Source organism: Schistocerca cancellata, chromosome 5 (assembly GCF_023864275.1).
Source record: "Schistocerca cancellata isolate TAMUIC-IGC-003103 chromosome 5, iqSchCanc2.1, whole genome shotgun sequence".
NCBI classification, from domain to species: domain Eukaryota; kingdom Metazoa; phylum Arthropoda; class Insecta; order Orthoptera; family Acrididae; genus Schistocerca; species Schistocerca cancellata.
In genome coordinates, this window is record NC_064630.1 from 267,718,845 (window position 1) to 267,863,023 (window position 144,179).

General features: G+C 42.6%; 2 protein-coding genes across 2 annotated transcripts; both read right to left on the reverse strand.

Moving 5' to 3' along the window:
- Positions 1 to 25,194: 25,194 nt before the first annotated feature.
- Positions 25,195 to 83,224, reverse strand: LOC126187361 (uncharacterized). Its single transcript, XM_049928397.1, has 5 exons — positions 83,057 to 83,224; positions 80,579 to 81,230; positions 75,743 to 75,908; positions 46,829 to 46,972; positions 25,195 to 25,605 (listed from the first exon to the last, which is right to left on the reverse strand). The coding sequence occupies exons 2-5, from the start codon at positions 81,199 to 81,201 to the stop codon at positions 25,510 to 25,512; spliced, it is 1,029 nt and encodes a 342-aa protein (XP_049784354.1). The 5' UTR covers positions 81,202 to 81,230; positions 83,057 to 83,224; the 3' UTR covers positions 25,195 to 25,509.
- Positions 83,225 to 86,874: 3,650 nt separating this feature from the next.
- LOC126188484 (putative protein TPRXL) lies at positions 86,875 to 91,711 on the reverse strand (the record flags this gene model as incomplete). Its single annotated transcript, XM_049930088.1, has 2 exons — positions 86,875 to 87,864; positions 91,655 to 91,711. Coding segments are annotated over 2 exons (1,047 nt in total), but the record flags the coding sequence as incomplete, so codon positions are not given.
- Positions 91,712 to 144,179: the final 52,468 nt, after the last annotated feature.

The following is a 144,179-nucleotide window of genomic DNA, read 5'->3' on the forward strand; positions in this document are numbered from 1 at the left end:
TGCTCCCTCTCACTGAAGGCTCTCTCATCGCCGCCGACAACGCTGCCATCCACACCACCGCCATCCTTCGCCGCCGCCACTATCCTCGCTGCCGCTGCCGTTTCTCGCCCTTGCCTCTGTCGCCGTCACCACCGTCACCGTCCTCACCCCCCATTTGCACACCACCACCATGTCCCACCCCACCACCTCCATCATTTTCATCTCCCCCTTGGCTGCTCCAACCATCATCACATGGAGCTCATCTGCTGCCCCTATCCCTGTCCTCCCTTCCCTCCATGTCCACCCCACTCCTGCACTGTTCTCGGCTGTCACTTCCCCCGACTCTCCCTCACCCTTAGCTGTCGCCCCATCGCCATCTTCAGACTTCCCACTCTCACAGCACCTCCTAAGACAGGCTCCCAGCTGGCACAGATTTCCGCCCACCACACCACAGTCTCTGTGACACCCGTCCCCCCAACCCCTGCATCACCTGCCCCTCAGAGAGGACCTGCCCCCACCACCTCCTCCTGCAACCCATCCCCCATCCCACCCTGCCCTGTCCAAGAAACCTGCTAAACGCCCAAACTTTGACTCCGCCCCCACCATCTCCACAAAGAAAACATCTGATCTCCGTGACCCATTGGTGGAAAATGAATGAGTGTCCAGTGTTTTTTACTTTCACATACAGACACATATTTCTAGATCATGCTGTATACTGTACTGACTCACACTACTTTGTTGTCTGTTTCTGAACTTCACTTCACCGAATTTGACATCTGCCAGCATATGGAATGTTATGATGAAGTGAAAGGCACAAACCTTGCAGTCACGCTTTCAAGACCAAGACTTAAAAAAGAGGGTGCTGTTCCATCAGTGTTACCAGGCTGCCCAAGCTATTTGTCTACTCCCTCCACCAGCTCTAGAGAAAGCGCAAAGGAAAGGCAAACTACACTCATGTTCATAAATTAAGAAAAACTGCAGAATGTGGTGCCACACAACATGGCACTACACAAAACTGGCGCTAATAGCATAGGCACGTAGGGAACACACACGACACAGATCTGTAAGTCCACAGTATTCGTGATAAAATGAGAAAACTGTCCCAAAACACATATGCTACAAAACGCCACTGTTTCCTGTGCATATACCCCAACATCAATATGGGATATGATCACCATGCACATGTGCACAGGCCGCACAACGGTTTGGCATGCTCTGGATCAGGTGTTCGAGCAGCCTCCCATTCTTGCACCAGTGCCTGTCAGAGCTTCTGAAATGTCATAGTGGTTTGAAGACGTGCAGCGATACGTCGACCGAGAGCATCCCAGACGTGCTCAATGGGGTTTAGGTCTGGAGAACAGGCAGGCCACTCCATTCACCTGGTATCTTCTGTTTCAAGGTACTCCTGCATGATGGCAGCTCGGTGGGGCCGTGCGTTATCATCCATCAGGAGGAAGGTGGGACTTAATGCACCCCTGAAAAGTTGGACATACTGGTGCAAAATGACGTCCTGATACACCTGACCTGTTGCAGTTCCTCTGTCAAAGACATGCAGGGGTGTACGTGCACCAATCATAATCCCACCCCACACCATCAAACCACGACCTCCATACAGGTCCCTTTCCAGGACATTATGGGGTTGGTATCTGGTTCCTGGTTCACGCCAGATGAAAACCCAGTGAGAATCACTGTTCAGACTATACCTGGACTCGTCTGTGAACATAACCTGGAACCACTGTTCCAATGACCATGTACTGTGTTCTTGACAACAGGCTTTACGGGCCCTCCTGTGACCAGGGATCAGTGGAATGCACCTTGCAGGTCTCTGGGCGAGTAAACCGTGTTTGTTCAGTCGTCTGTTGACTATGTGTCAGGAGACAACTGTTCCAGTGGCTGCAGTAAGGTCCCGAGCAAGGCTACCTGCAGTACTCTGTGGCCGTCTGCAGGCACTGATGGTGAGATACCGGTCTTCTTGTAGTGTTGTCACTGTGGATGTCCAGTACTGTGGCTCCTGGACACGTTTCCTGTCTACTGGAATCGTTGCCATAATCTTGAGATCACACTTTATGGCACACGGAGGGCCCGTGCTACGACCTGCTGTGTTTGACCAGCCTCCAGTCGCACTAGTATTCTACCCCTCGTAACATCATCAATGTGTGTTCTTTGAGCCATTATCAACACACAGTCACCATTACCATGTCTGCACACTTACTCGCTCCACCATACTCTGAAATGCACCAACACACCTCTGCGTATGTGGATTGCTGCCAGCACCACCGTGCGATGACCACAGGTCAAATGCACCGCATGGTCATACCCCAAGGTGTTTTAAACCCACAAACCGCCCACCAGAGCGTTATTTCACCATGTATCAGCATTATCCTTAGTTTATGATCATGAGTGTAGATTAGACAATGAACGTCTCCTAAAAGTAATTACAGATAGTGTAATAACCAAAGCAGAGTATGTTTCGAGGAAGTTATTTTCTACTTTTGAAGTATTTCTGCAGTGCTTGCAAAGAGAAACCATTTCCAGAGAGTGGACTATTATTACAAGAAGTGACTGTGTCCTATTTCTATTGCTTACTGTATTAACTGCTCCAACTGTGTCTGTATCCGTTGTAGTGACGAATTGCAGTTGTCTGCCTATCGAAGTAACACTGAAATAAGAAAGATAGGCAACAGCAAATTTTCAGACAAACTTTTGAATATCAATGATTTGTTTACGGTATGAGACAAAGTGAAAGAATTAGTCGGTGCAAAAGAAAATGCAATAAAAATCCAATGCCTTCACATACAGGACATTTTAAATTATATACTCCTGGAAATGGAAAAAAGAACACATTGACACCGGTGTGTCAGACCCACCATACTTGCTCCGGACACTGCGAGAGGGCTGCACAAGCAATAATCACACGCACGGCACAGCGGACACACCAGGAACCGCGGTGTTGGCCGTCGAATGGCGCTAGCTGCGCAGCATTTGTGCACCGCCGCCGTCAGTGTCAGCCAGTTTGCCGTGGCATACGGAGCTCCATCGCAGTCTTTAACACTGGTAGCATGCCGCGACAGCGTGGACGTGAACTGTATATGCAGTTGACGGACTTTGAGCGAGGGCGTATAGTGGGCATGCGGGAGGCCGGGTGGACGTACCGCTGAATTGCTCAACACATGGGGCGTGAGGTCTCCACAGTACATCGATGTTGTCGCCAGTGGTCGGCGGAAGGTGCACGTGCCCGTCGACCTGGGACCGGACCACAGCGACACACGGATGCACGCCAAGACCGTAGGATCCTACGCAGTGCCGTAGGGGACCGCACCGCCACTTCCCAGCAAATTAGGGACACTGTTGCTCCTGGGGTATCGGCGAGGACCATTCGCAACCGTCTCCATGAAGCTGGGCTACGGTCCCGCACACCATTAGGCCGTCTTCCGCTCACGCCCCAACATCGTGCAGCCCACCTCCAGTGGTGTCGCGACAGGCGTGAATGGAGGGACGAATGGAGACGTGTCATCTTCAGCGATGAGAGTCGCTTCTGCCTTGGTGCCAATGATGGTCGTATGCGTGTTTGGCGCCGTGCAGGTGAGCGCCACAATCAGGACTGCATACGACCGAGGCACACAGGGCCAACACCCGGCATCATGGTGTGGGGAGCGATCTCCTACACTGGCCGTACACCACTGGTGATCGTCGAGGGGACACTGAATAGTGCACGGTACATCCAAACTGTCATCGAACCCATCGTTCTACCATTCCTAGACCGGCAAGGGAACTTGCTGTTCCAACAGGACAATGCACGTCCGCATGTATCCCGTGCCACCCAACGTGCTCTAGAAGGTGTAAGTCAACTACCCTGGCCAGCAAGATCTCCGGATCTGTCCCCCATTGAGCATGTTTGGGACTGGATGAAGCGTCGTCTCACGCGGTCTGCACGTCCAGCACGAACGCTGGTCCAACTGAGGCGCCAGGTGGAAATGGCATGGCAAGCCGTTCCACAGGACTACATCCAGCATCTCTACGATCGTCTCCATGGGAGAATAGCAGCCTGCATTGCTGCGAAAGGTGGATATACACTGTACTAGTGCCGACATTGTGCATGCTCTGTTGCCTGTGTCTATGTGCCTGTGGTTCTGTCAGTGTGATCATGTGATGTACCTGACCCCAGGAATGTGTCAATAAAGTTTCCCCTTCCTGGGACAATGAATTCACGGTGTTCTTATTTCAATTTCCAGGAGTGTATGTGTGCTTCTGCAGATGAAGAAAAACGGAAACATTTCAGTTCTTACGTGAGCAAGTTAAGTTGCTATGTAGGAGTGAGGAAAACTATAGGTTTAATCCTCACTTTTCTGTATTTTGTTGTATTCTGCATTCTATCTCACCTCATGCCTACAAATTTTTCAAGTCTTCTGGCAATCTAAATCTTCCTCATCCAAGAACTTTGCAGGAAATATGTTCCACATACAGTAATGGTCCTCGTATTGAACAGAATGAAGATGGTATGCTCCTGTATATTAAGTAAAGATTTAAATCTTTTCAGGGAAGTGATTGTACCATTTCTGTAATAACAAATGAAATTCATATTCAACCTTATTTTGATTATAAGAGAGGAAACATTGTGGGGGCAGCATTTGATACTGACAAGGCTGCTACTACAGCACGTCTTTATGATACAATCATTGCTGCCTTCTTTTAAAGAAGTAGTGCATGTCCTTCCAGTGAGAAACCTCGTAGCTGAACAGTTATTTGTGGATGTGAAGAAAATATTACGAGGCCTCCATAACATTGGTTTCACAGTTATTTGTGTAGCAAGTGACAACAATGCTATAAATAGGAAATCTGTGGTACCTTTTAGCTCACCTCCAAAACTCAGTGTAGTTTACAGTATACTCAGCTAATCCAACTCAGCCACTATTTTTCATAACTGATTCTGTCCATATCCTTAGGTGTGTACGTAATGACTGGATTAACACTTTGGCTGCGGCATCGGTGCAGGCGCGCAGCTCTCCAGTGCCGCTCCGCAACGTGCGAGTGCGGGCCGGTAACGCTCGAGTGCGGACCGGTAAGACTTCGAAACAGCAGGTACCGCTCGGAGCCGAAGCTCCTAAGCATACCTAACCTACAGGCTGACTTCAAGACCTTGTAAGATCTTTGGGATCATGTTCTATACTGACTTAATGATGACACCTTAGATGCGTTACTTCAAATAAGCTTCGACTGTATTGTAGTCATGTTTTAAAGTCTGTTTGCTGTCTGACACCTATAGGGGTCACAGGCGTCATTCAAATGTTCGTGATTTGTTGATAATGTATCAAAAAATACAATACAAAGAAGCAACAAATCCACTGCATTCAGGAAAAATTTGGATTCCAAAACGCAAAATTCTTAAGAAGGACAAAAAGGAAAAAGGAAACTGGATTTATTTGAAATTACATTTACTTCAAATGCGCGTTTTTAAGATTGACTCTGATAGAGGTCGTTAATTTAGTAGAATGTTTGCTCCTGGTATGAGAGAATTAGCCGTCTACATTTATCATAGACGCCCAGGAGACGCCCGGATGTGTAGAAATCAGTAAGCGAAACACACCCTACGCGGAGGCTTCTCTCGTGTCCCCCATCACTTCAATTGCGGTGATATTAAAACAAATTTAGCACAACAAATTCTTTCGCTGAAAACTGAAGTGAATGCTTTACAATGCAGTAAGAAATAGGTCGACCTAATGCAAAAGAAAACCTCATTTTCTGAGTACTCTTGAAAAAAAGTTATAACCTTTCGCGTCATAAAAAGAAACTATGCAGTGTCAAAAGAAATAAAAGAAGCTGTCTTTGATAATCGGAATTTCCCCGATATTATCGTGTTTTTGCTACTTACGGGAAATTATACAGCAGTTCAAGCAGTATCCAGGTTTATCTGGGCAGGTTGTACACTCGTATGGTGTATCAGTGCGCTTGTCTTATTCCGCGCACTTACAGCGCCTCCTCATATCTTGCTTCTTCCCTGCAGTAGCTTCCCGCTTTTGCACGAAGTGTCTTTGTTTGTGATGTTTCTTGCTCACATTTCGTGGAACGTCCATTGGTGGAAGGAAGCCCTTTATAATCATCATTCTGAATCGTACAACGTCATTTTATTTCCTGAGTATTTATTGTACAGATATAAAGAATTGAAAACTAGCATGTCAATGACAGGAAAGAATAGCTGTTCCGGTCAGCGGATAGTCTTTCGTTCACATAAATAATACGATAACATCTGATCTTGTTTACCAGTCCCAGACATACACGCATTGTACCTAATAATAGGCAAAGGTTTCGTGACTATTTGCTGGCGCGCATTCGTCTCTTGCTACATTACATTTAGATGTTGTGTGGAAATGTAGGAAATCTCTCGTCGATCCTTCCATTTTCCAATCATAACTTCGTTAGAATACCGCGCAAGTGTCTCTCCTATCCCAAGTTTTGCCGCTACAATGTCTTCGGGGGTATATTTCCTATTTAATTTCAGAGTACCTGTGGAAAGTGTTTTTAGGTTCAACAGAGTTGTATCTAAATGAAAACTGTTATAATAATTGTCCAAGTAAATGTAATGACCAATATGCAGCTTTTCTGCCATCAAATACAAAACGACCTTTTCAGCGTTAACTTTTCCCCCCATATCTCCACTACTTCCCGTGTACACAGCGCACTTATTTATGAAACCGTCTGGATTGTTGAGCATGTACATCATAATGCCATATTTATTTCGTTTGCTTTTTATGTATTGTCTAAATGACAATCTTCCCCGCCAAAGAATCATTGATTCATCTATTGATAAATCTCTTCCCGGGTAGTACACTTGAGGCATTCTCGTGTTAAAATAATCCCATATAGGTCGTATCTTATATAAACGATCGTCTGGTTTCCTGGAAGTGGGTTTTTTGCAAAATTCAGAGAGCGTAATACGATGAAATATCGGTCTCTGTTTATACTCATCGCTATTCCTCTATTCTCAAACAGCGGTTCTTTCTTCCAGTAGTCTTATAATCGCGGATATTTAACGTTACCCATATGTAACGAAACACCCAGGAAAACTAGTAATTCGCCTATACTTACAGGTTTCCATCTACAGACCCTCAATTCCTCTTTTGTATTTTCGCTCAGCAATATGTTGACTGCGTTATCGTTCGTTTCGTCAACTACAAGTTGCAACAATTCGTCTGTTACCAATAATCTGAAGAAATCCAGAGGAGAATTGCCAGCAGGATGAATTTGCAAACGTCTACCTTCGTAAATGGATCATACTGCATATTATGTGGTTTTTTGTGATAGGACTCACCTGGATTATCTCCGTGTGAGAGGTCGGGTTCTTTTTCGTCGTCGCTATCCACACAATCGTCGTGATCCGTATCGTCAGATTCGGAACTGTCACGGAACAGATTCGAAAGCTGTGCTTCCACGCTATCATCACTCTGCAATTCTTCTGCATCCTCTAAATAGCAATCTCCGTGGTATGCCTCGTCCTCACTACACAGAAAATCACTGTCGCCTAACACTAAGTAACTGTTTCTCTGTCAATTTAACACGTTTCCTGCTCCTTTTCACATTGGAAGGTCCAGGTGTCTGTTCATTAGCCGCCATTAAGAACAGTATACGTTCGATAACTGACCACACAAAACAAAGTTTACACGCTTTGATGCTAGCTTATACGCTGCAACTAGACTGAGTAACCCAACAGTGAGTGAGGACGCTTATCAGCGTCAGTCGCACTGGCTCATGGCTTCTTGTGACGCTTATAAGCGTCAGCCGCAGCGAAAGTGTTAATCAACAGGATTCTCAAGTTTTGCTCAAATATCCACAATTCGATGGAAGCAGTGATGACGTGTCAGGTGTTAATGGCATCGTTTGAAGCATTGAGTCAGTTTCATAAGATTGAATGTAATGGTCTACTTAAGCACTCTTACGGCTTTACTTTGAAGTCTCATTATCCATTTTCACTTGAGAAGCAGAGTGTGAGCCACGTTTTGCAGGTATTCAATGAATTTACAGCTGAAGCCGTTTCAACTACGGGGGAACAGAAAAACTTATTACGATACCAACCAACTGCAGAATTTATTAAAATTATACTAATACGGTGCAAAATTTGTAAATGTTAAGACGGTTCACAAGGGTGTTCGATTAAATGATCCTTTCCAGTGTCCTCTTTAAGTAATAATGATGAAAAATTAGTTTTTCTGGTAAAGTTTCTTGAGTGGCTCGATAGGTGGGAGGACTTAGGCCTGAAAAATAATACCCTTTCAAAGGAAACCCATATAGCTCTGACACACACAACTTAAGGTTTGATTGAGATGGCAGGGTACTGTACTAAATAGCTCGGTTTCACTACTTTTTTTGCGTGGGAAAAATCAAACTGAGTCTCTGGAAGCAAGGTTTAACAGTTACCTTTCAATCACTCAGTATCCTATATCTATGAGACAGATTTTTGAGGTGGAAGCCAAGATGAGGATGCAGAACTCGTAACGACTCATGTTGAATTCAAGTACTTTTTTGGTAAACTGCCTGCTGCTGAAGAGTTACCTCTGATTGTAATGATGACACAAAAGAGACTATACAAATAGACTGAGTTTATGGTTGACATTATGTATTTGGCAGAAGATTTCAGGCAGGCAGAAACATACCTTAGAAAATTAACATATTTAGCAGGAAATTGTGTTTGTGGTGCACTGAAGAAACAGCAGTGTGAGCTGTGCAGCAAATACCTTCTCCTAGACAAAGAAATGTGCCTGCATAGTGACCAACATCTTAGTTTTAATTAAAAATTTGGACAGGGGTGGTCTGTTTTTCCCTGAGCCAGATGATGTGAATGTTGTTATTTACAATTACATTACTGTACAGAAGTTAATATCCGTCCCTAACGAAAAGAAATTTTTGTCACCCAACAGTCGAAGAATGCTTATTCACAATGTAACCATAAATGCTGTTCTGGAGAAAAGTTTCTTCTTAATAGACTTTGTTTGCCATAACTGTAATTCAACAGACAAAATACTGAAGTTGTTAGTCAAAGCATCCACCAATGCATTATTAAACAATTACATTAAGAAAAAGAATGACACCTTTATGGCTTCGTTTAAGAAATGGAAGCTTAGCATATTTTAATTTACATGCAGTTTACATGCTAAGACATTTATCAAATGTCACAGGAAATTTCTGCTACGTGTCACACATTCATTTAAACTGTGTTCGGTCCAGTGAAAGCAGAGGAAGCTTATATGATCCATATTGGTGTACTACCTTCAAATGAATGCACACTAATAGTCATTTGGTCCATATAGCCTGTTGTTTTAGGATACTTTGCTTCCAACAGTTTCAAATGTCAGAAAGTCGTAACTGTTTCCATGCAGGCTATTCAACTGAAGTAAATGCTTTCTCCAGCACTATTGGCTAGTTTCAACCTCATCATTATCAAATGTTATCAGATTGTGCACACATTCATCTGTGCACTTGATATTGGCCTAAGGTTGAAACTGGGCCAGTTTTTCCTAGTAAAGTCTTTATGTCTGCCAGCTATTCTGTGCACAAATATTTATATCTTCTTTCAGTTTGTTGAATCTGTGTTGCTCAACATGAAGAAATCTGTTAAAGTAATTCTGTATTAAACCTCATGTAGTTCACTGGAAATATGCAAGTAAGTAGAGGTTACTATTTTGATATGCATACATATAAAACTTACAGCAGCGTATTACAATATTACACAGGGAATGCCAAAAGATGGATTGCTCCCATTTTTCTGAATCAGAATGACACCAGGATGTTTCCTAATGTAGTTACTTGTCACGACAGCTGTCCATCTAAATTTTGATACAGGCTGTCAGTATTGTATATGTGCAACAATTAGTTATTGCTTTGCCTATGTTATTTTACTGAGACACAGTTAAATTCTAGCAGTTTCTTATTCCACTCACATTTTATTTATTTATTTATTTCTTGTTCCAGTGATCCATGTGGTGACAATACTGCAGGATACGTGTTAGAAATCTATGGTAGCACATAAAAACAAACAAAATGATTTCATAATACAGTAACCAGTAACTTAGGTTCTACTACAGAAAATCAGTTTTGAGAGATAAATACATATTATAAAAAATTAGTGTTACAGAAAATAAATATTGTAAAGTATGTGTTTACAATAAAGAATAGTCAAGATTGCAAATGTAAAGTTGGGCTTATATTTTCAGTTAACAATACAAGAAATGCTAAACAGTGTAGTTCAGGTACTCTCCTATTGTATAAAATCATCCTTGTAATAGGAACTGCCTTAAGGTTGGTGTTTTTAACAAGACCTCATCTTCTACCAAACTCTTAACTCTTGAAGGAAGGGTATTAAAAATCTTACATCCAGTGAAATGTACTCCTTTCTGTACCATACTTAGATTTGCCTGTTCATAATGGATATCGTGTTTTCTTCTCATCTTACTACTTTGATACTATTCAGATTAAAAATGGATTTTTTCCCTTCTCTTTGGAGAATATATATTATGCAGTGGATGTAAGGATTCCAAGTTTCTTAAAAAGATTCCTGCATGTGGCTCTAGGATGGACTCCGCACATGCTCCTTATGGCTCTTTCTTGAGCACACACTACTTTTTCAGCCAGTGACTGATTTCCCCAAAATATAATTCCATATGCCATAATGGCGTGGAAATAACCATAGTAGGCTGACTTCATGGTTTCGATACCTCTATAAGGAGAAACAGTGCATAATGCATACGTTGTTGAACTCAGTATTTCGCATAGGTCCAGGACATGGTTTGACCAGTTCATTTTGCTGTCAATATACAAGCCTAGGGCTTTTGAGGTATCCACCCTGGTTATCACCTGCTCACTTTTTTTTTTACTGCTGTGAATGTTGTGAGAACTGAAAATAGTTTTTTAGGGTAATTTAAAGAAAGGCCATTAATGTTATACTAGTTCACTGTTTCACTTTAAACTGTATTTGCTGTTTCTTCGAGTTTATCTACTGAATTATCAATAAGTAGTGTAGTGTCGTCAGCAAACATGGTGAATCTACAATATTCTGTACAGAGAGGCAGATCATTTATAAAGATAATAAAAAATAGGGGACGCAGAACTGAGCCTTGGTGCACTCCACATGTGGTGGTAACCCTGTCAGAAGATAATGGGACCCCATTTTGACTATTCACTACAAATTTTTTCCTGTTTGACAGGTACGAGTCAAGCCATTTGCCTGATGAAACACTTATACCGAGATGTACGTCTTTTTGTAAAAGAATCTGGTGACTGACGCGAACACTTTTGTTGGCTCACAAAAAGTCACACCCACCTCCAGTTTTTTTTTTTTTTTTTATAGATTCCAAGATTTTGCCAGCAAATACAAATATTGCATCTTCTGCTGACAAACCTTTCTGAAAGTCAAACTGACTTTCACTGGGAATATTTTGATCCCTGAGATACTTAATGCAGTAGCCACCAGAAAAATCACGGGAGGCACACATCGGCATGGCACAGCGCGTCACGGACAGTAGTTGCTGCAAGTAAAGTCCCGTCCACCAGAGTGCACGTGAGAATTCGGCCGCACCCTCTGCCGGCAGAACAACAAACAACTCAGGCAGCACGGGCCGTGCCTAGTCAGTTTTACATAGGGCATGCCTAGCAGACAGTTTCTGGTCTACACTATGTGAAGTGCGACGGACAACGTGAATCATGTTAATACACGTCCTGTGTGTCGTGCTATATACATCACGATCGGTCAGAGTGCCCTCAGCATTGGGCCGTTTGCCGCAAATGTAATAATAAAGGACACATTGCTAAAGTTTGCCGCTCAGCCTCAAAAAAATCGAAGGAAGCAGGTACAGAGGACATGAACATTGACATTCAGGAAGATTAATCGGTCCAGGCTCCCGACGCATCGGCACACAAACTCTTTATCGAGGTGTCGGTTCGGTCGTGCGAGTAGGGTCCTTCTTTCGCATGTTGCGTCGTCGTTCCGGTTGCGCTGCTTATTCACGGCATGGAGGATTTAGTGCGGGTTTTGATTGAGCAGCAGACGGAGCTCATGGCAACCATGAAACAAGCGCTTCTGGCGTTACTCTCCACTCAGTCTCCTCCAGCGCCATTCCCTCCTCCCTTTCCCCCGTATGACGAGACGGTGGAGGGTTGGGATGCATATGAACATAGCCTTCGGCAGCATTTCCAGGCATTTCATGTTGCCGATGCGGAGGTATGTCGTGCTCTTTTCTTGTCTTGGATATCTCCCTCGCTGTATCAAGTTTTGAGGCAGCTAGCGCTGTTGCAGGAACCCTCGTTCTTGTCTTTTGATGCATTGTGTTCATTGCTGTCTTCATATTATCACTGCCGCACGCATGTTGTGGCGGGTAGGGTGGAGTTCTATCAATGCAAGAAACAACCCCATCAGTCTTACCGGGCGTGGGCTGCTACCCTGCACGGTCTTAGTCGCAAGTGTCATTTTGCCACGGAGCAGTCGCGAGAGTCGTATGCCCAGGTTATGGTGCGAGACGTCATTGTTCATTTGGCCCCTGATAGGGAGGTCCGGCAAGTCCTGTCCATTGCTCAATCGTATGAAGTCTCTCACGCCGCAGGTCAACAGTTGGAAGCGTGGTGCGACATCATGGCGGTTCAGGGTAGCGCGGCCACAACCACTGCGTCCGGGGTGGATGACGTGCGAGCGGTACAATCCGGCCGTTAAGGCCACTCCCGCACGGCGCATAAACAGAGTTCCGGCCACCGGCCCCTGTTACCGTCCTGTGTGTCGTGCTATATACATCACGATCGGTCAGAGTGCCCTCAGCATTGGGCCGTTTGCCGCAAATGTAATAATAAAGGACACATTGCTAAAGTTTGCCGCTCAGCCTCAAAAAAATCGAAGGAAGCAGGTACAGAGGACATGAACATTGACATTCAGGAAGATTAATCGGGCCAGGCTCCCGACGCATCGGCACACAAACTCTTTATCGAGGTGTCGGTTCGGTCGTGCCGATTACAAATGCAAGAAGATACGGGTGCGGCAGTTTCCTTGTTGAATGCACAAACTTACCCCGACCTTGGCTCACCCCCGTTGGCGCCAGTTTACTGGCGTCTCCACGGTTATCGTAAACAGTTCATTCCCCTACTGGGTCAATTCACTACCAACATTCCTTACAAATCAGTCACTCAGCCTCTTACTTTTATCGTTGTCAGTGATGCGAGCTCCGCTAACCTTTTTGGATTGGATGCCTTTCAAGCTTTCGGTTTTTCTATCGCAGACACCATAGAGTTGGTCTCCGAAGACGTTCCCTATCAATCATTGGAAGCTTTGACTTCTGACTTTAAGGTTATCTTTGAGGAGTGCCTGGGGCGTGTGTCACACATTGAAGCTCACTTAACGTTGAAGGTGTTGGCTCGCCCGCGTTTTCTACTCGCAAGGCAGATCCCCTTGACTCTCCGCCCTCAGGTAAAAGAAGAGCTACACCGGCTGACAGCCCTATGGGTCACCCTTCCCATTTCTTCTAGTGAGTGGGCTTCGCCCCTTGTTATTGTCAGGAAATCCTCAGGAAAATTATGTCTTTGTGGCGATTTCAAGGCCACCATTAACTCCCAATTGGTGGTGGACACCTATCCCTTGCCTCGTTCTGATGAATTGTTCTCCGATGCGGCGGGAGGCCAATATTTTTCGAAAATCGATCTTTCGAAGGCTTATCATCAAATACCACTTGATGAGGACTTCAAAAGGCTGGCTGTTGTCAACACTCCATTTGGCCTTTACCAATACCAGCGGTTGGCCTTTGGAATATCCAGTGCCCCAGCGATATTTCAGCGTTATCTTGAGCACGTCACATCGACAATCCCTCATTGTATTAATTACCTGGACGACATAACTGTCACAGGCCGCAGCACCAAGGAACACTTGCAAAACCTTCGAACCCTCTTTCTCAAATTCAGGTCCATGGGCCTGCTTAAGTCGAACTTCTTCCAACCGTCCATTGAGTATGTGGGCTACACCATCTCTCGGCACGGCGTCCAGCCGCTAGTAAGTTTGGTCCAAGGTATCGTCGACCTTCTGCGGCCCACTTCGGTGAAGGAGTTACAAGCTTTTCTAGGTAAGATTGCCTATTACCACCGTTTCATTCCCCGGGCTTCCACCATAGCCCGCCCCCTGTACTGCCATCTGCGCAAGAGTGTTCCTTTCGATTGGTCGCCTGCATGCGAGCGAGCGTTCACCTCGTTGGAGGGCCTCCTCACGTCAGCGCCTTGTTTGGCTACTTTTGGCCCCAATAAGCCGTTGGTCCTGGCTACAGATGCTTCGCAGTATGGGGTGGTGGCGGTCCTGCCCCACCGCAACGCGGATGGCTCCGAGCAGCCACTGGCGTTTGCGTCTAAAACTCTTAGTCCTGCGCAGGCCCATTACTCCCAGGTGGAAAAAGAGGCTTCGCTCATTGTCTACACTGTTACCAAGTTTCACCCTTTCTTGTATGGCACATAGTTTCAGTTAATCACTGACCATAAGCCATTAATATCGTTATTTGGCCCCACCTCTCAGATTCCGGATAGGGCGGCCCACAGACTGCAGCGCTGAGCCTTGTTCCTCTCTAAGTACCATTATGACATTCATTTTCACCCTACCGGACAGCATGCCAATGCCGACGCTCTTTACTGTCTTCCGGTGAGACCAGATCCTAAGTTCGATCGGGAGGAGATTATGTGTTTTCATTTGGATGTGGCGTCCCATCAAGAGGTTGATGGCTTCCCGATCACTATTTCTAGAGACGCCAGGGAAACGCCAGCTGACCCGGTTCTCCGGCAAGTAGTTCGCCTCGTTCAGCAGGGGTGGTCGTCCCGACCTCCAGGCCGGGCCTCGGACCCTCTTCGTAATTATTTTGTTCTACAAGACCGCCTCTCAGTCTTGGAAGGAGTTCTCCTTCTGGCTACCGATGATACAGCTCCTCGCGTGGTTGTTCCTGCAAGTTTGCGAAGGGAGGTCCTCACGTTATTACTTGAGGGGCACTGGGGTGTTTCCCATACTAAAACCTTGGCTCGCAGACATGTGTACTGGCCCGGTATTGACAGAGAAATTGAGCAGTTGGTGGCCGCCTTGTCCCAGTGTGCGAGCCAACAGGCGTCTCCCAGGTCAGCGTTCTGTTCATGGCCGCCTGCAACCGAGGCATGGGAATGTGTTCACATAGATTTTGCGGGCCCGTTTCTCAATGGCTTTTGGCTCATTGTCATTGATGCTTATTCCGGATTCCCATATGTGGTTCGCTGCTCCTCAACCACCTCAGAAGTTGCAATCCAGGCACTAGCAAAAATCTTTTCTGTGGAAGGTCTGCCAGTCACCCTGGTATCGGACAATGGACCTCAGTTTATTTTGCAGACCTTCCAGGATTTTTGTAGGTGCTTCAGTATTCGGCACGTTTGCTCTCCCCCCTTTCATCCACAATCGAATAGGGAAACTGAGCGCATGGTGCACACATTTAAGATGTAGATGAAAAAGCATGTGCATGAATTTCCGGCGGAGGAGGCATTGACATTTTTCCTGACAGCATACCGGACCACACCGATGGGAGAACGCAGCCCCGCAGAGCTCCTCCACGGGCGCCAACCTAGGACTCTGCTGCACCACCTCCGTCCTGGTCCTCGCCACTCTTCGCAAAACGGGGTACCCAACTTTCCACTGGGTATGTCGTTCTGAGCACATGGGTTTGGTCACAATCCATGTTGGATGCCAGCGGTGGTCCTGCGCTGCAATGGCCGCCGGCTCTATACCTTGCAGGTTGCGGACCAGGAGGTACGTCGTCACCGCAAACAGCTACATCCACATTTGGGCACCAACCCTCCAACCCCTCAGGAGCTGGCTTCTCCATTGCTGTTCTCAGGGGACGCTACCGCCCCTCCCACCTGTGACTCCACCACACTGCGATACTTCTCAGCCTTGGCGGCCTCCAGTAGCTCCAGCACCGGCATCACCATCGTTAGAGATGCCCCGGCGAGAGCTTGCCCCCCTCGCAGGCCCGGTTTCTCAGGAGGCTGGTTCACCTGTGGTCGTGCCTTCCCCATCATCCCCACCAGTGGGTCTTGCCCCTTCCGAGGTGGAATGGCATCCAGAGTTCGACAGCTTGTCACCCGTTCTGTCCAGGGCTCTGGTGTGGGACGACGGGGGCCTCTTCGTGTGGGTCACTTCCAAATGTATTCGAAGGTTCCGGCTCAAGGGTTGGCAGATCCCCCCCGACTCCAGCATTCCAATGGACATGGAGGTAATCGCTACTGCACGACACTCCACCTTCCGACGCAGTGGATCACAGTGGCAAAGGACTTTACTTACATGACTGCAGCAGTATTTCAATAATTTGTTAGAAATATTGCCAATTCCAGTACAGTTTTTACTTTTTCAGGGATTTAATAGCTGAATTTCTTGAATGGTCACTGTTGTTACCTTCATGTGCTGCGCTGAGCTAGGTACTCTCACTTTCAAAAGATTGATGGCTTGGTTCATGGAACCTTGTAAACAAATTTTTTCTGTTACTGTTAAATGTTTAATGTGTCTGCAAACTATTTTTTGATTGCTACCAAAATGTCTCCCCCTTTTCATTTGGATATTTTCACTACAAACTGCATTTTTCCTTGTTTCCTTTTCTATAAAATTCCAAATAGTTTTTACTTTAGTGCTCAAGTAATCGATTTCTGCCTTCAAGCAAATGTTCTTTGCTGCTTGTATGGTCTTATTCAGAACTTTATTGTGGAGTTTATAGTGCTTACTCCTACTGGGATCATTTGACATCTTCACTGCTGCATATATGTCTCTTGTTTTACAGGAAATTGACGTCTGTAGTAATCCAGGGCTTGTTTCCAGATTTTAACAGGTTTTCCCTCATCGAGGTTTTTGGAATGCTTTCTTCGAAAATACTTGTAACTTCATTGATAAATATATTAAATTTTGAATTAACATCACTTGCAGCATACACAGGAGACCAGTCCACTAGCTGTAATTGCTAGGATTAAAGCTGTCAATGGTGTATTCGTTTATAAATACTAAAGTTTTTCCAAATGAAATTTTGTTTCCTTTGTAGATTTATTTGGTTTAGAGTGAGGAATTGCCCTTCATGATCAGAGAGACCATTTATAATACTTTCCACAGTTAAATTATTGTAAACATACTTATCTACAAAACACATTATCTATGCTATATGTGCTGTTACTCTAGTTGGAGTGTCCACCACTGGTACTAAGTTGTAACAGTACATCACATATTAAAAGTCAGTACATCAGGTATTAAAAGACTGTTTTGTTTCTATTTTCTATTAAAAAGTCCACATTGAAATCACCCATAACAATGGTTGATTTAGTTTTCCTACATAGGTGGTACAGAAGTGATTCTGTTTGTCTCAGAGAAACATTCAGATTTCCAACAGATGCCCTGTAAACAGCCAGTACAGCAACTGTTGCATTGTTTGTTAACTCGATGCCACACACCTCAAAATGTGTTAATCACAGTATTTGCTTAAATCAAGAGATTTATACACTAAATTGTTTTTTTTTTATATAAATATTGCAACTCTACCTTTTCTCATAGTAGATCTACAGTAATGTGCAGTTAAACTAAAGTTCTCAATTTGTAGCATGTGGATTCCACCCATAACGTGATGTTCTGAGAAAAACAGTACATCAGGCTCACTTTCACACTCGTTTTTATTTTTATTAGCAACTGGTCTATTTTATTCTTGAGACTACATATATTTTGGTGGAATAATGACTAAGTTTGATTTTTTCTCACCCCTGCATTTGCACGATTCATACACTGCCCAAAAGATGGGAGGAAGTAGTGGCCAGCAATGGAAAATACTTTGAATGCTACATGTGTAACCAATTTGTTTCATTAAAGCCTCAAATGTTGGGGAAGAAACGGCAGAAGCAAAGTTGTACACCTTGTAATATGTGTTCAATTAGAGCCAAATAAATACTTTAAGAATCCTAGTAGTAGTTCTTCCATATGTTTGTAATTAGTACACAATTTATATTTGTCTATAAGTCAACAATAGAATCTAAGTCACGAAACAGTAACTGATTTCACCCTATAACAAGGGTATTAACCAGAAATAGTCAAAATAAATTACAAAATTAATTACATACACAAAACTAAGAATGAAATTAGACCTGGTGCTATATTCCTTAAGACTGAGGATCAACCTTTATTTTATGGAAATACAGATTATACTCATGCATGTTAATGGTAATTAGGAAAAAATGAAAATAAATTGAATTTAAGGAGGCAGATGGCAAAAGAAGAAAGGAAGTAAAGAGATCCCAGCTTGCTTCATCACTAAGTGTTAAGTCCAGAAGGGCAGGTAAAATGTGATGTGGACGTACAACAAGTTTCTGGTGACACGTGAATCTTTTTGTGATTGGATTACCGAAGTGTTTGGTTCTTCAGTGAAAAAATATTTGCTTAAAATGAATCTGCCACTCCATGTCTTAATTATTATGAACAGTGCTCCTGTCCATTCTCCAGACCTATAAAACCACCACCTTCAAGAATTTCAGTTCAAGATCCAATTTATGCCTCCCAACACCACTCTGCCACTCCAGCCTATGGACCAGCAGATTATTTCTAACTTTAAAAAGTTCTACACTAAAGCACTCTTTGAGCATTGCTTTCTTTGAGTCAGTCGAAGCTACCAATGTCATTCTCCTAGCGTTTTGGAAATACCACTTCAACATCATTGCCTGCATGAAGATGATCGAAAAGGCATGGGAGAGGGTTACTAAGACAACTCTCACTTCTGCTTGCGTACGTTGTTGAACATGACTGAGGCATTTGTGTCAGTACTTGTGGAGAGGGTAGTCAACAAGATTGTGTCTTGGCCAGGAGAAAGGGACTTGAAGTGGATAACAGTGATATTGATGAGTTTATGGAAGATCTCAGCCATGAAACTACCACCGAAAAGCTTATTGAGTTACAGTATGTTTTACTGAAGTTGTGGAGAGTAGTTTCTTGGAGGAAGAGGCAGTGATGGTAACAGCGTAGTAGCAATCCTCTGCTGCAGTAACAAATGCTGGAAGCATGGGAATCAGTCGCATTCTGCATTGAAAATAATCACCCCAAATGAAGCAGTGGCTATGCATGCTACAATTTGACAATGCAGTGTCGCATTTTCGCAAAGTGTTGAAGCATCGGCAGAAACAAATGACTACAGATAGCTTCTTAACAAAACAGAATTAGTTATGTATCATTTATAATAAAGTACATAAAACTGTATAATTTTCTTTGAATAAATGGCATGAAGAGGATACAACTTTTAGTACTCTTTCTGCATCACCATATTTTAAATTAATTTACATGGGATAAATTGTTTCAATTAACCAGTGTTTTGCACTCTGAGTAAGATTCTGAAATTAATTATGTCGCTATCTGAGGTTCCACTGAATTTATGTCACAGCAAACTAAAAGTGGGAAAATAAACCAAAGAACTACAACTACGGTACGAGCACTGCTTTTGGCCAATAGCTGGTCAAAATAACTTACTTTCACTCAATTCCTGGTCTTCATATAAAAATCTTAATATTCAGAGCAAACTATTCCTTCTGGTAAGTGTGTAACATTGAAATTCAAATGGGTTCAAATGGCTTTGAGCAGTATGGGACTTAACTTCTGAGGTTATCAGTCCCGTAGAACTTGGAACTACTTAAACCTAACTAACCTAAGGACAGCATACACATCCATGCCCGAGGCAGGATTCGAACCTGCGACCGTAGCGGTCACGCGGTTCCAGACTGTAGCGCCTAGAACCACTGGCCACCCCGGCCGGTTAACATTGAAATTCATACCACCTGGAACCACTGGACAAATTCAGCCTCTGCAAGTTTGTTTTGTTTTTTTTTTTCTGTGCCTATAGATATATTGTTGCACTATTTGCAGCTACACCTTGAAGGACAGCCAGTTCCACAGTAAGCTCCACAACAGACGTTAGGTTGCATGCCATCACATTCCAGCAGTTCTTGTCACGATGTTACTCCAATATGATTCTATATGCTTTCTTTGAGAGTGGATACTTAGCTGAACATCCTGCACAGTTTGTAACTCCCAAGGTCTTCACCTTTGATCTTGACAGTGCAGACCTTTGTGATCACTGGAGGACCATTTTTCATTCAGTGTTCATGGTGCAAGTTAATGGTTTGTTCTGAACATTTCTTGAATGTCAACAGTAGCAATTTTGTGAAATAACTTCTCTGTTTTTCTGAAGGTCTCTCCAGTTTCCTTATGGTCTGCATCTATCTTTCTCCTAGTCATGCATGTTATTACAGCATTGCAATTTTTCTCTGACCATTCCTGCTTAACATTTTGCACTCTCCGTCAATCCCCATTCGAGATCTGTATTCGATTTTGCCTATTTCATTTGCTTTATTTTAGTTTTTTCCAATTCAGAATCTTCAGTACTATCAACGGATATTTTTAGGAATACATAAGAAAGTAGGCTGGAATCAGAAACCTGTATTTCACTGAAGAAAAAATGGGCAACATGATATACAGATGTACTGAAGGCAACTCTGCATGATGGCCAAAAACTTTCTTTGGGTTTGATACTGTGATATACACTTGCAGAGTACAGATTTCGATGAAAACAATTTTATCTTCCAAAATGACAGTGGTACTAATAACTGCTAAGAAAACAATGTGATTCTTGCATAGCACTTTAAATAGCTGAAACTATCCTCATCCCCTGATTTATATATGTTGAAAATTTGTGAAACATCCTAGAATCTTATACTAAAAGCAGTGATGTTGCAAACAAAAGCACTATGATCAAGCCACTTCTGTAAGCATAGCAGAAAAATAGAGGCAATGGAGAAATCAAAATTGACAGTATCAAGTAATATAGGCTTCTAAAAATATTCTTATGCAAATGAAAATTTTATGCTCATACTTCAGATGCAGTGTATGCTGTGTGTTTTTCTGTTTTCTGTCCCAGCCTTTTAAAGATAAATCACAGTTTTGAATTTTTACTCTTCCCTATAAATTGATACTTTAGAGTTATCACTACTTTTTTTAGCATTAAAACAGTTAAATAAGCCATAAGCAGCCAGGGGGCACCAAGGCACTGGCCTGCATTTGCAGTAAGAGGGCTGTTTATGCATTTCAAGGCCAGACAAGCCATGCACTGCAGTCCTACCAACGCAGCAGGAGACAGGCCTCTCGCAAGATGGACCAAGCAGTTTCTACACCACCAAGTCACAGATTACTTATTTGTACATGGGTGGAAGCAGCACATCAATAATAACAGAGCTTCAAATCAGTATAAATTATCACCAATTTTAGCAGAGGTATTCACAGTACAGCAACACCTACCACAGCAAAGGACTCAGACTGGTGCCAGAACACTATAGGTCAGCAAGCAGGCACAGGCACCGCAAGACTGTGTGTGTAGGGGGGGGGGGGGGGGGGGGGGGGAGAGGACCTGGTGCCTTGCAGCATCAGTCACAGGGACAAGTTCCATTCCTGAAGGCTGCCATCTCCTAACAGAGTTCCGGAACCTGCTGCAACGAGTTAGCTATATACGAAGGTCGTCCACAAAGTAAGTTCCATTTCTATTCTACCTGTGGCAGCACTACGATCGAAGTTCCAAGCATGCGCTGCACTTACTCTGACTCAAGGAGAAGACGTGTACGCCATTTTCAGATCTCTGCTGGTGATGTGTACTTTGTAGTGCTTCTTTTTAATATCAACTTTAATTGAAAATGCCACTGCGTGTGAAATCAGATTTGTGATTCGTTTTCTAAATGCTAAGAAAGTTAAACCAAAGGAAATTCATCGGCAAATCTGCGAGGTTTACGGACAAAATGCTACGAATGATTCAATGGTTAGAAGATGGGTCAGACTGTTCAATGAAGAACATGATCAAGTGCATGATTAAGAACGAAATGGACACCCATCTATGGGTAATTTCACTGGGATGTGTTTGATCATCCCCCATATAGCCTGGACCTCACTCCTAGTGACTCATCTCTTCTTACTCCTAAAATCTGTCTTTGGTGGTCAACACTTCAACAATGATGATGAGCTGAAAGAACATTTTACCATATGGTTGAATACACAGATGGCAACCTTCTATGAAGAAGGCATACAAAAAACTTGTGCCACACTATGACAAGTGCCTCGAAAATTTCAGAAGCTATGTAGAAAAGTAGTTTAACAGTTTTAGATTTTTGTACAATAAATATTTTTCTGTATCTGTACAAGTTTGTTTTATATAACTAAACAGAACTTACTTTGTGGACATACGTTGTATGTTAAACAACATGTGGAGAGTACCACGGTGGCACGGCTAGTGAGAGGTGGAAGATGTCAGCCATCTTGCACTGTATTTTATGAGGAACAGTTAGTTGGTAGTGGAAGTTTTCACATGTTGGTTGTAAGTTAAGGTTTCAGGGAAGTTATTGAGTAAACGTGAACAATGAATCAGAGGGCTAATGCTGCAGGACAAATTTATAGTGTTTGAACCTTGTGGTTCAAGCCCATAGCACTGAGGAAGGAAACTAAATATAGTACATTGTTGTACAAGTATGGCGAGTTTTGTTCATGTCCAGGGAGCCATGTCTCCTGGAGGAGGGAGATATCTAACATCACAACTACTTTTTTGTAATTACTGTGGAAAATGCCAGCTCAGCCACAGCAGTTAAGGCATTGAGAAGCTAGCAGGCACCAAGGCATCAGTATGGCAGTTGCAGCAACAGGAGTGTTTATGCATTCTGAGGTGAGCCAACCTGAGTACCACACTTGTCCATGCAGCAGAAAGATGGGGCTCTTGCAGCATGAGCCACAGATTTGTTACTCTGTATATAGCTGGAACCAGTAAACTAGTACAACTAATGAGGTAATAACCAGCAATAATAACCATCACTTCTAGCAAATGTATTTTCTGTCCCGCAGCATGTACTACGAAGAGAGGACTACAATGGATGCCAGAATGCTATGAGTCAGCGAGTAACTGCCATGAGGTTGGGAATTCACCACCACTGTGCCATCTTTTAGTACCAAGTCATCCTCCCTGTATTTGGTGCCTTTTAACTGGAGGGCCACCTTCAGGTCTACTCCAGCAGCAGCCATACTTCTGCCCAGGGAAGCACCAGGTTGTGACCCGCGTGGTTCAGCTACCGCCCTCCTATGCTGGTGGGAGTGACCAGGCCCTCACACCTTCACTCATGGCACAAGTACTACTCCCAGGGGCTTTCATCCGCTAAAGGAGTTCTGGCAGGCTTCCGTAGCACTAGTGCCACACCACACCCAACTTGAATATGTGCTGCTAAGTGGCCCTCCTGGGTGTCAGCATTCCCAGACACAATGTCATGGCAGACTTCTTGACAGAGTTGGTCACAGCCGTGCACCCCAAGTCAACTGTGCCATGTGCTACAGGGGATGTGGCACAGCACTACAAGTGTTGTAGTAGTAGTAATCTCAATAAAACTAACTCTCTGATATTATTCTGAGATACCAATGTCTTCCACCCTCAACGATTCACTGCTGCAAACCACCCTTGCACCGAAGTGGCTCGTTACCCCAGGCCACTTCCATTGTATCGCAATATAATTTATCCTCATACTACCTTCAACATCAAATTACATTTGTGGCAGAATACTAAGTTTCACACACAGCCAACAGACTGTAGAATCAGAATTTGTGTACCTAAAATAGCTGACCATTTAAAGTTTCTATCCACCCAAACAAGTTCAGGTTTTTATCATTTCATTAAATCATAATAGGAAATAACATGTTTGTTCCTTAGAAAGGACCATATCTGATCTCATCCACTGTCCAATCTGAGCTTTTACTCTAATGACATCGATAGGAAGTTAAACCTCAATGTTTTCTTCTTCTTCTTCTTCTTCTTCTTCTTCTTCTTCTTCTTCTTAGAAATGTACCTGAAATACCAATATTATTTTGGCATCCTTTGGCACATATATACTGGATTATGGAAGGCTATTGGAAAGCATTTTTCTTCCAGTTTCATGATCGAGTAGCAATGCTTTTGCTACTGTTACCTCAAATCTTTCATTTAAAGACTGGTCCACTAATTTTATTTGTAGTACTTGCAGGTTTTGCTTCTGAAGCAAACCCTGTTCCTATGCCTATATTTTTTAGGCCACTGACTTAAAATGTGGGAAGCCTGATCCACCAATGCAACATCCATTTGTTAAGTACATTTGGATAAACATTTACATTAAATCTCAGAATTTTTCTTGGTGTAATTAATTGATGGTATATTAACAGTACTCAGAATTCTCACACTTAATATTTCACTGGACCTGGTTACAATCATCAGGTTGAAACAGCACAAGCTAGAAACTTTTCATCTGCACTTTTTGCACTACTAGTATCTATTTTTCACCTAAATTTAGTTACCCATGTCCTGTATGCCTAGTATGTTGTGTCCAAAAATTATTCAGATCATAATACCATGCAAATTTAGTATTCATAGGAAAATTTTCAAGGTGTCTATTACAGGAGAGAATTTAGTTTTACTGTAAACATTGTTAATTGAAAGTAGTGAGTAACTGAACATTTTATAATGACGTTAAATGATAGATTTTGAGTGAGCTGATGAGTATTTTTGGCTGTACTGACACTTTACTATTAGAAAGCCGAGACTCCAGACTTTACAATAATGGGTTTTAATTTTTGGGACACTACATTAGAAGATAATTGGTATTTATGTCTGGATATGACCAAAATTGTCAGCTTTTATCCTCTATACTTTTGTTGCCTGAATTTTTCTGGTCAAATGAACTACTTTGGTTCTTGAAAATAATAACTGTTTACTCCATCTACAAGTAGTGGCTGTCAACTGAGCAGCAGTGCCACACAAAACGTTTGTGATGACTTTAATAATGAATTGTGGGCAACTGCGTTTTTATAAAATGTGATTTATGAGATGAGGAGATTCATAAGAAGTATTGCCACTGAAACTGACTGGGTGGTGTAGCCTGGTTATGGCATGTGAATAGACGTGCTAGACTTAATCATCCAACAAGTGAATTATTTATAATTAAACATTCAAAATAACATTTAGCGTATACTGCTCACAGAAATTCTTCTTTAACAAAATATATTGTAGAAGCTTTTGGAAATCCTCAAGAAATACAAGGACAATTACATGTAACCCATACCTATTATGCAACAGTAGAACTGCTGTCTGAAAAGAAAACAGACCCATTTCCTGAATAAATGCACCTGATCCACAAATAAGTCTATGAATGTCGAAAGTCTCAATAATATTTATTTTTAAATAAATTTTTAAAAAGTGTTACTACAAATGGAGAAAATTAATGAAAACATGTAACAAATAAATAGCCTTAAAACACAAGAAAGAATAATACCTACATACATAATATGTATATTCCTTACGAACAGAATTTAGATCTATATTCACATACTAACTTATTTCGGAACACATGTGATAAAGTGTTTGTATAATTAACAATTCCTTTAACAGATTTACTTCTTTGAGAATATTAACAAAAATATCAACATACAAATAAGTTGCATAATTCCATTTTTCACAATTAAATCCTTTTCATTAAGAACATGAGAGTTACTATACCAACAACGCATGTTGTTAAAGTAATGATGTACGATGATCTTTTCGAAGAAACCGCAACCTGCAAAAAAATTAAAATAAATGAAGATGATTGTAAATTTGAGGGAAGAAAACCATCACTGCCAGCACTTTTACACAGATCTGCTCATGGGTCACAAGAAACCCAGTTCTCATTTGCCATTTCTAAATAATACTACACTCTAAATGCTGAGCCCAATGACAAAATTAGGATCTATAATTTATGTGAGAAATTCAATTAAACTCTGTGCTATCTAGAATGAAGCTTAAATGGATAAACACACACTTCCACCACCACAAAGCCAGTGAATGAGCCAACAGCTCATTAAACAAAGCTCTAAAAATACAACAGTTCAAAAAACTTATCAACTGATCAATAAATTAACGCAGTGATGTCAGGTCAACAGGGGCTGTGGCACAGTTTTTGGTGTACTTACAAAAATGTAACATACGAAATGGTTTAGCATTTCCATACACACAGACAAAACATCCAAGCAACTGCCTTCTGTCAGGTGCAGTGCAGCAACTGCCTTCTGTCAGGTGCAGTGCACCAACTGCCTTCTGTCAGGTGCAGTGCACCAACTGCCTTCTGTCAGGTGCAGTGCACCAACTGCCTTCTGTCAGGTGCAGTGCACCAACTGCCTTCTGTCAGGTGCAGTGCACCAACTGCCTTCTGTCAGGTGCAGTGCACCAACTGCCTTCTGTCAGGTGCAGTGCACCAACTGCCTTCTGTCAGGTGCAGTGCAGCAACTGCCTTCTGTCAGGTGCAGTGCAGCAACTGCCTTCTGTCAGGTGCAGTGCAGCAACTGCCTTCTGTCAGGTGCAGTGCAGCAACTGCCTTCTGTCAGGTGCAGTGCAGCAACTGCCTTCTGTCAGGTGCAGTGCAGCAACTGCCTTCTGTCAGGTGCAGTGCAGCAACTGCCTTCTGTCAGGTGCAGTGCAGCAACTGCCTTCTGTCAGGTGCAGTGCAGCAACTGCCTTCTGTCAGGTGCAGTGCAGCAACTGCCTTCTGTCAGGTGCAGTGCAGCAACTGCCTTCTGTCAGGTGCAGTGCAGCAACTGCCTTCTGTCAGGTGCAGTGCAGCAACTGCCTTCTGTCAGGTGCAGTGCAGCAACTGCCTTCTGTCAGGTGCAGTGCAGCAACTGCCTTCTGTCAGGTGCAGTGCAGCAACTGCCTTCTGTCAGGTGCAGTGCAGCAACTGCCTTCTGTCAGGTGCAGTGCAGCAACTGCCTTCTGTCAGGTGCAGTGCAGCAACTGCCTTCTGTCAGGTGCAGTGCAGCAACTGCCTTCTGTCAGGTGCAGTGCAGCAACTGCCTTCTGTCAGGTGCAGTGCAGCAACTGCCTTCTGTCAGGTGCAGTGCAGCAACTGCCTTCTGTCAGGTGCAGTGCAGCAACTGCCTTCTGTCAGGTGCAGTGCAGCAACTGCCTTCTGTCAGGTGCAGTGCAGCAACTGCCTTCTGTCAGGTGCAGTGCAGCAACTGCCTTCTGTCAGGTGCAGTGCAGCAACTGCCTTCTGTCAGGTGCAGTGCAGCAACTGCCTTCTGTCAGGTGCAGTGCAGCAACTGCCTTCTGTCAGGTGCAGTGCAGCAACTGCCTTCTGTCAGGTGCAGTGCAGCAACTGCCTTCTGTCAGGTGCAGTGCAGCAACTGCCTTCTGTCAGGTGCAGTGCAGCAACTGCCTTCTGTCAGGTGCAGTGCAGCAACTGCCTTCTGTCAGGTGCAGTGCAGCAACTGCCTTCTGTCAGGTGCAGTGCAGCAACTGCCTTCTGTCAGGTGCAGTGCAGCAACTGCCTTCTGTCAGGTGCAGTGCAGCAACTGCCTTCTGTCAGGTGCAGTGCAGCAACTGCCTTCTGTCAGGTGCAGTGCAGCAACTGCCTTCTGTCAGGTGCAGTGCAGCAACTGCCTTCTGTCAGGTGCAGTGCAGCAACTGCCTTCTGTCAGGTGCAGTGCAGCAACTGCCTTCTGTCAGGTGCAGTGCAGCAACTGCCTTCTGTCAGGTGCAGTGCAGCAACTGCCTTCTGTCAGGTGCAGTGCAGCAACTGCCTTCTGTCAGGTGCAGTGCAGCAACTGCCTTCTGTCAGGTGCAGTGCAGCAACTGCCTTCTGTCAGGTGCAGTGCAGCAACTGCCTTCTGTCAGGTGCAGTGCAGCAACTGCCTTCTGTCAGGTGCAGTGCAGCAACTGCCTTCTGTCAGGTGCAGTGCAGCAACTGCCTTCTGTCAGGTGCAGTGCAGCAACTGCCTTCTGTCAGGTGCAGTGCAGCAACTGCCTTCTGTCAGGTGCAGTGCAGCAACTGCCTTCTGTCAGGTGCAGTGCAGCAACTGCCTTCTGTCAGGTGCAGTGCAGCAACTATGTGGCATGGATTCATTAAGTTGCTGCAATTCCCCTGCAGAAATACTGATGCACGATTTGTGCACAAACTGAACTTTCGATTATGTTCCCTATATGTTTGATGAGATTGGTGTCAGACAATCTGAGTGGCCAAATTATTCCCTACAATTGTCCACAATGTTTTTCAATGTAACTGAACAATTGTGGCCCAAGACATGGTGCACTGTTATCCATAAAAATTTCATTGTTTGGAAATGTGAAGCCCATGACTGGCTGCAAAGAGTCTCCAAGTAACCGAACATAATCATTTCCAGTCAAAAATCTGCTTCACTTGGAGCAGAGGACCCTGTCCACTCCAGGTAAACGCAGCCCACGACACCACCACCACCACCACCTTGCCTTGAGAACTTGGATCCATGGCTTCAGGGGGGGGGGGGGGGGGGGGCTGTGCCCAACACTTCCTCTACCATCTGCTCTTACCAACTGAAATCTGGACTCATCTGACCAGGCCACAGTCATCTACAATCCAACCAATATAGTCAATGACGCAGAACAGGCGCTGCAGGTGACACTGTATGTTACCAAAGGCAGTGGCAGTGGTTAGCTGCTGCCACAGCATATTATGCCAAATTTTGCCACACGGTCCTGATGGATACGTTCAATGTACATCCTACATTGGTTTCTTTTATTTCATGCAGTATTGCTGGTCTGTTAGAACTGAACTCTACACATGAGCCACTGCTCTTGGTCGTTAAGTGAAGTCCAAAGGCCACTGTTGTCCCTGGTGAAAGGTACTGCCTGAAATTTGATTTTCTTAGCACAGTCTTGACAATGTGGATCCCTGAACACTGAATTCCATAATGATTTCTGAAATGGAAATGCCATGCATCTAACTCCAACTAGCACTTCACATTCAAAGTCTTAATTCCTATCGTGTGGCCATAATCACGTCTGAATCCTTTCCACATGTATCACTTTAGCTCAAATGACAGCTCCACAACTGCACTGACCTTTTATACCTTGTATACACAATACTACCACTATCTTTGTATGTGCACATCACTATCCCATGCATTTATTATTATTTATTATTATTTAAAATATAATTGGCATAACAGTTAATACACTTACCACTGTGAGAAATACCTACATGGATAAATGTTATCAAGTTATCCATTAAACCACGACTGTACCTAGGAATGCACCTCTGCCTGAAGAAGACAGGAGAGATCATGACTGCATGGAGAATTTGTAAGGACTCCCACCAAAACTTCTGCAGCATAGCTGAAAACCTAGGCAACATGTGGGGCCACCCATTGTTTCGAGTACATAGAAATTTTACTGGGAAGCCCTTGCACATCTTTCATACGGTAATATCTCTCGCCATGTGACTTCCATATTTTTGGAGCCCTGAAGAAAAATATCTGTGGCTGTCGATTTGCTCTGGATGAAGTGCACACTTTGTCACTATCTTCATGCAAAATTGTTTATAGTTGGTTACAGAACCACCTTGTCTCACAATGATATCAGTGTATTAACATTTATGGGTTTCCTTTTGAAATAAATGGTTTCATTTTCTTCTTCTCATTTGACTGCCCCTTATAGCTATCTTAACTAAGAATCTCAGTTACTTCCATAACCCTTCACACAGTCCGTAAGTACCCTTCACTAAGCCGCAACTGAAACATCTGTTTTGTTTGTCAGGTCTGATGCTAATGCTGAGAGGTATGCAGTTTTACAGGCAATGTCTGATTTATCAGTGGAATTGTGGAAAGGAGTAGCAGAACTCCACGTATATTTTAGATCAAAGTTATTCCACCTTTTCTCTCAGTTACTCTTGTCACAAAGAGTGAATTCACTCCAATGCTTCACAAGCCTTGTTTTCCCTCTACCATTTACCACAACAACACAAGTTACACAGTGTCAGCAGAAGAATGCAAAATTTTTTATTGTATTGGACATTTGAGTCATTGTGTGTTAGTGAAATTTTGGTGCAGTTTGAAAGATGAATATCCTCTATTGCTGCAAAAAGTCTATTTGGTGCTTTCACCATTTTCAAGTACATAACATATACGTACAACAGATTTCCCAGCATGTATGTCAACAGCCCTGAAGAATTTGTCATGAGAATTCAACATTCATCTTTAAACCTAGTATTGAGTACATCTGCGAAAGTAAGAACCAATGCCACTCTTACCATTAAACTTTCAATCCCCGTTTGTTTGTGCTATTTTATATGCAAATTTTAACAACTTACAAGTTAATTTTGAAATTACTTTTTGAAACTCATATGTATAAATTATTTGTGTTGCAAATAATCTATTTACAGAAAGTTGCATTTGTAACACTACCGAAACAAACTAGAGGTTCCAAAATGAAATGAGCATTAAAAACTGTTCCTCATATAAAAAAGAAGTGACTCTGCCCTACAGTGATCTCTAGTATAACCAAAGAATCGAGCTATAATTTTCTTGGAAGAGCTTTGCGAATGAACCACTTTTAGTGGTTTTGGCTCCTCTTCGAATACCCAAACAGTGTAGCGCTGCCTGGTTTGTAGCTCGTACAAATATGCCTAATAGTTAAGTCTCATTTCTTAATATGGTAGATATACAATTTGCATTTTCTCAGACAAATTTTTTTTAGCATTTTCTTGCATCAATTAACATGATCATGCTTTTGAGTTTCAGTGAAATTGGGCAGAATCCACTGGAAAAATACTATATTCATAGCTAAATGTTCATGGAAAATCAAATGTACTGCAATCAAGAATATGGCTATCTCACCCACAAGGCAGAAACCTATCACTTCAGTCAAGTTGTGCAAAGAATCAGTATTATTTGGAACAACAGCCTACTTTGGAGCTATACAAATGTTGTCACTGACAGTTGCTCAATCATGCCTGAATTCGGCAAACCAGATGTAAACAACTTGCAGTTCTCTCACAATATCCTATTCCTAGATTTCTGAAAAAGCATTTGACACAATGCCCCACTGTGTACGTAATGAAAGTAAGCATATGGGATAGGTTCCCACATATGTGAGTGGCACACAGAGTTCTTAAGTAAGAGATCCCTTTATGTTGTCTTCCACATTGATTGTTCAATGGAGACAAAGGTGTTATCAGTAGTGGTCCAGGTAAGTGTGATAGTGCCACTATTATTTTCTATATACAGAACAAATTATGTAGCAGATACAGTGAGCAGAACTCTTCAGTTGTTTACTGATGATGCTGTTGTGTATGGCAATGTGTCATTGTAGTCACTGCAGGAGGATACATGATGACTGACAAAATTTCTTGTTTGTCACGAATGGCACCTGGCTCTAAAAGCAGAAAAAGGTAAGCTAATGCAAATGAGTATAAAAAATAATCCTGTAATCCAATAATACTCAAATATTGCATTAGTAGGGTGGTGTGTTGTTGTGGTTTTAGGGCGCAAAACTTCTATGGTCATTAGCGCCCAGCCCGTGACTTAAGACAGTAAAAAACCGAAATTTAAAACCAGCAGCAATGGGAACAAAGTCAGAAAATTGGAGAAACTAAAAATAGAAAACTGCTTAAAAATCCACTACAGAAAGGGGGTGATTGTCCCCAAAAAAGCTTCAAATGACTGACGTCATTTCACTGTCACTAATAAACTGTAGAACGCGGTCGGCGGAGCGCGTGTCATCTGCTAAAATCGACGATAGATCAGGCGATAGCTGTAGACGGGAGCGTAACGGATTAAAATAGGGGCATTCAATTAAAAGGTGTCTTACCGTCCACAGCTGAGAGCAGTGGGGACAGAGTGGGGGAGGATCGCCGCTTAAAAGATGTCGATGGCTAAAACGACAATGCCCTATCCGGAGTCTAGCTAAAATTACCTCCTCCCGACGACGCGTTCGGGAGGAAGAGGTCCAAGCGCAAGGAAGGGCTTTCACTTCCCGCAATTTATTACAGGGAAGTGCCGACCAATGGGCATGCCATAAATGCGCAACATGGCGACATAAATCGTTCCGAAGATCGGTGAAGGGAAGCGACTGAATAGCTGGCCGAGGAAGAGAGACTGCGGCCTTGGCCGCTATATCGGCCGCCTCATTCCCACAGATACCAGCGTGTCCCGGGAGCCAGAGGAACGCCACCGAGACGCCCCTCAGGTGAAGCAAGCGCAGACAGTCCTGAATCCGGTGGACCAGAGGGTGCACAGGGTAAAGAGCTTGGAGACTGAGGAGAGAGCTGAGAGAATCTGAGCAGATAACGTACTGTATCCGCTGATGGCGGCGGATGTAGTGGACAGCCTGGAGAACAGCGTAAAGCTCCGCAGTATAAACCGAACACTGGTCGGGAAGCCGAAAGCGATTTGGGGTGTCGCCAACAATATAGGCACTCCCTACACCTAACGATGTTTTCGAGCCGTCGGTGTAAATAAATGTGGCGTCCGTCATTTCTGCACATAGAGCAGCAAATGCCCGACGATAAACAAGTGTAGGGGTACTATCCTTGGGAAATTGACAAAGGTCACGGAGCAGGCAGATCCGGGGACGGAGCCAAGGCGGTGCTGTACCCCAAGTTGTCAGGAAGGTTTTAGGAAAGCGGAAGGAAAGAGAATGGAGCAGTTGACGGAAGCGGACTCCCGGGGGTAGTAGGGAGGAGGGGCGGCCTGCATACCCTACATCAAAGGAGGCGTCGAAAAAAAGGTCGTGGGCTGGATTAGCAGGCATGGAAGACAGACGGCTAGCATAACGACTCAGGAGGACTGCTCGCCGATTGGACAGCGGAGGTTCAGCAGTCTCAGCATAAAGGCTTTCCACAGGGCTAGTGTAAAAAGCTCCAGACACTAAACGTAATCCACGGTGGTGGATAGAGTCGAGACGCCGAAGAATAGACGGCCGAGCAGAGGAGTAGACTATGCTTCCATAATCCAATTTCGAGCGCACTAAGGCGCGATAGAGGCGGAGAAGGACCACTCGGTCCGCTCCCCAGGAGGTACCATTCAGGACACGGAGGGTGTTAAGCGATCGCAGACAGCGAGCCGAAAGATAGGAAACGTGGGAGGACCAGCATAGTTTTCTGTCAAACATAAGACCCAAGAATTTAGCGACGTCTGAAAACGGAAGGTTGACAGGACCTAGATGTAAGGAGGGCGGAAGAAACTCCGTACGTCGCCAAAAATTGACACAAACGGTCTTACTGGGTGAAAAACGGAAGCCAGTTTCGATGCTCCACGAGTGGAGGCGATCGAGACATCCTTGAAGACGTCGTTTAAGAAGGCTGGTCCGTTGAGAGCTGTAGTAGATCGCAAAATCGTCCACAAAGAGGGAGCCCGAGACATCAGGAGGGAGACAATCCATAATTGGATTTATGGCGATGGCAAACAGTACAACACTCAGCACGGATCCCTGGGGTACCCCGTTTTCTTGGGAGAAAGTACGGGAGAGAGTAGTGTTCACCCGCACCCGAAAAGTGCGCTCTGCCATAAATTCGCGAAGAAAAAGGGGCAGCCGGCCGCGAAAGCCCCAAGAGAACAGTGTGCGGAGGATGCCTGTCCTCCAGCAGGTATCGTATGCTCTCTCCAGATCAAAAAATATTGCTACCGTTTGGCGTTGCCGGAGAAAATTGTTCATGATATAAGTGGAGAGAGCGACAAGATGGTCAACTGCAGAACGATGCTTCCGAAATCCGCATTGGGCTGGTGTTAAAAGACTGCGGGATTCCAGCCACCAAGCTAAACGGTAATTCACCATACGCTCCAAAACCTTACAGACACTACTCGTGAGAGAAATGGGGCGATAGCTAGAGGGGAGATGTTTGTCCTTTCCAGGTTTCGGAACGGGAACGACAATAGCTTCCCGCCACCGTCTGGGAAAGGTGCTGTCGGTCCAAATCCGATTATAAAGGCGAAGGAGGTAACGCAGACTATGGGTGGATAAATGCAGCAACATTTGGACATGGATACCATCCGGTCCTGGGGCGGAGGAGCGAGAAGATGAGAGGGCATGTTGGAGTTCCCGCATGGAGAAAACAGTATTGTAGCTTTCGAGATTTTGGGAGGAGAAAGCAAGAGGTCGCACTTCCGCTGCACGTTTCTTCGGGAGAAACGCTGGCGGGTAATTTAAAGAGCTCGAAATCTCAGCAAAGTGCTGACCCAACGAGTTAGAAATTGCGACGGGGTCCACTAAGGTATCATGCGCGACAGTGAGCCCAGAAACCGGGGAGAAACTAGGCGCGCCTGAGAACCGTCGAAGCCGACTCCAAACTTCCGAGGAGGGAGTGAAGGTGTTAAATGAGCTAATAAAGAATTTCCAGCTTGCCTTCTTGCTATCGCGGATGACGCGACGGCATCGCGCACGGAGCTGCTTATAGCGGATACAGTTGGCCAAAGTAGGATGGTGACGGAAAATGCGAAGAGCACGTCGCCGCTCACGTATTGCGTCACGGCATGCCTCGTTCCACCAAGGAACTGGGGTGCGCCGGGGCAATTCGGAGGTGCGTGGTATTGAACGTTCCACAGCTGTAAGGATAACGTCGGTAATGTGTGTGACCTCATCGTCGACGCTGGGAAAGCGACGGTCATCGAATGTCGCGAGAGACGAAAAAAGTGTCCAATCGGCTTGGGCAAACTTCCAGCGTCGCGGGCGCATATATGGCAGTTGAGGCTGCAGTCTGAGGACACATGGAAAGTGGTCACTCGAGTGTGTATCATCAAGGGCGAACCATTCGAAGCGCCGAGCTAGCGGAACAGTACCGACCGCAAGGTCCAAATGAGATAAGGCTGTCGTGGAGGCAGACAAAAATGTGGGGACCCCAGTGTTGAGGCAAACTAGATCCGCTTGGTGGAAGACGTCTAGCAATACGGAGCCACGGGGACAAGGGTGTGGAGATCCCCAAAGCGGGTGGTGGGCATTGAAGTCCCCAACCAGCAAATAGGGGGGTGGAAGCTGACCAAGAAGATGAAGGAGATCAGCTCGTGCCATTGGTGTGGACGATGGAATGTATACAGTACAAAGAGAGAACGTGTATCCGGAAAGTGAAAGACGGACGGCGACAGCTTGGAAGGAAGTGTTTAAGGGGATTGGGTGATAATGGAGAGTATCACGGAGAAGAATCATGAGTCCTCCATGGGCTGGAGAGCCTTCAACAGAGGGGAGATCATATCGGACAGACTGAAAATGAGGGAGAACAAGGCGGTCATGGGGACGCAGCTTTGTTTCCTGAAGACAGAAGATGACCGGCGAGTAGGAGCGTAAGAGGACCGACAATTCATCCCTATTGGCTCGAATGCCGCGGATATTCCAGTGGATAATGGACATGGGGTGAAAAGAGAATGGAGGAATGTGACCAAAGTCGCTGTCAACTCAAAGACTGCTCGGAGCTAGCAACCGACAGCATGGAATGGCATTCAGCCGAAGGCAGAAGATCCTGATCCATAAGTTGGTCAGGAGCAGTCCCTGCCACCAGCGATCGGCCGGTTGACCGGCCACCAGCAGTGCGCCTCGGCGACACAGAAGATGGCCGAGGGCGATTTCCGCCAGGTGGTGCTGTAGAGGGGGCACGCCTTGGCGGAGAAGGAGAGGAACTGGGTTTCTTTGTAGCCTTCTTGGAAGAATGTTGTTTAGATGAAGGAGGAACCGATGGTTGTGAAGCTGCGGTACATAAAAACTCTTCACGAGTATGCTCTTTTTTCGAAGACTTGGCGTCCGACTTTTGGGCTCGAGATGCAGCAGAACCCGACGAAGGGTGAGCCATAGAGTGGGCAGGCGAAAGTGGTGAGGTTGAACGAGCGATCTTTGCGCTGGCCGATCTGACGACCGTGGTACTAAAGGTGAGGTCGCAAGTCTGCGTGGCCGCCTCCTTTGTTGGCCGAGGAGAAGCAAGGACAGTGCTGTATTTTCCTGTCTGAGGCACGGTGGGCTTGCGACTGGCGAATAATTTTCGAGCAGCAAAGGTCGACACCTTTTCCTTCACCCTTATTTCCTGGATGAGCTTCTCATCCTTAAAAACGGGGCAATCTCGAGAGGAAGCAGCGTGGTCACCCATACAGTTGATGCAGCGAGGGGATGGAGGTGGACAAGCACCCTCATGGGCATCCTTGCCACACGTAACACATTTGGCTGGATTGGAACAGGACTGGCTGGTGTGATTGAACCGCTGACATCGATAGCAACGCGTAGGGTTTGGGACGTAAGGGCGAACGGAAATTATCTCATAGCCTGCTTTGATTTTCGATGGGAGTTGAACTGTGTCAAATGTCAAGAAGACAGTGCGGGTTGGAATGATGTTCGTGTCAACCCGTTTCATTACTCTATGAACTGCCGTTACGCCCTGGTCAGACAGATAGTGCTGAATTTCTTCGTCAGACAATCCATCGAGGGAGCGTGTATAAACGACTCCACGCGAGGAATTCAAGGTACGGTGCGGTTCCACCCGGACAGGGAAGGTGTGGAGCAGAGAAGTACGCAGCAATTTTTGTGTCTGGAGGGCACTGTGTGTTTCTAACAACAGGGTGCCATTCCGTAATCTGGAACAAGACTTTACAGGACCTGCTATTGCGTCGACACCTTTCTGAATAATGAAAGGGTTGACCGTGGAGAAGTCGTGACCTTCATCAGACCGAGAAACAACAAGGAACTGTGGCAACGATGGAAGAATCGTCTGTGGCTGAGACTCAGTATGCTTACGTTTGTGACTAGACTTAGTGGAAGGTGAGGAAACCATTGCGGAAGAATCCCCCATGATTACCGGCGTCTCCGATGGCGCGCTCCTCCCTTGTGGGGGCCCTCTCTGAGGGCATTCCCGCCTTAGGTGATTGTTCACACCTCAGGTCACACCTCCCGACAAACGGACGGAGGGACCAATCGGCATTTTCGGAAGGTATCAGCTCGGGTAATCACCCCTCCCTGGGCCTGGCCGTTACCAGGGGGTACGTACGTGTCCTACCTGTCTACCCGGGGCGGGGAATTACGCGTTACCCCGTCACCGGCTACGCACGAAGGGCGTGGGTCGGCCTTCAGACACGCACAGGGAGGAAGAAAGAGAAAGGGAAAGGAAGGAAGAGAGGTCTCAAACGCCGCAGCGGAGAAAAGAGAAAGAGAAGAGGTAAGGAAAAGACAAGGACAAAGGAAGGAAGAAGACAGAGAAGGACAAAGGAAGGAAGAAGACATAAAAGCAAGGAAGGCAAGGAATGCAGTACATTTACGAGCGTCCGTCTCCGGACGTAGGCACAAACCATACTCCCAGATGGGGAGAAAGAGAAGGAAAGAGCCAGAGGTGAGGGGAGGAGGGGCGAAGATAGGGATGGGGAAGGATGCGGAATGGGAAGGTATGCAGCCCGGAAAGGAAGGAAGGCCACATTAGCTCGGGGTCCCGTGCTCGCCACGCACGTATCCACAAAAGAGTTGTGGACCCCCTGGGGGGCATTAGTAGGGTGCTAGCCGACACAGTCACATTGATTAAATATCTAGGCTTGACGCAGAGTGGTCCATTGATAGTGACTGGGCCAAATATCTCACAAAATAAGCATCAAACTAAAAAACTACAAAGAACGAAACTCTTCTAGCTTGAAGGGAGAAACCAGATGGCGCTATGGTTGGCCTGCTAGATGGCACTGCCATACGTCAAACTGATATCAACTGCATTTTTTAAAATAGGAACGCCCATTTTTGCGACGAAGCATCATTCACCAACAGCGGCAACGTAAACCGGCATAATATGCACAGTTGGGCAACGGAAAATCCACAATGGCTGCGACAAGTGGAACATCAGCGACCTTAGTGGGTTAATGTATGGTGCGGCATTATGGGAGGAAGGATAACTGGTCCCCATTTTATCGATGGCAATCTAAATGGTGCAATGTATGCCGATTTCCTACATAATGTTCTACCAATGTTACTACAAGATGTTTCACCTTATGACAGAATGGCGATGTACTTCCAACATGATGGATGTCCGGCACATAGCTCCCATGTGGTTGAAGCAGTACTGAATAGCATATTTCATGGCAGGTGGATTGGTTGTCTAAGCACCCTACCATGGCCCACACGTTCCCCATATCTGACATCCCTGAATTTCTTTCTGTGGGGAAAGTTGAAGGATATTTGCTATCGTGATCCACCGACAATGCCTGACAACATGCATCAGCACATTGTCAATGCATGTGCAAACATTATGGAAGGTGAACTACTCACTGTTGAGAGGAATGTCGTTACACATATTGACAAATGTATTGAGGTTCGCGGACAACATTTTGAGCATTTAATGCATTAATGTGGTATTTACAGGTGATCACACTGTAACAACATGTGTTCTCAGAAATGATAAGTTCACAAAGGTACATGTATCACATTGGAACAACCGAAATAAAATGTTCAAACGTACCTATGCTCTGTATTTTAATTTAAAAAACCTATCTGTTACGAACTGTTCATCTAAAATTGTGAGCCATATGTTTGTGACTATTACAGCACTATCACAAAGCGAAAAAAGTGGTCCAACTAAAACATATTTCTTTACGTACTACTCTAATATGTAATAAAAAATGGGGTTCCTATTTTAAAAAATGCAGTTTACGTCTGTTTGACGTATGGCAGTGCCGTCTAGCAGGCCAACAATAGCGCTATCTGGTTTGCCCTATCAAGCTAGACCAGGTTTGTTCTTTGTAGTTTTTTCGTTTGATGCTTATTTCGTGAGATATTTGGCCCGGTCACGATCAATGTGCCACCCTGTATACATATTTATGTAATATAGGAAAAGTGCTTCAAATACCATTACTGGCCACTTAGGTAAAGCACTACCTAGCATTGTGCACCACCTTACAACACCCGGCCAAACAGTCTCATAGATTGGCACCTGACCGTTTTACAGTTGTAAAAGCAAAACTTGAGGAAATGATACAGACATGTATAACATGCAGATCAGACAGCCTCTCAGCATCACCATTGTATCTAGTGAGAAAGGATTGCACGTAGAGGCCGTGCAGATAATATTGTGCTTCATACAAGTATATCATCCCCAATTGCTACCCACTCCCTGGTGTAAGGGATGTCACAAAACTGTTAGCCAGAGCTACAATTGTGGCGCACCTGACCGACAGTAAAAAAGCTTATACCAGATTCCACAGCAAAAGGATTCTCCCCATGACCATAGTGATAACACCTTTTGGTCTTTTTTAGTATCTATGGATGATATTTGGGCTAAAAAATGCTGTCCAGTCATGGTACATTTTGTAAATGAAGTTCTATGAATATTCAATTCCTATGATTTGAGTGAACCAGGTCCTACAACTGCTAGAATTCTTTACTGGAGAATACGACCTGTTTCGCAAATTAAATTTGCATCTTCAGGTGCTTCATGTCAAAAAATTAAAGGCTGTATTTGAACCGTATGAAGCCATTGCCTATTCCAGGTTTTTAAATCTGACTCACGAATGTGCGAGCATCTCTGATAAAATGTACCGGGGGCTAAGACCAACCCCAACCTCTTGTAGACAGCCTGGGGAGAAAGCGTTGCTGTTGCCACCATAAAGTAGTGTGACAATTTGTTTTATCTCTTGACAATATTTTTGTATTACCTCAAACAGTAGTATTACATGGCAAACATCTCAGTGTGGTGTTCAACAGGATGTGGAAATAGTGCGATAGTAAATTAAATAGAATGTGTTCTGTGCAAGAAACAAGTAACAATCCCCAGCCACACAGTTTCTGCAGCTAATACTTGTCCATTCAAAGAGAATGATAGAGGTTCTTAAAAACATCCCACACTGAAAGGATTTACAGCAGCTAAGAAGATTCCTAGGAATTGTTAACATCAACCACCAACACCTGCCAGGAGCAGCAGAGAAACACGCGCCACTGATAGCGGCACTGGCAAGTTAACACCACCATGGACCTTGCATGGATGGTAGAGATGCAACAAACCTTTGAAAAGTTGAGCAGTTCTCTTTTCTCACCTGGTCTGTAATGTGCCATTAGCATTAGTGGTAGATGTTAGCGTTCATGCTATCATCACAGCTCTCCATCAATATGTGGAGAAGTGTTGGAAACAGATTTTTTTTCTACCCAGAAATTGACAGGAGCACAAACCAATTGGGTGCATACAACCACAAGCTGCTGGCCATCTATGAAGCAGTACGGGATGTACTCCCTTATGCTAGACCATTTGTAATCTATACGGACCACAAACCAATCAGGTACACTTTCAAGAAACTCAAAGAGGGGTGGTTCTCCCCAACAATTTCACTAACTACAGTTCATTAGTCAATTTACGATGTACATAAAACACATAAGAGGAAGAGAAAACAGTTGCTGACTTTTCTTCTAGTTGCCAATTTTTCTGCAGGCTTGGCGTCACATCTTGTATGACAAATTAGTCAGCTCAGTGCAGCACAAGCCACAGAGAGACACCTAGAGGAGTAGTTACCAAGCAATTCAACTGTTCTCTAGCTCAAACAAACACTAATACATGCTTGTCTCTAATCACCATTTGTGCCTGAAATGCTATGTAAAACTATTTGACCGTATTCAAAACCTCTTCCACCCCAGCACGAAAGCCACCATTAAGCTAATTACACAAATTTGTGTGGCCCAACATTAAAAAAGATTGTCATTTGAGAATAAGTTGCATGTCAGAAGTGCAATGTGATGCTAAGGACAGATGCAGTGTACCTACAGTTACAACCAGCAAACCATGATACTCTGCTTCTTTCCAAATACTCTAACGCAATGAACGTATGGTGAAAATAATGGAACAGCAAACCACTACTAGAATCACTGGAACTGGTCAAACCATCATATTTGACACCAAATGCCCCTTTGCACAAGCAGGAAACTTGGGACTTAACATCAGCTACTTCAAACCAACCAAGCAGTTGGCATAATCACAACCTCAGGGTTACCCTCACCTCTGTAAACAAGTCCACAGAAATAACTCGACACACCAGTAGCTTCCACTATAGTAGGCTAAGGGATGCATTACAAATACCCACACGTTCCTGGAGTTGCACTCTACTGTGATGCGCGGCAGGGGCTGTGCGGAAAGCGACGTCTGGACAATGATTAAAAGTGTAAATACTGTTCTTTGGGCTAGCGACTAAACTTCGCCAACGTTATGTTCTCTCCGTTTTCCTTTTTTATGGTTGGTTTGTTTTCTGTTGCCAAGGTGTATTTTTGTAATCATTTTACTTGATTACATGCATATTACAGGATTATTGCCCCTTGTATTATGGAAAGCTCCTGTAAGATCACCAGTACAATTAACTCTATTCTCTCAGTCATATCAAGAGCCCATGCAGAGGAGAAAAACTGATCTATGTACACAATGAACACTAGATGACGTTCAGCTTGATTTTGCAATTGCATTAGGTACTATGCTGTGCCCTGTCAGCCAAAATCAGATGAAGTCCAAGGAAATTGACCTGCTGATTTTTAGTAAATTTTGATGTAATATCACAGTCAAGGCCCAGTAAGAGTAGCAATTCTGTTTTAAACCCATTAGCCAGTGAAGGACTTAACTGAGCAGAGAACCTATCTTAACAATGTTCAAGTTCACCAGAAAAATGGTAGGGATCCTAGAATCTATGAATGTTGTTAGTAGTTTCTGATGTGCGTTTAGAATTATGATGTACTCCCACCGCAAGAGTGCATACTTCAATCATTCATACATCATTAACCTGAAATTTATTAGCTCTCTAGAGAGTATATTATATTACTTTAAGATACAATAGTACTAATAATTGACAATATTATTGTTTTAACTTTTTACTTTCGCATTTCCCATACTGTCAACACAGTCAGTTATAGTGAGGAATACACTTGCAGATACCTCTACACCCAGAGAATGATATTGGTGTTTACAAAATTACTTTGTTCGGAGTTCAACAGCTTATTTTACATAGTGAGGCATCCTTGACAATGCAACTATCATTGGGGTCAGAAATGTGGATTTACTTCAGCTTACCATCTCCAGTTTAAACAATTGTGAAATAAAGTAATGTGACCTCACTTCCTCCCCCCTTGCACAGTTAAGGTTACTTCCACTACAATCAAAACCTGTATGTTGTTTGTAACGACAACAGTCACATACAACTTGGGTTGTATGTAACAGGACTGTGTACAAAGTTGATTTATTTGCTAATAGAAACAGTTATTGTTTTATTACACCCACTAATCTACTGTAATTACTGGATGTTGTAATTTTTAAGTCTTTTTCTAAGGCTAACAAATCTTTTTTACCATGCAACTACGTTCAGCATTTCTAGGTTTTCAGTTCTATAGTACTTTTCAATGAGGAAAAACAACAGATAGCGGATCTGAAGTTTGGAAGTAGCAGAAGTTTTGGAATAATCTGATGATAAAAATAACATAGCAGAACTTCATGCATCAGAATACAAACGCCATCTTGTTGATCTAAAGCTGCAGCAAGTGTAGACATGTGTTTCATATATAGGAACCAACCAGCCATTGACTTTTGCCACTTTACAGTTGCCATATTTACCTGATTATAAGACAAGATTTTATCCCAAATTTGCAATTAAAAAAAAACTGCAGGCTCATCATTTTCACATGAGACTATTGTTGCCGAGGTCAACATTTTTACATGTTTAGTTGAATATATCAGTCTAACATTTATAGCAGTTATCTTACATTTAGAGATGAAGCTTTGGTTGTTGTGGCTATTTGAAGAATTCAGAAGGGCAGGGCTCAGCAAACAATATTCGCATTCCAACAGGCTCGAGATTTCCCGATACAAAGCAGTGCTGATACAATATCAAAGTTACTCGAATTATCATGTGCCAAAACACTAGCGCAAGAGATACACGAGAAACTATAAACGAGCCACTACAACAATGTATTATAATTTGACAACTTTGTGAAACACTGGAGGAAATAGCATTGAATTCTATTATCTTACCAATTTTTGTTGCGTTTGAACAGGTTTGCAATAAACTCTCATATATGCAGATACTGTATACAAATAATAACACTGTTTTTTGAGTAAAGATAACATTCAAAAACAAATGTGTTGCCAGCATTTAATCACCTTTAGAACATAACAGTGACATTCAGTTGAAACAAGAACGAAAAAATCCAGAATGAAATTTTAACAGAGGAAGTAAATCATATTAAAGTAACTTTTATCATGAGAATAAGTTAAAGCAGCAAGACCCGTCATGGAGATAGTACCAAGAGATGTCACTAGATCGCAGAACAATGAACATGTAGATACTGGGACTGAATTTGGAATTGTGAGCTTTCACTTGGTGTTGTTACAAATGACCTGCACACTAGAAGATATTGTGATCTGTTTTTCAGTTGCTCAAGCTCAGCACTACAGAAGGATTGGAAGGGGAACAGTGACACCAGCTTGGCTGAGAGCCATGGAGATTGCAGGGAGGGGATCAGTAATCAAGCAGCAAATTTCATTGTGTTACCAACCATGGGAATCTATACCACATATCTTTGCTTTTTTATGAATTTCTACCACCTTTTAACTGCAGTTTGTCTGAATCGTTTTGTAGTCAGAATCAAACTGAAATGAAAATTGAGCAAATACTATGGTTGAGTATTCATTTCTGCAGGAGATGGTCCATGTCCAAATAGGGTCCAGTGGCATACATGGGTGTTTTCTGCTACAATCTTGTCAACACTCACCAAGATTTATGATGAGAATCGAAGGGCTTGGGCCAGCTGGTTCTACACAGCCAATGAGAGACAGGCAGGTGGACGATACGACTGGGATCAATGTAGATTGTAATATTCTCATATCAGTATATAAGTAAAATCAGATATGTATTTGAAAAGAAACGTGTGCGCTCTCAGGTCCCACCATGACAACCTCAGAAATTCCAACATATTTAGAAGGAACAGCCAAATATTTATTACAAAGACAAATATCACAGTTGTTCTAGCAGGATGGTAATGATTAAAAACAGTGACACCACTGGCAACACTGCTGTTAAGCAAAAATGGCAGAAAAGAAAACAGTCCAAAACTTAATGTAAACCATTTCTTTTGTTTATTTTAATTCTTAGTATTATCAAACGGTAGACAATTAAGCCATAAGTTTTAATTCTTCATGCTTTCCCGGCGATCTGTTGACATCTTGGATATTCGGGAATCCAGCCGGATGTTCGCGAATCCAGCCGGATGTTCGCGTCATTCTCGCACGATATTTCAACAGCGTGCCTCGCTGTCTTCTTCAGGTGCTACCTGAGACAGGTCCTACCTGAGACAGGTCCTTGGGTCTATCGAGTCCAGTATTTATGCCTGGGAGGAGCTGGGCATTCCCTAATCGATCCGCGCCGGGTCGAGTGTTCCATCTGTGGTCCGCGCCCGCCAGTCTCAGCTTCAACGGACCCCTCCAGTCGCAGATGTTCCGACTGCCGTCGACGCCCGTTCTGGCCGTCCTCAACGGATGTGGTTATCATCTGAGGTGTGTCAGACCCGGTCTGAGATGTTGGGTACTCTATCTCCTGACTGTTACTATGATTTCCACTTCTGTTTCGAGCTGGGCGCTCCCTAATCGGTCCGCACCGCGTCATGTGTTCCATCTGAGGTCCACGCCTGCCAGACGCAGCTACATTGTCCCTCTCTGGTCGCTGGTGTTCCCTCCGCCGTCCGCGCCCGACCTGGCCGTCTTCTGAAGTAGAGTTCATGATCTGGGGTGTGTCAGATCTGGTCTCCAATGTCAGACACCTTGTCTCACAGCTGTTCTCTCGGTCTCCACTTATTTCTTGTAGAATCCTGGAGTGTCTTGCGTTGAGTTTTCACAAGCTCAAGCGCTGGATTCCAGGCAGTGCTGATTTTGTATCCCGAGTCACAGTTGATTAGATTGTCTGTGACCTTAATCTCAATGGTTTCTTTAATGACACTGTCCCAAAATCTTGAGGTCTGTTTCACAATATTGCTGTCATTGTAATCCATTGAATGACCAAGTTCCAGACAATGCTCTGCTATGGCTGATTTAGTTGCCTGCCTGAGTCTGGTATGTCTCTGGTGTTCTTTACACCTGATGTTCACAGTTCTGGTGGTCTGGCCAATGTATGACATCCCACACTGGCATGGTATGTTGTAAATACCTGGCTTGCGTAGCCCCAGGTCATCTTTTACATTCCCCAGCATAGCCCCAATTTTGGTGGGTGGGCAAAATATGCTCTTTATGTCATATTTCTGGAGAATCCTGCTGATCTTGGCAGAGATAGGTCCGGCATATGGCAGGTATGCCATCTTCTTTGCCTCTTCTGGTTCTTCTTCTTGTTCTTCTTCTTGATCCTTTGGCCGGTTAGCAGGTTGAAGTGCCTTCTGGATATCTCTAGAGGAGTACCCATTCCTGCTGAACACTGTTGGTAAGTGTTCTATTTCTGTGGCCAGACTATCAGGATCTGACAGAGTTTGTGCTCTGTGGACCAGTGTTTTGAGCACTCTATTCTTCTGTGCTGGATGGTGGCAACTGCTGGCTTGTAGGTATAAGTCAGTGTGCATAGGTTTGCGGTACACACTGTGTCCAAATGTGCCATCTGCCTTTCTCTTCACCAGCACATCCAAGAACGAAAGTAGTCCATCCTTCTCCATTTCCACTGTGAACTGAATGTTCGGATGGCAAGAGTTCAGATGTAGCAGGAACTCATCTAACTTCTCTCTACCATGGGGCCAGATGACAAAGGTATCAGCCACATACCGAAAAAAGCACTTGGGCTGATATGTGGCTGAAGAGAGTGCCTCCTCTTCAAACCTTTCCATAAATAGGTTGGCCACCACTGGTGATAGAGGGCTGCCCATAGCCACCACTTCTGTTTGTTCGTAAAATTGACCCCCATATAGGAAGTACGTCGAGGTGAGTACATGCCTGAATAGATCAAGGAGAGCCCCATCGAACTTGTCTCCAATAAGCTCAAGTGACTCCTTCAGTGGTACCCGTGTGAAGAGAGGCACCACATCGAAACTAACCATGATGTCTGTGTCTGATGTGTTGCTGGCCCAGTCGCTGCAGGAATTCCTCTGAGTTCCGGATGTGACGTGCACATTTACCCACATGTGGTGTCAACATCATCTTCAGGTATTTCGCAGTAGGGTAAGTTGCTGCGCCAATATAGCTGACAATAGGTCGCAGTGGAACCCCATTCTTATGAACCTTGGGGAGTCCATGAAGTCTAGGTGGTGCTGGCGCTTTGGGACATAGCTTCTTGATGACTTGTTGAGAGCCTCAGGTAGCCGCTGAAGAAGACAGTGAGGCACGCTGTTGAAATATCGTGCGAGAACGACGCGAATATCCAAGATGTCAAGCCATAAGTTTGTTAACTATTTGGAAGATACTTTTTGTCAGTGAAACAGTTTGTAATTTTTATTAGTCACAATACGGTAAAAAAATTTTGCTCGTGGGGACTCTTAAAAAAAGGATAATTTTATATTCAGGGTCGTCTTACATTTGCGTAGATACAATAATTATAGTAAGTCTGACAATTACATTACAGTCTCTCTTCAAAACTTTAGTATTAATAGATCATTTTATAAAATATATAAGCCAAAGAGTGTAATACCTGCACAAAGTAGCAAAACTGATGGTAAATAATCTGTAAATGAGGAAAAATGCTAAAAATGAGAGTTTAAAAAAATTAAATGCTTGCCATACTAATAACAAATTCTTCAGTAAGGTTGTGAAGTTTCCATCTATTGCAGACAAAATATTGCCAAACACATACCACCCCCATCTAAAGATTCAGTCCCTATTCTTTAACATGATACCACAAACTGACCTTTACAATTAGCTGAATAAACCTTGAAAGTTAAGCAGAATTGTTCAGAACACTTCACAGCTGGAAGCCTAAAGAATATGTAGAGTAAACAATAAATATAACAAATTGACTATAATAATGGTGATGTCAATGGCAGCGGCTGTAGCAGCAGCACAAATGAATGATAAAAAATACACAAAACTGTATGGTTGCTTGCCTGCATTAAAAGTAACTTACCAGAGAATTACTCCTTCGCAAATAAAATATGGTCCACGACACTATTTCATGAAAGAGAGCAACATTGCCCTCATAGAGAGCTCTTACAGCCAAATCAGCACAAAAAAAGAACAATGTCACTATTCTTTCAATACCCATAGTTCCCTGAAAATAAGAAGTTCAATATGTCACCTGAAATCTTTTACGTGATGTTCACATCGAGAAAATTAAAATTTCAGTCAACTAGAAGTAAAAAGTAGTAACAGGTACTTCAAAATGTAAATTTACTGATATCTATTTGTGCATTTTTTAAGCAAAATAAAGCTAGGGAAACCCTCTCTTACACATCACTTATTGCCAAAAACAGTTTACAAATGTGACAGTATCATTTGCAATTAAAATACTATTAGACAATGATTATTAATATTAGGGTATTAACAGCTTTGAAAATATGAATGTAACAGCAGGAACTCACAAAATGGTGAAGAAGTGGTACCAAAAGGGAAAGGGTAGTGTCAAAGATTTGCAGATGCTTTATTTTAATAGCAATAATAACAAGAAAGTTTAGTTTATCTAAATGAGAGTTTGCTAATGAATATTAATTGCATTCTGGATAGTAAAGCAGTGCCCAAAATGCTACCAAGGAAATATTTGTCTACAATGCAATTGCATGTGACAGTACTCACATCCAGGAAAACTGACTGCACACATCAACACGGTTCAACACAAAATGTTATGGAAATTAAATGAGCTTAAGTTTTAGTTTTTTTTTTGCGCAGTTTAAATCAAAACTGATGTTGACATTCTCACACGCACATTACCTCCATATGAATTTTAACCGTTAAGTGACTGACAGACTGGTTGAGGTGGAGTATGGGACTAAATGGCGAGGTCATCAGCCGCCAGATTCAAAAATTACTTGCATAAGACAGTGGTATCTGATGAAAGTGGGCAAATCCAGTCTGAGGGATCATACCATAAAGAGAGGAAGCTAAAGAATACACAGTAGAGGGCGTGACAGGGTAGGCCAAATCTAAAAACTAGAAAAACAGAGGGCTAAAAGCAGTCTTTGCAAGGGGAGTGATCATGGGTCCTAGACACAGGAAACTAAGAGACCCCAACCACAACCACCCTGCTGCTCCAAGAGGGAAACAAAATCTCTTAACTGAAAATAAAATCCACTTTCACATAGGAAACTCAGGACCAGGTCAACCATCTGTGAATCGTCTGTCAATATTAAAGGCAAGGAATCTGGAAGGCTATACTTACAAGGGAACCTCCCCATCGCACCGCACCCCCCTCAGATTTAGTTATAAGTTGGCACAGTGGATAGACCTTGGAAAACTGAACACACATCAATCGAGAAAACAGGAAGAAGTTGTGTGGAACTATGAAAAAATAAGCAAAATATAAAAACTAAGTAGTCTATGCGCAAGATAGGCTACATGAAGGATAATGTGAGCACAGGAGCGCTGTGGTCCCGTGGTTAGTGTGAGGAGCTGTGGAACGAGAGGATCTTGGTTCAAGTCTTCCCTCGAGTGAAAATTTCAATTTTTTATTTTCAGTTCATGTGACAAACTCTTATGTTTCCATCAGTTTTTTGGGAGTGATTATCAAATCCACAAGAAAACCTAAATCGGGCAAGGTAGAAGAATCTTTTTACCCATTCGCCAAGTGTACAAGTTAGGTGGGTCGACACAGCCACACTGTGGGGGTGGCTTGTTACACAAGAGAAAACAGGGGATGAGCCTAGTATGACCATTATGCAGCGGCATAAGACAGTGGACTTCTTCCCAGAAGAGTGGAAGGAAGAGTTTATTACTGAGAGCAGTAGAGCACCAGAGGTCATTCCACTTTTGGGCGAAGAGTGTGTTTGATGTTTATCCATATATTTGCACCTGGAATCATGAAAGGTAACAGCAGGTAAGTGTCTGCCTCTCTAACCAAACAGTCAGTTCATGCCCTGGGATGCCCACATGACTCAAGACCCAGAGAAAGACAACTGAGCAGGCAGGGTAAAGAGAAGTTCATGGATAGCAGAGATCAAAGTGAGGAGAGTAGCATCAATCTATAACCTACAGGCTGCTCACCGAGTCTGTACACATTAAAACACTGGAGGGAGGCCTGAGTAACAAAATGGAGGATCCTGCTACTGGCTAGCAGCTCTACTGTGAACACACTACATGATCCCAGCAGGAAATTGCATACCATGTCAGTAGGAGACAAAATAATATCCAATTTTATCCATCATTTTAGAACCATCTGTGTAAAAAATGGTAGCACCCCAGAACTCTTCAAGGATGGAGCGTAGCAGATGCTAGAATAGTGTAGGAGCAACAGAAACCTTAGGATCCTGGGATAGGTCGGTCCTAATCAATGGAGCATACACCATCTGAGGAGAAGAGGTGTATGTGTGTGTGTGTGTGTGTGTGGGGGGGGGTGGGGGGGGGGGTGGGGGGGGGGGGGTGGTGAGACATATTCCAACCGGCAATCCCACCCTAGGATGGTATCAGCAGAGAGATACCCATCATTTGCAATAAGGACGGGGTACAGGGTATCATCACACGGCGATTGCATAAGAAACCAGGAGTGGGCTCCACCGTATTTGTAGAAAAACTCTCGATATGTAATGCCAGGGTACCCAGAGGCCCATTTGCTGGTGACGAGGAACAGTATTACACTTAACACAAAACCATGTGGGATACCGTTCTCCTGGATTCTAGAGGTGCTGAGAGAAGTGCCAACTCTTTTGGGTTAGAGCCGGTGGGGTAAAAAATCATGGATAAAAACCTGAAGAGGGCAGCAAAAGACAGTCACGAGGGGAGGGGGTAACTAAAATGTGACGGTACCAAGCCGTGTCATACGCCTTTCGTAGGTCAAAGAAGACAGAGTTGAGTACCCAACATAATTTGAAGCTAACCATCCTCTCAAGCAGTTTATAAAGTAAGTTGGTCAGGCTAATCGGTTGGTAGCTGTCTAGAGACATTGGGTTCTTCTCGGGCTTAAGTATGGGGATAACTATACTGTCTCACCATTGCAAGTGGAAGACACCCATGAGCCAAATGTGGTTGAAAACCCTGCGTTAATGTTTTGTTTTGTTACGTTACGTTACGTTATGCTTTAAGGCAAAAAAACAACTGGGTCATACATGCCCAAGTCAAAACTATAGAACACAAAGACAGAGAGGAGTTTAAAGATGACTATACATCAGTCTCAATTGATGTAATAGAAAACAGCTAAAAACAGACTTGTGGAAAAAGGGCTTTAATACTAAGGAGTGTGCCGGAAGCTGGTATCTAATGACACGGGCGCCAATGACAAAGGCACACCTGACCTCACAGTCAGTCCGAGAGTCATCAGTGTATACAAAGGTACTATCGTGAAGTACCCTGCGAAGATCATGAAACTGCAGGCGATAGACCAAGGCTGGGAGTAGGGTCCTTAGGAAGTTAATGAAGGCCAAGGTTAACATGGGTCACTTCACTTCATGAAGCCAAGGTGGTGAAGGGTTCACACCCACAGGGGGAGTTGCAGGTAGCGTGAAGTTGAATCACCATAGTAAGTGCTGAAAGCGGACTCCAGGAGGTAACAGGACAAGGCCAAGCCCCATACTGAAGATCAAAGGAATCAAAGGAGGAGGCATAGGATGGGTGGCCACACATGGCAAACGGCATGCATACCTGCTGAGGAGAAAGTCACAGCAGTAGAACAAGGGTAGTTCAGCAACTTCAGCATGCACACACTCAACCAGGCTGGTGTAAAATGCACCCATGGCCAAACGAATGGCCAGAGGTAGATAGTGTCAAGACGGTGTAAGAGGGAAGGGCACGCAGATGCATAAACAAAGCATCCATAGCTGAGTTTCAAACAGACATGGAACTGGTACAAACTGATGAGGGTGGTTCGATCGGCACCCCAGGAAGTGCAATAGAGGACACACAGGACACTGAGGAACCACGAACAGCGGGCTGCCAGTTAAGATACATGGGAGGACCAAGGGAGTTTCCTTTTGAGCATGAGCCAAGGAATTTTGTAGTTTCAACAAACGAAAGAGCAGCAGGCCCAAGATTTAAAGATTGTGGGAGAAACCACTTGTGTCACCAGAAATTCATACAGATGGTTTTGTCAGTGGAAAAGTGAAAGCCATTGCTGATGCTCCAGGGGTAAAGACACAACTGAAGAAGCAACTCACTGAGACAGGTCCGTGGAGAACTGCAGTAGATGGCAAACTTTTCAACGAAAAGGCAGCTGGAGACACCCAGTGGGAGACAAGCCATATAGGGTTACTGGCAATAGCAGAGAGGATGACACTCAGGACGGAACCCTGAGGCACACCGTGTTCCTGGATAAAGGGGTCCAACAAGGCAGAACCCACATGCACCCTGAAAACTATCTTTTAAAAATGCCTGAAGGAAACAGGGCAGGTGACCACAGAAGACCCACATGTAAAGAGTACAGAGGATACCAGTTCTCCAGCATGTGTCTTAGGCCTTCTCCAAATTGAAAAACACTGCTACAGTCTGGGATTTCAACAAAACCGTTCATAACATGGGCGGACAAAGTAACTAGATGGTCAACTGAAGAATGCCGCACACTCAATCCACAAGGGACGATTTCACAACCTCAGATCTGAATGTAGGTAGCCTGTCTGCATGGCCATGTCCTTTACGGAGCGAGGGGTAACAAGAACAGAACTATAGGTACCAGACAGGAGAATACAGGGTTTGCGACTAGCGAGTAACTTGCAAGTGACTGGGTAAGGCGCCTTTTCCTTTATACCCGGATCTCTTTAATAGCCTGCTCATAAAGATACATGGGACAATCCCGAGAGGAGGTGGCATAGCTGTCATTGCAGTTGATACAGCAGTGAGGAGGTGGACACACTCTTGTGCATCCCTACCACAGGTGACATTTGGCTGGGTGTCGACAAGACGTCTTAGGGTGGTTGAAATGACGACACTGTTAGCAGCGCATCAGGTTTGGACTGTACAGCCAGACAATGATTATTTCATAGCCTGCTTTGAGCTTGGACGGAACCACCACTCTACCAAAGGTGAGGAAAAAGAGTGCGGATGAGCACAACGTAGGAATCAACCTTTTTCAATACACGATGGATGCCAATGACACCCTGATCAGAGAGGTAAGATCAGATTTTGGCCTCAGACCATCTAGCAGCCTGATGTAAATTACACCACAGAAAGAATTCCAAGTTCTATGGGCCTCAACACAAGCAGGGTAACCATGGAGAAGCGATACAGCAAGCAATTGTGCTTATGAATCAGAAGTGGTCTCCAAAAGAAAAAGTGCCATTCCATAAACGAGAGCACGATTTCACAGGGCCAGCAATTGCTTCAACACCTTTCTGAATAATAAACAGATTTACTGTGGGGAAGGACTGACCATCTTCAGTATGTGAGACCATGAGGAACCGTGGTGCAGTGGGGTCTGTGACTCATCAGTCTCATTACATTAAGTTTAGTAGTTGTTGAGTGGGAAGATGATTGACTCACCGCGAGGAAATCCCCACGATTGCCAGCATCTCCAATGGTGTGCTCCTTCCATCTGGGTGCCCCTTTCACAAGAGGGCACACCCACCTTAGGTGATTGTTCACACCTCAGGTCACCCCCCCCCCCCCCCCCGAACACCTGACAGGGACCAATCGGCAATTTGGGAAGGTTGCAGCTCAGGCAGTCACCCTCCTTGGGCCTGGCCAGTACCAGGGGGTACGTGCAAATCCTACACACATGGGCTGGCCTTCAGGAGCACACGGGGCGGTGGGGTGGGGGGGGGTGGGGGGGGGGGGGGAGAGGATCCTCAAATGCCGAAGCAGAGGAACAAGAGAAGAGAAACAAAGAAAGGAAAAGGGAGTGAAAAACCAAAGGTGAGATTGTTCACACATCAGTGACAGAATGCAGAATATTCCTAATAATACCCCTGACATGTTCCCCAAGGGAGAGGAAAAAGAATAGCAAGAGGATAGACATTCAGCATGCAAGGGAAAAATGCTGCAAAGTCTGGGGTCCCATGGTAGCCAAGCACGAACCCACCAACAAGTGGCAAGCCCCATGGGGGCTGAGTAGATGTCTCTGGGTAATGTCCAAAGCATGGATTGTCTGGTTGCAGATGTAAATAGGGTCTGGGGCCAAGACACGTGAGAGGTAAGAGCCTCCAAGAATTCCCATTCACTTAAGTGTTCATTATAGGCTTCATCTTTGCAGGGGTTGAAACAGAGGGTGGTTTCTTCAACTCATTGTTGGTTGGTGTAGAAGAGGGAGGGGGCGAGGGGGGGAACAAACTGTGTGGTCATCGGTCCCTTGCCCCAACAAAATAATTACGTAAGGGGGTGGGGAGAGAAAAGAAGAGACTTACAGCAAAACAACATGAAAATGGAGAACCAGAAGAATAACAGATGGACAACCAACAGTACTATGGACAAAATGGGGAAAGAAAACCACACAGAGAAGCAAGAAACAGGTAGAAGGGGTAAAAACAACAGCGCAGATGACTGTGGCTGGTCAACCACGAGAATAAAAGGGAAAGCCAGCAACTCTGCAACAACACATTAAAAACATCCAAAAAGCATTAAGAATGGAGAACACAAAGGGACAGAGAACATGCGCTAAAACTTACATAGAATGATAAAACCCACCGTCACATATAAAAATTAAAACTAAATTAGCTGATGAGGTGTTGTCAGCTAAAATAAATGGCAACAAGTCCAGTAACTGAAGAGTCTGTCTCAGGGCAGCCAAAGGAGGGCAGATCAAGATACGGGCCACTGTCAGCCGGGCACCGCAGCGACACTGAAGCAGGTCATTCGAGCACAGGAGGTAGCCTAAGTCGCAAAAAGCAGAGAACCCACAGATTCCAGGCGAGAGGCCTGCATGGAGGTCTTCCACACATTCGTTGTCTCCTTAATGGCACGCAGTCTGTTGTGTGTACTGAGATTATGCAATTCCGTCTCCCAAAATCACAAAACCTTGCAGCGTAGTACTGAATACAGGTCAGTTGCAGACAAGCCAATCTCCATAAGCGGTTTCTGCGTAGTCTGTTGCTAAGTTTGTTGCCTGGGGTTCCAACGTGACCTAGGGTCCAGACAACCACCACTGAACGACTGGACCGTTTCAGAATACAGGCTGACTCCTGGATGGTTGTTACCAAAGGATGACAAAGGTAGCACTGGTTGATAGCTTGTACGCTGGTCAAGGAGTCAGTACACAGAAGAAACGACTCCCCAGGGCATGAACATATGTGCTGAAGAGCATGAGTGTAACCCCCAGCTCAGCAGTGAAAACACTGCAGCCAAGGGCAAGGAATGCTGTTCAATACGTCCTCCATGACATACATGAAGCCGAAGTGATCATCAGCCATTGAGCTGTCTGTGTAAATCAATTCGTGGCCTCGGTACATTTCAAGAATCTAGAGGAAGTGGCAGCAGAGAGCTGCGGGGTTAACTGAGATCTTAGGACCACGTGACAGGTCCAGGCAAAGCCGTGGCCTAGGTGCACACTATTGAGGTGTGTGTTAATGGACCTCAAGTATAGGTGATAAAGGCAAGGACTCCAGTTAGGAAAGAAGGGATCGGACACAAACTGCAATTGGAAGGCCACACCTGGGCCACCGATGCAGGAGATGAACCGCCATGGGTGGGAACAGGAGACTGATTCAGATATGCAGAACTACATACATGTGCAACATAACTCGCCAGCAGTTGTGCACTTCTAACCTGCAACAGAGGGACTCCAGCCTCCACAAGGACACTGGTCACCGTACTCGTCCTAGAAGCTCCTGTCACTAGGCGAACGCCACAGTGGTGCACTGGGTTGAATAAACACAATGCTGAGGGCACCTTTGAACCATAAACCAGACTGCCATAGTAAAGGCGGGATTGAACAAGGGCTCTGTAGAGCTGCAACAGCATAGAGAGATCTGCACCCCAGTTGGTGTTGCTCCGGCAGTGGAGGGCACTGAGGTGCTGCCAGCACTTCCGCTTCTGACGAAGGTGAGGTAGCCAAGTCAACCGGGCACTGAAATCCAGTGCTAAGAATCAATATGTCTCCACTACAAGGAGTGGATAGTCATTAAGGCAAAGCACTGGTTCCGGATTAACAGTACAATGCCGACAGAAGTGTGTAACACACGACTTTGCAGCCAAAAACTGGAATCCATGGGCTACAGCCAATGATTGCGCCATGTGGATGGCTTCCTATAGGCGGCGCTCAGCAACACCAGTACTGGTGGAGCAGTATGAGAAGCTGAAGTTATCTGCATACAGGGATGGTGAGACGAACGGCCCTACAGCTGCTGCTAGACCATTAATGGTCACTAGAAATAGAGAGACTCTAGAGAGAGAGGTAATACAGAGCCCTGCGGGACCCCATTCTCCTGGATATGGGGGAACTATGGGAGGCACCAACTTGGACACTGAAAGTACGAGAGACGAAATTTTGGATAAAAATCAGGAGCGGGCCTCTGAGACTCCACTCTTATAATGTGACAAGGATATTATGTCACAAGGTGGTGTCACACGCTTTTCGTAAATCAAAAGAGACAGTAACAATGTGGTGGTGTCTGGAAAATGCTGTTCGGATGGCAGACTCAAGGGACAAAGTTGATCCCCAGCCACACAGTTTCTGCAGCTAATACTTGTCCATTCAAAGAGAAGATAGAGGTTCTTAAAAACAAAATTAGCAGTGGTACAGCGACCCTGGCAGAAGTAGCCGTGACATGGAGCCAGTAGGCCACTTGACTCCAGGACCCAGCCCAACTGCCAACACACCATATGTTCCAGCAGCTTACAAAGAACATTGGTGAGGCTGGTGGGCCAATAACTATCCACATCAAGCAGGTTCTCACTAGGTTTGAGCACCGAAATGATGGTACTCTCCCACCATTGCGATGGAAAGAAGCCATCCCACTAGATCCGGTTGAAGATGACAAGATGTTGCTTGTAGTCAGATGAGAGATGGTTAAACATCTGACTGTGGATCCGATCTGGGCCAGGAGCTGTATCGGGGCAATGTGCAAGGGCACTGAGGAGCTCCCACTCTGTAAATGGGGCTTTATAGGATTCAGTGTGGAGTCTAGTGAACGAGAGGACATTCCAAGGCCAAGTTGAAGGCACCGGTGGCAACCTGATTATCCCTCAGACCCTGATGGACGCGCCGGATAAAATTAACACCTCACCACTCTAAATTGGCACGCAGCTCATCGTCAGACTGCAAAAGAAGATCCTGTGGAATACAATATCCTGTACCACATTTAATCTCTTCTGGGACATGATGGTAACAGAAATATCCCCCAACTTGTCACAAGTGAGTAAAGTCTGACTGGGCAGAGGATGCTGTCTTTATCAAGACTGACCCAGAGCACATTTTGGACACGCCCTGCAGTTCCCCAAACTTGTCCTCCAAACGCTCCACAAAAAACTAAGGCTTCGTGGACATTAAAGATTCTCCAACTCTCGTACATACGAGGTACCAGGGCGAATAAGCTTCACTGCCCTCCTTCGCCTGACATTCCTCCCATGGTGTGGCCAGGGAGGGTAATGATTTGGGGTCATATTTTTTGGCATTGAAGTTAGACTTTGACCATTTAGAGACTGCTGGCAGTGGACCATCAGCAACGGATGTTGTATTACACTTCATGGTCTGTCATCCACCATGATGCCACCCACTACGACCAGGAGCCCTATCCCACAGGCACCACCCAGCCTCAGCAAGAGCCACCTGGCAGGATGGCAATTGCCAGGGCGATGGGCATCTAGTCCATCGCATATACGGGGAGCTAACAGTGGAGACATCAGCAGAGTGATCCCTGTGTTGTCAGGGGGCTACAACCAACAGGGTACATGGTGGCACCACCACAACGGACTGGCTACCGTGTTGGTTATGAGGTGCTAAGAACTCCATGGTCATCGTTGGTGCAGAAAGTGATAGTGCATGGTGGCAAACACACCCAGGAAGATGTCCTCACCCAAGAGATGGAGAATTAGCAGGACTGCAATGCAACGATGAGAAAGTGGACTAAAGATCTCAATGCACAATGGACACAATGCACCATGTAAGGCACCCTTCCCCAATTGGCTCTCTGCGAAAATTTAGAAAGATGGAGGTCAAACCCAACACGGGACCATCACAAAGGCCGAAACGCGTGTAACTCTTTAGTTGCCTCTTATTACAGACAGGAATACCTCGGGCCTATTCTAACTCCAGACCCACAGGGGGCAACTCCTTGTTTCTGCCAGAGAAACGATGTAGGATAGGAAGAAGACACCGACTGCCGCAAAGCATGTTGCGAGGCTTTGTTGCAAAGACCAATGGATTAGTACGCAGAGCACCCTGTAGGCTAATATCCTGAACAGTTGATTGTTGCTGGTGGCCCAGAAGGCTACAGAGCTTGGACAAAACCTGCAATGAGATGGCATACGTCCCCAGGGAGTAAACATAGTGCCCCAGCATTCATTTTTACTCTGCTTACAAGGTTGCAACCCTTAGCATGGAGACAAGCGGTAAGGTTAGTCCGTGAAGGCTGTCTTTTACATTGTTGCAGCACTCTTCAGTGGTCCTGAATAGCAACTGCTATGTCCTTGGTCCACCACAGCATCAGTCAATGGTGAGGGGGACGTGTGAATAGGAGCATAGCAGTGCCAGCAGCGTTAAGAATAGTGTGACATCTCGCAAGACCACATCAATGCAATCCAAGAGAGATGTTGAGGCACACAGCAGACCTATATAATAGCCAACTGGTTCTGCGGAATACCCAATGTGAGAGCCTGTCTGCCTGGCGGTGGCAGGCAAATGATACAATCGCCGGAAAGTGGTCACTGTCACAAAGATCATCATGGGGTGACCAGTGTAGTGAAGTCATGAGAGCAGGGGAGAAGATCATGAGATTGATGGCAGAGAATGTGCCATGAGCGGCATTGAAGTGTGTAGGAGAACAGTCATTGAACGGACACAAAACATCTGTAGTAAGTTGGAAGCCCCCCTACCTGTCCAAGTGGCACTCCCCTCACCAACAGAGGGTGGTGTGCATTGCAGTCCCCAAAGGGAAGGTACAGGGCAAGAGTTTCCATTTTAGGTCAGCAGTTCAGTATAAGATGAACATCAGCAAAAGCAAAACGAGGATAATGGAATGTAGTCTAATTAAGTCTGGCGATGCTGAGGGAATTAGATTAGGAAATGAGACACTTAAAGTAGTAAAGGAGTTTTGCTATTTGGGGAGCAAAATAACTGATGATGGTCGAAGTAAAGAGGATATAAAATGTAGACTGGCAATGGCAAGGAAAGCGTTTCTGAAGAAGAAAAATTTGTTAACGTCAAGTATAGATTTAAATGTCAGGAAGTCCTTTCTGAAAGTATTTGTGTGGAGTGTAGCCATGTATGGAAGTGAAACGTGGACGATAAATAGTTTAGACAAAAAAAGAATAGAAGCTTTTGAAATGTGGTGCTACAGAAGAATGCTGAAGATTAGAGATGGGTAGATCACAACTAATGAGGAGATATTGAATACGACTGGGAAGAAGAGAAGTTTGTGGCACAACTTGACTAGAAGAAGGGATCAGTTGGTAGGACATGTTCTGAGACATTGAGGGATCACCAATTAAGTATTGGAGGGCAGCGTGGAGGGTAAAAATCGTAGAGGGAGACCAAGAGATGAATACACTAAGCAGATTCAGAAGGATGTAGGCTGCAGTAGGTACTGGGAGAAGATGAAGCTTGCACAGGATGGAGAGCTGCATCAAACTAGTCTCAGGACTGAAGACCAAAACAACAACACAGTTCAAAATAAGGATGTGGCCTACCTGGATGGAGGTAGACATAGCAAATGGTGATGGCTGGGGTCATTCACACTCTTACTGCTGTTGCTTACTGGTTGGTATAAAGAGGGATCCTGTCACTAACGGCGTCAGTGCGAATTGAAGCGCAGACCCCTCCAGATGCTATCTCTGGACGGACACAGTTCTGACAGACACCCAATAACCACGAAACATTAGGGAATCGTCATCACAGAAGTGAGTTTCTTGATGAGAAAGTCAAAATGCAGAACAAGAGAAAACAAGTTGTATTTCCACTGGAAGTCCACTGGATTATCGTGTGATGAGAGTCCAGGATGGACATGAAGCAGCCAAGAGGTGGTCGTATCATCAGGTCAGTCGTCGTCGTCGTCGTCGTCGTCGTCGTCAATAAGGATGGGGTGACATAGCGCCCCCCCCCCCCCCTCCCCAGGATGCTGGTGAAGTCTTGTCCTTTGACTTGTGCTGCTTCTGCTTCTCTTCAGAGGGAGGGAGGAGGTGTTATCAGTAAGGGAACAGGTGGCAGGAATGTCCAGATTGGGTAGAGAACGATTGGCTTTGTGGCCTTCTGAGTACGTGTCCCTTGACCAAGCCAAGGTTGTAGGCTTCCTGTCTTGAGATTTCCTCAAGAGGAGGAGGAGGAGGAGGAGGAGGAGGAGCAGTTCCTGGATGGGGAAGGACAGGAGCTGCTGGAGGGGAGAGACGGGGGGGGGGGGGGGGGGGCGGCACAGGGGAGGTGTACTGGACTGGAGTAGGGAAGAGGTAGGAGCTGAAAACCATGTAGCAGAGGCAAAAGCAAAGGATACTGGCAGTGGTTGAAGTCCATCATCTTTTTGACAAGGCTCAGTATAAGATAGATGACTCAGGGACTTACACTCTTGGATCTTTCCTTCTTTTTTGTAAGCTGGGTTATCTGGTAAGCATGGAAGATGGCAGTCATGACAATTTACTCACAGGTGGCGAAATACAGGGGCTTCCCTCAGGGAGAGGGTGACCACGGGCACCCCACAGAGGGTCTATCATACAACAGAAAAACATATGCACAAAATGCAGGCACCAAAAGCACCTCATGGGTACCAAGACATACAGCTCCACAAAGCACAACAAAGACTGTCAAAAATAAAGGTTTCAGCCTGTAAGGCTTTCGTCAAAAATAGACAACACACGCACGCACATTACTGCAGTCTCAGGCAATTGTAGTCACACCGCGAGCAGCAACACCAATGTATGATGGGAGTGGTAACAGGGTGGGGGTAAGGAAGAGGCTAGGGGAGGGAGGGCTACCAGGGTAGGGGTGGCAGACAGTGCAATGCTGCTGGGGAGTGTGCATGGACAAGGTGGAGAGAGTATAGGGCAGCTATGTGCAGTGCAAGGGAAAGGTGGGGAGGGAGGTGGGATTGGGAAGATAAGTAAGAAGACTGGTTGCAATGGTGAAAGGAGGGCTGCATAATGCTGGAATGGGAACAGGGAGGCTGCATGGGTGAGGACAATGACTCATGAAGGCCGAGGCCAGGAGGGTTATGGGGGAACATGGGATATATTGCAGGGAAAGTACCAACCTGTGAAATTCAGGAAAGCTGGTGTTGGTGGTAAGGATCCATATGGTACAGACTGTGAAACAGTAATTGACATGAAGGATGTCATGTTTGGCAGTGTGCTCAGCAACCAGGTGGTCCACTTGTTTCTCAATCACAGTTTGTTGGCGGCCATTCATGCGGACTGACAACTTCTTGTTGCCGTGTCCACATAGAATGCACCACAGTGGTTGCAGCTTAGTTTGTAGATATGTGACCAGTTTCAAGGTAGCCCTGCCTTTCATGGGATAGGTGATGTTTGTGACCGGACTGGAGTAGGTGTTGCTGGTAGGATGTATGTGACATGTCTTCCATCTACGTCTATTACAGGGGTATGAGCCATGAGGTAAGGGGTTGGGAGCAGGGTTGTGTCGAGATGGGCGAGTATATTGTGTAGGTTCGGTGGATGTGTCATGCTGAGTTACGAGGGGAATGCTGCTCTGTGGCTGGGCGGTGGTACTTTTGGGGGTGATGATGATGATTGGTTTGTGGGGCACTCAACAGCACGGTTATCAGCGCCCGTACAATTTCCCAACCGTTGCGCAGTCCAATTTCGCCACTTTCCTGGATGATGATGACAACACAAACACCCAGTCATCTCGAGGTAGGTGAAAATCCCTGACCCCGCCGGGAATCGAATCCGGGACCCCGTGCTCGGGAAGCGAGAACGCTACCGCGAGACCACAAGCGGCGGACACTTTTGGGGGTGGTTGATGACTCTGAAGGTAAGGCACTAGAGATTTGTTTTTGTACAAGGTTGGGAGTATAATTACCGTCTGTGAAGGCTTCCGTGAGACCCTCGGTATATTTCAAGGAGGACCACTCGTCACTCAGATGTGACAACAGGTGGATAGGCTGTACGGAAGGAACTTCTTGGTATGAAATGGGTTGCAGCTCTCAACAGTGGAGGTATTGGTGGTGGTTACTATATGTTTGGTATGGACAGAGGTGGTGATGTAGCCATCTTTGAGGTGGAGGTCAACAAATATAATGGCAGCTCATTGGGCTGAATAGGACCAGGTCAAGCAAACGGGGGGAGAAGTAGTTGAGGTTCTGGAGAGATGTGGATAGGGTATCCTCACCATTGATCCACAGATCCACATTGTGAATAAGTCATCACTGAATCTGAACCAGGTGAGGGTTTAGCATTCTGGGTGTATAAGAAGGCCTCTAGATGGCCCATGAATAGGTTGGCATAGGATGGTGCCATGCAAGTGCCGACAGCTATACCTCGGATTTGTTTGTGGGTAATGTCTTCGAAGGAGAAGTACGCAATGTGTACGCGTACAAGGAAAAAAAAATTCTGATTTCCCAAGTGAATTACATTTTTTCGGTGTTAAGTGACTGCATCCTTTCCCTTTGGACTGGGAAACTTGTCAATCCTTTGAATGGTTAAGGTTTTATACAGCAATGTAAAACTTAACACTTTAGAAAATGAAAAATGGCAAAAAAAAAAATAAAGTTTTGAAAGATGTTTATGTGCAGCAACGTGTACCCTGCATATTTTCGTATTATGAACATATATACTCAATTCCACCAAAAACAGCATGTTAGTTTCCGAAGCATTGAAACCAAGATTACAATGTGCTTTTGTAAGTCCACCACAGCTTATGTCATGCCATCTCGCCAGGCGATGACAGCAGATATTCAGAGCATACAACACATGACATAGTCAGCCAGTAGCAACACCACTGTTTAGTAGTGGAAATGCACAAATAGGAAAAGTTAATGATTTAAATTAATAAACATAATGTAGCTACAAGCAAAGTTATTTTTTCACATTTTTTTTGCATCTGTTACACTTAAAGATAGATCACACAAAATTGGCAGTAAAATTTATACAAGGAAATAAATGTATGTTCTTCTGGGCTCAAAATTCTTTTAAGTGGCTGGTTCTCTAAGTACTAAATTGTAAATGAAAATCAAATGCTCCGTGACTTAAGAAATGCATCGCTCATGCTCACACATAACTTAATTCATCTTGCATGAAAGGAAGTTTACCTTTAAAGTAATGTTTTTCAAACCACCTTTCACAAAATTTTCCTGCAACATGTCAGAAATAATTTTGTTTCAACCGTTGCCAGTGCACGCCAGAAAATGAGCGTTACTGCGCGTGCACAGCTACAATGACATAGGAAACACTTATGTTTGAACATATAAAGCATTAAAATTGTGCATTACGCCATAAAAGAAACAGGACATCAGAGGATACTGCAGGAGCATCGCAATTTTGTGAAGCATACTTAAATGCATAATTCAGCTTAAAGTGTACATTCATATGTTCAGATTCATAATCAAGTAGAACCCAACGTAAGCTTTTCAGTGTTGTTTTCGGGACTTAAATTTTCTTGGAGTCCAGTACTGTATTAGCTCATGTTTGGTTCTTTATCATGGTATAATGCCATACATGCCAGAATATCAAAACGTGTATTTGAAATTCAGCAAACAGTTGAAACTAGCCAATACTGTGCAATGAAACTTTTTCAAATAAATTTGACTGCCTCAACAAAAGAGATTAGTAAAAGCCAATTTTTTTTAGCAAACCAACAAAAATAACTTCCTTGTTCTGTAAGGCAATTCATGCTCGACTGCCAAAAACTGATTAATATATTTTAGCCTTCCCTACTAATTATGTGAATATTTTAATTCACATGATAGTTCCCAGCCTTAGAAATTGTTTTGTTTTCATTTGATGTTAGAGCTGTAAACTAAGAGGGCAGCAAAATCACAAACATGGATCACATGGAGACTACCCCCCCTCCCTTCCCCTCCCCACTACAACACAGATGGCTCTGCCCAAGCATGAATATGGTAGCTATAGCATGCCAGGAAAAATTTTCCTTAGTATCATCTGGCTTGCATGAGCCCACTGGCAAATGCTAGTGTGAAATTGTGACATCACACTCATCACCAACAACTGGTTGTTATGAAGTATCGCATAGTCTTTGTCCTAAAGCCTTTGACATTTTCTGTTGGCAGATGTTTGTGTGTGCACTGTGTTTTGTTGTTGTAAATGGCACATTTCCTTTGCAATTTAAGTTTTTTTTCTCTTGTTTTATTGCTGCAGTATCATTCTGCAGTAGCAGGATACAGTTATATTCTTTCTTGCAGTATCAGTTCTTACCAGTCAAAATTACAAAAATCTATATGAAAACTAAAACAATGAAAAATTATCGGAATTTAAAAAATTCCCAGGTTTTCCCAGATTTCCCAGGGTGTATACACCCTGAAGTAATTGTGGGTGAAGATATAGTTGGTCATAGTGACTAAGAAGGAGGTGGTTGGTTTGGAATCCATTGGGCATTAGGAAGGCTAGTGTTCAATAGCAGCAATGCCATGGGCATTAAGGACGTTAGTGTAAAGGGAGATGGCATCAACAGCAACAAGCAAGGCACTGTGTGGTAAAGGGACAGGAACTGTGGGGAGTCAGTGGAGGAAATGGTTGTTGCCCCTTATATAGGAAGGTAGGATCTGGGTAGTAGCTTAAAGCTGTTGGTCTAAGAATGCAGAGATTTTCTCAGTGGGGGCACAGTAATGCCACTATGGGGTATCTTGCGTGGTTGCGTTTATGGAATTTAGGAAGCATGTAGAAGGTAGAAGTGCAGGAAGTGGTAGGGGTGAGCTGAGACTGACTCTGGGGAGAGTTGAGGATTTGAGAGTGATTGGAGATCCTGCTGGATTTCTGGAATGGGGTCACTTCTTTTTTTTTTGTGGTTTTAGGGCACACAACTTCAATGGTCATTAGCGCCCTGACGACGTTAAGAATGCACCGCGAGGCACAAGTTTAAAACAACAACTAAAAGGGAAAACACGATAGAAGACAGTCTGACAGGCATAGGATTAAAAACAGCATCATCAAATGTCCTTAGTGAGGTTTGTCAAATGGATAAAACGAAGAAAACGAGCAGCTGCTCGTGGGTCATCCGCTAAAACGGCATCTAAAGTACATGGCAGGTTAAGATTGAGACGCAGTGCGTTAAAATCCGGACACAACATTAAAATGTGGCGGACCATCAGCAATTGCCCACAGGGGCAAAACGACGCCGGCGCAGCCGTCAGCAGATGGCGATGGCTGAACCGGCAGTGTCCAATTCTTAACCGGGCCAAAACTACCTCCTCCCGCCGAGAAGGGCGTGAGGAGGATGTCCAAGCCACGGGAAGAGGTTTCAAGGACCGAAGCTTGTTGGCTGTAAGGGCAGCCCAATCGGCATGCCACAGCGATAAAATGCGCCGACAAATAACCCTGCTAAAATCTGACGAAGGGACACAACAAGAAGCTGTCCGAGGCTGGAGGACCGCAGCCTTGGCCGCGGCATCTGCAGCTTCGTTCCCAGGGATACCGACATGGCCAGGGACCCACATAAAGCTAACCGGAGAACCGACGTCCGCCAGCTGCCGAAGAGAGCGTTGGATCCGGTGCACGAAAGGGTGAACCGGATACGGATCACTGAGGCTCTGGATGGCGCTCAGGGAATCAGAGCAGATGACATAAGCAGAATGTCGGTGGCGGCAGATGTAAAGAACAGCCTGGTAGAGGGCAAAGAGCTCAGCTGTGAAGGCCGAACAATGGCCATGGAGCCGGTATTTGAAACTTTGTGCCCCGACAATACAAGAACACCCGACCCCGTCACTGGTCTTAGAGCCATCTGTATAAATGAAAGTCATATTGATGAACTTCGAACGAAGTTCCACAAAACGGGAGTGGTAGACCGAACCGGAGGTAACGTCTTTTGGGAGCGAGCTGAGGTCAAGGTGAATGCAGACCTGAGCCTGGAACCAAGGTGGCGTGTGGCTCTCTGCCACTCGAAAGGTTGCAGGGATTGAAAAATTAAGGTGTTGAAGGAGGCGACGAAAGCGAACTCCAGGGGGTAGCAGGGCAGAGACATACAACCCGTATTGATGGTCGAGAGAGTCGTCAAAAAAGGAACGATAAGATGGATGGTCGGGCATTGACAGTAGCCGACAGGCATACCGACAAAGCAGTATATCGCGCCGGTAGGTGAGTGGCAATTCGCCAGTGTCAGCATGAAGACTCTCTACGGGACTAGTATAAAATGCTCCGATCGCAAGTCATAAGCCCCGATGTTGTATGGAGTTGAGGCGGCGTAAGATGGATGGCCGTGCAGAGGAGTATACGAAGCTCCCATAATCCAGCTTGGAGCGGACGATCGACCGATATAGACGAAGTAGGACGGTTCGATCCGCTCCCCACGACATACCACTGAGAACACGGAGGACATTTAAAGAACGGGTGCAACGGGCGGCCAAAGATGACACATGTGGAGACCAGCTAAGTTTCCTGTCAAATGTAAGGCCTAAAAATTTGGTTGTCTCCATGATTGGGAGAGCAACGGGACCGAGTCGTAAGGACGGTGGGAGAAACTCTTTGTATCGCCAGAAGTTAATACAGACCGTCTTCTCGGCAGAAAAACTGAAGCCATTGGCAACACTCCAGGAGTAAAGACGGTCAAGAGAACGCTGAAGACAGCGCTCCAGGACACGTGTACACTGCGCACTGCAATAGATGGTAAAATCGTCCACGAAAAGGGAGCCTGATACATCAGCTGGGAGGCAATCCATTATTGGATTGATCGCGATGGCGAAGAGAGCGACACTCAAAACTGAGCCCTGTGGCACCCCATTCTCCTGGCGAAAGGTGTCGGACAGGACAGAACCCACACGTACCCTGAACTGTCGATCCATTAAAAAGGAACGAATAAAAAGAGGGAGGCGACCGCGAAGGCCCCGTGTATGCATGGTGCGGAGAATGCCCGCCCTCCAACAGGTGTCGTAAGCCTTCTCCAAATCAAAGAACACAGCCGCGGTCGGGCGCTTCCGCAAGAAGTTATTCATAATGAAGGTTGACAAGGTAACCAGATAGTCAACAGCAGAGCGGCGCCTACAAAATCCACATTGTACATTGGTAAGTAGGCGTCGAGACTCGAGCAGCCAAACCAATCTAGAGTTAACCATTCTCTCCATCACTTTACAGACACAGCTGGTAAGCGAGATAGGTCGATAACTGGAAGGTAAGTGCTTGTCCTTCCCCGGCTTAGGAATCGGGACAACAATAGACTCGCGCCAGCATGCGGGAACATGTCCCTCAATCCAGATGCGATTGTATGTACGAAGAAGAAAACCTTTACCCGCAGGAGAAAGGTTCTTCAGCATCTGAATATGAATAGAATCAGGCCCTGGAGCGGAGGACCATGATCGGCCAAGTGCGTTTTCGAGTTCCCGCATGGTGAATGGGGCATTATAACTTTCACAATTCGAGGAGCGGAAGTTAGGTGGCCTAGCCTCCTCTGCCTGTTTGCGGGGGAGGAAGGCAGGGTGGTAATGAGCGGAGCTCGAAACCTCTGCGAAAAAGCGGCCGAAGGCATTGGAGACAGCCTCAGGGGCCACAAGGACGTCATTCGCGACCTTCAAGCCAGAAACTGGTGAGTGGACCTTAGTGCCAGATAGCCGCCGCAGGCTACCCCAGACAACAGAAGAAGGAGTAGTAAAACTGTTGAAGGTGCTTGTGAAAGCAGCCCTGCTGGCTTTCTTGCTTTCTTTGATAATACGATGACACTGAGCACGTAATCGTTTATAATTGATACAATTCGCCACTGTAGGGTGGCGTTTAAATGTGCATAAAGCACGTCGACGAGCACGTAAAGCGTCTCTACATGATGCGGTCCACCAGGGGACCGGTACGCGACGTGGAGAAGAAGTAGGGTGAGGGATGGAACATTCAGCAGCAGCGAGAATGACTTCCGTGAGGTGTGCGACCTGACGATCGCAGCTTGTGAAGGTTTGATCCTGAAAGGTCGCCCGGGAAGAGAAGAGCCCCCAGTCTGCCTTGGAGATGGTCCAACTAGAGGAGCACGGAGAGGGGGTATGCTGCAGGAGATGGATAACACACGGGAAGTGGTCGCTCGAATATGCATCAGAAAGTGCATACCACTCAAACCGGCGTGCAAGTTGGGGAGTACATATAGAGAGGTCTAAATGGGAATAGGTGTGAGATGTGTCCGAAAGAAAAGCAGGGGCGCCAGTATTGAGGCAGACAAGATTGAGCTGGTTGAAAAGGTCTGCTAACAAGGAGCCCCTCGGGCAGGATGCTGGAGAGCCCCAAAGGGGATGGTGGGCATTGAAGTCTCCAGTTAACAAAAATGGTGCAGGTAGCTGAGCAATAAGTTGCATCATGTCTGCCCTGGTAACGGCAGATGACGATGGAGTGTAAACGGTACAAAAGGAAAACGTAAAAGTGGGGAGAGTAATGCGGATGGCAACTGCCTGCAGGCCGGTGTGCAACGTGATGGGATCGTAGTAAATATCATCCCAGACCAGCAACATAACCCCTCCGTGAGCTGGGATACCTACCACAGGGGGTACGTCAAAACGCACAGAGGTGTAGTGTGCCAAGGCAATTTGATCGCATGGGCGTAGCTTCGTTTCCTGGAGGGCTACGACGAGCGGACGGTGCAAGCGGAGCAGCAACTTCAAGTCCTCTCGGTTGGAGCGAATGCTGCGAATATTCCAGTGAATAAGTGCCATCGTAAGAAAAGGAAGATGAAGGAAGGGGTCACCTCGAAGGCCGCTGAGGGCCTGGCTTCGAGCGAGCACTGCCGCCGCTATCAGTAGGCGGACAGTCATCGTCCATTGGGTCTATAGGTTCATCAGCCATCTCGGGAGGATGGCCGGGAGGGGGAGCTTCCTCCGCCGGTGAGCGGCCAGATGTACGGCTACCAGCGGTGCGGCCAGGCGAAACGGATGACGGCCTGGGGCGGCAACCGCTGGGTGGCGCAGGAGAAGAAATGCGCCGTGGCGGAGAAGGAGAACTGTGCTTCCTATGAGCCTTTTTGGAAGGACGTTTGGTGGAAGTACCGGTCGAAGGCTGGGAGGTCGAGGTACGTAGGAAGTCTGCACGGGATGGTTCCTTCTTGAAGGCCCGTGCATCTGACTTCGGGGTCTTCGTCTTAGCAGAAGCTGATGAAGGGTCTGGTGTCTGTGGGGTGATGGGAGGAAGAGGAGACGTCAACCGCGCGATCTTAGCACTGGCCGAACGGACGACCGTGGTGCTGAAGGTCAGATCGCATGTCTGGGTTGCTACCTCCCTGGTAGTCCGAGGAGAGGCGAGGACAGTACTGTATTTCCCCGCTGGGAGCAGCGCGGGCTTCCTACTAGCCAATAGCTTGCGAGCAGCCGAGGTGGACACTTTCTCTTTGACCCGAATTTCTTGGTTACAGCGTTCTTCCTTATAGACAGGACAGACGCGGGAGGATGCGGCATGGTCACCCTGACAGTTCACATAACGAGGAGACGGAGGTGGACAGTCACCCTCATGGGCATCCCTGCCACAAGTGACACATTTAGCCGCATTGAAACAAGACTGTCGAGTGTGATTGAAACGCTGACACTGGTAGCAGCGTGTAGGTGTCGGGACATAGGGGCGAACAGAAATAACCTCGTAGCCCGCCTTGATGCACGATGGCAGCTTAACACTATCGAAGGTCAAGAAAAGTGTCCGGGTCGGTACAAGGTCATTGTTGACCTTTTTCATGACCCGATGGACAGCCGTCACGCCCTGCTCAGCGAGGAAAGATTGAATCTCCTCATCAGTCAATCCGTCGAGGGAGCTAGTATAGACTACACCACGAGACGAATTCAAAGTTCGGTGGGCCTCCACCCAGACTGGGAACGTGTACAGGAGTGTGGCCCGAAGCAGTTTTTGTGCCTGAAAGGCACTCTCAGTTTCTAGTAATAAGGTACCGTTACGCAACCTGGTACAAGATTTGACAGATCCGGCTATGGCATCTACGCCCTTCTGGATAACGAAAGGGTTGACAGAGGAAAAATCCTTTCCGTCCTCAGATCGAGAAACGACGAGGAACTGTGGGGCAGGCGGTAGTACTTTTGTCACTGGTGGCTGGTCACGTTTCCGTTTTTGGGCAGAAGTCGAGAGAGATGGAGTAGAATCCATTGCGGAGGAATCCCCCATGATTGCCAGTGTCTCCGATGGCGCGCTCCTTCCTTGTGGGGACCCTCTCAGAGGGCACTCCCGCCTTAGGTGAATGTTTACACCTCAGGTCACACCTCCCGAGAAACAGACGGAGGGACCAATCGGCATGGTCAGAAGGTATCAGCTCAGGCAATCACCCCTCCCCGGGCCTGGCCTTTACCAGGGGGTACACGCGTGCCTTACATGTCTACCCAGGGCGGGGAATTACGCGTTACCCCGTCACCGGCTACGCATGCGAACGCGTGGGTCGGCCTTCAGGCACGCACAGGGAGGAAGGAAGAAGAGGAAAAAGAGAGAGGGAGAAAGAGGACAGACTGTCTCAAACGCCGAGGCGGAGACCAGAGAAGGCAAGGAGAAGAAGGCAATGAGAAGGCAAGGAGAAGAAGGCAATGAGAAGGCAAGGAGAAGTCAAGGGAAAGAGTAAGGAAGACAGTGAGGTGGAGAAGAGCAAAGAAAGGAACCAACAAAAGGAAGGAAGAAACGAGAAGTGAAAAACCAAAAAGACCACAATTATAGGTCGTGGAACCGTCCGTCTCCGGACGCAGGCGCTAACTACCCCCGTGAGGGGGATGGACTCTTAGTCGCCTCTTACGACAGGCAGGAATACCTCGGGCCTATTCTAATCCCCGGACCCGCAGGGGGGGGGGGGGGGGGGGGGGTCACTGTGCCAAGGTTTGTAGGTGGATGTTTGACAGCTGATGGAGTCGTCCTACCAGGTAATCCTTGTGGTTCAAAAGAACGGTGGTGGAGCCTTTGTCTGCAGGTAGGATTACAAGGTTGGGATCAGTTTTTAGATGGTGGACTGGGTTTCTTTCTCTGGATGGAAGGTTAGTTTGCATGTTGAAGGATTTGGAGAATGATGGTGACAAGGTTCGAGGCTAAGAAATTCTGGGAAGTTAATGGGGTGATTCATGGGCAGTGGGGGTGGATCACGGTTGGATGGAGGAGTGAATTGAGTTAGACATGGTTCAACATTGGTCTGGTTGAGTCTGACTGGTAGGACTGGTGGTGAAAAAAATTGTCCATTATAGGGACAGGGAGGAGGATAGAAGGTTTCTAACAAAGTCCTGCATGATTGAATTTGGGAGTGGGGTGGAAGGTGAAGTCTTTGAGAAAGACTGATATTTCTGTGGGGCTAAGGCTACTGGAAGAAAGGTACACGACTGTATCGGGTTTGTTTAGGTTCTGGATTCTGAGTGGTGGTGGGAGAAAGTTTTGGTGGGTTGGGTAAATGTAGTAGGTCTGAGAGACAGGGTTTGTCAGCTACGTGGGGACATGGTGGTTGTTGAAGGTGGTGGACAGTGGTACTTCAAGGTGAGAGTAGGAAGTGAGCAGGGTAAAGAGCTTTTTGAGGTGAATGTTGCTCTAGTTCTTGGAGAGCAAGAAATGCAATGTATGTTATGGGTTCCAGGAATTTGGCATTGCATAGCAGGAGATTTTGGGGATGGAGAGAAGCTACTGCAGCAGCTGGCACCCATTGCCACATTTTCAGTCAAGGGTTACCTATTGGCTAATAAAAAAACAACAACAGCCTCCTATAAAGTCAATATTTTACATTTCATTAACAAACCTAGCATTTTACATTAATGCACAATAATTTAAAAAGGGAAGGAATCCATTTAATTTACCCATGAATCATTCTTATCAGAGTTGTTCACTATCATCATCATATCATCAAACTGAAAAACAGAGGCCCTTAAATTTACAGACAATAATTAGAGTTTGTATCGAAAGGTTTATTCCCTTGAGAAAACTAAAATTACGAAGATGCAATGCGGTTGACATGTACTTACTTATAGCAGATGATGTGCCAAGTACTGTTAATACACACACACATTTAGGAGTTGGAAAGTTTCCCCTCACCCTTAAAGTAAGTTGGTTCCACACATCCTGGAGTCTGAATAACATGACCTTCCTTTCTTACCTTCCCAACTGACTCTTCTTTCCTCCCCGAGGAAGAAAAAAGATTTTTCTTTATTTTTTGGGTTTCATATCTCTCTCAGTAAAAACTGAACACTTATAGGGTCATTTTGTTGTCCATCTGTATGTGTTTCCCATACTGATTTCGAGGAAAGGCAAAAACCATAAAGATTCTCGATTCCCAGAATGGATGAACTATCTATACACACAAATTTGAAATAAATGTTGTAGCCCCGTCTTAAGTTCCACTGAAAAGAATCCTTTTTTCATGGTGGTGCCTAGTTTCGGAAACCTGTGTGTATTTTTAAACCATCCATATCGTAAGTGTAATAAATACAGGTGACAGTCTACAATCAAAAACTGTCCCATAGTGCCACTTTGATCATTACTGCAGGGGCAGTTTTTGTACATAGGCTGTCTCCTATTATCACATGTACAATACAGATGGTTTGAAAATGAACATACATGTCCAAAAGTAGTCGCCATCAGAAATTAAAAAAGTGCACTTTTCAGTGCAACTTAAGACATAGCTACAGCCATGTATTTCAATTATAAGGTAAGTTGCAGACATTTTTCCACCTGCAGCACACTATAAGTTAATAATATGAATGGTGAAGTCCATATCAATTCAGGCAGGTTAGGAGAAAACCTTACCTTCATAGTCTCTTATGTTACTGAATGTAGTATATGTTCAAATGAAGGACTAAGTAAGGAACACGTATTTTAAAAAAATTGTGCTCCGAGATACAGCTCTCCAAAGATGACACTGCGCATACCATTTTGAAGATGCGAATTTTGGACAAAATTTTAAAATGCTGTATCTCTGGAACAGTGTTAGATATTTTGTTGGGATTTTTTTTTATTTGCAAGATAATTGCTTTATGATTACAAAGACATCCTCCATTTGGATTTATCTGTCAAAGTTCTTTTACTATAGTGTTCTGAACTTTGATTTTTACTATTGATTGGTACCCTATAGGTCTACATTCCCTGAAAACTAGAGCTTCCACTTTCAGGTTGAACAAGTTTTATAAACAATTGACATTTTTGCATACATAAAACCTGTTTTATTACCACATTATCACATAACAGGCTCATAAAAATCAAACCCTAGCCCTATTTAACAATTTTATGTTTTGAAAGATAAGAGACTCATTTTTGAAGTATTGAGGTCAAAAGACTAAGGTTTCAATTTATACAACTTCTGTGCACTCTGTTTTGTACTGAAATTAGCCGGTCAATGAACTAAAAATGTGTTACACTGCTTCAGTTTCTTCCTTTGATATAGATTGATGCCTTCATGTTGAACCAATACGCACTGGAGCACTTACAATTTTCAGAACATTATGATCAGGAAGTGAGCACTGATGGCATTGTTGCTGTCCTTCAGCTGGAAACCTATATCCAGCAGCTGCTCCATGTAGTAACATAAAGTTCACCAGAATTTTGTTTAACTCTTAACTGGTGTCACTTCAGCAGGCCTCCTACACCATCACAAGGTCCCTTCCCGTGACCAGTAGCACTGTACATCCAGTCAATTGGTGCAAGCGGCTTAATTCAGACAGCTGCTAATGATTTTTAAAATGATTAGGAGCACCATCTGAAATAATGATCTACTCTGTCCCTGTTTGCACTTGAATTTTGCACATTGTTAGCAAATCATGTGCCGAGTCATGTCCTGTGTCGTCATTTGTAACTGCAACACTTGTGGTCTTATTTTGAAAATATGTCACTCCTGTAAAAACAAACCTGGTCATTACTCCAATAATAACCTTGTATTTCTTGTGGGAGAATTACAGAGCAGTTCTCAATAAAATCACAGTGCAGCCCTAAATAGTTCTTCAGCCTGTACACACCCTTTCACTTCTGCAATGTGGCAGTGTTGCAATTTCTTCAGAGGCTGGTGTGTTACTGCTTTCACTGACCACTTCCGAAGTCCATCAATGAAACTGTCAAAGGCAACAGTTTTTTTTTTATCAGTTTATTTTCCTCCCTTGTAGCATATGTAATTTCTGCAGTTATCTGCTACATCTTCCAGGGCAGTCACCACATTCTTAAAACAAGTCACACTTTACATAACAGACTGCTAATGACTTCACACACACCCAACAAAGGTGCCATGTGTCACATGGCCCAGTAAGTTCTTCAAAGTTACCATACAAAGTTCAAAATTCGCACAGTACACACAGACATCTCTAGATGGGTGTGGAACTACCCACTTAGGTCGTAGTGCATAAAATTTTGAGCTTCCAATATTTAAAGTTGTATAGTTGCTCTTATAATTGCAAAAGTTTCTTTAATACTGCGAGCTATGTGCCTCTTCACTTTCACAACTTTTTGACCTTCAATTGTTACAGTTATAGTGTATTGTTGGCACTCTGGTGACAACAGTCCCACTTATCTTCCAGATAAAATGACTGCTCTATTTGAACTTTAGCTGCTTCTACAGGATGACTATAACAGGGCTCTGGTCTACCAAAGACTCCATTTACAGACCTCACATTTCTTTATTTGTCTACCATGTACTTCGATACTGAAGGAACGTGGTTCAAAATTGTTTTCTTTGAAAATGTCTCTGGAATAATAGTTAAACTTGCACCTTTTCACTGTAGGATGCACAATATTCAACAACTGAATTGATATTTCTGATAAATTTCTGTCAAGAGGTGCAGGAGTGCTTTAGTTCATTTTCTTCTGAAGGTGGAATTTCTACATTCAAGAGTGTGGTCAGTTTTGCTGTAGTGTATTTATCCATAGCTTTAGTAATTTCTCTGCACTTTCTTGATGCACAGAGCTTATAACCCTACTTCACTGACCACGGTTTCTTAACAGGACTAACACCTACCTCTGTAGGTCACTGATTCAGGGTATTTTATTCTTCCTCTATCGATGCAAAATCTGCACTATGGAAGGCTTCACCTTGTCCAGATACTATCTGTTGTTATTCTGTCGAAACATTTAGAACACAAAAAGTCATCACTGGAAACATCTTAACTTTGAAACAGTTTTCAAATGAGATCACTTACTCCCAACTGAACAAGTCTTGTTTGTCTTATATATCACTGTTATGGATATGCAAATAGTCAGCCACTTCACACTCCTTTGGCCCCAGTCAGAAGACATTTCAAACAGTCTTTTTCACAAAACACACTGCAACTTTGTCAACTAGCAAATTCCTCACAAGAACACAGAACTCACTGGAAGGTCTCAGATTTCATAGAAGTCTCCAGTAAATGAATTAGCACTGAACAACTACAATACAGAAACCTGCAATGAACAACCACAACAAAGAAACTGACAGTTTATAAAATATCTGCAATAATGAAAGTGAAAAGAAAACTGCAACGAAGAGAATAGAAATAAACATTGTAACAAAGGAATTAGTAAGAAACAACTTCACTTAAGACACACATTACTCCTGAAAGTTAAAAAATAATTTAAAATAAAACATGTCCAACTTCAAAGTGGAAGCTCTCCTTAACAGAGGATATAGTACTACATGGTACTAATCAACAGATAAGTCCTAACGTTTCTGGATTGGCCTCTGAAAAAAAAAAAAAATCTGTAAAATATAAAAAATTTACAAGGCAGCAGTAAAAGAAGTGACATGTCCAAACAGAGAATACCATTCTAATCAGAAAGCAATTATCTTTCAAATTACAAAACTAGCAAAATATCTACAACTTTTACAGAAATACAGCATTTTAAAAAACTTCCTGTAATTCCCATCTTCAAAATGGTGTTCGCAGTGTCATGTTTGGAGGCCTGTATTTCAGGGCACAAATTTTTTTGGAGAAAAAAAAATAGATGTCTTCCTTACTCCTGGATTTTAATATATGATAAATTCAATAGCATCTGATACAATGAAGGTAACCTCCCTGCCCAAAGTTATACAGACTATGCTGAATGAAGTGTGCATGAGACCCTTTATGTGCAGCTCCTACTTGCACTTACCTGGATTTTAAATGCACACGACAGTATTGGAATTTTACCTCCTGAAGATACATACTATCCACACATTATGTCTCTGAAAATAAGAAACCAATTAGAATAGTCTGTTGATCAAGTCTATTTCTTTCTTACTGGTAATCTGGACATCTAATTTCTTCTTCCTTTATTTTTGACGAAACAGAGGTTCCTTACATCTGTCTGCATTTTACTTCCTTCACCTTTTATCTTTATGTTTCCTCTTTGTTCTGCCTCTTGCCTTTATCTCTCATTCTAATTTGAATCACATGATTTTGTACCATATTTTGTTGGTATCACTCAAGTACAATGCAAGTTAGAAAAGCTAAAAATTCAATGTGTTTTCCATTGAAAACTGTGCAGTTCATTTGAATTATGTTCCAGATGTCCTGTTATCTAATTTGTTAAAAGGTAATCTTTCTATTTAGTCACTAGAACTTACAATTATGAAGAAGAATTTTCATAGAAAATCAAATATAGTCAAAATGGACAATATGAAATAAATGTTGCGAATCTAGACTAGCAAACAAAGGTCACACAATGCTGCCCTCTAACAGCTGCTCTGATGAAGGCTACAGTTCAATACCAATGTGAGACACACATTACTAATGTGTGTAACCTGATTTTGGCGACTATAGCTTTTTACTATAATTAAAGTTCTGAAACTTACTTTATTCATGCCATCAACAATGGCGAAAAAAGACCTCCAATCAAGAGGAAACTGAACCCTCAGCGCTAGATACGAAATCATGTCTCGTTCCAGCGATGATGAAAACCTTTCAATTAAGTATGTGAGTGATGGCGGCATGTCACCACTTTGGTCTATGTCCCTGTACCTGTAAAGTATAAAAATGGATCATTAATACATATATATATTCTGTGTAATTGCTATGTTAACTGATCATGGTAGGTGGGAATTTGTATGAAGTAAAAGGAGGAAGGAGGTGGAACTGAATTTATTGTATTCTGACATTCACACGAATATATGTGCATTGTGTATTTTTTATTTATATCTGCTTCACAAAAAAACTTATCACAGAATGACTCATGTAGTACAATGTTGCCAATAAAGTTCATAATATTGAATGTATCAATTTATCAGTTAGCATTTATTTTATGGAATGAGTTATTTACAAAAAAATTTAATTTTCTTTCATATGCAATTTTCCTACCTCAAATACCTTTCTTAAATAAATGAAGACATAGGAGCACACGTGATTAACATTTGTGAAACTGGTATAATATGCACCTGTCTACAACAACATCTGTAATGAACACACATCATGCAGGGCCTGTTACCTTTGGTAAACACATGTAGAGATTTCCTTATCCAATACAAGACTTGCATAAAACTGTGACTATGTGTACAGCTGGCTCGTTACACTCCCAGTCACTAAATATTTTACAACAGCCAACAGTAGTCTACAGTATTCTTTACATGGATAACAAATGACTGGTAGCTGCTGTTTTGGAGTACAGATGCTACTTTGATTAATGAAATGCACCTGAAGGGTACAGGAAAAACTCCAGGAAGGCACTAATCAGGAAAAGTTGCAAAATAAAAGTACTATAGAATGTTTGAGGCTGGAGGTTAGAGGCTCAGTGATAAGGTATGTTCATTCCTAAATTAAGCCACTCAAGAAGCTATAACTTAAAGTCATTAATTCAGGTTGTGCTAAACAGTAAAGTAGGCATGAATAAATGAGAAATGGAAAGCTTGGCCAAAGAAGTTGATACAACACAACCTGATGCATCAAGGAACTGTCACTTTGGAAATGAAGGGAAGCCCGAGAGTTAAAACGTGTAGAGACGGTTCAAGTTCTGACTATTGGAAACAGATTCAATTGGATGTACTCTGTCAACAGTAATGCATATCTGAAGAGGTTCGTTTGTTGGTTTAAAAGTGAGCTAGTGTGTGTGTATGCGGGGGGGACTGCGAGGTCATCAGTCCCTTGTTCCCGGTAAAATTACACAAGAGAAAGAAGGAAAGAAAGGAAATGTACAGCACAACAACAGGAGAAAGGAAGAACCAGAAGAATGACAGAAGGGCAACCAACATTACTGTAGACAAAACAGGAAAAAATAACCACAGGGAGAAGCAAGAAACAGGTAGAAGGGATAAAAACAAAAGAGCAGATGACCATGGCTGGCTGACCACAAGAATAAAAGGAAAAGCCAGCCACACTGTGACACATTAAAACATCCACCCTAAAAGCATTAAGAGTGGAGAAGACAAAGGACATGCACTAAAACTGATATAGAATGGTAAAACCCACTCTCAAGTACAAAACATAAAACTAAATTAGCCAATAAGGCATTGTCAGCTAAAATAAATGGCAACAAGTTCAGTAACTGAAACGTACATCCCTGGACAGCCAAAAGAGGACAGATCAAGATACGAGCCACTGTCAGCCGAGCGCCACACCAACACCGAGGCGAGTCATCCGAGCACAGGAGGTAGCTCTGTGTCACGCAAACATGGCCAATGCGAAGCCGACAGAGAACCCACAGATTCCTGGCGAGAGGCCTGGATGGAGGTCTTCCATACATTCATTGTCTCCTTAATGGCATGTAGTTTGTTGTGTGTACCGAGATTATGCCATTTCGTCTCCCAAAACCACAAAACCTTGCAGCGTAGTACTGAACACAGGTCAGTTGCAGAGAAGCCAATCTCCATCAGCAGTTTCCGTGTAGCCTGTTGGCAAGTTCATTTCCTGGGATGCCAACATGGCCTGGGTCTCAAACACCACTCAACAACTGGACTGTTCCAGGGCATAGATGGACTCCTGGATAGTCGCTACTAAAGGATGACGAGATTAGCACTGTTAGCACTGGTCAATAGCCTGCAGGCTGCTCAAGGAGTCCGTCCACAGAAAGATGTGCCCAAGAGCACGGGATTTAGCCACCAGCTCAGCAGTGAAAACATTGCAGCCATCAGGTAAGAAATGCTGTTCAGTATGTCCTACATGGACATACACGAATCCGAGGTGATCATCAGCCATCAGTGTAAACCACTTCATGGCCTCGGTACACTGAAGAATCTAGAGGAAGTAGCAGTGGAGAGCTGCAGGGTTAACCGAGTCCTTAGGGCCATGTGAAAGGTCCAGGCAAAGCCGCAGCCTCTGTGTACACCATGGAGGTGTACATGAATGGACCTCAAGTATAGGTGGTAAAGGCAAGGACTCCAGTTCAGAAAGAAGGAATCGGACACAAACTGCAATTGGAAGCCCTGACCTGAGTCGCCGATGTGGGAGATGAATAGTCATGGGTGGGAAAAGGAGACAGTAATTTGGATGCACAGGAGAACCACGAACGTGTGCAATGTAACTGGCCAGCAGTTGTGCACTTCTAACCTGCAATGGAGGGACTCCGGCCTCCACAAGCACACTGGTCACCGGACTCTTACTGAAAGCTTCTGTCGCATGGCGAATGCCACAGTGGTGCACTGGATCGAGTAAATGCAACACTAAGGGTACTGCCAAACCATAAACCAGAGTCCCACAGTCAAGGCGGGATTGAACAAGGGCTCTAGAGCTGCTGCAGCTCAGAGTGATCTGCACCCCAGCTGGTGTAGCTCAGGCAACGGAGGGCACTGAGGTGCTGCCAGCACTTCCTCTTAAGCTGACAAAGGTGTGGAAGCCATGTCAATCGGGTGTCAAAAACCAGTCCTATGACTCAATATGTCTCCACAACAGTGAATGGATCATCATTAAGATAAAGTTCTGGTTCTGGATGAACGGTACAATGCCGACAAGTGCGTAACACACGACTTTGCAGCTGAAAACTGGAAACTGTGGGCTAGAGCCCACAACTGCACCTTGTGGATGACTCCCTGTATGAGTCTCAGCAACACCAGTACTGCTGAAGGAGTACAAAATGCGGAAGTTGTCTGCCATACAGAGAAGGTGAGACGGACGGCCCTACAGCTGCTGCTAGAAGACCATTAACGGCCACTAAAAATAGAGATACACTCAATACAGAGCACTACAGGACCGCATTCTCCTGGATATGGGGGGGGGGGGGGGGGGGGTGAAGCGAGATACCAACTTGGACACAGGAAGTACGAAGCAACAAGAAATTTTGGACAAAAATCTGGAGTGGGCCTCTGAGACCCCAATCGTATAATGTGGCAAGGATATGATGTCACCAGGTCTTGTCATACGCTTTTAGTGAATCAAAGAAGACGGCAACCAAATGTTGGCACCTGGAAATTGCTGTTTGGATGGCAGACTCAATGGACATAAGGTTATCAGTGGTAGAGCAACCATGGCGGAAACCACACCGACTTGGAACCAATGGGCCATGTCATTCCAGGACCCAACCCAATCGCAGACACACTATGTTCCAGCAGCTTACAAAGAAAGTTCATGAGGCTGATGGGCCAGTAGCTGTCCACATCAAGCGGGTTGTGACCGAGTTTGAGCACTGGAATGATGGTGTCCTCCCACCATTACGATGGAAAGATGCCATCGCACCAGATCCAATTGAAGATGGCGAGGAGATGACACTTTTAGTCAGATGAGAGATGTTTAATCATCTGATTGTGGATCTGATCTGGCCCAGGAGCTGTGTTAGGGCAACATGTTAGGGCACTGAGGAAGTCCCACTCTGTAAATGGGGCATTATAGGATTCACTGTGGTGTATAGTTAACGATAGCTGAAGAGGCTTGTACAAGACAGAGTGTCAGATAGCTGCACAAAATTAGTCTGCATGCTGAAAATAATTACACAGATTCAAATCACAAATTTTTGACAGCTTAACGGCATAACATTTACTGATAACTATATGGACTACTAAGACAACATAGATATCCAATAGGTGTACATTAGTATGGGACGAGTGATTTCATCCTTGTTCACGGAATGTGGTATTAGGATCATGTCTTTCCAAAAAAATGTTCCATTTTAAATGGATAGCACATTTAGGTTGGGTTGTTTGGGGGAGGAGACCCGACAGAGGTCATCAGTCTCAACGGATTAGGGAAGGACAGGGAAGGAAATCGACCGTTCCCTTTCAAAAGAACCATCCCGGCATTTGCCTGGAGCAATTTAGGGAAATCATGGGAAATCATGGAAAATCTGTATCAGGATGGCCGGACATGGGTTTGAACCAGTGCGCTAACCACTGCGCCACCTTTCGGTCACACATTTAGACTTCTATACTGCAATCCACAGACTGCAGTCATGATACAATTGCACCACAGGTTCACAACATTAGCAGGGAGTCTGGTTTTTCAGAAAGTCAATAATTTTTCTGCCTATTCAAGAAAAAGATAAAAGTACTTTCTACAGCCTATGTTACCAATATCTGACATTTCGGTATGTCCTCCACAAAAATAAAAATACTTAAGTTTGGTGCCATAAAGCATTTTGGACATTTCACAGAAATAAAAGGGTTCATATTATTTGTTAGGTAATGCAGTATGCATTAAGTTTCATGCACAAATAATACTCAGCTTTCCAGTTATCAAAAATCAACTGTCTTAATATCAAATGAGCAACTTACATGTCATCAGGAAATTGCATGCCTTGGCGATCCATCTCAGATGCCAAAAATCTCATGAAAAATTCAGGTCCCGCAGCAGACACAGCTTGTTGCAAGTACCGATCTGCCTGGAAATTTTCATTCCAAAACAGAAACAAATGGCTAACACTTAAGCTTGGACGAGCATTGGTGTAACCAAATGTGCTGCTCTCTGGGTTATGATAGTCACGAATATAGTTCTGAGGAAACGAATTTCTTCTGTTTATATTCAAACTTTGCAGCGAAAGGCGTCTATTAATATGGAAGCAACAACTATGCCTCACATTAGGATTAATGTGACAGCATGGCACAGAATGCCTTTGAGCAATGTTATTGTTACTTCCAGATTGTTGAGCATTACTTGGATTACAGTCACTTATTGAATGCCTACGACCATTCCTTATCCTGTTGATATATGGATTTGAAATCCTCAGGTCCCCCATATCAAGCTGGCTTAGTCTTCTTTCATTTGAGGGTACAAAGCCTACAGCGCCTCGTGCATAATTTTGTGAGCCATATGGTAGTTCATTTAAGTGACCTGTGCTGCTAGTAACATTTCCTTCTGCAGACTCTGGTGAGTCATCTGAATCAACAGGCCATGCCATTTTTCTGTAAATTAAAAATTTTCTTTCACCTGAAAACAAAAAAGGAAAAGTTCAGAAAGAATCTTTTATAATATTAGTAATGGGAAACATGTTTCTACATTACACACAATAAATTTCACAACTCTTCATTGAACTTTCTATCTTTAATCACTCTTATTTCTAATTTACCTAGAAACTGTCATACATAGATAAATATTAGTGATGAAGGTGTTAATGCAGTTTTGTAAGGAACGTTCCTTGTAGGCGTCCCTCATGATGATGTGGGTGGTAACTCCCTAGACAAACAACCTTTACTCACAACAAGAACTCTGACACGCAGATAATCTAGTACCATGCCATATAGTCTGCCCATGATATGCTTCCCCAGCAAGACAGTGAACTCATTATCAGTCCACATAGAACAGTTCGCTGTGTACAACTATTTTGTTATGTCTTATGTATCCTTAATTCTTATTTGTTTATCCTCTTATATATTTTATATTACAACCTTTTACTCAAGAAACTTTTACACAAACTGTCGGCCACACTTTATGGCCCACTGAAACCTGTTGAGCTAAACATTTTAAACTAATGCTTTAACTTTATCTACATATTTACTCTCAAAGGTGTGAAGAAATCGAAAGAAACACCAAATTACAGAAACAAAAATCTGTAAACTGCTTCTCCAGGAGTCATACACGACGTCTGCACTAAATCCCAAATACTTTCATATTTAATATAACATTCAACTATTTGAAAACTGTTTTTTGAACCAACACATTATCTATGGCAGAGTCTTTCATCGCTCCTACAATGTAACTTGGTTAACCATCATCCACAAGGACAGTAGCTAGCTTTCCATCAGGACTGGTAAACCAAAATTTAGTTCATACGTACATTCTGAAGGATGCAATCCCTCTACATCTGGGGAACCAAAAGTAGGTATCTTACTATTTGGTGCTTAGTGAAGAGTGTCACTGGGGAGTGACTTACTGTAAGCTTTTTTTTAAATCAAAGTTTTGTAGAGTACAAAATTATTAGGAGTCTCAATAAAATTTTATCATGTCTCTTAGAGCTTATCCGTGTCTCGTGTTCATAAGCACTTTACACTATGAATCACACATTTCTGAATCTTTCAAATTCTTACAACGAACAGCCTACTACAAGCGTTACCTTAGCCGAAAAACTCTTATTAGTCAGTCCAATCAGAGACCTATTGGTGACAGCAATACACTCGAAAGGTGAATTCTGGCTTGGGCACAGTCTACTCAAATGTTTTTAGGTAGAATTAGCATATATCGGACGTACTCACTAGCAAGGGCCTACGGTAACAAATACTAAGTGGATCTTTTAGAGAACTGTTTACATAGGAACCACGCGGATACACGGGCCATCCAGACAAACCAAAGAAAACTAATTTCGCAGGATTTTAGAATCCACGTAAATGTAGCGACGGGTGGTCTTAGAACAGTCACACTATTTAAGTATATTAGAAGCATACAGCGGTGGCGAAATGATTTCTCCGTTACTGACGCGAATTCGCAACCTTACTAAACCAACAGCTTAGATTCGACGACCATGTCAAATACGGATTCGCCTAACAACTTTACAACTAACGTCGTCATAAAATTGATAATTACAGCAAAATATGACAAGTTTTATAGACAGCTGAAAGGGTGTTTAAAGTTCACGACTAACACCAGATAATATGTCTTTAACGACACCCGTGCGAGCACACGAATGCAACGTCTGGGTACAACAGACACCTCCCCCTTTTGCCAAACAACTCCAAACTTTCAACCCTAACGCCATCATCACAAAAATATTCGAATGTTGTACCGTAATAATTTACAATACTGTACCCCTATCCACTTACTGTTTTCAAGTGATGTTGCTCTCTATACACGAGAGATTTCGTATACTATTTCTATAATCCTGTTGCGCGCTTTGACATAAGACGTAACACACTATACAGACAACTGCGTCCCACAGAACTATATGTATCATTCCTAATGATTCCTGTCACAACCCGCCAATCCAAAATCCGCACTTTGGATGTTCGATGATTTACCTTATATCGATGTTGGGAATCTAAATATCGATGTTTCATTTATCGATACCGAAGTATGAAACATCGTAAAGCCGCGAGCGCTAGTCAGCAGGTCGTGTGTCATAGATCGAGAAAGATGGTTGTCAGAGGGAGGAATATATGGAGAACACAGCGGGTGCGGAAGAACTTCCCATTTCAACGTTTCCAAGTATGTTTTGACGAGATTTTCGACATGGGGTCGTGCACGGTTATGCTGCAAAATCATTTTTCACGTCTATCGCTGTAGTGTGGCCATTTATCTTTCAGTGCTCAGCTCAAACGCATAAACTGCTTTCGATTACGATCTCCTGTGATTGTTCCTGTCTGTTGCAGTATCATCGAAAGCTTTCTCGTTCACAACGATGCCAGACTTCAACGTCAAAATCACCATTCTTGAAGCATGGAAACCATTTTCTGCGAAGTTCTGTCACTTACAGGCGCCTCATCATAGGTCTTACCCAGCTTTTTATGAGCCTCAGCCGAAGATTTCTTCATATAAAAACAGAAAATTAAAACCTCCCGCAGATAACAATAATTGGGCTCATAATTTGACGTATTCAGTCGAGAATTACTTTATGATGCAATTAAAAATCGACCGATATTTTGAAGGCGTTATGTTCTCAATTGCCTAAGCTTACTGTATGACACGACGAACGACTTGCCTCGCTGCTTTCCACTACTGCCGTCTATTGCAAAACGGCGGTAGCGAAGTTGTAGACCTAATGTATTAGCAACTGAGGCCAAAAAGTTCAACAGTTCATGAAAAAGCCCATTCTCAGAATAAAAGTAAACATACAACTTCGGTTATTTTGTTGCAAAATCCACAGCAATTATCGTTTCACCAGCTATCGATGGTCCTTGAAAATTACATTATTTCACTGAAAAAAATATTTAACTTGCCTGGCTATTGTAGTAGATATGGAAGTATCGCTTATTAATCAAATGGCAAAACAGCTTCCCTTTGTGTGCTATCATTTGGCAAAATTTTGTTTAAATATCTCAAACCATTTGTGAGATTTGAGGGATTTGTGAATATTTCTTTCTGGCTTTTTTCGCTGGCGCATCAGTTTGTGGTGGAACAGTTCACATACTTTCTGAAGTGAGACAGCGATATCGTTCCAATTTAGTCATTTAATATGTTGCGTACATTTTATACACAGCAACATACGACCTAACATGCACCAAACGTTATTCATAGCGACTCCTGTTTTTCACTGCAAACTTTAAGAATATATTGCAGTAGTTTACCGAATACCTAAGTATCACAATGACTATGACCGTTAACGAAATGACGGGCAGTTCATCAGTAAGCTAATGAATTAAGCTAAAATACGTGCAAGAATCACTGTTTATTGGTAATTTCTTTAAAATCGTCTGGGAATGATTGCAGATCGCCCACTTGCGCAACTTGAAGTACACAGTCAAGATTGCCTGACAGATGGTCCTGGAACTCGTACTTCCTTCTGCTGACGCGCTCAACACACACTGGCAACTACGCTTCCTTCCACTCACTCCATACTGAACCGTCAAAAGTGGCAACTAATTTTAAACGCACTATAACACCATTACTTCAGGCTACCATACTTTCAATCACGTTCTTATGCCGAACATGTTTAGCAGAATATAGCTGCATTACGATTTCTTACTGTATCACGAGCTTGCACAGTTGTAGCTTTGATGTTAGTAAATAAGACAGACTACTTGTAGTTACCGACAATAATTCTTTCGGTACTTCAATGAATCCTCCCTCTGAAATATCTCGTGGGATTTGTTTGAGCATTTGTCAGCAGGCTCACATGCATATGCAGAGCTTAAGTCGTGCAAGAGCAGCGCTTTCTCCCGCATCTGACAGCTTTAATTGTGAGCAGTTGCAGCAAGCAGATACATGTCTGGGGCGTCCCAGCTGCTATATTCACACATACGCAGAGTATGACGTCCTATGGCCCACATTAGGCAAACTATAAATCCTTTACTTTTCACGATATTAAGCAATTGCATTTGTCATATGCAAAAGAAACTATACTGAAAGTCGAGGAATAATGCTATTGCACAGAAAAACTGTTATCTGTAATACAAGTATTTTTATCTTGTTCTTATTGGTATCGGCGTGAAACAAAAAACGCCACTCACTCTTCCTTGTTCTTGTTCGTCTAGGACGCCATTGTCCGCAAGCTTAATAAGGTGTGTAAATGTTTTATTTGAGCAGTGAGTTCCAATATACGTATAAAATATCTCTTGTAAATTTTAACTGTAGCCTGCACCAAATATCCTGTTTGCTTGTACCATCATTTTTAAAAGAATTTAGACGCTGCGCCGGAGCAAGCTAAACATCGCTGGACTGCGACAATTGACCGCCATTAAGCGACAATTTCAAATTATCGTAATTATTAGCCAGTTCTTTCCACAGGCGACGCTGGAGATCGGCGATTTTATTTCATTCATGATATATAGGAAACTGACATTTTCAAAGCACTTATCGAATAATTCAGACGATTTATGTTACGTGCAATAGGAAACATTTAGCCTGCACCAAGATGTAATTAAATCACATGTAGGTCCTTACATATTGAAAATGAAATACTTTTTGTTTGTGTATATAGCTAATAATGATTAACTGTTTTTGAGCATGGATTCGTCTAAGTAATTGCAATAATTATACGGCATCCCAAGCTACATTTTTGTCAGTAAAATCTAAGAACGATCCGTGCCTTGCATATCTTTGTAGTGGAACCAAAGTAAAATTAATAATATGATATATATTAAATTAAAATAACACCACACACATTAATAGGTTATATAGATACGCTACAAGAGCTCTCTGATTTGGAGTGGGAAGCAGCATAGCCCACTTTACACAACACTGGGGTGAAACTTGTACAAGGACTTCCGGTAATACGACCTTGATTAGCTGCCAGGCCACTTGGCAATTAATAATAATATATGAAATATAAAGTAAATCAAATAAAATAATAAAACACGCACATTAGGCAGATACACAATTACTAGCGTCCTGTCAGTGAAGCCAGAATAATAGGTGTGTGAGTGCGAGTGAGAGAGAGCTGCCAAGCTGAAAATCCAGACAAATAAATCAATACCGAATACAGTAATAAAAGTAAAGCCTGCCATAAATACTATCTTGTTGTTGCGCTGAAGTTTAACATGCACTGTTAAAGTGATGACTCATGGTAAGGCAGAAATTCATTTCAAGTTAAAATTTTAGAACAATTACTGATATAAAGACCGTGTAATACTATAGAGTTTAACTTTCACTTTGCCACAACAACGAAGGTTAACATTGTGCATTTATAATAGTACTTGCTTTTAACTTGAGTGATAGTAAGTGTATATGTTTATGTACTGTGTCTAAGTGTGTGCAGACGTGTTAAAATTGCGAAATCAAACTAAAATTTTGTTCAGAATGATAACGTGCTGGGCATGAGTGGATTTGTTGATGATAATACAGCCACTGCCTCGGTAGGTGAGATGCTGGGGGCAGCTGGCAGTAGTCAGGTGGAACACCTGACACCAACAAATGTTGGATGTAGCGGATGTCAGAACTTCAACAGAAAATGTTTTGACACTGAACAGGTTAGTGGAGAGAATTTCTATGTCACCTGTGTGCTCTCCACTGCCCCATCCGTTTGCAGCTTCACTACGCAAATTGGAAGAACGTCATAAGGAACGGGATTGGTTACAAGTGTAGAGGGATTGTTGGAAAGAGATGATGAGGATGAGGAGGAGGAGGAGGAGGAGGATGATGATGAGGATGATGGGGATGGGGATGGGGATGGGGATGGGGATGGGGATGGGGATGGGGATGGGGATGGGGATGGGGATGGGGATGGGGATGGGGATGGGTATGGGGATGGGGATGGGGATGGGTATGGGGATGGGGATGGGGATGGGGATGATGGGGATGGGGAGGAGGAGGAGGGGGAGGAGGAGGAGGAGGGGGATGAGGAGGAGGGGGATGATGATGAGGAGGGGGATGATGATGAGGAGGGGGATGATGATGAGGAGGGGGATGATGATGAGGAGGGGGATGATGATGAGGAGGGGGATGATGATGAGGAGGGGGATGATGATGAGGAGGGGGATGATGATGAGGAGGGGGATGATGATGAGGAGGGGGATGATGATGAGGAGGGGGATGATGATGATGAGGAGGGGGATGATGATGATGAGGAGGGGGATGATGATGATGAGGAGGGGGATGATGAGGAGGAGGGGGATGATGATGATGAGGAGGGGGATGATGATGATGAGGAGGGGGATGATGATGATGAGGAGGGGGATGATGATGATGAGGAGGGGGATGATGATGATGAGGAGGGGGATGATGATGATGAGGAGGGGGATGATGATGATGAGGAGGGGGATGATGATGATGAGGAGGGGGATGATGATGATGAGGAGGGGGATGATGATGATGAGGAGGGGGATGATGATGATGAGGAGGGGGATGATGATGAGGATGTTGATGATGATGAGGAGGGGGATGATGATGATCTGCGGACAGCTGAGTGAGAATAGACTAAACCTTGAGAAAATTTCCTCGGAGGTAAATGAATTAAAGAATTCCTATCAGGGGCTGCCTGATTTAGTCAGCAACTTAGCTTTGGAGTTAGAGGAGGTAGTTTCAATCACCACTCGCATGGAGCAACTACAAGTTTCACAGCGAGAGTGTGTTGAAAATAATATAGCCGATCAGGCTGACAAAATTCAGAAAGACTTCTAGGAATGGGTGGAATCGACAACAGGTAGACGAAAAAGTAAACAGTGCGATACAGCGAGTGACTGGGGGCGTTGACCTTGCTAACAGCCGAGTAAAGGAAACGCTGCAAACAGAAGTCGCACAGCTGAGCGATAAGTTACACGCAGACCTGCCACACTTACAGCGTGAAGTGAGAGCATATTGCCCACGTAGAGCGCGAGGCGCTTGGCTGTCAAAACATTGGAGAAAGTATTACGCCTACTCGTAAAGTGTATGCTAATGCACAGAGTATGGTTACTAATTATGATGAACCATATGATAATGGCCGGAACAGCCACAGTACAGTCCTAATAGTGTACCGACAATGCTACCTAGTATTTCTGGGGCGGCGGTACTGGCACCGAACCTGATGATAGAGGAAAGCCAACGTAAACATAAGCAATTCACAAATTTTTAATAGTGAAAATAAATCCGTTCACCCAGTCATTTTCATTAAGTTTTAGGAATATCTTGCCCAGTATGTGGACAGAAAAGTAAAAAGTTCAGTTTATTGTATCTCATATACTGGACTTTGGGCAAATGACGCAATGGATAGGTGTCACAATGCTGAGCAATTTGAAAAACCTTTCTTAGGCAAGTACTGGTCACAGAGTTCTCAGGAGAGATTATGAAATGTAGTCTACTGCCCAGAAATGTACAATCCCAGACACGGTAGTGTAAGGAAATATTTTGAGAAATACATTAATAAGACCAGGTACTGGGATGAGCCAATGGCTAGTAAAGATGTGATCCAGCTGCTAAATTTATGGTTGCCCAGACATATCAAAGAGAAGTTAATTAATGTTGATGATGTAGATTTAGACAAATACCTATCAGTATTAGACAAGAATGATTTGGCATTAGAGGAGACGAAGGCAGAAAAAAGTGATACAAATCATTCGCCTTCTTCACAGAAAAATGACAATAGAAGTAACAAACAAGGCCACAATAATAACTATGGTAAACGTTATGATCAGCCAACCAGTAATGGAAGGCAAGCAAATGGCGATGATTATCCGCAACTGAATAGAAAAAGAAAGTGGGATGACAGACCCAACACCGGATACCAAAGCAATTCGAAGTGGCGAAACAGCAACAGTCACAACCAACATCAGTGGTAGAGTAATTTCTCGTCACTGTGGAATGAAAACACAGGTTCCCGAACAGTGAACAAAGAAAAGAAACGTAAATCAACAACATTGGGCAGCACAGCAGTCCAATGTTAAAAGAGTGGAGGTGTCAGACGGCAACCATCCAGACCCCTCCAGACAACAAATTAGTTCCTACCGCAATAAGCTCCCTATTGTTGGTCGACGGGCGAAGTGGGGGCACGCCAAAACAGACTCGAGCAAACGTTGACCTGCTGTGGTATAATGACAATATCGCAATGCAGGATGAATTATTAAATGAACCTAGTAAGTGCAAAAGTAACAATCTAGAACAGATACAAGCTGTGATTAAAACTCAAATACAAGACATTCCAGTCGACGCGTACATTGATACTGGCGCGACTAGTAGTGTTCTGAGTTTGGAACTGTATAATGCATTGCCGGCCGAAGTGGCCGTGCGGTTAAAGGCGCTGCAGTCTGGAACCGCAAGACCGCTACGGTCGCAGGTTCGAATCCTGCCTCAGGCATGGATGTTTGTGATGTCCTTAGGTTAGTTAGGTTTAACTAGTTCTAAGTTCTAGGGGACTAATGACCTCAGCAGTTGAGTCCCATAGTGCTCAGAGCCATTTTGTATAATGCATTACGTAAGACAAATAAAATACCAACTTACCCAGTACAAAACTGTCAGGTGTCTGGCGCTGTTGGAGCACAGGCACAAATAGCTTAATTCCATGTAGAGGTCGACCTGAAATTTAGGGAAGGAGTGATCAAATGCACTTTCCTAGTAGTAAGTTTTATCAGTAGCGTGTATCCTGAGTTGTGAGTTCCTGAGGAGCAGGAAGGTAAATATTGACCTTTCCACTGGGGAAGTTAGTTTACTGTACGGTGGGAGGAGAATTGTACTGGATATGATCAGAAAGAAAGAAGTACATGCCAAGTATTGCCGGAGTATTCAAATCACATGCTACAGTTTATAGATTGTAGAAGTTAACTATGATTTAAAAGGGAAGGAATACCGTGATCCTGAACGGGGAATAGAGAACACTACAGAAACACAGCAAATGGTTTACAACAAGGTTAAGGAATTGGATTATTTGAACAGTAGCCAGCAACATGAGCTCACTTGTTTGCTGTCAAATCATTTAAATGTTTTTTAGGAGAAACCTGGAGTAATAAAGGGTTACAAATACAACATAGTGTTGCCCCACGAAACCTTCTGTCACACCAGTTCATCAAACTGTATATAAAATGATTCATAATGACAATGTAGATATAAGAATTTTTTCAGTTTTTGATGTATTTTTCATGTGTATAGTAGAAGTATATAGTTATAAGGAGAAAGAAAACGCGTTCTACGGATCAGAGCATGGAATGTCAGATCCCTTAATCGAGCAGGTAGGTTACAAAATTTAAAAAGGAAAATGGATAGGTTAGAGTTAGGTGTAGTGGGGATTAGTGAAGTTTGGTGGCAGGAGTAACAAGACTTTTGGTAACTACAGTACTACAAGTTTATATGCCAACTAGCTCTGCAGATGACAAAGAAATTGAAGAAATGTATGATGAAATAAAAGAAATTATTCAGATAGTGAAGGGAGATGGAAATTTAAGTCATGGCTGACTGGAATTCGGTAGTAGGAAAAGGGAGAGAAGGAAATGTAGTAGGTGAATATGGATTGGGGCTAAGAAATGAAAGAGGAAGCCGCCTGATAGAATTCTGCACAGAGCATAACTTAAATCATAGCTAACACTTGGTTCAAGAATAATAAAAGAAGGTTGTATACATGGTAGAAGCCTGGAGATACTGACAGGTTTCAGGTAGATTATATAATGGTAAGACAGAGATTTAGGAACCAGGTTTTAAATTGTAAGACATTTCCAGGGGCAGATGTTGACTCTGACCACAATCTATTGGTTATGAACTGTAGATTAAAAGTGAAGAAGCTGCAAAAATGTGGGAATTTAAGGAGATGGGACCTGGATAAGCTGAAAGAACCAGAGGTTGTACAGAGTTTCAGGGAGAGCATGAGGGAACAACTGGCAGGAATGGGGGAAAGAAATACAGTAGAAGAAGAATGGGTAGCTTTGAGAGATGTAGTGAAGGCAGCAGAGGATCAAGTAGGTAAAAAGACAAGGGCTAGTAGAAATCCTTGGGTAATAGTAGAAATCCTTGGGTAACAGAAGAAATATTGAATTTAATTGATGAAAGGAGAAAATACAAAAATGCAGTAAATGAAGCAGGCAAAAAGGAATACAAACATCTCAAAAATGAGATCGACAGGAAGTGAAAAATGGCTAAGCAGTGATGGCTAGAGGACAAATGTAAGGATGTAGAGGCTTATCTCACTAGGGGTAAGATATACTGCTTACAGGAAAATTAGAGACCTTTGGAGAAAAGAGAACCATTTGTATGAATATCAAGAGCTCAGATGGAAACCCAGTTCTAAGCAAAGAAGGGAAAGCAGAAAGGTGGAAAGAGTATATAGAGAGTCTATACAAGGGCAAGGTACTTGAGGACAATATTATGGAAATGGAAGAGGATGTAGATGAAGATGAAATGGGAGATATGACACTGCTTGAAGAGTTTGACAGAGCACTGAAAGACCTGAGTCGAAACAAGGCCCCCAGAGTAGACAACATACCATTAGAACTACAGACAGCCTTGGGAGAGCCAGTCCTGACAAAACTCTACCATCTGGTGAGCAAGATGCATGAGACAGGCGAAATACCCTCAGACTTCAAGAAGAATATAATAATTCCAATCCCAAAGAAAGCAGGTGTTGACAGATGTGAAAATTACCTACTTTAATAAGTCACAGCTGCAAAATACTAACGCGAATTCTTTACAGACGAATGGAAAAACTGGTAGAAGCCGACCATGGGGAAGATCAGTTTGGATTCCGTAGAAATATTGGAACACGTAAGGCAATACTGACCCTACAACTTATCTTAGAAGCTAGATTAAGGAAAGGCAAACCTACATTTCTAGCATTTGTAGACTTAGAGAAAGCTTTTGACAATGTTTACTGGAATACTCTTTCAAATTCTGAAGGTGGCAGGGGTAAAATACAGGGAGCGAAAGGCTATTTACAATTTGTACAGAAAGCAGATGGCAGTTACAAGAGTCGAGGGGCATGAAAGGGAAGCAGCTATTGGGAAGGGAGTGAGACAGGTTGTAGCCTTTCCCCGATATTATTCAATCTGTATATTGAGCAAGCAGTAAAGCAAACAAAAGAAAAATTTGGAGTAGGTATTAAAATCTATGGAGAAGAAATAAAAACTTTGAGGTTTGCCAATGACATTGTAATTCTGTCAGAGACAGCAAAGGACTTGGAAGAGCAGTTGAACGGAATGGATAGTGTCTTGAAGGGAGGATATAAGATGAACATCAACAAAAGCAAAACATGGATCATGGAATTAGATTAGGAAATGTGACAGTTAAAGTAGTAAAGGAGTTTTGCTATTTGGGGAGTAAAATGACTGATGATGGTCGAAGTAGAGAGGATATCAAATGTAGACTGGCAATGGCAAGGAAAGCATTTCTGAAGAAGAGAAATTTGTTAACATAGAGTATAAATTTAAGTGTCAGGAAGTCGTTTCTGAAAGTATTTATATGGAGCACAGCCATGTATGGAAGTGAAACATGGACTATAACTAGTTTGGACAAGAAGAGAATAGCTTTCGAAATGTGGTGCTACAGAAAAATGCTGAAGATTAGATGGGTAGATCACATAACTAATGAGGAGGTATTGAATAGAATTGGGGAGAAGAAGAGCTTGTGGCACAACTTGACTAGAAGAAGGGATCGGTTGGTAGGACATGTTCTGAGGCATACAGGGATCACCAATTTAGTATTGGAGGGCAGCATGGAGGGTAAAAATCGTAGAGGGAGACTAAGCTCTAAACAGATTCAGATGAACACTAAACAGATTCAGAAGGATGTAGGTTGCAGTAGGTACTGGGAGATGAAGCTTGCACAGGATAGAGTAGCATGGAGAGCTGCATCAAACCAGTCTCAGGACTGAAGACCACAACAACAACAGTAGTATAGAAATGTTTTCCATGGTATATTTTTCTGTATTTAGGACATAGAAAGTGTCATCCATGTGAGTGTACTTGACAAAAGAACAATATTACCTGCTTTTCAAAGATTTATAGGAAAGACATTAGTTACAGAACAGTGTAACGAAGGAACGCAAGTTCGTGAAATGGATGTAGAGTAGTGAATATAAAGTGATATCTATTTTTAATGAGAACATTTGATTTAATCCCATACTGTAATGGAAAGGTAGGACTATCATTTCATTGGAAGGTTCAGCTTGTGAAAGATTTAGTACAGATGTAAGTTTAATTTTCTTAAATATGTAATTCCTATTTATTTGGTAACGTTTAAACTACTAGAGTATGGAGAAAGGTGACCATGAGTAAAACCCACGTTAAAGGGAAAACTCCATGGGTCATCAACAAAGCAGATTTCGAAGAAACAATTTTAGAATCAATCGAGGAAGAATGTCATGCAATTTTACTGCATGACTTCGCTAGATTTCTGGTTCCATGGCTGAACTCAGATGCGGCTTGAGAAACGCGTAGTAGACGCCGTGTAACACAGGAAAATGCACGGCAGTCCTGAGGCAATATAAAAATTTAGCCTATTTGTTGAGTATGATATGGTAAAGTCATTATTATTGTAAAGTCAGGCCAGAGTCGGAGAACAAGTCTTGATGATCTATTGGTCAGACAAACGTGACATAGGGTGCAGGAATATAGGGAATGAATTGTGTAATTCACAAATTGTAATAACTGCCACAAAACGAAAGGACAGATAATGTGACAGTATCTGTGTTTAAGTTGTTCTGTGGAGAAAATTAGTGTAGTCACAGAGACGATAAAAACCGTAACTTGAACCATATGGAACTGTGTAAGTCGCAATCTGTAGTATGAGAAAGTGTTCAGTGAACGATCGTCGTACTTTGTACAGACTTTGGCGGACGTCCTTAATGAACAAATGTTGTTACGTGCACACAGTGTGATGAGTATGGAAAAACTGTAATTTCATGTCGTGCGAACAATGTATTTGGAATAGACAGCGTGATGTTTTTAGAACATGTTATAAACAGTGAACAGTCATCGTTTCTAACACACGGTGAAGTGGAGAGCGTGTGACGACTTTAGGATGCTTATATAGCGCGAAACATTAAGAATATCATAAAGTGAAAAAAGCAGCCATGTTTGCAGGAATATGTAATTACTGGAACTACGCATATGGGGTGTAATAAACAGTTAGAGCTGGCCCTGACCTATACAATAGCAGTGACTAATAACATGTGCATTTTTTTGCCGTAGCGAATTCCCATCTGCATGTTAAACAAATAATCCTGTGTAATCGAACTTGTTTCATGGTCACCCCTTGACATTACGAGCTGTTTGGTGAGACAATGGAGGCGCGACGCTGTACCTGCAACGTCCCATGAACATCAGACAGCTGACGACGGCTCCTACCAGCTGGCGACACTGTCGACCAACAGCATCGTCATACAACTGTCAAATTATCCAAACAGAGAGAGAGAGATGAAGATAGTCTGTTTCGCTCCACACAGATTTTCTGCGGTTTCCCTTAGAGCCCTCGTCGGAATGGAGAGTGATAAGTAAATGTCCGCAGGTTCAGTTTAATAACTATCTCTGATAAGATAAAATATATTGTTTAAATATATGTACCGAAGATGTTGAAATTTTGTAACCTTATTGAACATTGTAAAGTGTATTGTTGTGAAATCAAGATATCAATAACAGAAATCTGACTGGAATTACGTTAAATATTGTGATGCGAAGTGAAAACTTTAGTGAAAGTGCTTCATGTGATGTAATGTGGAGTGCCATGCCCAGACATCAAAATATGTGACCATGGCATTCCAGGGGGTCTTATGACGTCCCCTGGCCCAGATTAGGCAAACTATAAATCCCTAAATATTTTTCACCATATTGAGCAATTATTTGTCATATGTAAAAGAAACTATACTGAAAGTCAAGGAATAATGCGATTACAGAGATAAACTATTATCTGTAACACAAGTATTATCTTTCTTATTGGTATCGGCGTGAAACTAAAAGCGCCACAGTCTTGCTTGTTCTTGTAGGACGCCATTGTGCGCAATCTTAATAAGGTGTGTACATGTTTTATTATTTGAGCAGTGTAAAATACCGCTGTTAATTTTAACTGTAAGGTTAGCTCGTTCCATTTTTAAAAGAATTTCAGACGTCGCGCCGGCAGCAAGTTTAACATAGCTGGACGGCGACAATTGGCCGCCATTACGAAGCAATATCAAAGTATCGTAATTATTATCCCGTTTTTTCCACAGGCGACGCTGGAGATCGGCGATTTTATTTATTTCATTCATGATATACAGGAAACTGACATTTTCAAAGTTCTTATCGAATAATTCAGACGATTTTTGTTACGTACCTAGGACACAGATTGGCCTGCACTAAGACTTAGCTAAATGACATGTAAGTCCTTACGTATTGAAAATGGTGAAATACACATAAAGCATATAGCCTACAATGATTAACTGTTTTTGAGCATGGAGTCGTCCAAGTAATTTCAATAATTGACCAGGATCCCACGCTACTTTTTGTGTCAGTGAAATCTAAGAACGGTCCATGTCTTGCATATCTTCTCAGTGGAACCAAAATCAAATTAATAATAAAATATATATTAAATTAACAACACATATTAAGTTTATATAGGTAGATACACTAAAAGAGCTCTCTGATTTGGGGGGGGGGGGGGAAGTAGCATAGCCCACTTTACACAACACTGAGGTGAAACTCGTATGGACTTCCGGTAATACCTCAGATCACGTAAGAAACAGATTGCCCAATCGCTTAGTCTAGCAGGCAACCCTTGTCAGGGAACGGCCACCAGGCGGCAACAGCGTCACACCCTTACTTGTGGAATCAACCACTAGATGGCACTCCATTCTGTGAAATATGTTGCAACATCGGCCGAACGCGTGCAGCTTTCCACTATTTGGCGTCTGTGAAGTGCAGCTGTTTCCGACATACCGGTGGTAGTGGATCGAGTCGTCATGCCGAGGGCCTGCGAGTATATCAACTGTGGAAGGAGTAGACGAACAAATCCTGAACTAAAAATGTTCAGATTCCTGTCAAAAATAAAGAAAGGTTATGCGAGTGGATTTTAAATTCAGGTAAATCTATAAATTAGTTGCGAGTAAGAATTAATAAAGAGCCCTAAGCATTCGATCCTATCTACATTTTGTCGATCTTATATTCTGATATAACGTTGCAGCCCTTCCTGTACAAGAATCATATCATATAATTTTTAAATGAAATCTTTGCTGCGATTCGGACTTTTTTAAACTGTTTATTCACTTCACTATCGTAATTTTAGCTGTAGAGGCGTTTTTGTGTGCAATGTGAAAACTGAAACCAATATAAGATATGGATAACAAAATGCAAAGCATAGTGTGGTAACATTTGGTAAACAATTTAAGTAGCATTACCTTAAAAGACCTTTCCTTCGGTACTTGAAAATGGCTCTAGAGCTGAGATGGCAACAGTGAAGTAAATGAATAATAGCCGTCATCTAACTGCTAGGTCATCGGTCCCTCTAAATCCTGGTATATACTAGAGCGAACGAAGTGAACGAGTGTAAAACCTCGTTTACACTGCTGCAAATGAGTATTCATAGATAATTCGCCAATGTTCACTGCCATTCGTTTATACATGTGAACAAACGTTTATACTGGAATGAAGGGAGGAGGATAGAAGAGAACGAGCATAGCATGCAAACTATAGACGCTGCCTATTTTAATTTTTTTTTATCTGTGCGCTAATAATCCTCACACAGCTTTCACTCGAAAACACTGCTTATAGTAACAGGTCTGCGTGAGTGCAGATTGTGTATTACTTTTCATTTCGCATATGATTGTGAGAAGTATCCCTACAGTAGAAATAAACTTGGTTTGTAGAATTACAGGAGCTAATCTACATTCTTCGATTGAAAACTCTGGAAAAAACATAGCCGATCATGGTCTAGAGTCAGCTGTGTGACGAATGCATTTCGCGCGCAGCGCTCTAGCCGAACACAAATCAGCGTCATTCACGTCACCAAAGATACAGCGTTGCCAATTCCGCGACATGGACAGGTCAGTTAGCATTGTAGCGTCGCCTGCGACATCTGTTGACCGACGGGAAAACTATTTTTACGGTTGCCTGTTCCGCTGTAAGGACGGTCAATCTGTTTCTTAGGTGATCTGGGGGTAATACGACCTTGATTCGCTGCCAGGCCACTTGGCAGTGCAGGTTTAGCAATAAATCATCTCGCTTTCTTATTGGCTGGGTTTTCAGCCTTTCATGTTCCCCCCCCCCCCCCCCCCATGAACCATGGACCTTGCCGTTGGTGGGGAGGCTTGCGTGCCTCAGCGATACAGATAGCCGTACCGTAGGTACAACCACAACGGAGGGGTATCTGTTAAGAGGCCAGACAAACGTGTGGTTCCTGAAGAGGGGCAGCAGCCTTTTCAGTAGTTGCAAGGGCAACAGTCTGGATGATTGACTGGTCTGGCCTTGTAACAATAACCAAAACGGCCTTGCTGTGCTGGTACTGCGAACGGCTGAAAGCAAGGGGAAACTACGGCCGTAATTTTTCCCGAGGGCATGCAGCTTTACTGTATGATTAAATGATGATGGCGTCCTCTTGGGTAAAATATTCCGGAGGTAAAATAGTCCCCCATTCGGATCTCTGGGCAGGGACTACTCAGGAGGACGTCGTTATCAGGACAAAGAAAACTGGCGTTCTACGGATCGGAGCGTGGAATGTCAGATCCCTTAATCGGGTAGGTAGGTTAGAAAATTTAAAAAGGGAAATGGATAGGTTAAAGTTAGATATAGTGGGAATTAGTGAAGTTCGGTGGCAGGAGTAACAAGAGTTTTGGTCAGGTGATTACAAGGTTATAAATACAAAATCAAATAGGGGTAATGCAGGAGTAGGTTTAATAATGAATAAAAAAAATAGGAGTGCGGGTTAGCTACTACAAACAGCATAGTGAACGCATTATTGTGGCCAAGATAGACACAAAGCCCATGCCTACTACAGTAGTACAAGTTTATATGCCAACTAGCTCTGCAGATGACGAAGAAATTGAAGAAATGTATGATGAAATAAAAGAAATTATTCAGATAGTGAAGGGAGACGAAAATCTAATAGTCATGGGTGACTGGAATTAGAGTGTAGGAGAAGGGAGAGAAGGAAATGTCGTAGGTGAATATGGATTGGGGCTAAGAAATGAAAGAGGAAGCCGCCTGATAGAATTTGGCACAGAGCACAACTTAATCATAGCTAACACTTGGTTTAAGAATCACAATAGAAGGTTGTATACATGGAAGAACCCTGGAGATACTAGAAACTATCAGATAGATTATATAATGGTAAGATAGAGATTTAGGAACCAGGTTTTAAATTGTAAGACATTTCCAGGGGCAGATGTGGACTCTGACCACAATCTATTGGTGATGACCTGTAGATTAAAACTGAAGAAACTGCAAAAAGGCAGGAATTTCAGGAGATGGGACCTGGATAAACTGAAAGAACCAGAGGTTGTACAGAGTATCAGGGAGAGCATAAGGGAACAATTGACAGGAATGGGGGAAAGAAATACAGTAGAGGAAGAATGGGTAGCTTTGAGGGATGAAGTAGTGAAGGCAGCAGAGGATCAAGTAGGTAAAAAGACGAGGGCTAGTAGAAATCCTTGGGTAACAGAAGAAATATTGAATTTAATTGATGAAAGGAGAAAATACAAAAATGCAGTAAATGAAGCAGGCAAAAAGGAATACAAACGTCTCAAAAATGAGATCGACAGGAAGTGCAAAATGGCTAAGCAGGGATGGCTCGATGACAAATGTAAGGATGTGGAGGCTTACCTCACGAGGGGTAAGATAGATACTGCCTACAGGAAAATTAAAGAGACCTTTGCAGATAAGAGAACAACTTGTATTTGAACATCAAGAGCTCAGATGGAAACCCAGTTCTAAGAAAAGAAGGGAAAGCAGAAAGGTGGAAGGAGTATATAGAGGGTCTATACAAGGGCGATGCACTTGAGGACAATATTATGGAAATGGAAGAGGATGTAGATGAAGATGAAATGGGAGATACGATACTGCGTGAAGAGTTTGACAGAGCACTGAAAGACCTGAGTCGAAACAAGGCCCCCGGAGTAGACAACATTCCATTGGAACTACTGACGGCCTTGGGAGAGCCAGTCCTGACAAAACTCTACCATCTGGTGAGCAAGATATATGAAACAGGCGAAATACCCTCAGACTTCAAGAAGAATACAGGGTGATTCAAAAAGAATACCACAACTTTAGGAATTTAAAACTCTGCAACGACAAAAGGCAGAGCTAAGCACTATCTGTCGGCGAATTAAGGGAGCTATAAAGTTTCATTTAGTTGTACATTTGTTCGCTTGAGGCGCTGTTGACTAGGCGTCAGCGTCAGTTGATGCTAAGATGGCGACCGCTCAACAGAAAGCTTTTTGTGTTATTGAGTACGGCAGAAGTGAATCGACGACGGTTGTTCAGCGTGCATTTCGAACGAAGTATGGTGTTAAACCTCCTGATAGGTGGTGTATTAAACGTTGGTATAAACAGTTTACAGAGAATGGGTGTTTGTGCAAAGGGAAAAGTTCTCGATGGCCGAGAACGAGTGATGAAAACGTAGCACGCATCCAGCAACCATTTGTTCGCAGCCCAGGAAAATCGACTCGCAGAGCTAGCAGAGAGCTGCAAATTCCACAATCAACTGTATGGAGAGTCCTACGAAAAAGGTTAGTTATGAAACCTGAATGTCAACTACCCGAGGCGATGGATCAGCCGCCAGGCAGCCCGTGACAGAGCACTTCATCACTGGCCTCCAAGAAGCCCTGATCTTACCCCCTGCGATTTTTTCTTATGGGGGTATGTTAAGGATATGGTGTTTCGGCCACCTCTCCCAGCCACCATTGATGATTTGAAACGAGAAATAACAGCAGCTATCCAAGCTGTTACGCCTGATATGCTACAGAGAGTGTGGAACAAGTTGGAGTATCGGGTTGATATTGCTCGAGTGTCTGGAGGGGGCCATATTGAACATCTCTGAACTTGTTTTTGAGTGAAAAAAAAACCTTTTTAAATACTCTTTGTAATGATGTACAACAGAAGGTTATATTATGTTTCTTTCATTAAATATACATTTTTAAAGTTGTGGTATTCTTTTTGAAACACCCTGTATAATAATTCCAATCCCAAAGAAAGCAGGTGTTGACAGATGTGAAAATTACCGAACAGTCAGTTTAATAAGCCACAGCTGCAAAATACTAACACGAATTCTTTACAGACGAATGGAAAAACTAGTAGAAGCCGACCTCGGGGAAGATCAGTTTGGATTCCGTAGAAATACTGGAACACGTGAGGCAATACTGACCTTACGACTTATCTTAGAAGAAAGATTAAGGAAAGGCAAACCTACATTTCTAGCATTTGTAGACTTAGAGAAAGCTTTTGACAATGTTGACTGGAATACTCTCTTTCAAATTCTAAAGGTGGCAGGGGTAAAATACAGGGAGCGAAAGGCTATTTACAATTTGTACAGAAAGCAGATGGCAGTTATAAGGGTCGAGGGACATGAAAAGGAAGCTGTGGTTGGGAAGGGAGTAAGACAGGGTTGTAGCCTCTCCCCGATGTTATTCAATCTGTATATTGAGCAAGCAGTAAAGGAAACAAAAGAAAAATTCGGAGTACGTATTAAAATCCATGGAGAAGAAATAAAAACTTTGAGGTTCGCCGATGACATTGTAATTCTGTCAGAGACAGCAAAGGACTTGGAGGAGCAGTTGAACGGAATGGATGGTGTCTTGAAGGGAGGATATAAGATGAACATCAACAAAAGCAAAACGAGGATGATGGAATGTAGTCGAATTAAGTCGGGTGATGTTGAGGGTATTAGATTAGGAAATGAGACACTTAAAGTAGTAAAGGAGTTTTGCTATTTGGGGAGCAAAATAACTGATGATGGTCGAAGTAGAGAGGATATAAAATGTAGACTGGCAATGGCAAGGAAAGCGTTTCTGAAGAAGAGAAATTTGTTAACATCGAGTATAGATTTAAGTGTCAGGAAGTCATTTCTGAAAGTATTTGTATGGAGTGTAGCCATGTATGGAAGTGAAACGTGGACGGTAAATAGTTTGGACAAGAAGAGAATAGAAGCTTTTGAAATGTGGTGCTACAGAAGAATGCTGAAGATTAGATGGGTAGATCACATAACTAATGAGGAAGTATTGAATAGGATTGGGGAGAAGAGAAGTTTGTGGCACAACTTGACCAGAAGAAGGGATCGGTTGGTAGGACATGTTCTGAGGCATCAAGGGATCACCAATTTAGTATTGGAGGGCAGCATGGAGGGTAAAAATCGTAGGGGGGGAGACCAAGAGATGAATACACTAAGCAGATTCAGAAGGATGTAGGTTGCAGTAGGTACTGGGAGATGAAGAAGCTTGCACAGGATAGAGTAGCATGGAGAGCTGCATCAAACCAGTCTCAGGACTGAAGACCACAACAACAACACATGTTTTTTTCGTTTCGCAGTTAAAATTGGTGTTATCACATTGTGCTTCCGATTATTTCTCGTGTATATTTCACCCTTTAAATTGTTGTACATGTGTTGCTTGTGTTCTGGTTGTGTTCTGCTCACATATGTAATATTGGGTGGGGTAAATGATTCCATATTTGCTTTTTTCCCATATAAAACAGAAGCTGCTTTCATTGTGTGGTGTTCTGTGGACTTACGTGTATTTGTTGTTGCTTACAAATCTGTCTAGTTTCCAACAGATACTGATACACACCATGAATCATGAATGGTTGAAAGCCACAGCAAGAAAAGACTGATTACCTTCCAAAAAATATGTCGTCTGTGCCAAGCCTTTCAAAGAAGATGCTAATGATGCTACATGTAGCAAATTAATCAGTCACATTACTGGACTACAATAGCGTTATTATCTCTCTCTCTCTCTCTCTCTCTCTCTCTCTCTCTCTCTCTCTCTCTAATATACAATTGTCAGAGCTGAACAAACAAAGAATAATCTCAGCTCCAAGGAGCTACCATAATGTAAAGTCTCTGTTCCAAAACACACACAAATCACTTTGCAGGTTACTTTTCTGGTGGCAATTCCAACACAGCCACCCATGGTAGAGCAGAGCTCCCAGAATGCCTAGGCATTTGAAACACTCGTTGCCATGCTCTGAAATGAATTAGTAGAGTCTTCGATGTTATCTGTTGGCTTGTCTGGAGCAGTTACCACTGTTACCACTGTTTGCTCATCTTCTTCAGCCTGTGGGCATAGTGCTGGTTCTGTCTGGTCCTCTTGAACTATTTCATTGTCTCATGTTGGGATATAAACAAGTTTCACTCATTCGATGGATACTGTAAGACGTGTATATTTCTATTGTTTATTGTCAAATCAAAATTTATGAAAGATATTTATATTTTATTAATAGGATTAAGTAGGAATAATTAATAGTTGTCATGTTGGAAATAATTGTGGTAGCAGGGAATGTCTGCACCAAAGTATTGTTGACAAGAGACCGCAAATTGATATAATTTTAAAAAGGGCGGGAGAGACCGCGTATGGATACATTTTGTAATGGTAGCGGGGATTGTCTGCACCAGAAAGCATTGTTGGCAGGAGAGACCGCACTTCATCGTTCGCAGGAAGTCAGTAGTAAGCGAGAAGTGAAGCGAGTCGGTAGCAGGTCTTAAGCGAGAGGTTGAGAGGAGCAGTGTGCCTGCCAGCCACTAGCTATGATTTACAAGAGATTATAAACGGATGTACAGAGACATCAGCTAAGTATTATAATAAGAGGAACTAATATTATTGAATTAATTTTTTTGAGAAACTCAGGACTACTGGAGGCATGTTTGTGCATTGCTAGTTGTAAGATTATTGTAAAAAGTAAGTCCCATTTGAACGTTTGTAAAATCATTTCATTCAGAATACAATTAACTTTCTAATTATAATCCATCCCAAAAACCATCAACGTAAAACTTTGCAAAATTTTGTTGTCAAGAAAAAGTTTAACTTTGAATTACGTAATTTCAGTCAAATTAATTAAAGAACAACGTCAGCTTTGCTATTAAAGAATGTCAGCTTTGGTAATAAATACAGCCAGTTATTATGAAAGCCCACCAGCAGCTAATAGAGTATAGTAAAACATAGTAAGTATATTCATGTCGCATTTCGATGTAGCAGTCAGATGGCGATCCAGTAACAGTAAAAAAGGGTAAGGAACAGTTTGCGTTACTGCAGATAACGACTGAGGGCCACGACGACGACGCAATCTAGGTTTCGTCGAAATAATCAGAAAATCACTTTTAATAAGCAGCAATTAAATTTGCATGCGAAGATAGAGAAAGACAATAAATTTCAAAGGGAAGATTTCATTTGTTATTATTAAGCAAGAGATAGAAATACTAAGATAAGGTTACATAGTTTGTTGTAAAAGGGAAGGTTATCAATAACACAAGAGGTATAGAGGAGATGGGAACGTTTCAATACCATCTTCTGCTTGCCATTACATTGTATGCACATGGTATTTTCATTCTGTTGTAACACTTTGTACGGTCCAGTGTACAATGCTTGCAAAGGGGACGAACTACCTTGGCCCTTGACATTATGTGTGAGCATGTTTGCATGTTCTTGTGTACGAAAATATTGCGATCCCCGTACCATCATGCTGGAGTTGGTCGTAGCTTCACAATTCCCAATTGCTGAGGCAGTCTTGGTCATGCAAAATAGCTCTGATGGTAGGCATAAAGTCTCTCCATATACCACTTGCGCTGTGAAAACCCTGATGTCTTCCAGGTCCAACTGTTTAAATAGCACATGAACATGGCCTTTAATGTCCTGTGCCAACACTTCACCATCCTGGTACATGATGGGTGGTAGCTAGTGGTATGATGGGGTCGAAACCTGCACAGATCGGCAACTCAATGAATGGCACTGAGACAAAATGCCAGCCTTGATCTGTGGTGATCTGTGATGGGCAGTCGAACTGTGCTATCCATGTTGACAAAAAGGTTATTGCGCCATTTCTGCTGGTATGTCTGTAATCGGAGCTGCCTTGGCCCATCGAGTGTGTCTGTTGGTGGCAGTTATTACAATATAAAAAGTAAACAGTAACTCATATGACTCCATTAAAAAGCAACAGAATATAACATATATAAAAACAAAGAGAAAATGTAAGTCACTGACTGTACCAAAGATAATAATTAAAAATGGTCATAACTTGCAACACATGACACAGCACTTCACCGCTACCCCCTTATTGTCACATTATTTTCTGTTGAATCGGACTTGTCATCTGGACCAGGTAACAACGGATTGTGCACAGGCTGCTGATGACACATTATAGGTTGCCTCCGATTTCCATTGTGCGCTGATCTGTAATCGGCAGTAGAGTGGCTGGAGAATTTTTCCAGTTTTTGGTGTATGAAGGTGAGTCATACCAATGTAGGGTGTGCAGAAAGCTGGTGTAAGCCTGTCGACAGTGAAGGTGATTAGCATATCGATCACATCAACTTTTAATGTCTCGTCTTCCCTACTGATGGCACAGTAAGGTCAATCGTAGGACAGCTGCAGTGGCTTGCATATTGTCATGCCATATGAAGACATGATGGTACTTCTGTAGCTCATCAAAAATAAAACGGCATCGAGTCTTCTGCTCACTTGGAGCAATGGGACACAGTTACCAGGTTTGTGGCCATAGCTTTTGCACAAAATCTGATGGGTCTGGCACATTGGCAAAGAACTTAGCAGGTAATCATATTGACAGGCCATAAACAAGTTCTGCAGTCATGGCTTTCAGGCCTTCTCAGTGACACACAGAGGCTCATGAGGCTGGTGGGCAATGTCTGCTCTGAGTAGTGACATCAAAGCAACACTTCCAGTTGGCAGTGCATGCGTTCGACTAAATCATTTGCTGTAATGTGGTAAGCTGTAGTTCTAATACGCTTTGTACACAGTACGATGGTGAGTGCTTTGAACAAATACAACTCACATTGTCTTCGTGGGTTCCCGGAAGAACACAGTCGCAACAGTTTCGGAAGTAATGTCGCCAATCGGGAACACCTCGTGCCAATGTGTAAAATGATATAAGGAGGTTGGTGTATCCTTCTGTTGGTGAGAGAGGTCCTACGAGGTCTAGGTGGACATACTGAAATAGATGACTTGGAGGAAGAAACATGCCAAGAGTGACCTAATATGCCAGATGCATTTATTTCGCTGACAGGCTACTCAGTGTCGCACATATTGCTTGGAATCTTTGCCCATGTGTATCCAAACAAAAGCTCACTTCACCGTGTTGGCAGTGGTTCACACTCCATGAAGCGACATGTTGGCGAAAGTCAAATTGTCGCAAATTGTTGGTGGCAATGTCACAATACAGCACCGTGGTTGACGTTGGCAGTGTAATACAGCGGAGTTGTAGGCTTGATGGTTGCGCTAACAAATCTCGTAACTCACTATCTGATTGTTGCTCTGTGGCCAGAGCTTCAAACTCGACTGCACCAGTGATCGCTTCAATCCAAGAGAGAGCGTCAGTTGGCACATTTCTTTATTAACGTGAACATTATGGGTGGTGAACTGTCTGATATAGTCGAGATGTCACAGCTGACGAAGTGACGCTTTCTTAGGACGCTGGCAGAAAGCATAAGGTAGTGGCTTATGATCTGAGGCGAGAGTGAACAGCTGTCCCTCCAACATGTGATGCATAGGCAGCATATAGTTCACAATCATATGTGGACTAATTCTGTTGAGATGGCGATAACATTTTACTGAAAAAGGCTAAGAGATGCTAGTGCTCGTCTATTTGCTGATGCAGTGCAGCACCAATTGCAGTGACAGACACATCATCCATCTGGGCGAGATGTGCCTGTGGAACTGCGTGTGCTAACAGTGTAGCTGTTGCAACGGCAGTTTTCGGCTTGGTAAATGCCATCTCGGCCTCATTATTCCACTGGAGTTGGTCCTTTGGTGAACCAAACAAGAATTCATTCATTAGTGCATCTAGGAGGGCATTATTGCGAACAAACCGACGGTAAAAATTACACCAAGAAATCGTCGTAATTCTTTAACTGTCATAAGCTGTGGAAAATTAGTTATAGCTTCTTTTTTCTATTGCGGTGGCTGCATTCCTTGCATGTTCATACTGTAGCCTAGGAATTGTACTTCAGCTGTCCCAAAGATACACTTCCACATGATGCTGAGCAGGTGAAATGCACATAGACGAGTGAAGATCTGTTGTAAGTCTGACATGTTTTGCCTCTGATTTTGACATCTGTATCTACATCTACATGATTACTCTGCAATTCACATTCAAGTGCTTGACAGAGGGTTCATCGAACCACAATCATACCATCTCTCTATAATCCCACTCCCGAACACCGCGCGGGAAAAACGAACACCTAAACCTTTCTGTTCTGATTTCTCTTATTTTATTTTGATGATCATTCCTACCTATGTAGGTTGGGCTCAACAAAATATTTTCGCATTCTGAAGAGAAAGTTGGTTACTAAAACTTCGTAAATAGATCTTGCCGCGACGAAAAACGAAAAACGTCTTTGCTTTGACTTCCATCCCAACTCGCGTATCATATCTGCCACTCTCTCTCCCCTATTACGTGATAATACAAAACGAGCTGCCCTTTTTTGCACCCTTTCGATGTCCTCCGTCAATCTCACCTGGTAAGGATCCCACACCGCGCAGCAATATTCTAACAGAGGACAAACGAGTGTAGTGTAAGCTGTCTCTTTAGTGGACTTGTTGCATCTTCTAAGTGTCCTGCCAATGAAACGCAACCTTTGGCTCGCCTTCCCCACAATATCATTATGTGGTCTTTCCATCTGAAGTTGTTCGTAATTTTTACACCCAGGTACTTACTTGAATTGACAGACTTGAGGATTGTACTGTTTATCAAGTAATAGAATTCCAACGGATTTCTTTTGGAACTCATGTGGATCACCTCACACTTTTCGTTATTTAGCGTCAACTGCCACCTGCCACACCATACAGCAATCTTCTCTAAATCGCTATGCAACTGATACTGGTGTTCGGATGACCTTACTAGACGGTAAATTACAGCATCGTCTGCGAACAACCTAAGAGAACTGCTCAGATTGTCACCCAGGTCATTTATATAGATCAGGAACAGCAGAGGTCCCAGGACGCTTCCCTGAGGAACACCTGATATCACTTCAATTTTACTCGATGATTTGCCATCTATTACTGCGAACTGCGACCTTCCTGACAGGAAATCACGAATCCAGTCTCACAACTGAGACGATATCCCATAGGCCCGCAGCTTGATTAGAAGTCGCTTGTGAGGAATGGTGTCAAATGCTTTCCGGAAATCTAGAAATACGGAATCAACTTGAGATCCCCTGTCGATAGTGACCATTACTTCGTGCGAATAAAGAGCTAGCTGCATTGCACAAGAACGATGTTTTCTGAAACCATGCTGATTATGTATCAATAGATCGTTCCCTTCGAGGTGATTCACAATGTTTGAATACAGTATATGCTCCAAAACCCTACTGCAAACCGACGTCAGTGATATAGGTCTGTAGTTCGATGGATTACTCCTACTACCCTTCTTAAACACTGGTGCAACCTGTGCAATTTTCCAATCTGTAGGTACAGATCTATCGGTGAGCGAGCGGTTGTATATGATTGCTAAGTAGGGAGCTATTGTACCAGCATAATCTGAAAGGAACCTGATCGGTATACAATCTGGACCTGAAGACTTGCCCGTATCAAGCGATCTGAGTTGCTTCGCAATCCCTAAGGTATCTAAGGTATCAGGACGTCGTCAATATACATGTAACAAATATCTAAGATACATCTGACTTCATCCATGAACGTTGAAATAGTTGGGCAACATTACTAAGTCCGAAAAGTATTCAGGTAGACTCAAATAGTCTGAGCAGAGTGCAGATGGCGATCTTACCAACGTCGTCAGGTGCCACAGGTATCTGGTAATATGCACGAGCTAAGTCCAACATAGAAAAGATATGCTTACCATTGACATTGGACATAGAATCTTCGATATGTGGTGCTGGATATTGATCTGGAATGGTTCTAGCATTGAGCTGTCTATAATCGCCACAAGGACCCAATCCATTGTTCTTTTATGCAACCACGTGAAGTGAAGATTACCAACTACTGTTTGATGGCCAACAGATCCCTTGCGAAGCTCGCTCACCGATAGATCTGTACCTACAGATTGGAAAATTGCACAGGTTGCACCAGTGTTTACGAAGGGTAGTAGGAGTAATCCGTCGAACTACAGACCTATATCACTCGCTGTGATGGGTTGCAATCGCCTAGCTCTTCAGTGCGAAGTAGTTTCTGCAGTCTCGTCATCGTAGACTGCGAGAGCTGGGAAATCAAGACGTTCTCGATAGTTAAGCAACGATCATTGCTCGGTGGTGGCGGAACGTCTCGCACATCTGTGACTATATTGTCACTGAGCTTAGCAACTGCATAACTGTACTTTGTGCCGTCTGCAGTCATATCACATGTACTAGCACAAACTGACGTTATAGTTGCGCTAGCTGCAACAAGGGATTCTGTTGCCAAAACAGTGGTGGATTTAATGTCACGTGATTAATTACTGCACCAGTAGACATGTCTACAGTTGGTAGTGGGTCTGACATTGTGGAGTTATGGTGAACTGGGGGCAGAAGATGTGCGATGTGCGTGACGCAGATGTTCGTACTTAGTGCGATGTGGCAGGATGCGAAGCATTAATGAGTATCGAATTTCACGTCAGTGACTGTCAGAGATCAGGTCACCAACTATTTCAGAACTGGGTAATTAGCTTTATTGCAACACAAAAACTAAGCCATAACTCATGACTTGTTAAAAAGCACATCCAATGAAAGAATAGAACATATAAAAAACCAAGAGAAAATGTAAATCAATGACCGCATCAAAAATATTCATTAAAAATGATCACTACTCATGCATCGTGTTACACAGCACATAGCGATGCCCTTGAGATCCAAACGAAAGCGAAATCAAGATCTTGGTAAAAGAAATGAAGAGTGGCTTACAGAAGATTTTATTAAACAGACTTGCGTGAAAACGAAATGTGTGAAGTGACATGTGGCGCTATACCGTAACCAACAATTTTTTGTGTTTCTATAGGTTATCAGTGGAAGGCATTCTGAAAATTCAAGGTAGTGTAAAGATTGACAGTTGTATGTGTGTTGAAACATGTGTCTGCAATAATATTGTAAGTACCCATGATATGCAATGGATAGAGCCTCTAAACTTGAAAATAACTCTGTTGTCACAACTATAGAACATTCTGCAGTGGAAGTTGTGCATGATTGTGTCACAAAACTAAAAAAACTGTGTTGCATATTTGGAGCAAAATTTTACTGAAGACAATGGAAATAGCACCTGTGTCAGGCTCTTGTATGAACAGATTGTGCTATGTAGAATGACAAAGAAAAGGTATTTCACAAATATGTTGCCATATTTTTTCTTAAAATTTCAACAGTACAGTGCAGCATACACTGCTCTTCGTCTGAAGTGCCTTCTATATGTACCACAAGCAAAGGAAATACAAGAACTTATTGCTTCATTAAACATTTCAGTACAAAAGAAGTCAATTGTCATTTTATTAATACTGTAGTAGCCACATTGTCATAAGAAGAACGAATATGTATTTTACAGTAGGATGAGATTTGTATTAATTCAAAATTTCAGTTCAAAGGAAGTGTGGTGAGAATTCATTAAGAACTTAAGCCACAGCAGTGACAACTTTTTCATATCATCTGCATTTGTCAGCCATGAAGAAAATTGTTTCATTACATCCAATGAAAAACATCCTGTTGCAGGAATTACATCAACAAACTCTGTAAGTTTTAAAACTTACAATGTCTTGTGGACTTAAAGCCATAACCATAATTTGTGACACTTGTACAGTAATTAGAAACTTGTTTATCAAATTGACAAAAAACTGTAAAAGCAATGATTACTTCTATTTTTCCTTTAAAGGTAAAGATGTCATATATTCATGTATGACACTGTGCATCTGTTTAAGAACGTAAGAAACAAGTGGATAAATTTGGCAGATACAGACAAGGCATTTATATTCCCTTCACTAGATAGGAATCGTGGTTATCCATTTCAAGAGAAATACACAAAGTTTTGAACAAACAGACCCCTCATGCAGCACATGAGCCATGCCAGCACATCAGGTGACAGCTACAATGATGCAGAATACATACTTGATATCGTAAAGTACACCTTAGCTCTATCAGATTAGGGACTCTCGATGTCCACTTCTTGTTCAGCCCTGGTCACGATTCATTTGATCCATAGACCTGTATGACAATTTTAATTTCATAATGCACATTTATTGTTGATTAGGAAGAGTAAACTCTATCATGAATGAGCAGTAAGAAAACCGTTAGGTCACTCCATTCATTTCCCTTGCATTAAAAACATTTGTCAAACAATTAAATTAATTTTTGTTCTTTAATAATTCTTTCTCATATTCACCATTCAATCAGCAATGCCTCTGAAACATGTTCAATATACCCCTTTTTTGTTTGTTCAAAATAAAGTAACTAGCATCAGCCATCATTTACATCTGTATGTGATTCTTAAGGGTGAGAGAGCCACTAGTTCAGTTTCATGCAATTATTTCGGTCAGTTTCATAATTTTTAGTAAGTTTGTAGAAAGAGATTATCCATATCTCAAGATGCCCAACCGTCAGGGCTAATTTATTTCCCATGTTATCCAGTATCCTTTGTATAATTTTGTTAGGCATTTAACTTGTAGTAGTGTGGTGTTTCACATACACTCATAGAATTCGAAAAAAACTCTAATAAAGTACACTCATGGAGTCATGCATAAAAATGATGACCCAGTCAGGATTCAAAATCTCATAGATCTCCTGTAAAACAGTCTCCAAAATAAGCTTTGAATATGCCTTCAGATTTGAAATTTAAATCTTCAAAATTAACCTCAGTTTCATGACCTTAGTAATGGAGTAATTGCGCATTTGCTTATCATTTGTGTTCTTTTCAGCATGGTTTTATAGATTCTGACCTAGATCCTCTTGTATATAATTCTTCGCTGTAAACTGTTTGTGACAAATACTTGTGTAACATTTAGGATAGTAGGTATTTTGGTACCACATGAAATAGTCATGACAATTTTTGTGTCAATGCAGAGAGAAATGCTGAACAGCTATTTTTGCATTTCTATGTTAGTCATAAACTGATTCTTAACTTGAAGTAAGACAAGGCTCCAGGAAGCTAAATGAGTTGATAGTCCAGAAGACGTCTTGGAACAATCGCTGGACAATGCAGAAATTTAAATGAGACAGAGCAGAAATTAATTGTCCCAGCAGACCAGCCAAATTCTAGGGCTTTAGAAATGGGAATACCTCATGTCAAAATGTTGGAAGTAGAAAATGCGAATTCTCTGGTCTGTTGTAAATCCATGAATACAGTTCCACCACATGATGATGCGATAGTAACAATCCAATAATTCAGGGGTGATGAAGATTAAACGGTAGCCATAAAAATGTTCATAAAAGGTGACAATTATTTAACTATATGAGAAAAACAAATTAGTGACAAACTATGGCATGCATACACTTTATTCAACATACAAACAAATGTGATTACAGATATTCAAATTTATTTTATGAGATGTTCGATATGCCTGCCATCATTGCCGATGACATGCCGCAGACGAATAGTGAAATTCTGCATGACCCGGTGAAGTGTCGAGATATCGATACTGTCGATGACTTCCTGAATTGCTGTTTTCAGCTCATCAATGGTTTTGGGCTTACTGCTGTACACCTTGTCTTCAATATAGCCCCACAAAAAGGAGTGGCATTTGTTGAGATTTTGAGAACATGGCGGCCAATCGAGGTTCATGTCAGTGGCCTCAGGATACCGCAGAGCCAGAATGCGGTCCCAAAAGTGCTTCTCCAGGACATCAAACACTCTCCTGCTTTGATGGTGTCGAGGTACGTCTTGCATGAACCACATCTTGTCGAAATGAGGGTCACTTTGGATAACAGGGATGAAATCATCTTACAAAACCTTCAAATACCGTTTGGTAGTCACTGTGCCATCAAGAAATATTCCGTGACTGAACATTGCACACCGCCCAGTCACCAGTTAAGAGAGAAGAGACTTCTCGATCGCGAAACACGGATTCTCAGTCCCCAAAGCGCACCAATTTTCGCTTATTGACGAACCCATTCAAATGAAAGTGGGCTTCGTCACAAAACCAAACCGTACATGTACATAGTAATTCCGGCAGTTTGAACGGCGTAACGCAAACCATTCAGAAGTTATGATGATTTTATTTCGTATACGAGTAGTTCAATAATTGTCACCCTGTATGACCTCATTTGGTTTGTCATCAGTCAAGAGGACTGGTAGTGCAATACATGAGAACAACATATTCCAAACGTTACTTGATTTCATGAAACACTCCATCAAGGACCTCAGTGAGCAGAACAAAGTTGTAACCAGTCAAACTGAATGCATAAATACGAAAATAGAAAAGGATCTAGGAGAGCAGATAAAAGATGTAAAGGAGAAATGCAATCAAATTAAAGAAATCAGATAAATGGAGGAATAGGTGAAAAGGATTTCGATGAATAAAAAAGAAAAGCAGTAAAAAATGCAGTACAAATAGTAAGAACATCAGACATTTAACCAACATGATGTCTGCAATGGAATTACAAACAGATTGGATTCCAGCGGTTAAGATGGCCGGTAATGAGTTACAGGAACCCACGAACAACACATTAAAGCAAATGAATATAAAATCCACCAGACTGGAGAACGCACTGAAACATACTAGGTGAGGCAACAGAACAGTCAACATTAAACAATCGTTATATTTTGGAGCGAGAGTTTCGCAAGGTGCTGGAAGGCACATAATCCACTTCCAGGATCTGATGGCATTTAAAATGTTAGGGAAAGTGCATAGTAAATGGCAAGAAGAATTTATAAAAAGGTTCGAGGAACGCATAGCAAACTTGCAGGCCACAAGTCCACAAGTGAGGGGTAAGAGTGTAGAAGAATCCATGGCAGTCAACTGTATACCATTGCAAAGGTCTGCTGGCGGAATACACACAGGTTTTGAATTAAATGAGTCATGGAGTTCTGATTCTGTAGTACGAGTAGGCGCAATTAAAGACGCAGCGCTGCAACGAAACAGAGGGGATTTCGACTTCAAACAATTCGTGTCAGTACAAAACAGCCAAAATTACAAAGGTTGTGGAAACGCACTGCATCCGAAGGTCTGTTCTATAATGAACATACCAGGCTCAAAGAATATCATTGGCGATGCCTTATCCGGATCCCCTGCTGGATTGATGGATACAATGCGGGAAGATGTGCAAGAAACCAATTTCAGTATCTTCTACCTGCGAGAGATGGCATTTGAAAAGTTTATAAAAGCTTCTATTCGAAACGTACCAAAGGAAGACCGAGATCCAGTCTTATCCTCACACAAGCAAAGGCGGAATGACAGAAGTCAAGTGATGGCTCAGCAATTTTTATCCTGTATGAAGAAAAAATTTTATTCTACAACAGGAATGGAGACGACTCTGTATGGGTCCACTACATCCACGAAGATCTGATAAACTCATATGATACATTAATTTGAGTTAGGCACATTTTGACTCACGAAGCGTTTCTTAAAATCAACAACAGTATACCACTTTCAAAATATGGAAAGGCGCATCACGATCGTCCTTTCTGTCTTCAAGACTTGCCAAAGACGAAACACAATAATCAAAACTATCATGGGCCTCTTTTCCAATCATCCCACTTAAATTGAAACAGCCTCCTAGGTCCCATTCCCAGGACAAGGAGAGAGTACAGCTATGTTCTCGTAGCTACAGAACAAACATCTAAATTCGTGACATATGCAACGTTGTGAAAAGATACAGCACTGACAATATCCATGGCACCCTGCAAGGACTTTTTGGTGCAAGTAGAGCGCGTTGAGAGTATAATTACTGACAAAGGTCTGCAGTTCCTCTCACGGAGATGGGTAGCTGCTTTGAAGAGACCTAAGGTTAAACATATCTTCGTTTCTTCAGTTCACCCTGCTTCGAATCTCGCGGCATGGACTACGAAGGATCTTGGCAACTTATGCAGAGTGTATTGTGCAAAACAGCACTCGAACTGGGACATCTTTGATTTCCAGCCATCAGTGAATGAGTTGTCACATGGCTCAACCAAGCTTCTACCAATTACAGTATGAAGAAATAGACCACCTAAGGATGAGATCAGGGGGTTAGTGGAATTTTCACTCTGTAATCGGACACAGCATTCAGCAACTGTCAATGTGGTGCTGAGTAAAATCAAAATGGCACCTACAAAAACTGTGGATAGACAGGAGAGCAAAACTAAGAAAATTCCAGGCCAGGCAAAAGGTTCTTGCCAAATCACATCACCTCTCAGACAAGCAGAAGTCACTATGTCATCAGTTCTTCTCGATCTACAACGGTCTATTGAGAATTTGGAGAAATGCACAAATCAAAGCTTTTGAACTGGAATCCTTAAAGAGCAAGAAATCAATTAGTGACCACTGCATCAGTCCTATCAAAGCATTCTTAGAATAATGCAACAACTGGTAGCTAGATTTCACTGGTGGATCTGCACAGTGTTTTTGTGAATTTATAAGGATTTGTTTTTGGATTGCCAACAGTGCGATAATTATGTGGTTATAGAGGAGTTCGGGGAGATGTTAGGAAGTTGTGCTGTGCAAAAGTGATTCTATATATATATATATATATATATATATATATATATATATATATATATATATATATATATATATATAGTCTTATATTATTTTAGAATACTTTTATGTTAAGTCGCACAGGGAATGAAATAATCAACGAGAAATCCTGAGATACTTTAAAAGATAACAAGTGAAGAAGGAAGCCATAGACAAAAATAAATTCATAACAAAAGGAGGAAGGAAAGATCACTAAACTGTATATTCAAAAGGGAAAGGTCAACTTCATTGGCCTGATAAGTACTGTTAGCCAGAGCAAAACATGGATGAGACTGGCGATAATTTTTTTTATCTTTCCATGTACCTAAGAACTTGGCGATTTGTGTTGTGCATTTGCTTACTTATTTATTTTGTTTGTTTAACAAACAGAACCTCTTATGAATTGTCACAATTCTGTAAAATAATTTTTTTATAAAGTTAGATCTAGTTCATAGTAACATTTTTACTAAAGGAATTTCTAAAGTTTTGTCTCAAGGCTAATAGTTACCTGTTTGTAACATTGTACATAGTATGTATCTAAGGGAGTTTTTGTTAGTCTGCATAGAGGTGGTGAGCTCTTAATGGAAGAGGCATACCAATACAGACGACAGTGTTTCTGTAGAATGATCAACAGGAGGAGGAAAGGCAATCATGTTGAGGGTCGACAGCATGGAGGTATAACCTCCATGGTCGACAGTGTAGCGTACTGATACACACCAGAAAGCAGACAAACATCGACACATGCCTGTTATGCGCCATAAAGCAGGCTAACAAAGGGGGCTAGATGCCTCTGGCGACTTTGGAATGCAGAACCCAGCGAGCACAACTCTCTCTCTCTCTCTCTCTCTCTCTCTCTCTCTCTCTCTCTCTATAAGACACCTGGCAGACAGCAGGTAATGCCAGCAACGTCACGTTTGTTAGTGCATCTCTTAATAGTATTGTGCAACAAAGCTTTGGCACTCATGTCATGCTAGCAACAGAGTAATGACTTTGCAAAGTACTGCACTCACACTCAGCAGGGTGTAGCAACAAAGTATCATCAAGGTGGAGAAACACCAAGAAAAATTCTATCCTACTTTCAGAACTATTGTACTGAACCTGAGTTATTCCTTTAAATCCTCCTGTGCCATACCATTTGAATAGGATCAATGATACTCCCTAATTTCTATTGCCCTGAGAAGATGAAAAATACCGTTTACACATGCAATACAGAGCTGATGTCTTATCAGAACTTCGAGAAAAAGGACTATAGTAGTAGAAGTTACAATGGGAGGAATACTGGTAGTGTCACTTACCTAGGAACGATGTTCTACAGCCCAGCGCCACAAGCTGTGTGTTTTGCTGTGCATATGTAAATGAATATATTTAGAAACATATTTGAAGAGGACGATCTGTCATCATTCTTGCCAACTGACAAGCAGACATCCTTCCCGATTACCAAGACAATAAGGATTTCAGCAAGTTACCACAGCCTGTGAAGGATGAAGCAACAATGCAGTGCCATTGTAAGCAATTAACTTTGTCTTTCACACATTCATGGCATACTGAGTCCTTTCGCTCCATCTGAACAGTTTTTTGATACTAATTTCCTAGTGTGTGTCTGTGCTCCATATTCAGCCCAATGGTTAGAGGTTTAAAAAACTTTCAGTGTTGCAGATATAGGAAAACAAGACTTATTGGGAATAATCTTCTTCTTTGTTTGTCTCTTTATCTGCAATGACACAAGGGTTTGATCACTTACTGAATGTCATACTCGTTCCTTGATACACAACACTTGTTTATCATGAAACATAACTAGCCTCTAGGAATCTATGTAATACTTTGGACTGTCCTTGTAAAACCTTATTGGTACACTTATTTTTTCACCAAGTAATAGAATATATCAGACTTGGGCTTTATCATTATGTTTATAAGATACACTACTAGCCATTATAATTGCTACACCACGAAGATGACATGCTACAGACGCGCAATTGTGTGTTACCGTATCGCGACATTGTTGCTCACTTTGGTCGAGATCCAATGATTTTTAGCAGAATATGGAACGGGTGAAAACGTCTGGTCAATGGTGGCCGAGCAACTGGCTCATCACAACATGTCAGTCACTAATCATGATGAACTGTGGTATCAAGTTGAAGCTGCATGGGCAGCTGTACCTGAACATGCCATCCAAGCTCTGTTTGACTTAATGCCCAGGCGTATAAAGGCCATTATTGCAGTCAGAGGTAGTTGTTCAGGGTACTGATTTCTCAGGATCTATGCACCCAAATTGCGTGAAAATGTAATCACATGTCAGTTCTAGTATAATATATTTGTCCAATGAATACCTGTTTATCATCTGCATTTCTTCTTGGTGTAGCAGTTTTAATTGCCAATAGTGTATAATACTTTGAGATTTAATGTGTTCCTCAATATTGTAAAACCTGACTCACATTAATTCACAATCATATGTAAATATTCTTGATGAGCAACATGCATATTAAGAGCTACTGCAACAAAAGTACATTGTTTTGTTAATTAGGATGAATTTTTATATAAGATTTCATGAATGTTATTTGATTCAATTCTGAAGATAGCCAACATATCAAGTGAACGTTTTTTTTTTATATTCCACTGTCAGTAAGATAACTGTGTGAATGGATCTTAAGTCACCTTTATCAAAATTTATGTTTTATAAATGTGTGGGAACTGCCATTACACTGAACAGAGAGCCCTTATAACTCTCTGTAAACTTCTTCTTGCCTTCATGAAATCGATGAAGTAGAATAGTCTTTGTGATAGCTGGACACCATTTCTCTAATATTCATTTATATTAAAATTTCAATCTTAAGGATGTTGATACTGAGTTGCTCATTGTGAAATTCATTCTTGCAGTATTACATCTACCTTTGACCTTAAGCCACATGTCCAGAACTTAGGAATTTTATTTTTTCTTGATTGAGTGTTCCCAGTATGTGTGTGTTAGGCCAGTTATCTCAGTTATTTCTTCATTGACATTGAGTCACTGCTGCTCCAGTCTGAACTTTTCATCTGATAGTTGATGGGAGAGTCTCCTGTAAAATATTTAAATTTTCTTTTAAGATTTCTTGTATGAAGTCTTGAAATGAGCCAACTCTTTGCACAAAATTTGTTGTAATGGGAATCCAACAAAAAACATCATGGATTTAATGTGACATTTCTCATTTTTAATTCGTTTTTGATTACCTTTTCGTAGCCCAAGTGTGAGAATATATTTCTTCCTTTTTATATATCAGTAAGTTTTTTATTCTTATTGCAACTGTAGCTTGCTGTCACAGGATACTTTGGGTTAGTTTATAAACACAGAAGGTTCACATCAGAGCTGAGCAATATAGGAATGAGGCACACATGTATTGGGTCCTTCTCTGTTTGCTTTTATTTCATAGTGACATCTACTCGGTTTCATGATATTTCAACATTTGCCATTAGAATGAGTTTGTTGATTGAATACATTCATGCAAAACCTAGTAGTACACGAATGTTGATAATGATATTTATATTTGTACAGTAAATAATCAGTTCACTTAGCTTTTTTTTACCAAATCTTACAGATCATCTCAATGAGGCATGTTGGCTTCGTTTTGTGTAAAGCATGATAAATTCTTGCTTGGTTGTAAAAAGGTGATGAGTTTACATTCTTCTAAGATGTTGACTACACAAAAATAGTTTCATATGTGAGTTAGTTTTAACTTCAATTTATTCTTCTGTTACTATCAGCTAGTTGGTGTATTCACATTTGTAAATGAAAGCACAAATTAACAAGAAACTTGATACATCAACCAGACATCCTAATGTACAACAGAATGGGCCACATAACTCTCTGCCCAGATACACAAAAAGCTGCAATACATGCTAGCCAAAAGATGATGCATTGATTATCGAAGTTACATTTACAAAACATTCTTTATATCACTTCAGATTTAAAAGTGAAATATATACCACTATTGATAATAATTATTGACTTAAATATAAGACACTAACAAGCAAAAGTTTCAATTAACATTTAATTAAAGATGTTTTAATGTCTGTACCTTGGCATGATGGTTTGTTAAGGTCTAGCTGTGATAACAAACCAAAGAATTTGTATATATTCAGAAAAATTTCTTCTGCATCCTTAAGATTTATACTTCTAATATCTAGAGATCCACTACTTTGAGTATCGTTCACTATGATATGTAACCAAACAAGGTCTATTGGTCAGTTCCATTACAACTGCCCCTCAAAGACTTTTGATGGCATGAATATGCGTGCAAAATTCTGCTTCTAGAGTAATGGGACTGGCCAAAAGGTGCAAATTTTGAAAATATACAACCAATTTTTGCGACAGCTATTTTTCTGAAAGTGGGTGGATTTTCAACCCTGTGACCTGTGATTCACTGTGACAAATATATCTCAAGACCTTAAATTCTTTATAAAGCGGATCAAAACAAAATATACAACAAGTCTGAATTACTGACTTTGGGTTAAACAAATAAAAAAATCAAATTTTCAAATAACAAAATATATCATCACCTAAACTAATATATGTATATGACATCTTTGTAAAATACTTCTTAATGTAGAAATGCGTTCTCCAAGCAGTCCAAGTAGCTTTATACTACCATTAACCAATTACTGTTGAAATGTTTTTACTATTGTTTACCACCAATGAGGCACAATGGTGCTTATACACAGCATTTTAAATGTCAGTTTTCGTATGTATGACCGTTACAATACAGATGTAAATAGCAACACTTATGTGTCCAAATTGCTTTCATTATCTGCAGTTTCCATTTGTTTTGGTTATTGTGACTTTTCACTCCATTCTCTGTAGTCTATTTGTCTCTCTATCCCTTGCCTTGGTTTCATGGTAAAATAGTGTAAACTGCACACATGTCAGTCCATATTGCCTTTAGATTAGGTGTTACATCTTTTACAGTATAAAAGCTAAAAATAAAATAGAATACACAGGTTGCACTTAAGATACAATAGTAATCCCAACAGGGTAAGATCCTGGTTAATCCATCTGGATGTCACCAAAAATGGTAAAGGTAAAGTTTGCACATATTTTTTAGTAATGCTCAACAAGTGACATGAAGTGTTCAAAAAACACTCCAATTATCACAAACGTTCACTGAACATGCATGTCTCCATATTATAGAGCAACATATAGTAAATTTCTGACTTGAAAGATCAATGTCATCATTGTATTCAGAAGAATCCGAAATTAGCAAGTCAGCAAATTGCTATACTTCACATTAGTATAACTTCTTTATATGATCACATTTAATTAGTTTTGCTTGTGTTAACAACTGGCAATAAAAAATTATTGCGATGTCACTGGTATTTCCCACTTTATTACAAAATCTCTCTCCATTTATTGAGCATATCTTTAAACTGCTATCATCTTCTGTCACCTGTTTCTTACTTATACTGGTGGCCCCTCCTGCTGAGAGGTCTTAGTATACATAAAATTTCATAGATCTTTCAAAAAAGTTAAATATTTACTCTAGCTTTATAACATACCAAGTTCAACTGAACTTCCAAATGAAAAAGTGGTTTCAATAATGACACTGAAGTTTACTTATACAGTTATCATGTAACATAATTACAACATAATTTTTAAAGACTACACTGAGCTGGATATTATATATAATTTAGAAAGAATAATTATCAGCAACTCAGTGTGAGTATTCATTGAAAAGTATCTGAAAATGCAACATGTTGCAATAATGTACTTGGATAAGTGACAAAAACTTCAGACAATATAGCAAACGTTTCAGGCATCAAAATCATTCATTTAAGTTGTAGAACGATAGGATGAACAGAAAGAGATAACATCAGTAGATTGACAGATAAGAGATTAGGATCTGGCACTGAAAACGAGGAGGAAGCAATGATATGTCAGCTTGAGGTCCTGTTGCATCAGGCACATAACATACTGATGAACTCGTTCCTCTCGGTTAATGTCACATAGTATTACAAATATATCTCAAACCAATAAATAGCAAGAGAAATAGTAAAAGGATTGCAAAAATAATATATTAAATCATGGCAAGACAAATACTACAACAAAATAGTTTACATTCCATTCCAGTGACTCACCATTCTTGACTAAAAATTTTTTAGGTATCATCTCTGCTCTTTTGCTTTATATAGTCTTAATGAAACAATGTTTCTAAGCCCAGGAACTTTCTTCGATTTTAGATAGACTAAGTGATACACATTAGGATATTCCACAGTCTTGAAAGGGCCGAAGTATATATATCAAAGAATTTTTTTAGTTTTCTAGATAATATTTATGACTTTCCATGTGATTTGATCAGTGTCTACTCTCTGATTTTAAATTTTGTTGTTTTTAATTTAGTATTATGCCTCCTCTTCCTCAGTCCCCCTCTTTCTTCAAGTTTCACATTCTTGTGATAGCATAATTGTCCATGGTGGAAATTCTGCTAGTTCAGATATGAAGTATGCTGGTCTTTGGTGAAAACCAGTCATAAAAGGTGAAAACTCTGTAGGGCTGTGATGTAGACTGTTCATCATGTCTTCAAAATTCTGTATCCAGACATACCGTGTAGGATGCTTATGACTAGAATATATGTGACAAACACAACGAATTTCATGCAGTATCTTTGTGCCAGATTTGATGATGGATCCTATATAGATCTTTCTATCAATGATTTCCAATTTGTAGACAGCAACTGTGAACCATTGTCTGATAAGACAGCTTTTGTTTCCCAACATACTTGAAATAATCCTTTTCATTTTTTGAAATAATTTCTTTCCTGACTGGGTACCATTTAGTCAATTTAAAGAAAACATTTATCATGAGCTGGCTGTGGTGGCCGAGCAGTTCTAGGCGCTTCAGTCCGGAGCCGTGCGACTGCTACAGTCGCAGGTTCGAATCCTGCCTTGGGCATGGATGTGTGCGATGTCCTTAGGTTAGTTAGGTTTAAGAAGTTCTAATTCTAGGGGACTGATGACCTCAGATGTTAAGTCCCATCGTGCTCAGAGCCATTTGAACTATCTCTCATGACAAAAATAAAGCAGCGCCCACCTCTACTTTTCGGCAAAGAACCACAAAAATCAACAGTGACCAAGTCCATAGGTTGCTCAAGAATGATGTTTTGATTTCATCTTGATATAATCTGTTACTTACCTTGACTTTCTGACATTATCGTAAGTTGACAATTTTTTCTTACTTCCTTGGTCATATCGTAAACATAGACATATTCCTGTAGTTTCGAATACTTTTTTGGATACAACCATGACCATACCTCTTGTGTATGTACTTGAAACGAAGCACGTCATTTAGACTTGCCTCTGTTTCACTTTAAGATCATAACCAGGTTATCACATGCTATTATGGGATAAGTTAATTCAGTAATTAATTGTGCTACACGATTAAGTGTATTATTGATAAGTGTTTGTTTGTGGATTTGATTATGAATGAAGGTAAAATCTTTTGCTGGGATTAGCAGTGGGACAAATATAGGTATTTTGCCTCACCAGGGCGAGTAAATCTTTTAACCCCTAGTGGAGACGTTGGCGCTACTGCTGCCAAGTACTGGAACGCCACAGGCTGCACATTCTGAAAGTTACTAGGGTTCACTGGAAGGAGGGGTGCGAGCAGGTGTTACTTCTAGCACATTATGAGGTCTGCAATAATGTGGCGCCTTTCAGGCAGGCAGTGCAATGGGAGGTTATTCTGTTGTGTTGGGCGGATTCTGTCAAACGTAGCCTGCGACACCGGTAGAGCGCCACCAGCGAAATTTTAAGCGGGTATTACACGACGATCCGCCGCGAACGGTACTGCTCTAGCTTGAGAGTCATCTAGCGGTAGATAGACATCCACGTGCCAGAACAGAGAGCAGTTCTAAACTGCCGTCAAACCACACACATGCTGTACGCAGTGATAACTTCTGCATGTGCAGAAGGGTGTACCACAGTGCTTTCTGCTTGTTGTTTAATTATTGTCAGGCGTTTAACCTAACCTAAACAGTGTCTAATTTCATATTTTCGTGTTGTGGATTTCTCGCGTAGGGGATCTTCTGCATTTTTTCAGTAAGCAGGGATCATAAATTCAGAAAAGAAACTTTTTTTTTTTTAGTAGACTCTTTTATACTAGCTGTTTGTGAAAGGATTTTTTCTGTTGATAGCTTCATATTCTAGAAATTAAATGGAGCAGTGAGGCGTTAAGCGGTTTAATTCAGGTGTACAGCGAGGAAAGGTGGTACATGTGACTCGCTGTATCACAAGATACGTCAGCAATCGTTTCATTCTGAGTGATATGCATATAACTCCACACGGTGATTTTCGATTTGTATCGTAATGCCTTAGCTTAGAAAATTTCATGTTTGTTTTTATTGCACCTCTTTAGTTCAGGATGCCAGAAAAGAGAAACTGTCAATGATTGGTTACAAAGTCTGTGCAGTTTCGCCCAGTGCGATAGACGAGGACTGAAAAACTCTGAGTAGCACTTATATACCGTATATTCGAAACTTGGAAAAATAACACAAGTACACCTTTTAAATATTGGTCCTTTCAAGTGCTGAAAATTGCAGTGCATGTATCCGCAACAGATTTTGAAATAGTGGGCTGTGCTATTCTGTGGCTAAAAGCCAGACTCTTAAAGTGCTCGCCCAAGTATTCCATAAAGTATATGGAATGCGCCACGCGGAATTTCACTAAGACCGAAATATCACATGCTCATAACACATCAATTAATTAATGAAATTGTCCTCACAATCTTCGTAACTTAAACTGCCTAAGTCACGACACTTCCTAACGACAATGAACTCAACAGTTCTTCATTTTACAAGTTATTTTCTCGGCGACATTTAGCATAATGTTTCACTTACAAATTTTTGGATAGCGACTCTCTCGATGCCACCCCACTCTATGCCCGTCTAACTTTCTGCACGCAGGATCAGCTTAATTCTGATTGGCTACTGGTCTGAATTACCAATCAGAATGATCCTTCTAGATCATTCTCGCGGCAAAACTTGCCTGAGCCAATCATTAATCAGAAAATCGTTTACATCATTTACACTTCCAATTTCTAATATAATATTTAATAAAAATAGATCGAAATGTAAAGTAATCTTTAAGTTAGAAATTTATTCCACTTCCGACTTCTATTCTGGCTGCTCTCTTACAAAAGCAAGCACACATCGACATACGTCATCAGCTTCATGGTTGCACCACAATATTCACATGATTCAATTTCATAAGTTTTTACATAAAAAAAACATTAATTTTTTACGTATGTCCTCCAGACACTCTCTCATTCACTCCCATGTATACACACAACAAAATAATAATAAAATAATAATTTTGCATGATTTTTACAGTTCGAAATTGCAAAGTAATTAGTCTTGAAAAGACAATTCCAGTGATTTTATACACTGAGAACTCTGTTTATAGCTTTAGATGATAATAAAAGACAAACTGCTATTTTTCCTAACTGAGTTTTGAAACATAAGTATCGGTTTTTCCCAATCTCCGAAACTATATGAGATAGAAATCTCGAATTTTGTCAGGATTATTTTCTTAATAACGAAAGATGGTATAGCAAGTTTTAACAAAATCGTTTGATAATTACTATGGTTTATTTAGATTCGTAGGTGGTATGAATTTACATTCCTACTAGATGTTACTTGAGACCGTTCTCACGGCTAGTAGCGTCAGCTGTGCTGAGTCATAGCAAAGACACAATCCTGGAGCCACCGGGTTACACGGCTGCATGCTTTACTGCAATGAATGTTATCCTACAATAACTTGCTACATTACAACTTCATCTGTGGATGACATGCAGTGAAGATACTATGGCCGTGGGAGCCGGAGAGTAAGAACTTCGCCTGTGGACGCTGTAGAAAAGGAGACTTCAGCCAACAGAGTTACTCATCAAAGACACTGGCTATAGGAGCCTATTTGGACAAGTTCCAGAGCAGACGAGAATCCATTCAAGATTACTTCTGAAACAACGCACTGCACAATTTATCAACTATCTTAGAACTTGTGTTGGGTGCAGGTAAAAATGGTTCAAATGGCTCTGAGCACTATGGGACTTAAACTTCTGAGGTCGTCAGTCCCCTAGAACTTAGAACTACTTAAACCTAACTAACCTAATGACATCACACACATCCATGCCTGAGGCAAGATTCGAACCTGCTACCGTAGCGGTCACGCGGTTCCAGACTGACGCGCCCAGAACTGCTCGGCCACCCAGCCGGCAGGTGCAGGTAATATCATCACTCCGTAGGCAGAGTAATTTCACACAGGAGTTTGTTTACACATAAAGTTGAGCCGTTTTTAACAGCGAGAGTCATGAGTAGTGGGACAAAGAGTGCGTCACCCCACTCTCCATTGTTGCCAAATTTATTCAAGATGGCGGCGATGACATCATCCAAGATGGCGGCATGTAGTCTTGGCAACAGCGCATGACGTCATCCAAGATGGCGGATTTTGGCGGGAAAATAGGCCAATTGTGCTACGGCCACTAACCTAACCTCAAGAAAAAATGGCGGGTAGTTTGAATTTTGGCGGGAAAATAGTCCAATTGTGCTATGTCTACTAACCTAAGCGTCCAGAAGTAAAAATGGCGGCAAGTTTGAATTCCAACATGATAATGCATGCCGTACTTGTCTTTTTATTATTATTATTGATTATCATTCATTAACATTCATTATCATTCATTGTCATTTATTATTGTTTATTATTATTCATTATCATTTATTAACATTCATTATCATTCATTGTCATTTATTATCATTCATTATCATTTATTATTATAGGCCTACCTCCACTAGAATATTGCTCCAAATTCAAATTCCAACATGATATTCTCTCGAAAACTGTACTTCTGTGTCTTATTATCATTTATTATTTAATCAAGATGTCCGATTTTCTCGGTGAGAAAGCCATTCTCCTTACATCCATAACAAAAATCTATCACAAGTTCAAATCCCCAATACAATAATTGATCACTTGTACGAGCTTTCTCCATCACTTATCTTTTTTCACTGGTAGCCTATCATAATTCTGTCAAATAATAAACTGCACTTATAGTAACGTAATTCACATCCTTTGATTTTGCAGGGGGGAAGGGACTGAAGACTTTATTTCAAGCAGTACGGTCATCACTTGTTCTCCAACACAGTCAACACACACATCTTTGATATCGCAGAGCAGTCACCACGACGTCCGCGCTCCAACTGAATTAGTTCAAATCCTCGCCACCCCCTGCCCAGGGCATGGAGACACTGGCTACGCCTGTCACGAGAGGTGGCCGGCCACTAGCGCGGGGGGCGAGCCCAGCGATCGCTGCCACGTCGTAAACATATTTTCTCTGGACACACTGGAACTTGTCGAGTTTGACGTCACAGCGGCCCCTTGTCCACTCACCACTTGTATTCGTCACCTCAACACATTTCCCGCTAAAATTGTCTCCCTCAGAGCCGAATCGCACAACGGTCGGCCGTTTCCCTGCAACACTTTCGGCGCCACGTTCAAACCTGTCGATGCCGACCTCACACAGCCGTTCGCCACGTGTCCCTGTGCGAGCGAGAACGCAGTGCTACACTTTTGGCGGCAAAGTTTGCTCGACAGTGGAATCCGCCATGACTATATAACAGCACCTTAGGACCGCACTAGAACGCCCGCTAATTGACTCGCTCTCAGCGCGCGTGTAATAACTGTACAATCGCTGCGCCGCCGCCCGCTAACGTCACACACCCTCCATACACGTGACGGACATAGCCTTCTGTAAATACCTGGAAAATGACTCTTTATTTCAGACAACATTCCATTGGAACTACTGACGGCCTTGGGAGAGCCAACCCTGACAAAAATCTACCGTCTGGTGAGCAAGATGTATGAGACAGGCGAAATACCCTCACACTTCAAGAAGAACATAATAATTCCAGTCCCAAAGAAAGCAGGTGTTGACAGATGTGAAAATTACCGAACTATCAGTTTAATAAGTCACAGCTGCAAAATACTAACTGCAAATTCTTTACAGACGAATGGAAAAACTGGTAGAAGGCAACCTCGGCAAAGATCAATTTGGATTCCGCAGAAATGTTGGAACACGTGAGGCAATACTTATCTTAGAAAATAGATTAAGGAAAGGCAAACCTACATTTCTAGCATTTGTGGACTTAGAGAAAGCTTTTGACAATGTTGACTGGAATACTTTCTTTCAAATTATAAAGGTGGCAGTGGTAAAATACAGGGAATGAAAGGCTATTTACAATTTGTACAGAAACCAGATGGCAGTTATAAGAGTCGAGGGGCATGAAAGGAAAGCAGCAGTTGGGAAGGGAGTGAGACAGGGTTGTAGCCTGTCCCCGATGTTATTCAATCTGTATATTGAGCAAGCAGTAAAGGAAACAAAAGAAAAATTTGGAGTAGGTATTAAAGTCCATGGAGAAGAAATAAAAACTTTGAGGTTCGCCGATGACATTGTAATTCTGTTAGAGACAGCAAAGGACTTGGAAGAGCAGTTGAACGGAATGAACAGTGTCTTGAAAGGAGGATATAAGATGAACATCAACAAAAGCAAAACGAGGATAATGGAATGTAGTCGAATTAAGTCGGGTGATGCTGAGGGAATTAGATTAGGAAATGAGACACTTAAAGTAGTAAAGGAGTTTTGCTATTTGGGGAGCAAAATAACTGATGATGGTCGAAGTAAAGAGGATGTAAAATGTAGACTGGCAATGACAAGGAAAGCGTTTCTGAAGAAGAGAAATTTGTTAACATCAAGTATAGATTTAAGTGTCAGGAATTCGTTTCCTGAAAGTATTAGTATGGAGTGTAGCCACGTATGGTACTGAAACATGGATGATAAATAGTTTGGACAAGAAGAGAATAGAAGCTTTCGAAATGTGGTGCTACAAAATAATGCTGAAGATTAGATGGGTAGATCACATAACTAATGGGGAGGTATTGAATAGAATTGGGGAGAAGAGGAGTTTGTGGCACAACTTGACAAGAAGGAGGGACCAGTTGGTAGGACATGTTCTGAGGCATCATGGGATCACAAATTTAGCATTGGAGGGCAGGGTGGAGGGTAAAAATCGTAGAGGGAGACCAAGAGATGAATACACTAAGCAGATTCAGAAGGATGTAGGTTGCAGTGAGTACTGGGAGATGAGGAAGTTTGCACAGGATAGAGTAGCATGGAGAGCTGCTTCAAACCAGTCTCAGGACTGAAGAGAACAACAAAAACAACATTTCAGACATTACGATCATGCAGGTGTGTCCCAACTGACTTCTCCATGCTCACACAGCGAAACTCCAGAGCGCAGTTGACGTACGCGCTGCCGACTGAGACCGCTCCCGGGCCCGCTGACGTCAAGCACTCCCCCACGGCCAGCGCGCCAGGTAGGCGGCGGCGAGCGGCGCCTGAGGGTCCCGCCACAAACGGTCGGCCGCGCCTGCGAACTCTTAACGCCGGACACGATGTTTCCTGTCGACTGCGTGCCGTACAAAGGATACGTTTGGCGCCAGAGTTTGACCGACAGTGGAATCCACCATGACCGTGTAACAGCGCGTTTGCTCGTCGCGAGAACGCTCGCTAATTCACTCTCACCATCCCGCTATATTAAATAATTCCATTTACAATTTCATATAAATATTCAAACGTGTTCAACTCCCTAATTTCAACTACTTTTCGAGGAATTGACCGCCACCTCCGCCTCCTCCTAGGAACCAGCGCCAAGTTTGAAATCTGCCAGTAAACAAAGCTCACTTGCACTTTCGCCACCAACCTAAGAAAATTGTTTCAAACTAAGCCACCAGCACTCTACCTCTTCCTACACGTTTCTGGTAAACGGACTCACCCTGCACTACGTCCATGGATGGAGGAACGAATTTACTTTATTTAGGAATGGAGTATATGTATCACGCCGACATGTCCCACATCATAGAGACCTGCAAAACACTCCTACATAACTCATTTATAATGTTCTACACACACGCTTGCTAATTGTAAACAGTTAAAAATAACTCATAGCACAGCCTACAGACATGCGAACCGCTCGTAAATAATGCAAAACATTTGCCTCCAAATAGCCAAACAACTGCTAATTTTCGAAAATAATTTCAGTGCATAGGCTGATGGAAGGAGGAACGAGTGTACTTTATTTATTTGCAACATATCTTTCTGAAATTTTTACTTCTCATAGGTTTCGATATGTATAGCTGACATAAGGCAGTTTCTGAACTCCAGTAGTGCACTACACTTGGCAACACAACGACACCCATCAAGATATTCATTCCAATCCAGACCTGTAACTCCTCTACAGATAAATTTGTGCAGTTATTTGTCTACTCACTCACATTCTGACCAGATTGCCGTTATTGCGCAAAAACGGCTCAGACTGCTCTCTGCTGCTTGGGGAAGTAAGGAAGGGCTGCACTCTATTTGGAGCCCTTTTATTTAGTCGTGGAGTATATTTGTCCCAAAACACCCGCACTGATCCGACTGTGGTCATCTGACACACGCCACAAACACGTAAACAACTCCTAATTTCACCACACAATACCAAACAGCTCTTAAATAATGCAGTACACAATATCAGCAGACAAGCTCAATACTCTTAAACTCTCCAAATAAAGCACCGCACACTGCACAGACATGCTCGCAAAGTAGTGCAACAGACGCGCCCAAACACCCTCAGCTGCCAAACCGACCAAAAGTCTCTGCTCGGCATCCCCCAAACATGACCTCAACACAGCCGCATTCGCACCTAATACAGGAGAAATTGATATCGCCTATGCTCCTTAGATTACACTCCAAGGCAGGTCGCGCGCGCGTGCGGCCAGCGGGGAAAGGAGTTCCAGAGTCTCCAGCCAAGTTCAGCTTCCGAGCGCTCGTGACAGCTGATGTAAGTAGGCTGTTTATGTTTTCTTATTGGCAACGTTACGTAGCGCTCTGTATGAAAATCACTGGCTGTGCTGTGTGCAGTCTGTGGCTAGTTTGCATTGTTGTCTGCCATTGTAGTGTTGGGCAGCGGCAGCTGGATGTGAACAGCGCGTAGCGTTGCGCAGTTGGAGGTGAGCCGCCAGCAGTGGTGGATGTGGGGAGAGAAATGGCGGAGTTTTGAAATTTGTAAAAATGGATGTCATGAACTGCTATATATATTATGATTATTAAGGTAAATACATTGTTTGTTCTCTATTAAAATCTTTCCTTTGCTAACTATGCCTATCAGTAGTTAGTGCCTTCTGTAGTTTGAATCTTTTATTTAGCTGGCAGTAGTGGCGCTCGCTGTATTGCAGTAGTTCGAGTAACGAAGATTTTTGTGAGGTAAGTGATTTGTGAAAGGTATAGGTTAATGTTAGTCAGGGCCATTGTTTTGTAGGGATTTTTGAAAGTCAGATTGTGTTGCGCTAAAAATATTGTGTGTCAGTTTAAGCACAACGTTTCATATGGCGACCCAGCCAGGATACCTCATTGGAATCTTCTGATTTTTTCTTGTAGTTCGTGTAATTAGTGTAGATTTTGTTTATTGCTAGTGTGTAATTGTAGAGAGAATTTCCTTTGTAGTTGCAGTTTTTCATTGTTGTACAGTAAAACACTTGTGGCATGCCTGTAGATTTGCACCAAGTATTTCGCAGCTGCGCTTGCAATTAACTAGATATTATTTTCAGTGCTATGTTAATGTGTTCCACTATTTTTGCTCTTCAAATTGTGTTTTTCTGAATTGTCGTGTGATATTGTGACAATAATGGCGTGTGAAAAACGTAATACTAGGCTCCAAAGTAAACTGGGAAATGACAGTGAAGACGAAAGCAGTGTATTAGCGCCACCATGTAATGAATTAACTAATGTTCAACATAGTAATTTGGTAATTGTGCATAGGGAAATGGAGGGTGTGGCAAACAATGGCGTAGGCAGTGAAACAATTAGTGAACAGGGAAGCATTATCGATCGATCGGTCAGCAACAGCTCGCCTCAGGAATCCGAAATGACAGAACACAATATTGCAAATACTGTAGATTCAGGTTTTGCATCCTCACCGTTTTCTCAAATAAGTCAAGACACATTTTCTGATTGTCAAAATGTGAATGTTGCCGGTGCAACCGCACTGCCGAAAAGCGTAGAGGAACAGATTCCAGACACTAATGCATTGTTATTACAGCTAATGCAACAAATGGAACCAAACCAGAGACAAACACAGCAAAAGCTTCAAAAGTTAGACACAATGGAACAAAATCTTAAAAAGTTAGACACAATGGAACAAAATTTTCAGAAGTTAGACACCACACTTGAACAAACACGTGAAGATTTAACTACTGAGTTACATAACATCGAATCGAAATGTCAAAAAGTCTGTAAGGACGTAAAAACACAAATTTGTGAGCATTTCCAACCTATTTTTTCGCGTCATGAAAATGCATTACAGAATCACGAAGCAGCCATAAAAGAACTACAGTGGGTCTGCACCTCTGGTGGCCCACCAATACCGTAATCTCTACAAGGACTACAGTGGGTCTGCATCTTTGATGGCCCACCAGTACCATTATTTCAACAAGGACCACAGTGGGTCTGCACCTCTGGTGGCCCACCAATACCACAATCTCTACCAGAACTACAGTGGGTCTGCACCTCTGGTGGCCCACCAATACCATAATATCTACCAGGACTACAGTGGGTCTACTCTGTGATGACCTACCTACCAATATTCTTCAAAACGTCGAATGACTCTGCTGTGGGTTTATTCTGTTGTGGCCTGTCTGCATGTCAAGAGTCAGCACTGTCCTTCCATTGGAAGGACAACACTAATTCTTCAAGACTCCATGGAAATCCACTACTTCTGTGTGCAATTTCTTTGACTAATGAGACTTTGTGAAAAAAAACTGTAATTACTATTATGATGAATGATCAGGACTATCTTTATGGACTGTGAGAAAATTTTAGCTTTCGACCAACATTGTATCAATAAGTGTGTGCATTTGATATCTTTCTTACTGTAATTATGAAAAATTTTTTCAAATCTGTATTGGCCAGTGCCCAAAACAATTTGTAAAATTTTTTGTGGGGAGCATGGGGGCTATGTAAGTAGGCTGTTTATGTTTTCTTATTGGCAACGTTACGTAGCGCTCTGTATGAAAATCACTGGCTGTGCTGTGTGCAGTCTGTGGCTAGTTTGCATTATTGTCTGCCATTGTAGTGTTGGGCAGCGGCAGCTGGATGTGAACAGCGCGTAGCGTTGCGCAGTTGGAGGTGAGCCACCAGCAGTGGTGGATGTGGGGAGAGAAATGGCGGAGTTTTGAAATTTGTAAAAATGGATGTCATGAACTGCTATATATATTATGATTATTAAGGTAAATACATTGTTTGTTCTCTATTAAAATCTTTCCTTTGCTAACTATGCCTATCAGTAGTTAGTGCCTTCTGTAGTTTGAATCTTTTATTTAGCTGGCAGTAGTGGCGCTCGCTGTATTGCAGTAGTTCGAGTAACGAAGATTTTTGTGAGGTAAGTGATTTGTGAAAGGTATAGGTTACTGTTAGTCAGTGCCATTGTTTTGTAGGGAATTTGAAAGTCAGATTGCGTTGCGCTAAAAATATTGTGTGTCAGTTTAAGCACAGTCATGTATAAATGTTCAAAGGGGACGTTTCACTGACACATGTGAAAGCTGCATTGTCCTTCTCATGTATACCGCCGGCGTCTCAGGTCTGGACCTGCCTTCAAGTCTATTGTCAGAATAGCTCATGGCTCGTTGACACACGATTAACGCGGCCGGGAAAACATTTACTACTCGCATGCAACCGAGATCCGAGATGGTGACGGGAAAACCAATCACTCTGATCTGCGCTGCAAGCGCATGTAATCATTGAGAACACTGTGTTTGTTTTTTCGAACAACTTATTTAACCAAACAGTGTATCTATCACGCTATCACAAAACACCCACCCAGATGTGCCCTTGGCCATGTTGCACAGCCCACAGGCACGCACCCAATCATAATTTCAGTACACACTATAGCAAACTGCTACTAAATAATACGCTCAGTACTCGTAAACTATCCTAATAACGCATAGCAGAGCCTGCAGATCCGCTCACAAATTAACTTAGCTGACGTGCGCAGGTACCCCCCACTCCGCCCCTTGCCCACAGGATCGTGAAGTCACCCATCCGTCTGATTTCAGACCTCGCGCAGCCCCTGCTCAGCTTCTGCAAGCGTGAGTTGGCTTGGTCAACGCGCTCGTCAGAGGTCAAAGCACACACATACGTCCGTCCAGGACCGTGATCCCGAGCCGCGACCACCGAACGCGGGTGAAAGTCAACTTTTTATTAAGGTAGCATAATTCCAAAGCACAGCCTCCATATGCTAGACACATCATAGCAGCACATGTCTTTACCTGACACTGTAGCACACTGCGCATTGCTCCTCACACGACATTACACGGCCCTTTAATTAAACATAACTACACATCCCTGCTCTCACCTCGTCGCGTGACCAGCTATCTAAAACCTTCTCAATATTCTTCTTACTTTATAACATTTTTTTTAAAAAAATAAGATCTAATTTACACCTCCCACCGCACCTAATCTCACACCTGTCCCACTATCAACATATGCAAACATCCTCAACCCTATTTGACACTCATATATCACCCCACAAACCATGTCCATCAATCAATTTACCATTCTCATACCCTCTTTTCTAATTACAAACGTAGCTTCTATCTAAACACCAATCAACTCATCTTTCTCGCACTTTCAACAGTAAAATTAATTTTACACACACCCAGAAATACCAAACGCAATTAAAGAGTCAAACTTTTATACAGAGCATCAAGCACATACGACAATATTCAAAGCCCGGTCCATATTTACTACCTCCACCTTCAATTTAAAATTATTACCATTGCCGCAACATTCTACCAGCGCTCGATTTGTACCTATTTTTCCGCTCTTAACTGTTGTCACTAGCGGTCGAATACCACTATCTATAGATTGCATAAATTTCCACATAAAAAAATCTCGCCCCGCCGTTTAGAGACTCCTAAATCCGAACACATAGCATCATTCAACTATCACTTGCTCTTATCTAATAACTCATCCGTCAGGTCTGGGGGCAAAGTGATCCCTCTCTTTCTTTCTTTTCTTTCTTTCTTTCAGCAGCAGACAGCTATTTTTTTTTTTTACAGTGGTACCTAAACTGAGCCATCAACTTAACATCACCATTCGCGAAACATATCTTCAAATACGTAAACACACTTACTCAATTACACAGCGGTCTCGCTGAGGACATGACCTTCAAGATTACAGTTCTTAATCCAATAACCACCGAAACAAGTACTAAATGCTCAAACTAATCCCATAGCGCCTAACAAAGCGAGTGTCCGAGCGCCACCGGCGGCATGTCAAAGCCACATAGCTGTCCATCTAAACAGCCGTCCACTCAGCCCCAGGACCAGAATGCTGAAGTGGGCTCTCCCTATACCTGCTCTCCAGCTATTGTCTAACGACATATAGTGCACAAATGGATTCCTGAATAGTGCAGATCTCTATCTCCCCCTTGCATCTCCAACAGGACATGTAAACAGTGTCTCCCCCAGCCAGCGAACCCGACGTCATTCACCCTTCGCTCACAATTTCCACTCGCATATATAAAACCATATTCACTCCTGCCAAAACTCACTTAACAATAAAAAAGCATTCTCCCTTTCCAAGCATATATGAGTATGGATTTATCTTCACCCATCTGATCTCTGCAATTTAAGTCAGAGGAAGACATATCTATTACCTTCTGCAACCTGTCTATAAACAGAACGATCTCAGTTACTACAACAGGACCTTGTTTTGACGATTCGCTGGAAATGCGCACAATGTTGTACGCCTCAAACTAGGTACAAGTACAACAGACCCTCAACACCCTATTATCTTTATCCTCTACCACCAAACAGTGAAAAAGTCACGAAGGCACCAATGTGATCCACCTCCAGCGCGGACAAACGGAATTCACAATACTCCCCCCGAATAAATCGGAGTGCAGCCATCCAAGAATTCCTAACAACTCGCCAAATCCAACACCTCAAACTACAAATGCCTATATGAACAAGATCATACTAAATATACACACACGCTGCAGAAACTCCTTTAAAGTTTGATCACCCATGCTCTAAGCGAATGAGAAGCTGCCTCTGGCCCTTGTTCAAATAGTGTTTTCTAACACGCTTTTGCACACTGCTGAGCATTTCGTCTTTCTGCCGCGACCTTGAAGTCATTTTCTGATTCTAAACAGACATTAACACGGACTGATGCACGGTCTCTCACAGGAAACTATACCTTGCACCTTATAAATCATATTCTTACAGTCGTTAGCATAACATTGAATGATTTTAAATGAAGGACACCCACAACACAAGGAAAATAGAAGAGCCTGCTGGCGCTGTAGCCACTTTCCTCGAAAGTATTTCACCACCTCTACATTTAAACTCATATGTCACAGTGACCGAATAGTTTATAACTCTGCATTCAACTTCTAGTGATTGGTCATTTTTGCACACAAGTAGAGCATCACCGTTTTCGGTGCTAGCAACCCTGGAAGTTGCAATCCATCAACCAAAATATCTCCCCCAACTCAAGCAAGCATTGTCAGTCAATCATTATGTCGTATCCAATGCACAGATGCGATGGTTAAGACACCACCGATCTACTGTAATATTATCCATCACAGCTGATATCGCGAAAAATTTTACAGTAAGTCCAACACTGGCCAATCATGTCACAGCTTGTTTTCTTAATTTCAGAATCATAGCTAAACTATACATCCTCTACTTTGCAAGTATCATTGCGACCATTCATAGATGACTGCTCAGCACGTCCATTCACACTTAATTCTGGAACACATAAATGCGATCAAATTATACCAGACAACGCTATGCACCAATCATGGACTCTAGAACAATACTTTACACATGATAGATTGGATGATTTGCTTAAAAATCTATCGAACTACGTTGTGTAGTGTAATGATCTTCTTGGTGTGTTGAATGAAGCCACTTAATTGCATTATCGCAGTGGTGATATTTCACAATGAAGTGTAATGAAGGCTAGTCGAAATGCAAGTTCTTGTCGTCTAAATGTGTAACAACAGAGTAATGAGCAGTAGAGTAAGATACGAGAGCTATTGGTGGATTCAAGGACTTATTACTAACTATTTACTGCGTGTATTGATCAAAGTTGATGGGCTGACTAGCTCAGCATCAGGTATTTGTACTGGTGGATAACGATAAGGTTAAACTCAGAGTCGAGTAGTGGTGGCAATTGCTTAAGTGGTGATAGTTAATTAGGTATGACATGATGTCTTAGATGAACTATAAAAATATTACGTAACCAGTATGTAACTTGTGGTATATTTCATTGTTTTTCTTGTCAGTTTTATTTCTCTGTAGGTTTGATATATATTTTAGAATAATGGTATGGAGCCTGACATTCTACATGTAACTAGTGTGCGCAATGTTCTTCTTTTGTTGATTTTGTTTTGTATTTAGACTTTGCTGTGTAAAGGTTTTTTACCCCACAATTTATGAATGTCAGATTACTTGCTCTGTGTTTGGACAGTGAGCTATTTAAAACTTCATGAGTACAATTAGTATTTTTTTATTTGTTTTAGAATTATTGAAGTTTGGATTACTCCTAAAAATAACGGAGATCCCGGTAACTAAGCCAATTTTTATCTCACCATTATTTTTTATTTGTATGATGTGATGTTTTATTTGTCATTTGGATTGTTGTAAATATGTATGTGTACGTTACTCCGGATTGTGGAGAGTACAATAATGCAACAACTGTGTCAATAATCTGGTAAAGTAACAGCATTTGGTCGTCTATTTGAGGTCACCAGGGGCTAAGGTCTCCTCCTGGTTATTATGATGACTTGCTACGTTTGTTCTAACACAGCTTTCTTAAAAAAATGTTCGGAACTACCCTTGCATTGCAAGGATAGTACCGTGCCATTTTTTTCTGCATGGGTAGCCGGTGGTGAAAGGGTACAGTACCGCCCTACATTGAAAATAGGTACAACATACTTCATTATTCTTGTCAGAACAACATATTTTTTCTAATAATAACTCAATTTCAATTAATACAGCGAAGCCGGATACCAGTGTGGGAAAGAATGACAATTTATTTATTTAATTGATCACATGTGCACTCCCACAAAATAAATCCCTACATCCAGTTTGGTGAGATCTGTGAAATGAATGAATGTATGGTCGTCTGCTAACCGCAGATAGTGAATGTGAATATATGAACATCTTTGAGATGTTCTTTTGGTCATCTTTGGTGGAACCAAAGAGATGAAACTTACCGGAGCTTTGAGCGCCTGAAATGTGGCTGACCAATACGGTAGCATAGTCTTCCCCCACCTCAACGGAGGTGCGAGATGACCTGAAGAACGGCCATGTTTCAGCACTCTGCCGCTGGATCTAGTGTTGATAAGACCTGTCTTAGGCGTGCTCCATAAGGACAGAAGAGTGGAGACATGGTATGCATGTGAAATACTTAAGAGTAGTTTAGAATAATAATTTCTCTATTTCAGGAACTTTTGTGGGGAGAATTAAATGTCAGGCAGGTAATATTAATGGGATCATAGTAATCTTCGGAAGTGACCAACGGTCACAATGAAACCACGTGTAGCAATAAGTTGAAATACTTCAGAGTGCTTAAGTTAAGCTGAATTACTAGCGTGTGTACTATAAGTTGGAAATATTTAAGAAATTGCGTGTGCAGGACCTGAAATTAGAGACGAGTACTTCCATGTGGTGAGCACTGTGTGAGTCTCAATCTGTGTAAGAGACAAAGGATAAAGAGAAGTACTCATCCATGTCATGTAATTTAAGGATGTGTGGTTTGCATGGGAGAGTAGCAAGGTAGTTTCAGAGGTAGACGGTTATGCATGTTCCTTTTGTACCGCTCGGTCTGGAGGAAAGTTTCGTGATGATGCTTGTGAGAGTCGAAGAGTGAGATATAAAAAAAAAGATCCACCATCCTATCCAGAAAGTGCACTGTAGCATTACATAATTATGAGACCGTAAGATAGAGAATCACCAATGTAAAGCCACGCCCACTGGGCGGAAATTCTCATGTGTTATTGTTGTAGGTTATAGAATTTGTGTGTTTAGGTTATAGAATTTATCGGAATAAATAAGATAGTGAAAAGAAAAAGATTGGTGGCCTTTTCCTTCGAATTGTATGTTGTCATGATATCCAGAATTTATAATGTGTGCGCCATTCATATTCAGTGCGATGACCACGTGTTGATAAAAGCCGTTAAATAAGAAAGAAAATGTGGTATTGCCAGTACGTAGTGAACAGTCAGTGTTGTGTAAATTACTAATAGTCAGATGTGCGTTTTCGTTGCGTAATATCCAAGCAGGAGGATAACTTTTAACATAATTGTGAGTACTAGAGTTCATGTTACTTGATAAATAAAAAATGAATCCACTCGCTTGGCAGACCACTCATCTTGCAGGCCTGACTGCTTGATGCCACAGTATGAGCAAGGCATGTAGGTGCCTCTCAAGTTTTTTTCCTTGGCAGAAAATACTATTTTGAATTTTATGCTTATTTTTTCTTGGTAAATGTAAGTTGAATCTATCTCTTGTTGCATGGTCATGGACAGAGCTGTTTGTGCAGTAACAGCCAATGCTATTTTTGATGTGTATAACTGACTGGTAAATGTATTCACATGGAGCAGTTAAAATCCCCAGTGTTCTGAACAGATCTTTACAATGAGCTCGACTAGTGTTTTTGGTTATATTCGTATGGCTCTTTTCTGGAGTTTAAAAATTGTGTTCATATTTTATGCATTTGTTCCCCAAAAAAGAATGTCATAGCTAAGAATTGAGTGCACATATGAATAACATGTAACTATTAGACACTGCATGTTGCACACTAATGATAGGATTCTGAGGGCGTAACATGCTGATGACATTCTGTTTGAAAATACCTTTGTGTATTCACACCACTTCAACTGAGAATCAATATTCGTTCCTAGATATTTTGCATTTGTTACACAGCCTATAGAGGTGCCATTTACATTTAAATTGACACTGACATTTTTCCTCTTCAAACTGAAATTCGTGTCATTACTTTTATTTATGTTCATTGTCACTTTATTACTTATTGACCAATTATAAACTTCCTTGAGAGTTTCATTTACTTTTTCGGCAAGGACTTCTCTTGTTTTCTCAGTGACTATAATATTGCTGTCATCAGCAAAGAGGATTTTTTCACCATGAGTAACACTGCTGAGAAAGTCATTGATGTATATCATGAACAGTATTGGTGCTAATATGCTACCTTGCGGAATACCTATATTAATGTATTTTGGTTCTGATAAGTGTTTCAGTAAATGTGTAGATCTATTTGAAGTACGTGTTATCTCTGCTCTTTGTACCCTATCTGTTAGGTATGATCGAAACCAGTCATTAGCTACCCCTCTTATTCCTAATGCTTCTAATTTATTTAATAGAATCTTATGGTCGACTGTATCAAATGCGTTAGAAAGATCCAAAAATATATCTGTGACACACTCATCTTTATCAAGAGCATGAAGTACAACTTTTGTGAATTCTACTATGGCTGACTCCATATTTTTGCCACTTCGGAAACCAAACTTGTTTCCCTTACAAGATTTTATTTGTTCAGGTAATTCATTAACCTGTCTTTCAGAATTTCTTCTATTATTTTTGAGAATGCTGACAACAGGGAAATGGGCCGGTAATTTTCTGTCTTCTACATTACCTATCTTAAGCAAAGGTACAACTCGTACTGTTTCAACTGCTCTGGAAATGTCCCTGATGTGAAGGATTCATTTATTAATTTTGTTAAGGAGCCTTGTATAACCCCTATGCATTGTTTCAGTACTCACATTGGTACTTCATCTAAGCCTACTGACTTTTTGTTTTTTAGTTTTTGAATTGTTTTACTGCTTTCATTCTCTGTGGTTGGAAGTACCATCATTGTATTTAGTGCAACACTATTTACAGGTGTTATATTTGTTCGGGGGAATAATTGCTGTAACTTCTCTGCAATACTTGAAAAATGCTCATTTACACAGTTTGCTATGTGCTGTAGATCATTTATTACTTTATCCCCCTCCCTTAGCAGCATGTTATTCTGCATTTGTTTGTCTCTCCCCATTTCCTTTTTTATAACATACCAGACTGCTTTGCTTTTATTCTCTGTATTATATATTATTTTGTCAATAAATGACGTTTTTGCAGCAATTAGCACCTTCCTATAGATCTTTTTGTATCTATGATAGAAATTTAAGAATTCTGGATCATTGTGAATCTTTGTCATGGAACTGAGTTGTTTAAGTGTTTGGGAGGACTTCTTAATACCTGCTGTTATTCATCTGTTTTTGCAAGATGTTGATACAGACATGCATACTTCTGGAAATGCCTTTTCAAAGTTCAATTTAAACAATGTGGAGAATTTAGAGAATTTCATATTCAGATTGCTTTCCTTATACACTTAATCCCAGCTTTGTTTCTCTAGTTCTTTTGAAAATCCTTTTATTTTTATTTCTGATAGATGTCATTTTTAGTTCAGGCAATGATTCAATGCCAGACTTTACTGCTGTTATTTGACAGATATGGTCTGATAGTCAGAGATCTTTTACAGCTACATCACATTTTTACCTGTCCATATTGGTGGGCACATGGTCAATTATTGTTGAAATCGTTGTGGTAACCCTTGTTGCACTATTAACCAACAGGGACATGTCAAAGCATTGAAGGATGTTTATGAAGGTGCTGCTGGATTCATTTATGATGTTAGTGTTGATGTTAATGTCTCAACACAGAATAATGTTGACCTTTGTACTTGAGACTTTGTCTAGAACTTCTGTTAATTTATTGAAAAAAGTGTCCACACACACAAAATGATTAATTTCTTGGTGATATGAAGCCCTGTTAATTCAATAGCTGATAGTTCAAAGTGTTTGTCTTCACTTACAGTACTGAGGTCATGTCTTGATTTGAACTGTGTTCCTTTTCTGATATAAATGCATGATCCTCCACCCCTTGAAGTGGTTCTGCAGTAAGAGTTTGCCTTTCATACAATGATAGTACTACATGTTGGATTTCTGTGTCTCTACACCAGGGCTCAGTAATACAAACTACTGTGCAGTTCAAAGATTGGAGCTCAACTTCTAATAGTTGTATTTTATTTTTTATTGATTGCATGTTTTGATGGAGGATTGTTAAGTCTGTGAAATGTTCCACGTTACTCTTTCCAATGGTTTGTTTTTCTTTGTGACATCTGGTATATGTGATATTTGAGGTGTTTAAATTTGTCTTGTCAGTGATTGTTCCAGTATTTTTTAAAGTGCTGCAGATACTCTTTAGGCAGGGGAACCTGTTGTCTGGATTTATCCTAAAAAACGGCCTACTTTCCCTACATATGACAACAGGTATTTGACCATGTGTGGCCCGAGATCCACCCCCTATACTTTCATGGATCAGCTATACCAATCTTCCCTTCGCAGTCCTGTTTAGGTATAGGCCATGCCTAGTGAAACCGCATCTGTTGGTAGTCCCGACGGGCACCAGAGAAACATGAGCAAACTTGGCTGTCCTCAGAGCCATCCCTAACCCCACATTGATTCGCCTCACAGGTCCATCAAGGTGTGGTCATCATGACGCAGGAATAGCTCAACAAAGTGTACGTTCGTGCCATGAGTGAGGGAAGCTATCTTGTCCAGATCACCACCTATGTCATAGGCCCCATCCTTGTCCAAACTGTTTCCTGTACCACCCACTATCACTACGTGGTCCTCTTTTGTAAAGTCCTTACATATAGATCCTAGTTCCTCTAGCACATGACTTAGCCCTGCATTTGGCTTGAAGATACTGATGGCCTGGTACGCTGCCCCTAAACTTTCCTGTAACTGAGGGCCTACATCTCGCCTATGGCTACTACCTAGCAGAAGCACTTTCTTTTTCCTAACACTTTGTACATTCCTAGGCTTCTTGGCCTCAGTTGAAGTGTGCTACACATTTCCTGCTCCTCGTTCTACCTGAGGCTCTAATCATAACATATCATACAAAACACGCAGAAATCCACACAAGAGGCGCCGTAACAACAATAATGGAAAAAAAAGACAGGGAAACAACAAGAACTGGAACAAAAACAGAAACAATTATCAGCCTGTACAAAATAAACAGCAAACCTGGAACAATAACTATGTTAATGCGTACCAAAATACTGGTCAGCCACCTCAGAACAGCATCAAAACAGGTCCGTGCAAATGCCGCCACAGCTTGTACGAGGGGGAGTTGGAAAATAAGTTTCCCCTGTCGACTGTGGGCAGAGTTGTGTGATACCTGTGAAAGACAACACGGCAGGTGAACGCGCACGTCCAAGACACCGATACACCATTGGGTAGAAGTCGACCGCGATCAAGCAGGTGGCACTGTCGCACAGCCTGCGCAAAACGGAGGCCAGTCGCTCAGTCTTTTCCCGGAGCTATGGAGAGAAGGTGCCTTTTGGAGTCGTGGTTAATGGCGGAAGTGAGAGCTGTTACCCGTTATGATTGGGCACGTGGAGATCAGGCAAATAAATTCATAACCCCCTTGTTGAGGTTTTATGGGTCAGGGCAAATGGTGGGGAGATGGTGCCAGCAATTCAGTGATGGACGTCAGCAAGGGCAGGACACACAGAGACCTGGACGGACGCGCATGGCCACTACAGATGCAAATGTCAGGAAGGTGGATGAAGTGATTAAAGTAAACGGTATCACCATCGATGGAGTTGAGGCAAAACTTGGAATCGTACATGAGCGAGCTCACACGATCATCCACGACATTCTTCGATACAGGGAGGTGTCAGCACGATGGGTGCCCTGCACACTGACCCCGACACACATAGAACAACGCATAGCGCTCAGTTTGGAACAGCTCGTGCGTTACCATGAATCTGGCAATGACCTTCTGTTTCGGATTGTGTCGGGGGATAAAACATCGGTCCACCATTACACGCCCGAATCGAAGGCCGCATCCATGGAGGAAAACATCCGTCATCACATGTCCGAAGGAAGTTCAAAAGCACTCCATCTACAGGTAAAGTGCTACACACCGTTTTCTGGAACGCCAAAGCAGCTTTGCTGCTGGACTTTCTGGAGTATGCAACCATCAATGCTGCGCAGTACTGTGCCACTCTGTCGAAATTGAAGGAGGTGATACGGAAAATGTGGCCTGGCCTTCTCAGACCTGGCGCTCTGTTGTTGGATGACAATGCGAGACCACACACGGCGACGGCAACGCAAAATCATATTGCAACTCTTGGTTGGGAGCGCCTACACCATCTGCCTTACAGTCCGGATCTCGCACTAAGTGACTTCCATCTGTTTCCTGCTTTGAAGAAGACTCTCGACGGAAGGCGCTTTGGCAGAAATGCTGACGTCAAACAAGCTGTTCAACGCTTCTTCCGTATGCAACGCCCTGATCTCTTCCTGGAAGGCTTTTTGAAGCTTCTAAAGCGGTTCAAATGGCTCTGAGCAGTATGGGACTTAACATCTATGGTCATCAGTCCCCTAGAACTTAGAACTACTTAAACCTAACTAGCCTAAGGACAGCACACAACACCCAGCCATCACGAGGCAGAGAAAATCCCTGACCCCGCCGTTCTAAAGCGGTATGACAAATGTCTCAATCTACTTGGAAATTATGTAGAAAAATAAATAGATGATATGTCTTACCTTTAATGTCTCATTCTCTTTTTTCCCCTTTCACACACAACTCTGACCACAGTCGACAGGCGAAACTTATTTTCCAACTCCCCCTCGTACAAAATCACAATTGGACTTTACCCACCAATCAGCAGGTAAATCAAGGTGCTCAAACTCGAAAGCCACAACAGACTGGAGAGTGGAATACACAATACCCTAATGTAAACATAATAGAAGTGTCCAGTAAAACTCTCTCTCCGCCTGTGTCAACACCTCCACCAATTACAGAGATATCAAACTAAAGACAGTCACTAGCATAGCATGCCCGTGGCTGAAGAAGGTTTGTGGGGGGAGTTAAATATTAAATCACTGTTTGATACACCCGCTGATGAACAACAACACAAAGATTATGTAGCTAATAGTTTTAAGCAGGAACTACTGTTATTTAAGGCTACAATCACGAT

What these genes read in the sequence shown, in the direction of transcription:
- LOC126187361 (XM_049928397.1), bottom strand. Translation starts at nt 81,201, where the DNA reads ATGGCATGGCCTGTTGATTCAGATGACTCACCAGAGTCTGCAGAAGGA. An exon ending in TTGTTGATGGCATGAATAAA is followed by an intron (nt 46,973 to 75,742) that starts GTAAGTTTCAGA and finishes TCTTATTTTCAG; the next exon opens with GGAACTATGGGTATTGAAAG. An exon ending in TGCGAAGGAGTAATTCTCTG is followed by an intron (nt 25,606 to 46,828) that starts GTAAGTTACTTT and finishes ATTTTTTTGCAG; the next exon opens with GTTGCGGTTTCTTCGAAAAG.